Below are 144179 nucleotides of genomic sequence, written 5' to 3'. Positions count from 1 at the left end.
ACCCTGTCTAAGCCAGGGAAAGGGGTATACTAAGCTATATGGAATCATTTAGCTATTTGATTTAGAATTTTAAGACCCCTTGAAGTACAAAAAATACATATCTTTTTGGACTTGCTTTTATTAACCCATACAAACGCATTGAATAACAGATTCACGACATGGAACAACAGATAGTACCCCCAAAAATTATAAAAGAAGTTTGTTCTGAAGTGTATGTTCTATACCTTTCCCCCTTCCTTCCTCTACACATATCACTCTCGCAGAACCAGACCAGAAGCAGGAACCATTAATCACCACATTAGAAAAGGCCTGGAGGAAGTACCAAAGCTCTAGACCTACGCTTGGAGCAAGCAGACCACGGGGAGTATCATCACTGACTTCTGGGTATTGTGCTTCCAGGTGTGTCTGCTCACTCCTCAGGTTTTCCTTCCTTCCATTGCTCACAGCACCAGAACACAGGTAGAGGCGCGGAGGAGGGACCAAACACCCGACCTTCACCTGGAGCGAGCGGACCCCAGGGGTGTGCAACATTTGACCTCTGGGTCTAGGGCTCCCTTGTCAGTCTGCTTGCTCCTCAGGTTGTCCTTCCTCCCCTCTGTAGATCCAGCACCAGTCCCAGTACCTGACGAGGTGTGGAGTAGGGAGCAAAGATCCAACCTTCAACCAGAGTGAGCAGGCCACAGTACCAGACCCAGCACCAACCCCTGGTTTTCCTACCCTGGTACCAGCAAAATTTCCAACCTGGACCAAACACCAACCCAGGTTTTCCCATGCCAACCCCAAATCCAACCTTGGACACAGCACTGACCTACCAGATCTGCCACCTTTATTACGAGGCCAGACAACATCCCTTCCCCTCCCCCAACACAAAGACAGAAACATTGTAGACTGACTGACAGACTGAAAGATTTTTATATTTTGATTGATGGATTGCTTTTGATATTTTTTGATTTTATTCGATTGGATTACCATTTGTTTGCCAAATTTGAATAGATTAATTATTTAAAATTTTCCATGATGGCTGAAGAACTAGCTTGCCAGTAACTAGCTAACACCACACACAGATGAAAGGTGAAACATATAAGTATCTTTACCATGGAGTAAAAGGTTCAACTTTAAAATCATATTACCTGACACCCTACAGTCAAACTTTGGCACCAGTAGAGTAGACATCTAACTATATAAACCAAGCCCCTGTGCAAATACGACCTTCTCTGATGTTGGTTACAAGGCAAGTACCGACTTGTAATTAACATTGGAGAAGGTATATTTGCGGAGGGGTGTGTTTTATATAGCTAGATACTGTAGCTACTCTACCGGTGGCAAAAGTTGACTGTAAGGTGTCAACAAATATAATTAAAAGTTTACACTAGATTAAAAGATATGTATATGTATCCCCTTTCATCTATGGTTGGTGTGAGCTAGTTACTGGTAAGCTAGGTCTTCAGCCAGCATGGAACAAAAGGGGGGAAGGGTGGTTCAAAACTCTGACACAGTTGTCATGTCAACACATCCATATGGGTAAATGTGATCCGCATCACAAGAAACATGCCAAGTAGGAGGTGTATGAAAAACTCGGCACAAAAAAGTCCCTTTTTCAGGACCCTATCTTGGATGTGTATGAATTAACTTCACAGATCTTCATTGTAAAGGTTTTGAACACTGTTTCCCATGCTTGTTCAATGAACCATAAACAATTAATAAAATTACAGACGGTAGACCATTAAGGTCACAGTTATGAAAACTTAGGACACTAAAGAGGCCTTTCTACTGACTCTGAAAAACACCAAAAGAAAGATGCCCAGGGTTGATGCTCATCTAAGTGAACATGCCTTAGGCATGCAGCAGAGAGGCTTGAGGACTGCAGATTTGGCCAGGGCAATAAATTGCAATATACGTTCTGTGAGACGCCTATGACAGCGCTACAGGGAGACAGGACGGACAGCTGATCGTCCTCACAGTGGCAGACCACGTGTAACATCACCTGCACAGGATCGGTACATCCAAACATCACACCTGCGGGACAGGTACAGGATTGCAACAACAACTGCCCAAGTCACACCAGGAATGCACAATCCCTCCATCAGTGCTCAGACTTTCCTCAATAGGCTGAGAGAGGCTGGACCGAGGGCTTGTAGGCCTGTTTTAAGGCAGGTCCTTAGCAGATATCACCGGCAAGAATGTTGCCTATGGGCACAAACCCAGGACTGGCAAAAAGTGCTCTCCACTGAAGAGCATCATGACCATCAACCCTGGTTTTGTCTCACCAGGGGTGATGGTCAGATTTGCGTTTATCGTCGAAGGAATGAGCGTTACACTGAGGCCGGTACTCTGGAGCGGGATCGATTTGGAGGTGGAGGGTCCGTCATGTCTGGGGTGGTGTGTCACAGCATCATCGGAGTGAGCTTGTTGTCATTGCAGGCAATCTCAACGCTGTGCTTTACAGGGAAGACATCCTCCTCCCTCATGTGGTACCCTTCCTGCAGGCTCATCCTGACATGACCATCCAGCATGACAATGTCACCAACCATACTGCTCATTATGCGCGTGATTTCTTGCAAAACAGGAATGTCAGTGTTCTGCCATGGCCAGCAAAGAGCCCAGATCTCAATCCCATTGAGCAAGTCTGGGACCTGTTGGATCGGAGGGTGAGGTCTAGAGCCGTTCCCCCAGAAATGACCAGGAACTTGCAGGTGCCTTGGTGGAAGTGTGGGGTAACATCTCACATCTCACAGATGCTGTCACGTTCTGACCATCGTTCTTGTGTGTTTTCCTTGTTTTAGTGTTGGTCAGGATGTGAGCTGGGTGGGCATTCTATGTTGTGTGTCTGGTTTGTCTATTTCTATGTTTGGCCTGATATGGTTCTCAATCAGAGGCAGGTGTTAGTCATTGTCTCTGATTAGGAACCATATTTAGGTAGCCTGTTTTGTGTTGGGTTTCGTGGGTGATTGTTCCTGTCTTTCTGTTTGTGGCACCAGATAGGACTGTTTCGGTTTTCACGTTTCTTGTTTTGTAGATTGTAGTATTTTCATCGTTATTAAAGATGTACAAAAATAACCACTCTGCATTTTGGTCCGCCTCTCTTTCACCAGAAGAAAACCGTTACAGATGCACTGAAATATGTAAAACTTCTTGCGGAAGAGTGGGAGGCTAGCGTCCCATTTCGACATCTTCCGGTGAAATTTCAGAGCGCAAAATTCTAATTAAATTACCATAAATATTAAACTTTCATGAAATCACAAGGGCAATACATAAAAATAAAGCCTAACTTGTTGTTAATCCAGCCGCCGTTTCAGATTTCAAAAAGGTTTTACGGCGAAAGCAAACCATGCAATTATCTGAGAACAGCGCCCAGCACACAAATGCATAACAAATAATTTTCAACCAGGGAGTTGTGACACGAAAGTCAGAAATAGCGATATAATATATGCCTTACCTTTGAAATTCTTCTTCTGTTCACACTACAAAAAGTCTAGTTACATTAAAAATGGTCCTTTTGTTCGAAAATCCACTCGGTTTCCCCCCTTCAAAATGCATATAAAATTAATCCCAAACGTTACCAAGGAACTTATCCAAACAAGTAAATCAACGTTTATAATCAAACATTAGGTACCCTAATATGCAAAAACACTATACAATTTAAGACGGAGAATAGTATGTTCATTACCGGAGATAAATAACAAAGAATGCGCTTTCCTCCACGCGCATTGGAAACACTACAGCCAAAATGGGAGCCAATTAGAAAAACTTCAACTTCTCCCTTATTTTCCAAAAAAACAGCCTGAAACTCTTTCTAAAGACTGTTGACAACTAGTGGAAGCCCTAGGAACTGCAATCCGGGAGGGTTTTGCCTTATTATAATCGTGCCAGTCATTGGAATCAGTGGTAGGATACATTTTTTGGGGGGGGGAGATGGATTGTCCTTGGAGTTTTGCCTGTCATATCAGTTCTGTTATACTCACAGACATTATTATAACAGTTTTCGAAACTTTGGAGTGTTTTCTGTCTAAATCCACTAAGTATATGCATATCCTAGCTTCTGGGCCTGAGGAGCAGGCAGTTTACTTTGGGCATGCTTTTCATCCGTACGTCAAAATAACGCCCCCTAGCCCAAAGAGGTTTTGATGCAGTTCGTGGCCACACCAGATACTGACATTTACTTTTGATTTTGACCCCCCTTTGTTCAGGGATACATTATTCAATTTATGTTACTCACATGTCTGTGGAACGTGTTCAATTTATGTCTCAGTTGATGAATCTTATGTTCATACAGATATTTACACATGTTAAGCTTGCTGAAAATAAACGCAGTTGACAGTGAGAGGACGTTTCTTTTGTTGCTGCGTTCCCTCAAAAGGCTATTTTACATTGGAATCAGAATGACTATATGGGACCTATAAGATAATTTTGGGAAACCGCCCTGGAAAGGACTCTAACTAATGGGTCCAACAATTATATCCATTTACAAGGCATGCCTTTAAAAAAATCTACAGTCGATTGACAAACAGGTGCATCAATCTAAGTCACATAACATAAAAATCCCTATCAAATTATGTAATTTTAAACTACAGATATCTTTTTTTATCACAAGTCTCAAACCACCGCATTCGCCAGTGTCACACTTCCGCAACTGTGGTGAAAGGTGGCAGAGCTAGAACGCTGTTTGTCAGACCATGAGGTTTGACATATGGAAAAGGTAGACTCAAACGAACAAAATGTTATTTTCCTTTTTACTCCAGGACCCCCAGAATTGTCACGGATATTATCTGAAGGTTACCAGTACTGGTAAAAACAAACAAACAATGGAAGTATGAAGGTAGTTTTGTGCCTACCCAATAAAGGGGTCAAATATGTGTAAAAAAAACAACATATTTCCTGAGTTTTTTTCCCCTAGATTTAGGACAGACACTTATGCCTTTCTATGGGCTTTAGTAGTAAATACCAAAATCTATATTTTAACAAATACGTTTTTACATATATTGTTATACCTAAAGGGGTCCTAAGATTAAAAATCAAATAGCTAAATGATCCATAGCATGACCATCTTAAAACAATTCCATGTCAGTTTACCACCCCCCCTCCCCATGTCTTAGACTCTGAATAATTAATGAGCAGAGATTATTTCCCCTAACACAATATTTTTTTCCACAATGCATGATAATGTACAGTTTGCTGCCTTAAATATACAGCAAAACAGCACTTTATTGATGAATTGTATTGAACTTTGTATTTAATTGCTAATAGTGAATATGTAATTATATATCACATTATACCAACTGATATTTGGTGATTTATATCACTTGCATTTTAGGCCTTAACAAAGGCTTCTAAACTGACAGTGACTACAGGGCAAAATGGATCAAAAGTACATGGCTGGCTAGCAACTCAACCACAAAAGGTACATTTATTTGGTTTTTCCTAAATGTATTACAGTTTAAAATATTCAACAAGTAAAACAATGTATCCATCATTATTTAAAAATTCAAAATAATAATTAACCACTTTTTAAAGTAATCAATTCAAATTAAGCAAAACAAATAGTCATCCAATCAAACAACATTTTAAAAAATAAACAAAAGCAATCAAAAAAAAAACAGTCAGTCAGTCAATTCAGTCTGTCAGTCAGTCAGTTGTCTTGTCCCATCTAAATAGTAATTTTCCTCATTTTTTAAAATGTATTTCGTATATATTTTAATCTCACTTTCCATCTACAGACTGAATATACTTTCTTGCAACCTGCCTCACCCAATGTGGTACGGATCTGCATTTTTTTATACTTTAGAACCAGAACCCCCATCAGAAGCTAGCCAGCTAACTAGCTACTAGCTAGTAGTCAGTTAGCCACTGCTAGCGGTCTTCACCATTAACTCGGACACCAGCCAGCATCAGCTTGGTCAAAACCTGCCAGTCTGCACAGTGCAATATCAAACCAGAGCATATCAGACTGCTTTTTCTCTACCACGTCACCAGATTCCTACCGCAAACTCTGGACCATAACACCGGATCATCACAGCTAGCTAGCTGCAACCTGAGTGGCTACTGCTGGCTAACGCCTCTGTCCCGAAGCAAGCACCAGTTAGCCTTGAGCTAGCCTCAAGCTAGGCCCATCTCCCGGCTAGCCGAAGAAGTCTACCAGCTAATTCTTGGGCTACAATACCTCTTCTGCCAATTGGCCTGGGCCCTTTATTGTCAACATGGAGCCCCGCCGATCCATCACGACTGGTCTGCTGACGTAATCGTCCATGGATGTTTCAACAGGCTTTTCCATTGCGACGTTGCCGGAGACCCATCTGCTAGCCCAGGCCTGCTAGCTTTCTGAATCACTGTGTCTCCAGCTCGCCTAGCGTAGTAGCGACTCCCGAACGGCTCCCTTTCTCACCTATTGCTACTCATTGGACCCTACGATCACTCGGCTACACATGCCTCTCTCTAATGTCAGTATGCCTTGACTACTGCAGTTTAGATGAGTTATTATTGTTTTATTTCACAGTAGAGCCCCCAGCCCCGCCCAACATGCCTTAGATAGCTCTTTTGTCCCACCCCCCACATATGCGGAGACCTCACCTGGCTTAACTGGTGCCTCCAGAGGCACAACCGCTCTCATCACTCAATGCCTAGGTTTTCCTCCACTGTACTCACATCCTACCATACCCTTGTCTGACAGGTATGGTGGCTGTTTCTGAGATATCTTGGGAGAAGTCTTGGGTGGTTGGTTGGGCAGTGCCTGTGGAAAGGTCTGGGTCTTCGTTGTTGTTGTCTGGTAGAGCGGTGGGGGGTTGTTGGTTTTGGTTGGTGGCGATGACCCTTGCCCTGCCGGCATAGGAACTGTGGAAGGTTCTGATGAAATGACACCCTTCCCCACACAGGTTGCAGGGGCGTGTGGAGGTACAGTCTGAGGTGGGATGGTTGTCTTCACAGATCTTGCCCCTAAAGATTTGAGAATTGCTATCACTCGTTCTGTCCCTATACAAATAAAATTGTTAAACAGTACCACTAGCACATATCAGTTATATTCATACAGCAATCTCATTAATGGGTGCAAAAAAATATAGCCTCTTATAAGACACACTGCAAAATATGTTAATAAGTAAGAAACAACTACACCATGCACCCAAGTTTTTTGGCGCTCCCAAAATACGGTATGGTACTGTATTCTGAATAACAGTAAATTGCTATCCATTTTCATTCTATATATATATATATATATATAAGAGAAAGAGACTGTGTCAGGCATATGTGTATAGGTGGCAGGGAAGTCAGGCGCAGGAGAGTCAAACGGAGTGTAAAACGGAGTCTTTTAATAAAGTCCACGTAACATGCTCCATAACACTAAAATGTACATACATAAACAAACATGGGTACGAGGACCCGTCGCGCACCTGTACAACATAAAACTACACTGACAATAAAGCAATCTCTGACAAAGACATGAGGGGAAACAGAGGGTTAAATACACAACAGGTAATGAATGGGATTGAAAACAGGTGTGTGGGAAGACAAGACAAAACCAATGGAAAATGAAAAATGGATCAATGATGGCTAGAAGACCGGTGACGTCGAACGCCGAGCACCGCCCGAACAAGGAGAGGCAACGACTTCGGTAGAAGTCTTTCTTTAATGAAACATTATAATTTCATTAAAACCTCAACACCCCCCCTTAAAATAAAACACCAAAATATATCCTGTACTGCATACATGTACCATACTCACCTTTCCCTCTACCGCACAATACAAAACACAACACATCACAATAACCCAAAAACCTCAACATTTCAACAACCGTATATCCGAAATATATTCCCCAGCTAAACAGACAGCCGACCCAACACACCAAATCTCCTGAAAAATCTCCACACTTTTGAATCATTTTATAGAACTCAAATTCTACCCTAAGACGTGCAGAGACAATCCCATTAAATAATAGTAAAGGGTCTGTTATCCCCACCTTTGACCCTGTTCTTCCTTGTTATCCAATTGGCCAACTTTGCCTGAGCAAACAGAAATTTCAACAAAACACATTTGGCCTTCTCCTTATTTGAATACCTGTACCCCATTATAAACATCCCAACAGTAAAAACTGTCATGTCTTGTTATGTCTGTTCCTGTCCTTTCTCTTCACTCTGTCTCTCTCTGCTGGTCTTTTTAGGTTACCTTCTCTGTCTCTCATTCTTCAGCTGTTCTACATCTACCCTAACTAGCTCATTCACTCCTTCCCACCTGTTCTCTCTTCCCCCTCTGATTAGGTCTCTATTTCTCTCTCTGTTCCTGCTACTTTCAGTGTCTGATTCTTGTTTGTGTTTTTGATGCCAGAAGCAAGCTGTCGTCCCGTTTGCTTCCACCTTGTCCTATCCTGTCGGAGTCTGCCTGGCAGGTGCATCCTGCATTATACTAACGTTCTTTTTGTTCCATTGACTACGTTGGAAGAGGATTTATGCCATTCCTGTTTTTCATTAAAGAACTCTGTTTTCTGTTAAAACCGCTTTTGGGTCTTCACTCAAGTACATAACAGAAGAATCAGACCAAGAATGGACCCAGCGGCTCCGGACCCTTTTCACTCCGCCGTCGAGATCCAGGGAGCGATGCTAGGCAGACACGAGGAGGAATTGTCTGCTGCTCGACATGCCGTTGAGACCCTGGCCGTCCAAGTCTCCGACCTCACAAGACAGGTTCACCAACTCCACCTCGATCCACCGCCCACTTCCAGGGTTTCCGAGTCTCCGGAGCCCAGGATCAACAACCCGCCGTGTTACTCTGGGGAGCCCACTGAGTGCCGCTCATTCCTCACTCAGTGTGATGTGGTGTTCTCTCTCCAGCCTAACACTTACTCCAGGAGCGCAGCCCGCATCGCCTACGTCATTTCTCTCCTTACCGGACGGGCGCGTGAGTGGGGCACGGCAATCTGGGAGGCGAGGGCTGAGTGTATTAACCAGTATCAGGACTTTAAGGAGGAGATGATACGGGTTTTTGACCGTTCTGTTTTTGGGGAGGAGGCTTCCAGGGCCCTGTCTTCCCTATGTCAGGGGAATCGATCCATAACGGATTATTCTATTGAGTTTCGCACTCTCGCTGCCTCTAGTGACTGGAACGAGCCGGCTTTGCTCGCTCGTTTTCTGGAGGGTCTCCTCGTCGAGGTTAAGGATGAGATCCTTCCAGTCTGGACTCCTTAATAGCTCTCGCTATTCGCATAGAGCGACGGTTTGATCTTCGTCGCCGAGCTCGTGGAAAGGAGCGTTCTCCGTTGCTCCCCTCTCCACATCACTGCCACCTGCCGCATCACTGCCACCCTCCTCCGCCGGCTCGGATGCTGAGCCTATGCAGCTGGGGGGTATCCGCATCTCGGCCAAGGAGAAGGAACGGAGAATCACCAATCGCCTCTGTCTCTACTGCGGCTCCGCTGGTCATTTTGTCACCTCATGTCCAGTAAAAGCCAGAGCTCATCAGTAAGAGGAGGGCTACTGGTGAGCGCAACTACTCAGGCCTCTCCTTCTGGATCACGCACTACCTTTCCGGTCCATCTCCGCTGGCCCGGTTCATCTGCTTCCTGCAGTGCCTTGATAGACTCTGGGGCGGAGGGCTGTTTTATGGACGAGACCTGGGCTCGGGAACATGACATTCCTCTCAGACAGTTAGGGAGCCCACGGCCTTGTTCGCTTTAGATGGTAGTTCTCTCCCCAAGATTCAGCGTGAGACGCTGCCTTTAACCCTCACTGTCTCTGGTAATCATAGCGAAACCATTTCTTTTTTAATTTTTCGTTCACCTTTTACACCTGTTGTTTTGGGTCATCCCTGGCTAGTGCGCCATAACCCTTCTATTAATTGGTCTAGTAATACTATCCTATCCTGGAATGTTTCTTGTCATGTGACCTGTTTAATGTCTGCTATCCCTCCTGTTTCCTCTGTCTCTTCTTCACAGGAGGAGCCTGGCGATTTGACAGGGGTGCCGGAGGAGTATCACGATCTGCGCACGGTGTTCAGTCGTTCCAAGGCCACTTCTCTCCCTCCACACCGGTCGTATGACTGTAGTATTGATCTCCTTCCGGGAACTACTCCCCCCCGGGGTAGATTATACTCTCTGTCGGCTCCCGAACGTAAGGCTCTCGAGGATTATTTGTCGGTTTCGCTCGACGCCGGTACCATAGTCTCCTCCTCCTCTCCCGCCGGAGCGGGGTTTTTTTTGTTCAGAAGAAGGACGGGTCCCTGCGCCCATGCGTGGATTATCGAGGGTTGAATGACATAACAGTTAAGAATCGTTATCCGCTTCCTCTTATGTCTTCAGCCTTCGAGATCCTGCAGGGAGCCAGGTTTTTCACCAAATTGGACCTTCGTAACGCCTACCATCTCGTGCGCATCAGGGAGGGGGACGAGTGGAAGACGGCGTTTAACACTCCGTTAGGGCACTTTGAATACCGGGTTCTTCCTTTCGGCCTCGTTAACGCTCCAGCTGTCTTTCAGGCACTAGTTAACGACGTCCTGAGAGACATGCTGAACATTTTTGTTTTCGTTTACATGGACGATATCCTGATTTTTTCACCGTCTCTCTCGATTCATGTTCAGCACGTGCGACGCGTCCTCCAGCGCCTTTTGGAGAACTGTCTTTATGTGAAGGCTGAGAAGTGCACTTTTCATGCCGCCTCTGTCCCTTTTCTCGGTTCCGTTATTTCCGCTGAGGGCATTAAGATGGATCCCGCTAAGGTCCAGGCTGTCATTGATTGGCCCGTTCCTAAGTCACGCGTCGAGCTGCAGCGCTTTCTGGGCTTCGCTAATTTCTATCGTCGTTTCATCCGTAATTTCGGTCAGGTGGCAGCTCCCCTCACAGCCCTTACTTCTGTTAAGACGTGCTTTAAGTGGTCCGTTTCCGCCCAGGGAGCTTTTGATCTTCTTAAGAATCGTTTTACATCCGCACCTATTCTTGTTACACCTGACATCTCTAGTCAGTTTGTTGTTGAGGTTGACGCGTCAGAGGTGGGCGTGGGAGCCATTCTTTCTCAGCGCTCTCTCTCTGACGGCAAGGTCCATCCTTGCGCGTTTTTCTCTCATCGCTTATCGCCGTCAGAACGTAACTATGATGTTGGTAATCGCGAACTGCTCGCCATCCGCTTAGCCCTAGGCGAATGGCGACAGTGGTTGGAGGGGGCGACCGTTCCTTTTGTCGTTTGGACTGACCATAGGAACCTTGAGTACATCCGTTCAGCCAAACGACTTAATGCGCGTCAGGCTCGTTGGGCTCTGTTTTTCGCTCGTTCGAGTTTGTTATTTCTTATCGTCCGGGCTCAAAAACACCAAGCCTGATGCTTTATCTCGTCTCTTCAGTTCTTCTGAGGTCTCCACCGACCCCGAGGGGATTCTCCCTGACGGGCGTGTTGTCGGGTTGACTGTCTGGGGAATTGAGAGGCAGGTAAAGCAAGCACTCGCTCACACTCCGTCGCCGCGAGCTTGTCCTAGGAACCTTCTGTTCGTTCCCGTTCCTACTCGTCCGGCCGTTCTTCAGTGGGCCCACTCTGCCAAGTTAGCCGGCCACCCCGGCGTTCGGGGTACGCTCGCTTCCATTCGCCAGCGTTTCTGGTGGCCCACTTGGGAACGTGACGCGCGTCGATTTGTCGCCGCTTGTTCGGTCTGCGCGCAGACTAAATCTGGGAACTCTCCTCCTGCCGGCTGTCTCAGACCGCTTCCCATTCCCTCTCGACCGTGGTCTCACATCGCTTTAGATTTTATCACCGGACTGCCTTCATCAGCGGGGAAGACACAGTTATTCTTACGGTTGTCGATAGATTCTCTAAGGCGGCTCATTTCATTCCTCTCGCTAAGCTCCCTTCTGCTAAGGAGACGGCTCAGATCATTATCGAGAATGTTTTCCGAATTCATGGCCTTCCGTCTGACGTCGTTTCCGACAGAGGCCCGCAGTTCACGTCTCAATTTTGGAGGGAGTTTTGCCGTTTGATTGGGGCTTCCGTCAGTCTCTCGTCCGGCTTTCATCCCCAGTCTAACGGTCAAGCCGAACGGGCCAATCAGACTGTTGGTTGCATTTTACGCAGTCTTTCTTTTCGTAACCCTGCGTCTTGGTCAGAACAGCTCCCCTGGGCAGAGTACGCCCACAACTCGCTTCCCTCGTCTGCTACCGGTCTATCTCCTTTTCAGAGTAGCCTCGGGTACCAGCCTCCGCTGTTCTCATCTCAGCTCGCCGAGTCCTGCGTCCCCTCCGCTCAGGCTTTTGTCCAGCGTTGCGAGCGCACCTGGAAGGGGGTCAGGTCGGCACTTTGCCGTAATAGGGCGCAGACTGTGAGGGCCGCTAATAAGCGTAGGACCAAGAGTCCTAGATATTGTTGCGGTCAGAGAGTATGGCTCTCCACTCAGAACCTTCCCCTTAAGACAGCTTCTCGCAAGTTGGCCCCGCGGTTCATTGGTCCGTTCCGTATTTCTCAGGTCATTAATCCTGTAGCAGTGCGACTTCTTCTCCCGCGCTATCTTCGTCGCGTTCACCCGGTCTTCCATGTCTCCTGTGTTAAGCCCATTCTTCGCGCCCCCGCTCGTCCCTCTCCCCCCCCATCCTTGTCGAGGGCGCACCCATCTACAGGGTTCGTAAGATTTTGGACATGCGCCCTCGGGGCCGTGGTCATCAGTACCTAGTGGATTGGGAGGGGTACGGTCCTGAGGAGAGGAGTTGGGTTCCCTCTCGGGACGTGCTGGACCGTTCGCTGATCGATGATTTCCTCCGTTGCCGCCAGGGTTCCTCCTCGAGTGCGCCAGGAGGCGCTCGGTGAGTGGGGGGTACTGTCATGTCTTGTTATGTCTGTTCCTGTCCTTTCTCTTCACTCTGTCTCTCTCTGCTGGTCTTTTTAGGTTACCTTCTCTGTCTCTCATTCTTCAGCTGTTCTACATCTCCCCTAACTAGCTCATTCACTCCTTCCCACCTGTTCTCTCTTCCCCCTCTGATTAGGTCTCTATTTCTCTCTCTGTTCCTGCTACTTTCAGTGTCTGATTCTTGTTTGTGTTTTTGATGCCAGAAGCAAGCTGTCGTCCCGTTTGCTTCCACCTTGTCCTATCCTGTCGGAGTCTGCCTGGCAGGTGCATCCTGCATTATACTACGTTCTTTTGTTCCATTGACTACGTTGGAAGAGGATTTATGCCATTCCTGTTTTTCATTAAAGAACTCTGTTTTCTGTTAAAACCGCTTTTGGGTCTTCACTCAAGTACATAACAAAAAACCACCCCCAACCTCTCACACAGACATTCCAACAGAGATATGAATGGCATTAACCTGGCGCACCCTGAAAACACATGAATCACAGTTTCTCTCATAACACAGAAAGGACACCCCTGCCCAACTCCCGGTTCAACCCGTGCCAACCAGCTGTTAGTGGCCAGGGCTCCATGTAGAACCCTCCACCGGAGGTCCCCTGACCTCTTTGGTGCTGTGGTTTGTATAGTCTTGCCAGTTTGGAGTGCCTTGCTCCCTTGCCAGTCCCCTGTCTCTGCTATCACCTGCAGTGGAGGAAACATTGGTGCCTCCACCCTATGGCCGCTCAAACACCCCCTTTACCAGGAATCTCTCCAGCAACCTAAGATACGTTATTCCTGTGTTATGGAAGCACTTCCAGGATTTTCCACCCCTCCTCTCCCAGCAGTCGTAGGTCACCCAGCTTTTGTAAACCCGCTGCTATCATTTTCCTCTGCAGGGTAGCAGACTGAACTGATCTCAAAGGGATGGCTGGGTTGTGGAAGATAGGCTCCTCCCACACGCACAGCCCAGGCTCCTCTCACACCCACAGCCAAGGCTCCACACCCCCTTCTTGTGTGGGCCTTAGAGCTGCCAGGCCCTCCGAGTAAAAATCAGAGACCTTCTGTACTCAGCCCCTCCAGCCTCATAAGGAAGAGCTGCCGGTCCAACCCTAATCCAACAGCTCTCCTTAGCAGCGCGCATGCTGGTTCCCTCCAGTCAACATCAGTATGGTGCACCGCCTTTAGTCGGAAAGCAGCCACCCTGCTCTACAGTTCCACCAGGCCCTGTCCTCCTTCGTGGACGGTCAAGTACAACACTGCCGACCGGGGGGGAGGGATGGGGAAGATGCCACCATATGCCACAATGGTCCTTATGGCCAAACATTTATATTTTTGTTTCATCAGACCAGAGGACATTTCTCCAAAAAGTACGATCTTTGTCCACATGTGCAGTTGCAAACTGTAGTCTGTCTTTTGTATGGCGGTTTTGGAGCATTGGCTTCTTCCTTGCTGAGTGGCTTTTCAGGTTATGTCAATATAGGACTCGTTTTACTGTGGATAGAGATACTTTTTTACCGGTTTCCTCCAGCATCTTCACAAGGTCATTCGCTGTTGTTCTGGGATTGATAAACACTTTTTGCACCAAAGTACGTTCATCTCTAGGCGACAGAACGCGTCTCCTTCCTGAGCGGTATGATGGATGTGTGGTCTAATGGTGTTTATACTTGCGTACTATTGTTTGTACAGATGAACGTGGTACCTTCAGGCATTTGGAAATTGCTCCCAAGGATGAACCAGACTTGTGAGGTTTTGGCTGATTTATTTTGATTTTCCCAAGAAGCAATGAACTTGAAGGTAGGCCTTGAAATACATCCACAGGAACACCTTCAATTGATTCAAATGATGTCAGAAGTGCCTATCAGAAGCTTCTAAAGCCATTACATCATTTTCTGGAATTGTCCAAGCTCTTTAAAGGCACAGTCATCTTACTGTATGTAAACTTCTGACCCACTGGAATTATGATACAGTGAATTTTAAAAGCGAAATAATCTGTCTGTAAACAATTGTTGGAAAAATTACTTGTGTCAGTCACAAAGTAGTCCTAACCGACTTGCCAAAACTATAGTTGTTAACAAGAAATTTGTGGAGTGGTTGAAAAGTGTATGTAAACTTCTGACTTCAACTGTAGCTGTTGTTCATTGTTATTCAGAAACTTGAACACTTGCCTCCGGAATGAAACAGCTTGCTTAACGGCATCTGCCTCTAAACCTGGCGACAGTACACGAAAACCGCTAGTAAACCTACCAAAATGACTTAGCTCTTTCCTGATTTGATCATCCGTTATAAACGGAGGCAAAGTTGAAACTACCACCCTTGTGGAATGGGTAGAAAGAGGTGGAATTGGCATGAACACACCCCTTACAAGTATTCCACTAGCAATTAGCCAACCAAATAAAGCTCTTTTCATGAACACAACCACAGCTTTGTTCATTCTGGAAGCAGAATGTATAAATTCAGCATGTACCTGTTCAAAGACAGTGAGCAGAACCTCCTCCACTTTAACTCCATTCTCAGGAACACACCTGAATCCATACCGTATCAACAGCGTCTCCTACGCATTAGGCTGAGAAGCCACCGCGCACACGCATCTTCAAAACCCCAGGAAATAAACTCTGTCCTCTTCCACCCTAACTTTGAAAAAAACCTGTTGATACCGTTAAAACAAATAGTGCATTAACCTGTTATGGCTGCAACCCCCCTATCGGGATAAGTGTCATCAACAACCGCTGAATAGCATAGGGCTACATACAATAAATATTACTATAAATATTTATATTCATGAAATCACAACTGCAATGTAGGAAAACACAGCGTAGCCTTTTGTTAATCCCCCTGTTGTGTCAGATTTTGAAATTATGCTTTACAGCGAAAGCAATCGAAGCGTTTGTGTAAGTTTATCGATTGCACAAAAAAACTAACTTCATATGGCTGCAAGGGCAGTATTGAGTAGCTTGGATGAAAAGGTGCCCATTGTAAATGGCCAGCTCCTCAGTCTCAGTTGCTAATATATGCATATTATTATTAGTATTGGATAGAAAACACTCTAAAGTTTCCAAAACTGTCAAAATATTGTCTGTGAGTATAATATAACTTATATTGCTTGCGAAACCCTGAGGAAAATCAAAACAGGAAATGGCTTCTATTTTGAAAACTCCATGTTCTATAGCCTCCCTTTGCTGGTTTAAAGGGATATGAACCAGATTCCTTTTCCTATCACTTCCTCAAGGTGTCAACAGTCTTCAGACATAGCTTCAGGCTTTTATTTTGAAAAATGAGCCAGAACGATAACATCGCGTCAAGTGGTCACATGAGTTTTGCTTGCGCAACAGAATTTGGACAGCCATTGTTTTCCCCTCTCCTACTGTGAAAGACATTTGCGGTTGATATATTATCGATTATATATTTTAAAAACATCCTGAGGATTGATTATAAAAAACATTTGACATGTTTCTGTGGACATAATGGAAACTATTTGGAATTTTCATCTGTGAAAACGCGACAAAACAAGAGGTATTTTGGATATAAAAATCATCTTTATGGAACAAACGGAACATTTGTTGTGTTACTGGGAGTCTCGTGAGTGAAAACATCTGAAGATCATCAAAGGTAAATCAATTAATTTGATTGCTTTTCAGATTTTCGTGACCGAGCTACCTGATGCTAAGTGTACTTAACGCTCCACCATAGAACATTTTAATTGAAAGAAAAGAAGAAGAAAAAATACATTAGGACAGAGTCCTCCACACCAAACACTCAAACTCCAAAAAACTCCCAGCATGCACTGCGAGAGAGGCGAGGAGAGGAGAGGAGAGGAGAGGAGAGGAGAGGAGAGGAGAGGAGAGGAGAGGAGAGAGAGAGAGAGAGAGACTAACAGTTCTGATTATCTGCATAAAATCTAGAATTTCTGAATTCACAGAACTAGAATGAGAATGGCAGCTTTGTAAAGAGCTTGAATAAAAAATTCCTGTTGGGACTTCTATAACAAACACACACCCTCCGAGCCTGAGGATCCCGACATTGATTGTGGATCAACTGAACTGTTATCTAAGTAGTAACCAGGGCACCTTGTGTAATCAACACATCAATTGTTTCATTCCAGAAATTTGAATTCAACCAAGTTCATTGGTCTGACAAAAACAGCCACCATCGAAAATCAGCCTTGAATCTCATCAAACACAATATTATTTGTGTATTTAAGCAGCACCACGGGCTAAGATTATTCTAAAAATCCCCTCCAATTTGATTACAGAGAGAAAGTCTGAGGAAAAAGACAGGAACTTCTGGCTTACCCTCCTAGCATTCCTCCCTCTTGTAGACCCTATTTCATTTTATTTGGTTATTCTAAAATTCAGTACAAGTAAAACACTTCTATCCGTTGTTACAAGTTAAAATAATACACAATTCAAACAGTAAGTAATCAATCCAACCAGTCAGTTAATTGGTTATTCAGTCCAATACTTGTCTGACAGTTTCGTTAAGGAGTGGATTTAGATTGGTTTAGATTGGTTTGGCTCGGAGTCTTCCTTACTTGGTTGTTCTGGTGAAGTGGTTGATGGTAGCTTTGTGTTGGGGTGGGTGGGTGTGTGTGTGATGGAGTCTGGGTTGGCATTTGCTGGATGGAAGTGGCAGTTGTGGGTGGTCGGTGTTGTGTCCAGGTTGGTGCTGGTGTTGGCTCTATTTCAGGTCGCCACTGTCAACCTAATCAAATAACAGCACTACCAACACTCCTCACTCTCATTCTCCTCTTTTCAAATGTTTGTCTAATATTACACACCGTTTATTAATTTGAGGCCAAATGGACATTTTATATTCACTTGCTGATTGGTGGTGATGACGAACACTGAAAGTATCTGAGGAAGTGTTTTAATGATGAGAAATTACTAAAAGTGCATGAATTAAAGGTTTTTGGGGTGTTCCATGCTCAATCATGGGGGGAGGATGGGGGGTGTAAATCAGCTTTAACATTGGCGATAGAAATCACAATCTTTCAATGTTATTGTCTGCATCATTTCCAATCTCCAATATATTTGTACTTTTCTTTTTAAAATATATTTTCCTTCTATGTTACTTTATCCTAACCCTACCAGACCTCCCCTATTTGGAGTAAACTAATCGAGTTTGAGAAACACCCTGGAGTCCCGGAGTCACCTCTTCATTGTTGACTTTGAGACTGGTGTTTTGTGGGCACTATTTAATGATGTTGCCAGTTGAGGACTTGAGAGGCATCTGTTTCTCAAACTAGACAGACTAATGTACTTGTCCTCTCTCTCAGTTGTGCACCGGTGCCTCCCAATCATCTTTATATTCTGGTTAGTGCCATTTTGCACTGTTTTGTGAAGGGGAGTAGTGCACAGCGCTGTACGAAATCTTCAGTTTATTGGCAATTTCTTGCATGGAATAGCCTTCATGTCTCAGAAGAAGAATAGACTGACGAGTTTCAGAAGAAAGGTATTTGTTTCTGGCCATTTTGAGCCTGTAATCGAACCCAGAAATGCTGCTACTCCAGATACTTAAGGCCAGTTGTATTGCTTCTTTAATCAGAAACAACAGTTTTCAGGTGTGCTAGCATAATTGCAAAAGGGTTTTCTAATGATCAATTAGCCTTTTAAAATGTTTTATTTTATCTTTATTTAAATCGGCAGGTCAGTTAAGAACAAATTCTTATTTTCAATGACAGCCTAGGAACAGTGGGTCTTGTTCTGGGGCAGATTGACAGATTGTTACCTAGTTAGCTTGGGGATTTGATCCTGCAACCTTTTGGTTACTAGTCCAAATATTTCAATTCATTTTCTGTTATTACCACTTGTCTACCTGCCATCCCGTGATAAACTTGGATTAGCTAACACAAAATGCCATTGGGACACAGAAGTGATGGTTGCTGATAATGGGCCTCTGAACACCTACGTATATATTCCATTAAAAAATCAGCTGTTTCCAGCTCCAATCGTCATGTACAACATTAACAATGTCTACACAGTATTTCTGATCAATTTGATGCTATTTTAGCTTTCCTTTCAAAAACAAGGACATTTCTAAGTGACCCCAAACTTTTGAACTGTAGTTTTTCATTTTGTAGTATAAATATTTGTGCATGCACAAATATATACTCTTTACAGACAGACTTTACGGTAGATTTTCTGTAAAAAAGCAAACAGGCAATGCTTTTAGAACTCAATTCATACAGTCACATTTTTACCACATTCTTGTCGGGATAAGGCTTTTATATTTCCCGCAGATGCCAGCAAGTTTAGATGTGGGAGTAGACAGTGGGTGAATGTTTATTTTAATAAATCCATTGAATATATCACCATCACAAAGGAATCCATTATTCATTTGTTTTCGACAGGTCCTTAGATGTATTTTCAAAAGAATTGAATGGCATATTTTGAGATTAATTATGTTATCGGTCTGAGCAGCCTATAGGCTACATGGTTGTGCCATGCACATTAAATCAATAGTTATTTTGTTCATTAAACAGACCAGACACACTTAGGCTTCCCTGATCACAGTCAACACACATTTTAAAGTAGGCTAAGAATATAATGAAACATAACAGAATAAAATAAAAAATAATATTTTTCCCACACAAATTGCACCACAGCAACATGTGGAATGGCTGTCATATAAAAAAGTGATATTTTGAAACAGAGACCAAGGCAAGCCCATGCTTTTTTCATCCACATTTTATCTCTTTCCTACCCTCACTCCACTTTGTTAGGGAGCCGGCGTAGGGTCTTACGTTGAGAGTATCTTCATCATGACATCATCAAATAATAACAATATATGTTTTCAGTCTCCATGTTTCACAACCTCCATAGGCTTTTGGAGTTGCCTATATGTGATTGAGCGAAATAAGATGCCGACACTTGATTTAGGCAAAGTTATTTCATGCTAAATGTTTCTGATCAGCAATAAATGAGTAAAGGATTAGATTAGCTATACAACTTCCACTTATTTGCTCAGTCAGATAATTATCCAAATATACAGAGGGAGATTCAGTGAAAGAAAATCACATTGATTGATTAAGGCAAGTCACAGGCTTTTGGTCAGGAATAGGCCTAGGCAACAAAGCGACTGCAAGTGAAGAACAAAACAATGCAGTTGTTAAAAGTGATACATTCTGGCAAAATGTTCTGATAAGTGGAAAGAAATGAGCCAACTAGACAAGATGATGATGAGCAGCACTCACCTCAATTTAACAAACATTTCAACAGCCTAACTGTAGCTAAATCAATATTCTGTGAAAATTGAAAATCTGACATTGGTTTATTTAAGAACCCACAATTGGATGACTTTGGGAGTTTCAGTAAGCAACAATTTGATGCCTTCAATTGCATTATCCTACTTTATTCCGATATTTTCATCATTCAATGATATTTATTCACACAGTAATTTTTTATTTATCCATCCAGTTATGGTTAAGATAACAGTGCATGTGGTGAGCTATGCGAAGAGAGAAGTGACATGCCTCGCATAGTTTAGAACTAGCAAGAGGATAGTAATAACAATATATTTCATTAATAAAGAAAAGTTGACAAAAAGGTAGCGGGATGCTAAACTTGGTGGAAAAATGTATTGGTTTGAAAGGTGTAATCTATATTAAAACAAACTATTCTAAAAAGCAATTCTGCAACAAAGCATGCTGGAAAATATGATAATGAGGCCTCTCCCATGTCTTTTTCACTCTGAGAGAGTTGGTGGAAATGAACTCAACACATTCGAGAAACGACACCACCACCTGGAAAACACTTAATCTATTCACAGCAGGTGGTGTCAATTTCAATCCCACTGGTGTTAACCAGTGTTGTTAAATTGGTTGTTTAGCAACAATGGGTGTGTGCAACTATGGAGAAAAAGGAATGGAGTTGGCTTAGACTGTTGACAACAAATTAACTATATTTAGTATCTAGATGTTTATTGAAAACATAAAAACATTTGCACAATGAGCATTTATTCTCAAATACATTGTTACAGTAATTGGTTAGCTAGTGATTTGTTTTACCATAGACATGACACCAGTCAAAACACCTCAAAACAATAAATGGTATCAATAATATATAGAACGAGCTGAAACAAGCCACCTACGTGTCACGAATATTACCGAAGGTGACTCCCCTTCTGGTTCGGGTGGCGCTCGGCGGTCTTCGTCGCCGGTCTACTAGCTGCCACCGATCCATTGTTCTGTGTTCGTTTGGTTTTGTCTAATTGGTTTCACCTGTTTCTTGTTTGGTTGTTAGGGTGGGGTTATTTAAGTTAGTTCAGCCCGCTTCTGTTTGTACGGGCTTGTTCATCTGTATGTGTTAGAGTGGTTAGTGTTTTGCATTTTCGGGTTTTTCGCTGTCCTTTATTTTTTCACATTTGTTGTTCGCCTGATTTTTGTTCTTGTGATTTTCTGGACATTAAAGCGTGTTTTTCCCGTATCCTTTGCTCTCTGCGCCTGACTCCACACCTATTCACTCATTTTCCGTTACACTACGATTCCCAACAAGACATATTCTTGATATAATTGCTAGCTATCATCATAACAACGCACGCCATCCAGCCACATCGATGCGCATGCATTATTTTCTTGGCATTATAGACAGGTGAACTGACAACACTCACAACACTTCTAACCTCAACACCAAGATTTTAACACCCACACATTTGCTGTGTGCTCATTGATGATGGTCATCTTCAAGATACATGTGCCCTACTTCCAATGAGATTAATTATTATGGCGATGATAAAAATAATAATGAAAAGTTTGATGATGACAATGGTGAACTGTTAACATGTTATTTTATTTCTGATTGTTTCGACAACAATGATAGCTAATATAAGTGAGAAATGTTCACCCAGCATGCCCCTCTAGATGCCCCGCCTTAAAGCCCCGCCTTATCACAGCTCACTGGTTACCAAAGGAACACCCACCCGTGCACGTGCTCCAGCAGATATATTTCACTGGTCATCACAAAAGCCAACACATTCCTTTGGCTGCCTTTCCTTCCAGTTCTCTGCTGCCAATGACTGGAACGAATTGCAAAAATCACTGAAGCTGGAGACATGTATTTCGCTAACTTCAGGCATCAGCTGTCAAAGCAGCTTACTGATCACTGTACCTGTACACAGCCAATCTGTAAATAGCACACCCAACTACCCCATCCCCATATTGTTATTTGTATTTTTGTTCTTTCACATCCCACTATCTCTACTTGCACATTATCATCTGCACATCTATCACTCCACTGTTAATGCTAAATTGAAATTATTTCGCCTCTATTGCCTATTTGCCTTACCTCCCTCATCTTCTACATTTGCACACTGTACATAGATTTTTCTATTGTGTTATTGACTGTACGTTTGTTTTTTGTGTAACTCTGTGTTGTTGTTTTTGTCGCACTGCTTTCCTTAATTTCGGCCAGGTCGCAGTTCTCAACTGGCCTAGCTGGTTAAATAAAGGTGAAATAAATAAAATTATAATAAAAGATGTGGCCATGTACATTATAATTGTCATATGAAGAGATCACCTATGTTCTATACAATAGGTAATGACCAATTTCTCGCCTGAGTAACCTCGTTTCACTGCTGCTCATTCCATTTGCTCGAAAATGGTTAAACAGTTAAAAAAAGTAAGGCCTGTGTCCATAGAGACACATACTGTACCAGCTCTACTGTTTGTACTGCTTCTACCATCAGTACTACACCTTCACCTGTCAACAACACACAGGTCTTTCCATCATTGTATGATTTTCTTTTGGTGTGTAAATTCACCTGAGTGAGTTGGGTGCGCAATTACACAGGTACTTTCCTGAAACGGATGACACAAACAACTGGATAGTTATCCTTTTTATTCCCTGCCTCCAGTCCACTTACTGATATCTGAACAAGAGCGCTTCATCAAAATTGCAACAAGCGGTTCTGTGAAAATTGAATTGAATCAGAAGCCATTGACAGATTTCTGGATTGGGCTGCACTCAGAGTATCCTGCCTTGGCAAATCGGCTGTTAAGACACGGATGCCCTTTGCAACCACTACCAATGTGAGAGTGGATTCTCGGCATGAAAACTAAATACAGGCACAGACTGTGTGTGGAAAATGATTTAAGACTGAGACTCTCTCCAATACAACCCAACACTGCAGAGTGATGTGATTATTTTCAAGCACACCCTTCTCATTAGCCTGTGGTCAGTTATTCACAATTTCCGATTAACAAATACGGTTTTAAATGAAAGATTGTTAAATAAAGAGCAACATGATTGATTATTATTATATTATTATTTGTGTCCTGGTCCTATAAGAGCTCTTTGTCACTTCCCGGGGTTGTGACAAAAACTCACACTCATTCGTATGTTTAATAAATGTATCATATAATGTGTGTGTGGCAGGCTTTACAATGATGGCAAAAAACAATATTTGATAGTGCGCTGACCCTGGTGCTAGAGGGGATACGCAGCTGGAGGTTGAATGTTTGAAGAGGTACGGGACTATGAAAAGTTTGGGAACCACTGTTCTAATGTATTTAATAAAAATACATTGAATTTATATTTAAAATACATTTGCAAGTAGTCAGCAAGAAAAGATACAACATACACAGAAGTATTGTAGTAATCAAGACCGGTTTTGAGACCACATATTGAGTGTCTTGGTCTTGTCTTGGTATTGGATACATTTGTACTCGGCCTTGACTCAGTCTCAGACTGTCAGGACTCCTAATTTCTCTCAGAGACCAGCCATGACCAGCAGAGTTAAAAACTCGTAATTCAGTCAGCGCATAAAACAACTTTGTCAGGCCAAATACAGTGCCTTGCGAAAGTATTCGGCCCCCTTGAACTTTGCATCATGAAGAACAAGGAACACACCAGGCAGGTCCGAGATACTGTTGTGAAGAAGTTTAAAGCCGGATTTGGATACAAAAAGATTTCCCAAGCTTCAAACGTCCCATGGAGCACTGTGCAAGCGATAATATTGAAATGGAAGGAGTATCAGACCACTGCAAATCTACCAAGACCTGGCCGTCCCTCTAAACTTTCAGCTCATACAAGGAGAAGACTGATCAGAGATGCAGCCAAGAGGCCCATGATCACTCTGGATGAACTGCAGAGATCTACAGCTGAGGTGGGAGACTCTGTCCATAGGACAACAATCAGTCGTATATTGCACAAATCTGGCCTTTATGGAAGAGTGGCAAGAAGAAAGCCATTTCTTAAAGATATCCATAAAAAGTGTAATTTAAAGTTTGCCACAAGCCACCTGGGAGACACACCAAACATGTGGAAGAAGGTGCTCTGGTCAGATGAAACCAAAATGGAACTTTTTGGCAACAATGCAAAACGTTATGTTTGGCGTAAAAGCAACACAGCCCATCACCCTGACCACACCATCCCCACTGTCAAACATGGTGGTGGCAGCATCATGTTTTGGGCCTGCTTTTCTTCAGCAGGGACAGGGAAGATGGTTAAATTGATGGGAAGATGGATGGAGCCAAATACAGGACCATTCTGGAAGAAAACCTGATGGAGTCTGCAAAAGACCTGAGACTGGGACGGAGATTTGTCTTCCAACAAGACAATGATCCAAAACATAAAGCAAAATCTACAATGGAGTGGTTCAAAAATAAACATATCCAGGCGTTAGAATGGCCAAGTCAAAGTCCAGACCTGAATCCAATCGAGAATCTGTGGAAAGAACTGAAAACTGCTGTTCACAAATGCTCTCCATCCAACCTCACTGAGCTTGAGCTGTTTTGCAAGGAGGAATGGGAAAAAATTTCAGTCTCTCGATGTGCAAAACTGATAGAGACATACCCCAAGCGAGTTACAGCTGTAATTGCAGCAAAAGGTGGCGCTACAAAGTATTAACAACCTCTTGATACTACCCATCCCGGATCCGGGATCGTGAATACAGCCTCAGGCTCATCAGCATAACGCAACGTTAACGATTTCTGAAAATCGCAAATGAAATGAAAATAATATGCCTGCTCTCAAGCTTAGCCTTTTCTTAACAACACTGTCATCTCAGATTTTCAAAATATGCTTTTGAACCATAGCAAATCAAGCGTTTGTGTTAGAGTATTGCAAGCTAGCTTAGCATTTTGCGTAGCATTTAGCACGCAACATTTTCACAAAAACCAGATAACCAAATAAATAAAATAATTTACCTTTGAAGAACTTCGGATGTTTTCAATGAGGAGACTCTCAGTTACATAGCAAATGTTCAGTTTTTCCTGAAAGAATCTTTGTGTAGGAGAAATCGCTCCGTTTTGTACATCACATTTGGCTACCGAAACAAACTGAAAATTCAGTCACCAAAACTTTTTCAGAATTTACTCCATAATATCGACCGAAACATGGCAAACGTTGTTTAGAATCAATCCTCAAGGTGTTTTTTCACATATCTCTTCATTGATATGCCGTTCGTGGAAGCCTACTTTCCCCTCAGAATCCCATGGAAAAATACCAGCAGCTGAAAATGACGCACCAATTTCGACGGAGGACACCGGGCGGACACCTGGAAAATGTAGTCTCTTATGGTCAATCTTCCAATGATATGCCTACAAATACGTCACAATGCTGCAGACACCTTGGGAAAACGATAGATAGGGCAGGCTCATTCCTGTCGCATTCACAGCCATATAAGGAGACAATGGAAAACAGAGCCTCAAAAATCCTGCTCATTTCCTGGTTGCCGTTTCATCTTGGTTTTGCCTGTAGCTCCTGTTCTAGGGCACTCACAGACAATATCTTTGCAGTTCTGGAAAATTCAGAGTGTTTTCTTTCCAAAGCTATCAATTATATACATAGTCGAGCATCTTTTTGTGACAAAATATCTTGTTTAAAACGGGAACGTTTTTCATCCAAAAATGAAATAGCGCCCCCAGAGTTTCAAGGGGGCTGAATAATTTTGCACGCCCAATTTTTCAGTTTTTGATTTGTTAAAAAAGTTTAAAATATCCAATAAATGTCTTTCCACTTCATGATTGTGTCCCACTTGTTGTTGATTCTTCACAAAAAAATACAGTTTTATATTTTCATGTTTGAAGCCTGAAATGTGGCAAAAGGTCGCAAAGTTCAAGGGGGCCGAATACTTTCGCAAGGCACTGTATATACACTTTTTTCTTCAAACATGAATATCTTAACAGCCTTACCTATTATACGCATGTTTGTGCAGTGGCAAACCTATAGACCTTCAGAACGTGACAGGTTTGTGATTCTGAAAGGACAGGAATCGTAATACCAGCACTTTTTGTAAGGGTGCACTTTTTGTAAAACAGAAAAGGTCCAGTGGTGTAGTGGAGGGTATACTCAAGAATAAATCTTAAACCCACTTTTTTATTCTGACTTCTTAATTCCTACTGATGCGTATTAAAGAAGTATAGAGGAGGTACGACTTATCAATCATGCATGTAGTACAATAGACAAGTCATTCACAAAGTAGCCTACACAATTGCAAAACACGTGAAATATATTCACATACCCGCCTCACCCATAGCCTAGTTTCAGCGGAATATCATCTTTAGGCAGCAAGGGTGTGCAGCTCTGAACTGTTTTGGCATGGAGCTACTCACAGAAGAATGACATCGTTAGCCGGTAGGGTAGGAAAGATGTTTTAACTTATAATATCTACCAGTAAATGCTAACTAAGACAACAATGGTTATGCAAACAAGGAATTGAAAAAGGTTAGTCCGAGTGTTGTTTAGTAAGTTAATTGTGATGTGCAATTGTAATCATGTGCTGTTTGCATCAAGAGTGTAGACATGGATGGACCTGGGTAGACACAGGCCAACTCACTGGGGAGCTGGGCCTTCACAGGCCCACCCAATCAGATTGATGGGGTTTAAGCATTGTTGTTTATTTTTCTATTTTAAAAAGTGTGATTTTGAGAGTGAAAATCAGAAATATTTATAGGAAACTCACACAAAAACCATTGGAAAACCTAGGATTTTTCACACAGGGTGCATTTCCTTCGCTCAGCAGATTTTTTTTAGTATGCCTACTCCTCCAGGCACTACCACACCATTACATAGGGCTGATGGAAAGACAGCAGTCACACACAGCATGATGTTAAAGGATAAGCAGTCCATAAACTCGACATAATAAGCCTGTGGATCCCAATCATAAGAATAGAAAAACACAACCATTAAGCATTTCCCAGTCGAAATGTACAACTATTACTTAGTTGTTTGCACACAAAGTAAAGTACACAAAGTAACCGGTGACCTAAAGTTTGATATGGAACTGACAGCATTTTAACTACTTTGTAGACATGAAACATACAGACAATCATAATATCAGTAAAAATATCAAAATCCCAATTCATGCTACTAAACCAGCTTTACAAGAGGTTTATATTTGACTCAAAGTTCCATGACGTACAGAATAGATGGATGCTGTTCAATGCATGGTTAATATAATTCACCATTACATTTCTTGGTAGTCCCAAACAATATTGCTCTCAGGTTGTAAATCACAGCTTGTTTGCTGCATCCATTCGGGATGCACTGTTTCAGTTTCAATTACTCAATATTCTGGACAAAAATGGACGAATGTAACTAAGGCTAAGAATGTTAATACAATCAAACTTGCAAGGGCAATGATCAAAGGTCAGTCATAACGTGGCGAATAGGCGAGTGTATCTGTTTATGACGGAAGCTAAAAACATGGAGCGTAACGTTAACTAGACAGCTAGCTGCTAGGAGGATGTTATGTCATGCCATTGGAGGAGTTGGTTCAGTGATAGACTTTTTCCCATTATATCATTTTTTCGTGGGCTATACACAGCTCGAGATGCAGGCGTCATTTGGTTAGCTAGCAAGAACTTGAACAACTGTTATCCAGTTAGCATATCTCTTGTGTTCGCAAATTCACTCTGGCTATCTACTCTGATTTGAGAGCACTCGTCTGAGTGTGCCAGAGCGCTGAACAATATGACCGGTGTAATTAAACATAGGCAAAAAAAGTAATATCTACTCAAGAATGCTCTAGATAACATGTAAACAGCCTAACCAGCTCTGTTACGGCGAGTAAAATGGTCAGAGTATGGTGTTCTCTCGTTTGTGTATGGAAGTAGCTATTTGGCAAGCTAGCCAATTTTTTAACCAGTTAGTATGGGTGTCATGATTGGCTGAGACAAGCATGCATTGGCAGGCAAGCTGCCATGCGTTCTAATGATCCAAACTCATGCTGTTGCAACTGCCTGGAAACACACAGTCCAGTCCAAAGTGAATGATGACAGGCCCCTGTGACAAATGGCAAGTTTGTATAAATGTCTACTGTAGCTCTGATTGGCTATAGGGCACATATCTGTGCATTTCACAAATGCCTTAGTATAGGTAATTTCCAAACATTCTAAGAATTTATGAAAATTACCATATCTAAGTGGTGTCATATAAATGTGTCATATTCTTCCTGGGGGTGTAAATGAACATATTTGAATAACATGTCATATTGCTAATGTAGTATCTGTGATCTACATCTGTTTATATTAGTTACTATGCTGTTACTAAGCAGTAATGTATTACGGCAGTGTTACGTTACTACACCTAATAGGAAATGCACATGCGCACGATTGTGTCGGGGGCTGTAGAGCATGAGAGGTTTTGACGAAACAAAACTAATTGTACTCCCGTCTCCTGACTGGTAATTTCTCCACAACAAATATTACAGCTAAAATGCTACAAGTTCCACTTTACATGCAACAATATTTCACACACACGTTATTTTCAAAGAGAGGCTAACAACAGCAAGTTGGTTATAATAAAAAATGATGTTCCACTCACCAGATGATGATCACTTGAAACTTAACTTCTTGAAAATGGAGACGTTAACAAATTAGCAACAACATCCTATTTGATAACACCTGCTGCAGCCACTGCAAACTAGCAAACAACAAAAGCTAGCTAGCTAGACCGTTGGAAAACTACTGATCGCTATTGTGCAGTGTCCTGTTGGCCTTCAAAAAGGCAGAAGTGTCCATATGTTTTTGTAAAAACGGTCCCACCCATTAAGTCAACATTTGATTGATTGATTCCACTGTCATTTCAAAATGTTGTACTACGAGACTTGAATGGCAGATGCCTTTATCTGCACGTTATCTACCATCTGATGGCCTAGCCAATGGTTGACTTAACTAGCTTGATTTATCTCCCCAGAAACCAGCAAAAAAAATCCTCATTTGAATTTTTTCTTCGCTTCGGCGTTAACCCTTTCCGTTCCAATAAAAATGAAGAGATTAAATCAGAACACCATTGAAATAGTAATATAATTATACTAATATTATTATTATAATTATTTTATAAATCCTTAGCCCTTCTCTGAAGGCGTACGAAGGCCTATTGTTCCCCACTGTTTGAGTTAGTAACAATTTGTAGGAGGCTATTTCCCTCAGCATGCATTTTTTTCCGCTATTATTAATGTCTAAAGAATCCATATGTTGTTCTGAAATAATGGATATTTTGAACTGTTATTACGGTGATGATTTAACAAAATTACAATCATGGTTTTGAATTGGATACACATTTATATGGTCTTGGTCAAACACAACACTTTTTCACAGTAACGGATACAGAAACTAGTTTTGACTTTGATATGTTGTTGTTTATCTAAAGTAAATGTCACGCCTTGGTCTTAGTATTTTGTGTTTTAGTTTATTAGTTAGTCAGACCAGGGTGTGACATGGGGTTATTATGTATTGTATTTTCTTATTGGGGTTTGTAGTGTTTGGGATTGTAGTTGATTAGGGGTGTGTGTGTGTGTTAATTAGGTTGGCTGCCTGAGGCGGTTCTCAATCAGAGTCAGGTGATTCTCGTTGTCGCTGATTGGGAACCGTATTTAGGTAGCCTGGTTTTCGCCTTGTATTTCGTGGGTGATTGTTCCTGTCTCTGTGTAGTTTGCGCCAGTCAGGCTGTAATTGGTTTCACGTTCTGTTTGTTATTTTTGTATTTATTAGTTATTTCGTGTATAGTTCGTTCGTTTGTCTTCTTATAATAAACATGAGTAACTTACACGCTGCATTTCGGTCCGACTCTCTTTCAACTAAAGAAGAACGTCGTTACAGAATCACCCACCACACTCGGACCGAGCAGCGTGTCAACAGGCAGGTGCAGCCCAAACAGGAGCAGCGGTTTAACAGGCAACGACAGCTGGAGAAGCAAAGAGAGGAGGAATGGACATGGGAAGACGTGCTGGATGGTAAAGGTTGCTACACTTGGGAGGAGATATTGGCCGGACGAAATCGCCTCCCATGGCAACAGGTGGAGGCACTAAGGAGAGCAGAGGCAGCCGGAGATTGGAGCCGACGATACGAGGGAACACGGTTGGCAAGGAAGCCCAAAAAGCAGCCCCAAATTTTTTTTGGGGGGGGGCTATCAGGGAGTATGGCTGCGTCAAGTAGGAGACCTACGCAATCTCCCTGTGCTTACCGGGGGGCTAGAGAGACCGGGCAGGCACCGTGTTATGCAGTGGTGCGCACGGTGTCCCCAGTGCGGGTGCATAGCCCGGTGCGGTATATTTCAGCTCCGCGTATCGGCCGGGCTAGATTGAGCGTCGAGCCAAATGCTATGAAGCCGGCTCTACGCATCCGGTCTCCTTGGGCCGGCTTACATGGCACCAGCCTTGCGCTCTGTGTCTCCGGTTCGCCTACATAGCCCAGTGCGGGCTATTTCTCCTCACAGCACTGGCAGGGCAACCGAGAGTATTCAACCAGGTAAGGTTGGGCAGGCTCGGTGCTCAAGAGCTCCAGTGCGCCTGCACGGTCCGGTCTATCCAGAACCACCTCCACACCCCAGCCCTCCAGTAGCAGCTCCCCGCACTAGGCTTCCTGTGCGTGTCCTCGGCCAAATACCACCAGTGCCAGCACCACGCATCAGGCCTACAGTGCGCCTCGCCTGTTCAGCGCAGCCAGCGCTTTCTCCCTCTCCTGCGCTGTCGGAGTCTCCCGTCTGTTCAGCGGGTCTAGAGCCTTCCTCCTCTACAGCGCTGCCGGAGCCTCCTGTCTGTATAGAGCAGCCTAAGCTGCCAGTCTACATTGAGCAGCCAGAGCTGTCAGTTTGCATAGAGCAGCCTGAGATGCTAGTCTGCATGGAGCAGCTAGTCTGCATGGAGCAGCCAGATCTGCCAGTCAGCCAGACTCTTCCAGATCTGCCAGCCAGCCAGACTCTTCCAGATCTGCCAGTCAGCCAGACTCTTCCAGTCAGCCAGACTCTTCCAGATCTGCCAGTCAACCAGACTCTTCCAGATCTGCCAGTCAGCCAGACTCTTCCAGTCAGCCAGACTCTTCCAGTCAGCCAGACTCTTCCAGATCTGCCAGTCAACCAGACTCTTCCAGATCTGCCAGTCAGCCAGACTCTTCCAGTCAGCCAGACTCTTCCAGTCAGCCAGACTCTTCCAGTCAGCCAGACTCTTCCAGATCTGCCAGTCGACCAGACTCTTCCAGATCTGCCAGTCAACCAGACTCTTCCAGATCTGACAGTCAACCAGACTCTTCCAGATCTGCCAGTCAACCAGACTCTTCCAGATCTGCTAGTCAGCCAGGATCCGCCAGTCAGCCAGGATCTGCCAGATCTGCCTGTCAGCCAGGATCCGCCAGTCAGCCAGGATCTGCCAGATCTGCTAGTGAGCCAGGATCCGCCAGTCGGCCAGGATCCGCCAGTCGGCCAGGATCTGCCAGTCAGCCAGGATCCGCCAGTCAGCCAGGATCTGCCGGATTCAACTTCCTGGCTGGGCTTCATCTCAGTACTGGGCTTTTTCTCAGTGCCGGGCTGCCCCTCAGTGCCGGGCTGCCCCTCAGTGCCGGGCTGCCCCTCAGTCCCGAGCTGCCCCTCAGTCACAAGCTGCTCCTCTGTTATGTAGGGTTCTGGGTGAGGACTATTCGGCCATGGTCGGCGGTTAGGGTGGATTATCCATGGACGCGAAGGGGAGGAACAATGTCATTTATGAAGTGGGGTCCACGTCCGGAGCCAGAACCGCCACCATGGACAGACGCCCACCCGGACCCTCCCTATGGTTTTGAGGTGCGTTCGGGAGTCCGCACCTTAGGGGGGGGGGTTCTGTCACGCCTTGGTCTTAGTATTTTGTGTTTTAGTTTATTAGTTAGTCAGACCAGGGTGTGACATGGGGTTATTATGTATTGTATTTTCGTATTGGGGTTTGTAGTGTTTGGGATTGTAGTTGATTAGGGGTGTGTGTGTGTGTGTGTTAATTAGGTTGGCTGCCTGAGGCGGTTCTCAATCAGAGTCAGGTGATTCTCGTTGTCGCTGATTGGGAACCGTATTTAGGTAGCCTGGTTTTCGCCTTGTATTTCGTGGGTGATTGTTCCTGTGTCTGTGTAGTTTGCGCCAGTCAGGCTGTAATTGGTTTCACGTTCTGTTTGTTATTTTTGTATTTATTAGTTATTTCGTGTATAGTTCGTTCGTTTGTCTTCTTATAATAAACATGAGTAACTTACACGCTGCATTTCGGTCCGACTCTCTTTCAACTAAAGAAGAACGTCGTTACAGTAAATAACCATTATAAAGAGGTCAACTGGGGTCTATTCCTTTTCAATGTTGTCACGTCTGTATCCCAGCTAACTGAAGGGATACATGTAGATAGTAACACAACCGTACCAGCTGAGGTGCGGACAAAGCAATGTACAGCCTCGGTCTGTGGTACCAGAAACCCGCCAATTGTGTTCCTATTGATTTTAGATACGAGCTCCATTTCATGTTCGATTGCTCAAATGTTCATGTGCACACTGTCCCTACTACCTTACATTTATAAAATATGATGATCCTTTATCATATTTACAAGAATAATAAAGCCTATAATTATCATGGGAAAGTGCCAATCCATTACAAGAGCAATTTAGGCACAAATACCTTCTCAGACAATAACCATCTTTCTCAGTGCACAATAAATCAACTAATTCTCATATGAGCATACATTTGTCTGCTTTACACAATTATTGAAAGGGCTCATTTTGATGCTGAGATAGGTGTGACTCTCTGTAATAAGCAGCCAACAAATCAAATATGGGAGCGGAAAGCCAATTCATCAGCCAGTAATTATAGGGGCCTTATCACGCGATTTAAAAAAAAAACTCAGAGAAGGACTTGAAAGAAATCCTAATTAATTACATAATTTGTGGCATTAGGCTGAGATAATTTCACAGCCATCATTCTCAGAGGGACAAACACAAGGTACACCGGCCTTATATTAGGAGAGTGTTAAATACACTGAGGGTGTTAAATCAACACTGAATGTGTTGAGTATGTGGATCCAGATAGACACAGGAACAGTGTTAAATTAACACACTGCTTAGTGTAAAGCCTTATTCAAATATTTCCCAGAGTGACTTGCCTTTCGAGTAAATTGTAGGGGTACTACCCATGACTGTATTTGTATGTGACAAAGACATGGCTGTTGCAATCATTTATCTTTTACCAGGTGAGATTTTAAACTATTATGTTATAATTAAATTAGGCCTCTTTTTGTTATGATGATATATCTGCTCAGGATCTCACTTGGTGAAGTCCACATATCCAAAAAACAATTTAATGCAACAACTATGTCTCTGTCACTAACAAATACACTCATGGGTGGTAACTCTACAATTTATTTGAAAGGCTTTCCACTAATCATTGTGTTAATTTAACACTTTTCAGTGCCTATATGGGTCCACGTACATGTTCAGGGTTGATGTAATGCTCTCAGTGTAAAATATATATATTTTTTACATTGGACAAATTGCTGTGTGGCTCTTCTGAATCTTAAAATACAATTACAATGTAAATGTATTTTAAATGTTAAAAACCTAACCAGAGGACCCTCACTTTTCTATGTACCCCACATGCCTGTTTTTTTCTCCCCCTCTATCTCACTCTTCCTTTCTCCCTTGCTTTTCCATCACTGGGTAAATCTGATAGAAAGTCATAGATCACCAGGGACTTCACAATGATTTACATGCAAATCGGATGCCATCTATTAGCCTTTCATAAAATCAGTTTAGATTATTGGAGAAACTGAGTAATGCCCGGACCTAAACTTCAGTACTCTGGATCCCCCCAAAGAGGGAAGTATATTGGCATAAAACCCAATTACAAACACCTGGAGATGTTTTAACAGATTACTCATGGTCCTGATGCAATTTTACATCATAATCCCCATGTCCGGGGAAAAGTTGATTGATGTGCGATGGAAATATTGTCAATAAAACCCTGAATGGCATTGCAATATCTTTGTGTGGATGCAAAATACCCACCTTCTAATCGGTATAGGCTATATGAACTGTAGCTGAATAGATGGATATTCTACGAAGAATTCACAGTCAAATGAAATCATTAATTGACAAGTACTTTGTAAGATATCCCACAGCAAATGTGAGTTTAAATAACATGCACACTTTGGATGCATGATGTACTGTACCACACTGATAAATGATACAAAAATATAAATGTGAAAACTATAAAGTGAAGAGAATACAATGAATACTAGAATATGCCTAACACAGAACATACAATAATAAGAATGATATCCTGGATAGATTCAATAAGCCTAATACTCTTACCCCAGCTTCATTAAACCTGCAGGGATATATAACATTCGGCTCATCTGCAGAGCATAGTAATGTTTTCAGTCATAAATTATGTCAATTTGGGATAGTGCCATGGGAGAGTAATGGGCTATGGGCTTCTGTGTAGCTTCTCTCATAATTAAATGATGGGGACTAGGCATATGAGAGAAATTGTTACATTTTTCTCAGATGACGTGTAATTTAGAATAATTTTGAACCAAATATCAATGCATGTATAACAGGTACACTCTAACTCATACTTAGCATACAGGGCCTCTAATAAAACGTTTTTGGTGAAATGTTGCTCCTCTCTCTGTTGTCAAATCATCTACCCAAATATGAAGAACATATCATATATTGTCTACTGCATAGTCTATTGCTATCAAAATGCAGTATTTGTGCCATGAATGGATTTTTATTTTCCTTTGCATCAAGCCTTTGATTGATACTTACCTTCAATCTGCGAGGCTTAACAAAAAGTACTTGACCACATCAACATTGACATTGATGCATTCAGTTGAGATTGCTGTTGAGCAGAGCTCTTTTGAGAGGAAACTATCATTGCACAGCACATCTGTACTCATGCCGCCCTTCCCTACTGCATTGTACCTCTTGCTCATTAGCCACAGCTGTCAATCAAAATAAGGCATGGTCTCTGAGAGAAGAAATTACTTCCAAAATGATATAAGTATAGTCTACCATATTGACAGTATGTACTGTAGCTTTTTAAAGTAAGTTAGCAATTTGTATAGTTATCATTATTTTCAGTAGTAGCATTATTGCTGTTTTATGACAACAGTGATATGTAAACAGTGATACATTTTCCAGAGCCTTTTGAACGTATATACACTGCTCAAAAAAATAAAGGGAACACAAAAAACAACACAATGTAACTCCAAGTCAATCACACTTCTGTGAAATCAAACTGTCCACTTAGGAAGCAACACTGATTGACAATAAATTGCACATGCTGTTGTGCAAATGGAATAGGCAACAGGTGGAAATTATAGGCACTTAGCAAGACACCCCCAATAAAGGAGTGGTTCTGCAGGTGGTGACCACAGACCACTTCTCAGTTCCTATGCTTCCTGGCTGATGTTTTGGTCACTTTTGAATGCTGGCGGTGCTTTCACTGGTAGCATGAGACGGAGTCTACAACCCACACAAGTGGCTCAGGTAGTGCAGCTCATCCAGAATGGCACATCAATGTGCGCTGTGGCAAGAAGGTTAGCTGTGTCTGTCAGCGTAGTGTCCAGAGCATGGAGGCGCTACCAGCATGGAGGCGCTACCAGGAGACAGGCCAGTACAGGAGGAGGCCACAACCCAGCAGAAGGACCGTTACCTCCGCCTTTGTGCAAGGAGAAGCAGGAGGAGCACTGCCAGAGCCCTGCAAAATGACCTCCAGCAGGCCACAAATGTGCCTGCTCAAACGGTCAGAAACAGACTCCATGAGGGTGGTATGAGGGCCCGACGTCCACAGGTGGGGGTTGTGCTTACAGCCCAATACGGTGCAGGACGTTTGGCATTTGCCAGAGAACACCAAGATTGGCAAATTCGCCACTGGCGCCCTGTGCTCTTCACAGATGAAAGCAGGTTCACACTAAGCACATGTGACAGACGTGACAGTCTGGAGACGCCGTGGAGAACGTTCTGCTGCCTGCAACATCCTCCAGCATGACCGGTTTGGTGGGTCAGTCATGGTGTGGGGTGGCATTCCTTTGGGGGGCCGCACAGCCCTCCATGTGCTCGCCAGAGGTAGCCTGAATCCTCAGACCCCTTCTGAGACCATATGCTTGTGCGGTTATTTTAGAGTTCCCTTTATTTTTTTTGAGCAGTGTATATATTTTTTAATCAAAATGTGTATTTTTGCAGAAATTACTTCTTGAACATGTGATCTTTCATGTGCCTTATTAACAAACTCGTAGGCCTCCCTTTTGGCGCAGTGGTTAAGGGCGCTGTACTGCAGCGCCAGCTGTGCCACCAGAGACTCTGGGTTCTTGCCCAGGCTCTGTCATAACCGGCCGCGACCGGGGGGTCTGTGGGGTGACGCACAATTGGCCTAGTGTCGTCCGGGTTAGGGAGGGTTTGGCCTGTAGGGATATCCTTGTCTCATCGCACACCAGCGACTCCTGTGGCGGGCCGGGCGCAGTGCACGCTAACCAAGGTTGCACGGTGTTTCCTCCGACACAATGGTGCGGCTGGCTCCGAGGTTGTATGCGAGCTGTGTTAAGAAGCAGTGTGGCTTGGTTGGGTTGTGTATCAGAGGACGCATGACTTTCAACCTTCATCTCTCCCGTGCCCGTATGGGAGTTGTAAAAAAATGAAATTAAAATAAATAACAAACTCGTACGCCATCTGTAAATATGAATAAAATTGTTAAATTACGAGCCCAGTTGGTTTAGCCACAGAAAAAGTTAGCAACCTCCCCTTTAGCCATGAATGGCTGAGATTATGAGTGGGCTGGACATGCCGAGAAATTAATTTGGATTGGTCTGCCATAGAAGCTCGTCAGTCTGTGTTGAAAATCCTGCCGACTGCTGCTTTTTTAGAAATGCATTGTGTAGTGGACCTGCATAAGTGTGGCTCTCCATTTTCTGAAGTATCAAGTTTTGAAATCTGTGGAATTAGACTATGATAGCTGAAGAGATGGAGGAAAAACCTGTCTCCAGAATACATCTTTAAACTAAGGGCAACCTTGGCATGGCACTCCTGACAGGGAGACGCATCCATGCATGATCATGCATACAGGTAAGATAGTTTAGCATTAGCTAGCTCACGTTACATTTTCAGATATTACACATTTTCTAATTTTGACAGAAAATTGTTTCATTTCAAGCTAAAATGTACTGTTAGCTAGTTAGCTAACGTTAGCTGGTTGGCTCCCTAGCTGATGTTATTATTTGTTTCCCAGAGACATGTGCTGTTCTAGTTAGAGCATAATGTTAGCTAGCTAACATTGAACATGGTTGGATAGCTCCCAGCACTGTGGAATTGTTGGCACTGTTTATTGTTTAACTAGCTAACATTGGCTGAAACGTTAAATAAGGTTACGTGACATGTGTACAACACCTGTTGAATATGGCCGATATCAGTAAATGCCTGCCAAAAAGCATGAAAGTGTTGCCAGCAGAGTTGCTTAGGTTGTTTTCATGTTATTCAGAGGTAAACAAATCATCGGCCAGAGCGTCAAGTGTGCACTTCGAGAGCAACATGAGATGGGTGGGGCTAAAGCTTAGGGTGAGGGTGTGAACGATGCTGAATGGGGGTAGATGAAGAGCTCTTCACTAGATAGCAAAACTTTTAAAGACGATTTTCTCAAAAGTGAGTATACAAGTTGATCAACTTTCAAAGCAGAATTATTTCCCATTGTTCCTCAAATGCTGTGTTTGATATCCAATTTTGTAGCGCTGAGTCTCTACTATTATCTAATGGAAAAAAAACTCAAATTTTGCTACATAAGACCGAATCCAGGTGGTGAGTCACATTTATCAATGTATCTTTCGCTAAGCTACATTTGAAGACAAACAGCAGTCAAAGTTCAAATGTCATGGCTTCACACAAGATTAGCAAATTCTTCACTCTGAGGCTTCTTATGTCTCCTTGCTATCTGCCTCCCCCTAATGCCTTCCCCATATTTGTCAGCTCATCTGGCTGAGGAAAATACAGGAGCTGTATTTTCTTTCAGCCTGAATTATTTGTACTGTTCATGCATGAATTGTGATTTTTTTTTTTTACAATTTTGCAAGCTTGAACAGTTCATTTGAATAATTGAGACAGTAGTACCTCGGATCGGACTCTTTTTTTAAAAATGTTCGCCTAAAATGACATCTGCCTGTAACTCAGTACCTGAAGCAAGGATATGCATTGTCTTGATATCATTTGAAAGGACACACTTTGATGTTTGTGGAAATTATTAATGTCGGAGAAAATGACACATTAGATCTGGTAAAAGAATATTCAATCAAAAAACATGTTTTATTTTTTCCATCATCTTCAAAATGCAAAAGAAAGGCCACACATTGAGATAGGATTGTATGTGTGAATTTGGATGTTGTCGACAAGATGGCAGCTGTGTGTGCGCAAAGTTTCAGACTGATCAAATGAAGAATTACTTCACAACACAATATTTTGTATCAAGTGTGCCAGGAGTTTGCCAAAATGTGCCAAAGTGGTCAATTTATACATTTTCAATGAAATAACTATAAAGAACATACAACAATGCTATGATAATAAAAAAAATACATTTACACACTCCCAGGAATGTCATACATGATGGATCATTAGCTTACCTGCAGAAAACAGAGACAGCAGTGGGGACAAACTGTAAAACCTAGTTCCTACATTTTAATATAAAAAGTTGATTGATATAAAAATTGATTTTATCAAACAAAACTATGCTACATTTTATCTCTGGGACCCTCAGGATGAGGGCAAGATTATTAAATATAAGTACATTATTTACCTTCAGAGGTGAATGTATCATTAAGTAATAATGCCAGCTTCTAGGGCATGATCACTTTTCTACAACGGGTTACTAACATATTCAAATAATGTTTGACATGTTTTCCTTAATGTTATTTTGATTAATTTATTCATACTATTTCATTCTTCCACAAGACATAGTCCCGACACAAAACTAGGTTTGCTACCCAAGCCAGCTGGTCATTCATTCTATCGGTTTGGGTGCCAGAGACGCAAACCCAGTCATTCAGTCTTTTTATTTTTTATCTATGGATGTGACCCAGTCGTTTGTTCTAAATGTTCCATTGCCATACTGGCTGGCGACGTTCTTATTCCTTACTTGCTAGCTAGCAAACTACGGCTAACGTACAGTCACGTCAAACAGTGCTGTCAGAATAACAACAGTAGCTGCACTTGCATTTGTTAAAGCTGTTTTCTAGTGACATTAATTTTGATATAACCGTAACAATGAGCTAATGCGGCACGATTATGCCAGGCATAGAAAAGGTGCTCTCTCGACAGGACACTGTTGTTCAGAGTTGATAGCCAACAACACATCTAACACAATCGGTTCAAATTGAAGCTGGAAAGACTGCAAACTAGTTACAATTAGTTTTGTTTGACCCTTTTTTCAATTGACATTTGTTTGTATATATCCATAAAAATGATGCCTGCTGATTCATGATTTCGCCTGGCTGAGAAACACTGTCTGTCTGTCTCGTTCCAACTCCTGACACATTCATTTCTATGGGACAGCTGGGGATCAAATTTGAATATTGAAACAATATTGCAAATGTCGGAGAGACAGACAGCAAGGTTTACACAAATCTCTGTTGTTGAAAACTAAATGTTAGTCTAAAAGAAATGTGAGATAACATCTAGATGCTTTTCATAGTGGTTACAGTGGAATGTGCAGTCAGATGGAACAGACTAAATAGGTATTTTAACTTCATAGATTTAGTTGGTGGTAAGTTATGGAATAGACACCTGCTGGAATGCGGTATTAACCAATCAGTATTCCGGATTAGACCCACCCATTGAATAATTAAAATTAAACTCTTTATGATGATACGTTACATATGTCATAAATAGGGCCAGGCACTTTGGTTATTTATTTTGTGTTATTTGTCTTCGTGGTATTTCCAGCATTATACACTGGATTTGCTGGTTGCAGGCAGACATTTCCAGAAAATGCTCTTTAATTGACACAAGCTGTCTCCAATCAATCATTCAATGTCTGGTTGTGCATGAGTGTTTGGTGGGGGGCGATCACCTAAACCAGAGAAAGCGTGGCATACAAATCACAAAGTAGATTATTTGGCAGGGAATACTATTCGTACATCAGTAATTCTAAACTTCACTTTGCTCAAGCTGATCCTCTCCAACAGTCTAAATCCCTGGTCATCAGAAGTTATACAAATGGGGCAATTAGGATAGTTAAAGGGGAGAGAATATGAATATAGTCAGAAAATACCAACAATTAAAAATCACTATCACCTGAAGAAAAGTGTGCCAATAGCCCGCTGGGATACTCTTTGCAGACAACAATATATTCTGCAAAACCTGCAATGTAGCATTCATTACATTATTAATGGAAAGACAGGATAGACAGCCATAAAAACAACAACATTAAGCTGTCTCAGACAAATGTTTCTACCTTAGAAGGCTGTGGAAGGGATTGAGAAACAGTCTCATCCTTACATAACATCAATCAACAAAAATATTTCACAACATAACTTTTGTCTGTTCTTAACATATGAGTATGATAGACATTTTTATCTCAGAAAATGTAGAGTGGGAAATGTAGACTATTTTCAGAAAATAAATGGCTAGCCTATTTTCATTCTATATAAAAATAACAACTTCAACTTCACTATTGAGACTGCAGTATTCCGAGAGATATGCTTCTCTGACCTCCATATAGCTCGTGTAAAAGCGCAGCACTCGGAATAATGACGCTGTTGAATAGTTCACTGCCTGTAAATACACTATATCAGCCAGAACAACTTCAACATCTTCACCCAGCTCTCTTACAAAATGTGAAGAACATATTGGTCTTGTGTGTCAGCGGATCAATCCATTATTATGGAGATACTTTCAGTTGTTTTTAACAGACTACACCTCCATTGTTTACATGTGTTATTAATGAATGTGCACATTTTTGGGATTGTGAACTGTTTCAAGAGGGATGTTGGCTCTTGCAAAAACCATATCCTCAGCATTTATGTTTTTGGATGTATTTCTATACCAATGAAAACATTTACTTTTTTCTTAAATAGGCTAGATGCCTATTATTCCCATATAATGTTGATAACAGAATATTAAGTGAAATATTTATGTTTATGTACTAAAGATACGTCACGTTCTGACCTTTATTTCCTTTGTTTTGTATTTATTTAGTATGGTCAGGGCGTGAGTTGGGTGGGCATTCTATGTTTGATTTTCTATGATTTGGGATTTCTATGTTTCGGCCTAGTATGGTTCTCAATCAGAGGCAGGTGTCATTAGTTGTCTCTGATTGAGAATCATACTTCGGTAGCCTGGGTTGCACTGTTTGTTTGTGGGTGATTGTCTTTGTTGATGGCTTGTTTCAGCGCAGCTCGCATTAGCTTCACGGTTGTTATTTTGTTTACTGTTTTTTATATAGTGTTTCTGTGTTCAGTTCTTTCTTTAATTCAAACATTCAACATGAACACATATCACACCACATTTTGGTCCTCCGATCCTTCTCGCCTCTCCTCTTCAGATGAAGAGGAGGACAACCGTGACAAGATAGGCCAATATGGTGCATTAGGCTAAAGCGTAGGCTGCTGATGAGAATGATTGTTGGCAAAAAATGATTTTTGGAATTTATTTGGCACTAATTGGATAATTATGTGAGATGATCAGGGTATGCACACATTACAATGAAATCACATGGTGTGACAAGGTGCTTTTTTGGTCTCTTGAAGTCGGATGATCAAAATGCAGGGTGAAAAGGAGGGCCTAGTTTTCGCCCTATTACAGTGGCCACATCAGGAGGGTTGCAAAATTCTGATAACTTTCCCAGAGTGTTCCGATTTTCTAGAAATCCCAGTTGGGAGGTTTCTGGAAAGCGGAGAGAATAAGCAGGAAATACAGAATCCTTCAAACCAAGATTTCTAGGAAAGGTTACTGGAATTTTGCATCCCACACAAGTCGCGTTATGCTGGTTTGCAAAGTTATGTGTACTTCCTATTGGAATTCAGCCAGTGTAAAGCTGTCCATACATTATACAACTATAAACTGAGATTTTGCTACAATTTGGGATCCATGACACATTTCTGGGATTGCAAGTAAGCTTAAAGTCATAAACTCCAAACAAGACTTCATAAGTCACGCAATTTGAGTGGTGAAAGAAGTGCGATGATGGGTCTTCTGCTCACTTGATCCACATCTTAGGTACCAAATATTTTTCTGACATGCCATACATTTTCAGTTGGAGCTTGTGTAGTGAGAGGGGTGCTATGTTGTGATTTGCAACTTCTCCTCCTTTGCTCATCTACAATCTGGCTTTATTACCATGTTAATAACACTGTAATATATGTTTTAACATAGTAGTTATATACGTTTTACTATGTCTTTACATGGTAATTTGGTTGTTGCAGAATCAGTTATTACACAATTGGAACAAGGAATGTGTAATTAGACATTTACTTGCTGAAGATTATTCCAAATGTGTAAATATTGATGTTATTACACATTTTTTTGTTCCAATATGCAACTATTGTTCTGTAATTACACATTTGAAAGTCAACTGGGATTAAAAATAATAATAATAATAATTAAATAGTTTGACCACCCTGAGTGTAGGCTTTAAAATGACATCAAGCTGTTAATCGTTTCCAGCGATGAAGACATGGATGATTCATGGTATGGTGGAGTATGCAAAATTCCTGAATGTTTTGGCATTCAGGTCCAAAAAGTACATTTCTGACCACTTCCACCCTTGGCAAATATGCATTGAGGTTATGTTCAAATCAAAAGTTGTGCTGTCAAAATGGGATTGAAATCAAATGGAAAGACTCACATGGCAATAAGACCTGCTAACAACCTAAAGTACCCAACCAGTACAGAAATGAAGCTCTCTCTTCCAACCAGGTCCCAATAACTTTTTTACAGATGAATGATTTAGTTAGTTTACCATTTTGGTTTGGAAAATACTTATTCAGTTGATTTGCAGTTGAGGAAACCTGAGTCTTGTCTAGAGTGATGTTTGATGGCTACAGGATGTCCTTATGAGACCAGTCCGAAATGATCCAAAGTTAATGTTACAATTTCTGATGTTTACATTTCATTTGTTGTGTAACTATAATTTGATTATATTAGCAGACAGTCCAGGATTTTTCCACAGAGAACTAAGGTAAATATAATTGTGTTGAAACAGTAACTGCAATGGAATACATTTGAAGACTGCCTCTCTAAGAAGCACACGTGTGGAGGAGGTGAGCGGCTCATTATGGTAAAATATTTCTAACGGGCGAGCCTTTGATAAAGAAACTAGGCTTTAGCAGGGAAGCTAATGAGACTGCAGGATCTGAGGCAAGGCTGCACTGGAATGCTTTTCAAGGTTGGTGTGTTGGGTGTGGGCTTGTTTATCCTCTATCACTCCCTTTCTCCCTTCATACACAGGGCTAAATCAAACTGAGTGGTAAAGAGATCTGCCTTCGCAGTATCCGTCACCCAGAGAACGAATGCCGATCAGTCGACTTTTGATCAGACGTCCCATGCTGTTTTGTGTGGTTGACCATGTCCCTTGTTGGCCCATAGCCAGGGAAAGCTGTTTCATCTGCGTCCACACAGTAACTTGAAGCGAGTTGCGGAGGACTTTCTGCACCGCGGAGGGCTGTCAATGCTAATTAATAGTGATGGTAGATCAAGATAGGGATAAAATATAATGCTGATGTACTCTATAGCAACAACTTTGAAACTAAACGTTTTCTATGCTAGCATTGACAGAAGTCTGATACTGCAGCTTGTAACGTACTCTGTGATAGTGTTTTTAGTTTGGTTATTATTGTTACATTTGAGCCATAAAGGAATGCTACAAAAGTTAATTTAGGAAATTTGTAAGTCGCTCTGGATAAGAGCGTCTGCCAAATGACTTAAATGTAAATGTATGTAAATGAAATCGAAACATAGACAAAGTCAGTTGTAAACCAAAGATGTCACATTTCAACTGTTGTTGTAGTTCTGTTGAGGGGATTTACTGTTGAGCAGGAGTATCCAAACACATTGAAAATAGCTGTAACAATGCATAAACTGTCTAAATGATGAAAACTACTCTAATCCTACAGTGCATAGCATATTCTGTAACGTACTATTCATACAAAGCAAATGATCATTTATTCATGCAGGTATATGAAAAAGTAATGGAGGCCTGTGGTCATGAAAAATAGTGTGACATTCATTTGATATCCCAGTCAATAATGTCTCAGCTGATTAGATGTTGTTGTCTTACCCGTTGTTGTCTTAGCTAGCTCTCCTAACAACACCTGTGATTTCTTTATGCCTTGCTTTATGTCTCTCTCTAATGTCAACATGCCTTGTATACTGTTGTTTAGGATAGTTATCATTGTTTAATTTTACTGCAGAGCCCCTAGTCCCACTCAACATGCCTCGGATACCTATTTCGTCCCAACTCCCACTCATGCGGTGACCTCACCCAGAATAACTGGTGGGTCCAGAGATGCAACTTCTATTATTGTCACTCAATGCCTAGGCTTACCTCCACTGTACCCGCACCCTACCATACCACTGTCTGTACATTATGCCCTGAATCTATCCTACCACACACAGAAATCTCCTCCTTTTATTCACTGTCCCCAACGCACAAGACGACCAGTTTTGATAGCCTTTAGCCGTCCCCTCATCCTACTCCTTTTCTGTTCCTCAAGTGATGTAGAGGTGAACCCAGGCCCTGTGTGTTCCCAGGCACTCTCATTTGTTGACTTCTGTAACCGTAAAAGCCTTGGTTCCATGCATGTTAACATCAGAATCCTCCTCCCTAAGTTTGTTTTATTCACAGCTTTAGCACACTCTGCCAACCCGGATGTCCTTGCCGTGTCTGAATAATGGCTTAGGAAGGCCACAAATTCTGAGCTTTCCATCCCCAACTACAACATTTTCCATCAAGATAAAACTGCCAAAGGGGGAGGAGTTGCAATTTACTGCAGAGAGAGCCTGCAAAGCTCTGTTATACTTTCCAAGTCTATGCCCAAACAGTTCGAGCTTCTGATTTTAAAACTGAATTCTCTCCAGAAATAAGTCTCTCACTGTTGATGCCTGTTATAGACCCCCATCAGCTCTCAGCTGTGCCCTAGACACCATACGTGAATTGATTGAACACCATCTATCTTCGGAGTTCATTCTGTTAGGTGGCATAAACTGGGATATGCTTAACATCCCGGCAGTCCTACAATCTACTAGATGCCCTGAATCTCACACAAATTATCAAGGAACCCACCAGGTACAACCCTAAATCCGTAAACATGGGCCCCCTCAAAGATATTATCCTGACCAACTTGCCTTCTAAATACACCTCTGCTGTTTTCAATCAGGATCTCAGCGATCACTGCCTCATTGCCTGCATCCGTAATGGGTCTGCGGTCAAACGACCACCCCTCATCACTGTCAAACGCTCCCTAAAACACTTCTGTAAGCAGGCCTTTCTAATTGACCTTGACCGGGCACACTGGAAGGATATTGACCTCATCCTGTCAGTAGAGGATGCCTGGTTGTTCTTTAAAAGTAATTTCCTCACCATCGTAAATAAGCATGCCCCTTTCAAAAAGCACTTGGTTCACTCCAGACCTGACTGCCCTCGACCAGCACAAAAACATCCTGTGGCGGACTGTACTAGAATCGAATAGTCCCCGTGATATGCAAATTGCACACAGTCAGTTAGGAAAGCAAAGGCTAGATTTTTAAAACAGAAATATGCATCCTGTAGCTCTAACTCCAAAAAGTTTTGGGACACTGTAAAGTCCATGGAGAAAAAGAGCACCTCACAAGGTCACCACCGATAAATCCACAATAATCGAGAATTTCAACCAGCATTTGTCTACGGCTGGCCATGCTTTCCTCCTGGCTATGCCAACCCCGGCCAACAGCTCCACACCCCCCGCAGAAACATGCCCAAGCCTCCTCAGCTTCTCCTTCACCCAAATCCAGATAGAATCCAATCAGATGTTCTGAAAGAGCTGCAAAACCTGGACCCCTACATATCAGCTGGGATAGACAATCTGGACCCTCTATTTCTAAAATTATCTTCCGCCATTGTTGCAACCAATATTACTAGTCTGTTCAACTTCTCTTTCGTATCGCCCGAGATTCCTAATGATTGGAAAGCTGCTGCGATCATCCCCCTCTTCAAAGGGTGTGACCCTCTAGACCCAAACTGTTATAGAGCTATATCCATTCTACCCTGCCTTCCTAAAGTCTTAGAAAGCCAAGTTAACAAAAAGATCACTGACCATTTCAAATCCCACCGTACATTCTCCACTGTGCAATCCGGTTTCCGAGCAGGTCATGGGTGCACCTCAGCCACGCTCAAGGTACTAAACGATATAATAACCGTCATCGATAACAGACAGTACTGTGCAGCTGTCTTCATCGACCTGGCCAAGGCTTTCAACTCTGTCATTGTATTATTTTTGGCAGACTCAACAGCCTTGGTTTCTCAAATGACTGCCTCGCCTGGTTCACCAACTACTTCTCAGATAGAGTTCAGTGTGTCAAATCGGAGGGCCTGTTGTCCGGACCTCTGGCAGTCTCTATGGGGGTACCACAGGGTTCAATTCTCGGGCCGACTCCTTTCTCTGTATATATCAAAGATGTCGCTCTTGCCGCGGGTGATTCCTTGATCCACTTCCGCGCGCAGACGATACCATTCTGTATACATCTGACTGTTCTTTGGACACCGTGCTAACAAACCTCCAAACTAGCTTCAATGCCATACAACACTCCTTCCGTGGCCCCCAACTGTTCTTAAATGCGAGTAAAACTAAATGCATGCTCTTCAACTGATCGCTGCCCATACCCGCCCGCCCGACATGTATGACTACTCTGGACGGTTCAGACTTAGAATATGTGAACAACTACAAATACCTAGGTGTCTGGCTAGACCGTAAACCCTCCTTCCAGACTCATATAAGCATCCCTAATCTTCAAATTAAATCTAGAATCGGCTTCCTATTTTGCAACAAAGCCACCTTTACTCATGCTGCCAAACATACCCTTGTAAAACTTACTATCCTACCAATCCTCGACTTCAGCAATGTCATTTACAAAATAGCCTACAACACTCTACTCAGCAAACTGGACACAGTCTATCACAGTGCCATCTGTTTTGTCACCAAATCCCCATATACCACCCACCACTGAAACCTGTATGCCCTCACCGGCTGGCTCTCGCTACATATTCGCCGCCAGACCCACTGGCTCCAGGTCATCTATAAGTATTTGCTGGGTTAAGCTCCTCCATATCTCAGCTCACTGGTCACCATAACAACACCCACCCGTAGCAAGCATTCCAGGAGGTATATCTCACTGGTCATTCCCAAAGCCAACACCTCAGAATGAAATGTAAACATGCTAAACATTAACATTTCTCAATTGAATTCATGGAAAGTAATACAAATATAAACCAAACAGATTTTGTTTTATTGCTTAAAATGTATACTTCAGATTTTTGTTACATTATGCATTACATTATCCTTTACATCATTGTCATAGCCAATGGTACATTATCGCTCATTTTACATCTTGATTAATTATTTAGAAATGGCATTTCCATTTTATGAACATCAGGGTCTCAAACGCTTTGTCACTCATTGAGCAATGGTCAGGCCTGAACGTTCTCCCAGCGATGCTGAAACAAACATAATTTCCTTATTCCTCACTTAAAATGCATCTGTCCAATGCCATCAGCTATGTAGCTTCAGGTATATCCCTCATTCCCAAATGAATGCAATAGCTAAGCACAGAATGTAATCAGGGAATTATATTGAACTTATCTTTCCATTTAGCATTGAGTCATATATATCAGTCCCTCCAGGATTTTGCGAAATGTTTGTGATTTCTGTGCCCAAAAATGCTTGATTTTGAGGCTGCTTTTCAGATTTTTTTTCACATTCATTTCATATAAAGCAATGAAAAGTCATATGTGCGCAGTTTTAGGATGATATTAAGCAGAATACATACTGTAATACAAAAACAAATCAAAACATATAAAGTGCTCAATTTTGTTTATTTTCCTGAACAAACAGCTCTGTCATAATCCACTACCATTCACTCACACACACACACCTCTTTATAAGGCTTGGGGCTTGCTATCAACACGAGATGCTCATCCCCTTCCCACTCACCCTCTCAAAAAACAAATAGATTCAAAGCCGATCAATCGCCTCCAATTTGGAAATCAATATTTCTTTCACAAAAATTGTCTTCAAATCACTTGATTGTGATTTTTTCTGAAAGTGTCTTAAAGGAGATAATGAACAGAACACGTAAAAATATGGTATTGTGGGTGATATGTACTTTTAAAAGAGTATTACCATTTCTAAAACATCCAGAAAGATTGTTCTTTCATGATCCGTATTAAGTTTTACAGAGAGTTTAAAATGGCAAAGCGGACAAATTGCACTCAGTGCTTTGAATAGCGCTCTCCATAGACAGACTGGGGAGAGCAGTGCCGACCAACCTAATAAGTCAAGGTTGGCGGAGTAAAACACCACTCACCTTGATTCTTTCAGCGCTTGCCACAGTCTTCTTCCCTGCTACCACTTCAGTCATGGTGATCTGTTGTGGGAACTGTTCTGACATTCTCATATGCTTTGCTGATTCGAAGTGACTGTTGATTGTTGACTTTCTCTCATTTCCAAAAACACTTGGGAATTGTTTAGCACGGTCATTAGCTGTTATTTTTGTAGACAAATTAGATTTACTTCTGTGCACTGTACTGCCTGTCAGCCATCAACAATCACCCATTATCTTCGCATATGAATGTGCTGAAAGGCCAGGGGGAAAAAACTTTGTTGACGTGTGATTGGATTGGGCCATTTTCCAAGGTAACAGAGCAGTAATTGGCCAAAATTACGAACCCGCTTTTGATTGGACCCTTTTATGCGCTAAAAGTGCAGCGATTGGTCTAAATTGCGAGCTTTCACATAATATGCGCTGATTGGTTGATTTAGCATTGAATTATGCGATCTCGGAATCGTGTAGTGAATGATATATGAATCGACACAACAAATGGCCTCGGAGATGGAATTATGATGACATGTTAGTTAGTTTTTATTTCATGAATAATTATAATAATAATTAAAGCTGAGTGCTAAAACAACACAGAATGTGTGGCGTCTGTGGACCCATATGGACACTGGAAAAGTGTTAAATTAACACACTGCTTAGTGTAAAGCCTTTCGAATACATTGTAGTTTACCACCCATGACCGTAGTTGTTAGTGACAGAGATATAGTTATTGCATTAATCTTTGTTTTGTATTCATGGACTTCATCAACTGAAAACTTAAGTCAACATGTTATCGTATAAAAAATGTATTTCATGAGGGCCTAGTTTTACCTTAATAGCGTGGCCTGAAACTCATACACAACACTTTGAACCAAAAACCACACCCAACATTATCCTACTTCCCAGTATGTTCTATTGCAGATAGATGTTTGTAAATTATTTGTTTAAAGATCTACTGTATGTTTGTGGATGTGCATGCGCTTGCTTACAAGGTGATGTGTAATTCCTGCTGGGAATCCAGCCAGTGTGGAAATATCCAACTTTTATAATTTGTAATTATCCGCAAACTGTATACAGAATGACTGGCAGGATTGGGAAGACTAAACTATAAGACTACTTAAAGGATCTAATCTGGAAAACACATTTAAGTAATGGGTTCAATAAATCCATGTACAATATTGGATTAGTTAAGAAACTGTTTGTAATTTACATATATTTGAGTAGCATAGAACTAATCAATCAATCAATCAGTGTACATGCAAAAACATAGATAATGAAACAAATTATTCTCAATAGTATAATGATGGGCGTGGTTTTCGTTCAAAGTTATGTGTATGAGTTTCAGGTAAAACTAAACCCTCATTATAAGGCCTTTTGAAATATGTATAGTATTTTGTTAATATTTTTTTATGATGACATATTTACTGAAAATCTCACTAGTTGAAATCTGTTGGACAAAAACTCAATGAATGCAACAACCATGTCTCTGTCCTGAACAAATGCTATCATGGGTGATGAATGTACACGTTACTCAAAAGGCAAGACCACTCTGGAAAATATTTTAATAAGGTTTTACACTAAGCAGTGTGTTCATTTAACACTCTTCTGGTGTCTATATGGGTCCACAGACTCACCAATTTCAGTGTTATTTTATCACTGTCAGTGTAAATTATATAACAATTTGAACAATGGGGAATTTCCTTTGCAATATTGTGTCAACATTTATTTATACTTATCTGTATACAATATCATTGGTTCATGGATTTGACTTGATCTACACCTCGGGCCTGTTCAGAATAATGGAAATTTACAGAATGTTCCGAAAGAAATGTATTGTGTAAATTAAATATTATCTACTGTCAGATAGATTGAAATATAATAGGACATTGTGTGTGCTCTATTCATTATAGTTTTGTACTCAACATGCAGTTCCAGATGCAGCCCTGCAATTAGTTGAAGGCAGCTAATCAAATCGTTTCTGAAAAGTAGTCACTTTCTGAGATCTATGTTCAAATAGTTGTTGTCACCTCAAACGTAACTATTTGTTCAACCATATTAAAACTATAGTTATCCCAGTTGTGGACATAATACATAATGCTGTACATGGGTTTCTTAAGCTTTGTTATGAAATGCAACATGTACTTTAATACAGCATGAACGTTTCTTACTCTGGGAACAGCTGTACTGATATGTATAGCGGAACTGTGGAGATGTATTAGTTTCACAGGCCCAGTCAAGTTATTTGAGCTACCTGGGTGAATGTAATATCCAGATATTGTAAGTAACAGATAGTGAGTAGTGATGCTATTATTGAATCTCCATTTGGTGAATATATTATAGTCCCATAGAAATAACTGATTTTACAATTTTTTAAATAGCTAATTTGCTTTAGACAAAACCTAAATAACTATCATACCCATCCCTGCATGAGTCTATGGGTCTACATACGTGTTATTTTTTAACACATACATCTGTCTAGTTAGGGACAACACGTTGTGTTACTTCAAATCAAATTTTATTTGTCATATGCGCTGAATAAAACAGGCGCAGACCTTACTGTGAAATGTTTACTGTTAGGAAAATTATGATTAAATGACTGAACAAATAATTTTAAATGGAACTGTAATGAAGTAAACTTATATTCTGTTTTATTATATTTGATTAACAATATGAGTTCATAAGAAGGGATTGTGTGGCATGGACAAGGAGTAATTAAAGTTAATGAACACCATTCCAACTAGGAAGAAATGAATGGTTTGTGGATTAAGTAAACAGATAAGGTAGTTAACCTATGGTTGAACCGACTAAACTTAGCACTGGGGTGTTTTAGATAAGACAGTGAGTGAATTCCTAGGTTCTCTCTTAATTAGAACTGTCAGCTAAGTGGTGATCGATAATGTTGAGGGGTCAAAAGTTAATTCAGTTGTGTTGTGTGTCCTATGTATGTGTTAGGGGGGTCAGAATGAATTTTTAAAGTTCCCTTTGTCCCGGTCGAGAGGAGGGGATTCTGTTAAGCAACGAAATGACGTCATGTTATTGTATATAAACTGTTGCTCGTGGTAACGTGGCAGCGGGCTCCGAGAATAAATTCGGTTACCTATTATTGAAAAGACCGGTCTCCGTCTATTTTATGCAAACAAGAATCTCACAAATTCTCATAAAATAGATTAAGGGAATTAAATTAATGAATACATATTGGTATAATTAAATTACAGTAACATTTATTTACTAGCCTTTAACCAACAATGCAGTTTTAAGAAAATGGGTTAAGAGAATACGTGGCTATTTTGAAGAATCTTAAATATAAAATAGATTTGTTTAACACTTTTGGTTACTACATGATTCCATTTGTGTTATTTTGTAGTGTTGATGAATTCACTATTATTTTACATTGTAGAAAATAGCAAAAATAAAGAAAAACTCTGGAATAAGTCAGTGGGTCAAAACTCTGACTGGTCCTATTCACAATCTTATGAAACATGATATACATGCAGAAAATGTTTCTTTAAAGACTTCAAACAACTCAGTTAGACACTCAGTCATTTGAAACAAACAATGTAGTACATGAGGAACAGAATAACTGGCTGTGGATTTGGTAGTTATTTATTCCTTGTCAGACACAAAAATATAACTCTACCACATCCACTCACGGCTGGCTAAATATAACTCTCTGAAAGCCACTCCCCACTAAACCCCATTTCCAATTTAATTTCCCAGTGTGCCTTTCCTTTGTGAGTGAATTGTAGTTAACACCCATGACTGTGTTTTCTATTGACAGAGATATTATTGTTGAATTTGTACACTAACACTCTAATGCCTATCAAGAGTGAGTGTCTAGATAAACTCATTACAGTTGAAATATGTCAAACATAAAGTTGGGAGTTTACATAACCTTAGATTGGAATCATTAAAGCTTGTTTTACAACCACTGCACGGGGTGGCGGCAGGGTAGCCTAGTGGTTAGAGCGTTGGACTAGCAACCGCAAGGTTGCAAGTTCTGAATCCCCGAGCTGACAAGGTACAAATCTGTTGTTCTGCCCCTGAACAGGCAGTTTACCCACTGTTCCTAGGCCGTCATTGAAAATAAGAATTTGTTCTTAACTGACTTGCCTAGTAAAATAAAGGTAACATTTAAAAAAATATATAATAATTTTTCCAACAATTATTAACAGTTTCACTTATAATTTACTGTATCACAATTCAGGTGGGTCAGAAGTTTACATACACTAAGTTGTAAGCAAAATGACATCATTTGAGTCAATTGGAGGTGTACCTGTAGACAGATTTCAAGGCCTAACTTCAAACTCAGTGGCTCTTTGCGTGACATCATGGGAAAATCTAAATAAATCAGCCTCAGAAAGAAAATTGTAGACCTCCACAAGTCTGTTTCATCCTTGGGAGCAATTTTCAAAACGCCTGGAGGTACCATGTTAATCTGCACAAAAAATAGTACGCAAGTATAAACACCATGGGACCACGCAGCCGTCATACCGCCCAGGAAGGAGACATTCTGTCTCCTAGGTATGAATGTACTTTTATGTGAAAGGTGCAAATCAATCCTAGAACAACAGCAAAGGACTTTGTGAAGATGCTGGAGGAAACAGGTTGAAAATTATCTATATCTGTAATGACGTTCTTCGTTTGTCGCAAGAAAGTCGGACCGAAATGCAGCGTGTTGGTTACTCATGTCTTTAATGAAACAAATGACGATACATGAAATAACTTATAAATACAAAAACAACAAACGGAACGTGAAAAACCTATACAGCCTGTCTGATGAACACTAACACAGAGACAGGAACAATCACCCACGAAATACAAAGTGAAACCCAGGCTACCTAAATACGGTTCCCAATCAGAGACAACGAGAATCACCTGACTCTGATTGAGAACCGCCTCAGGCAGCCAAACCTATGCAACACCCCTACTCAGCCACAATCCCAATAACTAAAAAACCCCACTAAGAAATACAACAAACATAAACCCATGTCACACCCTGGCCTGACCAACTAATTAACTAAAACACAAAATACTAAGACCAAGGCGTGACAATATCCACAGTAAAAACGAGCCCTATATTGACATAACCTGAAAGGCTGCTCAGCAAGGAGGAAGCCACTGCTCCAAAACCGCCATAAAAAAAAGCGACTACGGTTTTCAACTGAACATAGGGACATAGATTGTACTTTTTGGAGAAATATCCTCTTGTCTGATGAAAAAAATAGAACTGTTTGTCAATTATGATCATCGTTATGTTTGAAAAGTTACCAACCACCAGATTCCATCCATACCTGCAAGCCAGATAATGCAGCTTGCAATGTGAGCTGTTATTCATATTGGAGTCCAGGCAGTGTTAGGATATCCAACAGTTGGAATTTCTATTCACCTGCTACCTTAATTCAGAAATTTGTAAGGAGACTACCTAACCCATTTAAAATATTACCACTGTTTTAGTAACATGCAAAAGAATCAAACTGATTGAATTAGTTTAGATAAATGTATGTTATTTATCTTTCTGTTGCGTAAGAGGAATCAATCAATCAATGAAAAATTAAGAAGAATATAAATGCAACGTAAAGTGTTGGTCCCATGTTTTTAGGATGCCAGAAATTGTCTATCCATACAAGAAGATTTTTTCTCTCAAATTGTGTGCACGAAATTGTTTAAATCCGTGTTAGTGAGCACTTCTCATTTTCCAAGAAAATCCATCCACATATCAAGAAGCTGATTAAACAGCAAGATCATTACACAGTTGCTCCTTGTCCTGGGGACAATAACAGACCACTCTAAAATATGCAGTTTTATCACACAATACAATGCCACAGATGTCTCAAGTTTTGAGGGTGCATGCAATTGGCATGCTGACTGCAGGAATGTCCACCAGAGAAACCGGCCCCAAAACCACATGTTACCACGCCAACCCAGGACCTCCTCATCCGGCTTCTTCACTTGCAGGAACGTTTGAGAACAGCCACCTGGACAGTTGATGAAACTGAGCAGTATTTCTGTCTGTAATGAAGCCCTTTTGTGGTTAAAACAAATTCTGATTGGCAGGTCCTGGCTTCCCAGTGGTTGGGCCCATTCCCTTCCAGGCCCACCCATGGCTGTGTTCCTGCCCAGTCGTTTGAAATCCATAGATTTGTGACTAATGAATCTATAATAATTGATTGAATTCCTTATATGAATTCTAACTCAGTAAAATCATTGAAATTGTTGATTTTATATTTTTGTTCAGTATACATGCAAAAACACAGACTGATAGGGTTAAATACGATTTTAAAATATCTACTTGCAGTAGAGCACGCTGGGAAATATGATAATTATAATGATTATGGTAATCATGTGCCTAATAAGGCTAACTTCTTTAAAACTTTTCAACTTGATATTTCGATAAATCAGGGCTGACGCCGTATTCAGATAATCAATACATGTACTTTGTTTCTTGTTTCGTATTCCTCCATTCTGGCTGGCTGAGGCTCACTCAAGGGGCCTTGGTGTGGGGTTGTGGCAAAGAACACTTCAGATCCGCAATGTGATTGGTCAATAATTTAACACATTTAGGGTGTGTTTATGTTTTTCACTTTCAACACATTAATTTCAGGAATTGACACAATGTGCTGAACATTTTACAGAAATCATTTTGTGCCGACACAGTGATTGTGTTAATATTAACACGTGTCATCCCTAACTAGACACACAGATGCGTAAAAAAATAACAGAGTGTATTGAATCTGTATAGGGTAGTCGAAAAAGCCATGTATTACTCAAACCTACAGAGTGTGCTGAGGGAGCGGAGAAGTTGGTGTGCTTGTGTGAAAAGGGAGGGAAAGAGTGGATGAGTGCTGGTGGTGGGGGTCATTTTTTAATGTTGCCCACCTTGGCACACAACTGGCTTGTCTTCAGATCAGAGCTTTGCCATGAACCAGAGGTTGGCACTGAATCCAAGTGGCCGGGGGAGATAAGGCAACCACTGGGACATTATAGATTCAGGCATTAGCCAAGTTGAGACTTGATGGAGAGCAGGGAAAGCTGAAGGTCTTTGATAACACCTTCTGATTTTTCCTGTGACCATTCAAGAAAGTGGACATGTCTCATCTGTTGTTTTAAAAAATATATATTTAGCTAGGCAAGTTGGTTTAGAAAAAAATTCTGATTTACAATGACGGCCTACCCCAGCCAAACTCAGACAAATTGTGCGCCACCCTATGGGGCTCCCAATAACAGCCAGATTTGATACAGCCTGTATTTGAACCAGGGACTATAGTGACATCTCTTGCACTGAGATGCAGTGCCTTAGACCATTGCTCCACTACCTGTTAGCTAGCTTATTGGCCAAGAGGGACTCCAGAGTGAGCACCTCATTGCCCGACACAATACTTCCGGCGCCGACAGAGATGGCCACCTCGCTCCGCGTTCCTAGGAAACTATGCAGTTTTTTGTTTTTTTTACATGTTATTTCTTACATTAGTACCCCAGGTCATCTTAGGTTTCATTACATACAGTCGAGAAGAACTACTGAATATAAGAGCAGCGTCAACTCACCATCAGTACGACCAAGAATATGACTTTCGCAAAGCGGATCCTGTGTTCTGCCTTTCACCCAGGACAACGGAATGGATCCCAGCCAGCGACCCAAAAAAACGACTTAGTATAAGAGGGAAACAAGGCGGTCTTCTGGTCAGACTCCGGAGACGGGCACATCGTGCACCACTACCTAGTATACTTCTCTCCAATGTCCAGTCTCTTGACAACAAGGTTGATGAAATCCGAGCAAGGGTAGCATTCCAGAGGGACATCAAAGACTGTAACGTTCTTTGCTTCACGGAAACATGGCTCACTGGAGAGACGCTATCGGAGTCGGTGCAGCCAGCTGGTTTTTCCACGCATCACGCCGACAGAAACAAACATCTTTCTGGTAAGAAGAGGGGCGGGGGCATATGCCTTATGGCTAACAAGACGTGGTGTGATCACAAAAACATACAAGAAATCAAATCCTTCTGTTCACCTGATTTAGAATTCCTCACAATCAAGTGTCGACCGCATTATCTACCAAGGGAATTCTCTTCGATTATAATCACAGCCGTATACATTCCCCCCCCAAGCAGACACATCGATGGCTCTGAACAAACTTTATTTGACTCTTTGCAAACTGGAATCCATACATCCTGAGGCTGCATTCATTGTAGCTGGGGATTTTAACAAGGCTAATCTGAAAACAAGACTCCCTAAATTGTATCAGCATATCGATTGCGCAACCAGGGCTGGCAAAACCTTGGATCATTGCTATTCTAACTTCCGCGACGCATATAAGGCCCTGCCCCGCCCTCCTTTCGGAAAAGTTGACCACGACTCCATTTTGTTGATCCCTGCCTACGGACAGAAACTAAAACAAGAAGCTCCCACGCTGAGGTCTGTCCAACGCTGGTCCGACCAATCTGATTCCACACTCCAAGACTGCTTCCATGACCTGGACTGGGATATGTTTTGTATTGCGTCAGACAACAACATTGACGAATACGCTGATTCGGTGTGCGAGCTCATTACAAAGTGCATTGAAGATGTCGTTCCCATAGCAACGATTAAAACATTCCCAAACCAGAAACCGTGGCTTGATGGCAGTATTTGTGTGAAACTGAAAGCGCGAACCACTGTTTTTAATCAGGGCAAGGTGACCGGAAACATGACCGAATACAAACAGTGCAGCTATTCCCTCCGCAAGGCAATCAAACAAGCTAAGCGTCAGTATAGAGACAAAGTAGAATCTCAATTCAACGGCTCAGACACAAGAGGTATGTGGCAGGGTCTACAGTCAATCACGGATTACAAAAAGAAAACCAGCCCCGTCACGGACCAGGATGTCTTGCTCCCAGGCAGACTAAATAAATGTTTTGCCCGCTTTGAGGACAGTACAGTGCCACTGACACGGCCTGTAAAGAAAACATGCAGACTCTCCTTCACTGCAGCCGAGGTGAGTAAAACATTTAAACGTGTTAACCCTCGCAAGGCTGCAGGCCCAGATGGCATCCCCAGCCGCGCCCTCAGAGCATGCGCAGACCAGCTGGCTGGTGTGTTTACGGACATATTCAATCAATCCCTATACCAGTATGCTGTTCCCACGTGCTTCAAGAGGGCCACCATTGTTCCTGTTCCCAAGAAAGCTAAGGTAACTGAGCTAAATGACTACCGTCCCGTAGAACTCACTTCCGTCATCATGAAGTCGCTCTGGATAAGAGCGTCTGCTAAATGACTTAAATGTAAATGTAAATGTATGAAGTGCTTTGAGAGACTAGTCAAGGACCATATCACCTCCACCCTACCTGACACCCTAGACCCACTCCAATTTGTTTACCGCCCAAATAGGTCCACAGACGATGCAATCTCAACCACACTGCACACTGCCCTAACCCATGTGGACAAGAGGAATACCTATGTGAGAATGCTGTTCATCGACTACAGCTCGGCATTTAACACCATAGTACCCTCCAAGCTCGTCATCAAGCTCGAGACCCTGGGTCTCGACCCCGCCCTGTGCCACTAGGTACTGGACTTCCTGACGGGCCACCCGCCGGGGGTGAGAGTAGGCAACAACATCTCCACCCCGCTGATCCTCAACACTGGGGCCCCACAAGGGTGCGTTCTGAGCCCTCTCCTGTACTCCCTGTTCACCCACGACTGCGTGGCCACACACGCCTCCAACTCAATCATCAAGTTTGCGGACGACACAACAGTGGTAGGCTTGATTACCAACAACGACGAGAATGCCTACAGGGAGGAGGTGAGGGCCCTCGGAGTGTGGTGTCAGGAAAATAACCGCACACTCAACGTCAACAAAACTAAGGAGATGATTGTGGACTTCAGGAAACAGCAGAGGGAACACCCCCTATCCATATCGATGGAACAGTAGTGGAGAGGGTAGTAAGTTTTAAGTTCCTCAGCATACACATCACAGACAAACTGAATTGGTCCACCCACACAGACAGCACCATGAAGAAGGTGCAGCAGCGCCTCTCCAACCTCAGGAGGCTGAAGAAATTCGGCTTGTCACCAAAAGCACTCACAAACGTTTACAGATGCACAATCGAGAGCATTCTGGCGGGCTGTATCACCGCCTGGTACGGCAACAGCTCCGCCCACAACCGTAAGGCTCTCCAGAGGGTAGTGAGGTCTGCACAACGCATCACTGGGGGCAAACTACCTGCCCTCCAGGACACCTACACCACCCGATGTTACAGGAAGGCCATAAAGATCATCAAGGACAACAACCACCCGAGCCACTGCCTGTTCACCCCGCTATCATCCAGAAGGCGAGGTCAGTACAGGGGCATCAAAGCTGGGACCGAGAGACTGAAAAACAGCTTCTATCTCAAGGCCATCAGACTGTTAAACAGCCACCACTAACTTTGAGTGGCTGCTGCCTACACACTGACTCAAGTCCAGCCACTTTAATAATGGGAATTGATGGGAAATGATGTAAATATATCACTAGCCACTTTCAACAATGCTACCTAATATAATGTTTACATACCCTACATTATTCATCTCATATGTATACGTGTATACTGTACTCTATATCATCTACCACATCTTTATGTAATACATGTATCACTAGCCACTTTAACTATGCCACTCTGTTTACATACTCATCTCATATGTATATACTGTACTCGAGACCATCTACTGTATCTTGCCTATGCTGCTCTGTACCATCACTCATTCATATATATTTATGTACATATTCTTTATCCCCTTACACTTGTGTGTATAAGACAGAGGTTTTGGAATTGTTATTTAGATTACTTGTTGGTTATTACTGCATTGTCGGAACTAGAAGCACAAGCATTTCGCTACACTCGCATTAACATCTGCTAATCATGTGTATGTGACAAATAAAAATTGATTTGATTTGATTTTTGATTTTGAACTGCTGTCTTCCCCCACCCTGGCAGTCCTATGGACACATACAGTATTTAGTGTAGTCCCTGCTGAGAAAAAAAAGAATACACCAGCTGGTGAGCAGCATTCGCTGTGTTTTTGTTGGTCTCCAGGTTGCCAACATATGCTGGTCACCCACAAAACCAGCATCAAGTCACATTATGGTGGCTTGCGAAGTGATGTCTAATTGCTATTGGAATCCAGCCTGAGTGGGGATATCCAATTGTAACTTTTATTTACCACAAATCAGCATTCGGAGCTCCAAGGCCTGCGTCGAAATCGCTAAGCAGTTTACTTAGAAGCAGTGCGTTGGTGTTTGTATCACTTTATTACATCTGAAGCTTTGTTTTGTCAAACAACCACCTGATTGGTGTGGTATTGTTTTAGTAAACGAAAAAAGGGCTACCATGCGCTTACGCCACTGTGTGTGCGACATCTTCTAGAATAATGTGGTTGTTATATATTATTTTGACCAGCAGATGCCACTAGTGTACAACATATTGATCAAAGCCTCAAGTAAGGAACCTATTTTCGAAACATTTGGCTGGAAATGCTCATTGCTTCAGGAAGCTAAGTTTCTCCATCACTACTAAAATGGTTGTTCCAATTTAGATGGTTTAGATAGTGTAATTTATTCATCTTTCTAATCCTGGCAGTCTGAATGCAAATTGTGGGAATTCACTCTGGCTGGATTCCAAAAGGAATTAAACATTACACTGTTAAACAGCATAATATTATTTGACGTTGGTCACCAGTGTCCAAAACTCCGCAAAGGCTGGTTACCAGCAAAAAAAAACACAACGAACGCTATTCCCCAGTTAAAACACAATGAAGGCTGATCTGCCAGCGAAAGCACAACGGAGGCTGGTCACCAGTGAAAACACAACAAAGGCTGGTCTGCCAGCATCACCAGCTAGACCATGCTGTTCAGAGACTTCGCATAAATCGGAAATGCCAGAACTACTCAGGGCCATAGAATGAGGCAGGGGGATGGGAAACAAAAATATAAATGATACATGCAACATGCAACACTTTCGAAGATTACTGTTCATATAAGAGTTAGGTCATATAAATAAATCAGTCAAGTTAAACATATTCCTTAGGTCATAATCATTGGATTGCACATGACTAGGAATACAGATACCAGTCACACAGATTTTTAAAATTATTTTTATTATTTATTACATTCAATACCATTCATTCTTTACAAAATCATAATTCTCATTAAAACTAAAACAATGGTATTTTACTTTAACAAACAAAACGAAAACCCCAAAACAAAAACCTCAGGGGAGCCATGCCCCATGCAGTGTGACACATCTCCTTTGCATAGCCTTGATCAGGCTATTGATTGTAGCCTATGGAATGTTGTCCCACTCCTCTTCAATGGCTGTGCAAAGTGGTTGGATATTGACGGGAACTGGACCACACTGTCGTACACGTCCATCCAGAGCATGACAAACATGGTCAGTGGGTGACATGTCTGGTGATTATGGAAGAACTGGGACATTTTCAGCTTCCAGGAATTGTGTACAGAGCCTTGTGACATGAGGTGATGGTGGTGGATGAATGGCATGACAATGGGCCTCAGGACCTCGTCACGGTATCTCTGTACATTTAAATTTCCTTTGATAAAATACAATTGTGTTTGTGTCCATAACTTATGCCTGCCCATAACATGACCCTGGGTTGGCAGGTAGCCTAGTAGTTAGAGTATTAGGCCAGTAACCAAAAGGTTTCTGGATCAAATATCTGAGCTGAATAGGTAAAAATCTCTTCTTCTGCCCCTGAGTGAGGAAGTTAACCCACTGTTTCCTGTGTGCTGAAGATGTGGATGTTGATTAAGGCAGACCCCCACACCTCTCTGCGGAAGACACATTTCAGTTGTACAAATGACTAGTATCCCCTTTTTTTACCCATGACGCCACCATGGGGCACTCTGTTCACAACATTGATGTCATCGAACCTGCTCGCCAACACAATGCTATACAGGCTGTCAAAGATGCAAGAGCACAGCGCAGAATGTTCAATGAGGTTAAGAAGAATCCTAGTGTCAGCTAAAGACTTACCTCTGGAACATGCTAACATCTCTGTTGACGAGTCTACGATATGTAAAACACTAAACAAGAATGGTGTTCATGGGAGAGTATCACGAAAGAAGCCACTGCTGTCCAAAAAAAACATTGCTGCACGTCTGAAGTTCGCAAAAAGAGCACCTGGATGTGCCACACAGCACTACTGGCAAAATATTCTGTGGACAGATGAAACTAAAGTTGTTGTTTGGAAGGAACACACGTGTGGAGAAAAAAGGCACAGCACACCAACATCAAAACCTCATCCCAACTGTAAAATATGGTGGAGGGAGCATCATGTTTTGGGGCTGCTTTGCTGCCTCAGGGCCTGGACAGCTTGCTATCATTGACAGAAAAATAAATTCCCATGTTTATCAAGACATTTTGAAGGAGAATGTAAGGTTGTCTGTCCACCAATTGAAGCTCAACAGACATTGGGTGATGAAATTGAACAACGACCCAAAACACAGAAGTAAATCAACCATAGAATGGCTTCAACAGAAGAAAATACACCTTCTGGAGTGGCCCTGTCCGAGTCCTCACCTTAACCCGATTGAGATGCCGTGGCATGACCTCGAGAGCGGTTCACACCAGACATCCCAAGAATATTGCTGAACTGAAACAGTTTTGTAAAGAGGAATTGTCCAAAATCCCTCCTGACTGTTGTGCAGGTCTGACACCAGACTACAGAAAACCTTTGTTTGAGGTTATTGCTGCCAAAGGATGGTCAGACAGTTATTAAATCCAAGGGTTCACATACTTTTCCCACCCTGCAGTGTGAATGTTTACACAGTGTGTTCAATAAAGACATGCAACCTATTATTGTTTGTGTATTATTAGGTTTAAGCAGACTGTGTTTGTCTATTGGTGTGACTTGGATGCAGATCAGGTCAAATCTTATGACCAGTTTGTGCAGAAATCCAGGTAATTCCAAAGGGTTCACATACATTTTCTTGCAACTGTACATCTATTTTACTTTACATTACAGTATTCCAATATTATAGGTTGATACCCACATTTGTGTCTGTTTTTACAGTAGCTATCTATGGGTGCATGGATGTACAAGGATGAGTGTAAGAACCTTATCCCTTTGTCACACCATTGTCTCTGAAGCCCCTAGTGCAGATTTTCCAAAACTCGGTCCTCGGGACCCCAAGGGTTGCACGCTTTGGTTTTTGCCTCAGCACCACACAGCTGATTCAAATCATCAACTTGTCATCAAGCTTTGAATCAGCTGTTTAGTGTTAGGGCGAGAAACAAAACATGCAGCCCTTGGGGTCCCGAGGACCGAGTTTGGGAAACGCTGCCCAAGTGTCACTCTTCTTTTACTCCCTCTGCCCTGATCTTTTTTCATCTTTCTGACATGCAGATAAATCCCAGGGGAATTCTAGGGTGCTACGGTTTCAGCCTTCCTCTTATCAGTCAGGAACAGTGCCTGTCCCTACCTGAATCTAGCATTTACCATCACCCTGACTCTTTCAATGTCACCGAGTAGCTCTGCCATTTCCTATTTGTGCCAAGTCTCCAAAGCCGGAAATGATCGAGACCACTTGGCATGGAATTCAGCTGCCTTCATTGTGCTTTTACATTATGTTTATTCGTTTGTATCTGACCAATGTGTTAGAGTTAAGGTTAAAAATAGGGAAATCTATAAATTCCTCTGGAAATCAATAGATTCTCTGTCGACCTGGTAAATGTGTGGATTTACGTTTCTCAGCTGTAAATATATAGATTACCCATTTTACACATTTGCATTTAGATTAAATGATTAAAAAAATACAACCCAATACACAATAGAAATAATGTAACTTGCAGCAAGAATAGCTAGTTGTATTACACTCAAAAAAGTGCTGGGTTAAAAACAACCCCATATGAGTCAATATTGGACAGCCAGTTGGGTCACAAACAACCAATTGTTTTCTTTAAATTGGGTTGTTGATGCTGAGTTATTGAGATATAATCCTCAGGGGCAGACCAGAAGACTGGGGGTGTGGTTTAGTAGAGGCCTGGCTTTCAGATTGTTATTTCTGGTCACCCATGAGAGTCAATGTCATTAAGGTTAATCTGTCCTGTTGTATTGTCAGCACATCTTAAAGCTGAGTACCGACACTTTGGTAGCTTTTATAATGATTACACAACCACTGCCAGCCAACACAAACCACTGCCAGCCAACACAAAGACTCAAACAAACCATCAGAAACTTCACCAGACCAACCAAATAAGATAGGGTAAGAATCTATCTACACTCACTCCTCAACCCTCCTGCTGTTTTCTGGTTGAAATGGACCAATTTACAAGTTATTTATCTGAAAAATGTAGTTAATTTAATCTGATTATCAAAAGGTTCCATGACTTTGTCCACACAGGAAATTAATTACATTTTGGGTGTTTTATTTAAGTTTTGTACACATGTGGTGTACCCGGTCAAAATAACATTAGAAATGAATGGGTGAGACTACAATTAGTGCATACAATTGAGTTTAGGCACATGCCCATTCATCAGGTAAACACACTCCATCTCCCAGACCCCCACATGCATATGTGCATAAGAGTGCGTGCATGCGCGTGCGCACACACACACACACGCGTACACAAACGTACACACCACACACACACACACACACACACCCTGTCTTGGCAACCCACACTGAAATCTGTTCCCAATAGAATCATTCCCCCATGGGAACCACACCTGTTGGCAATCTCACAAACAATCACAACATTGTTTCAATAACATATATATATATATTCTCACTGCTCTGGTACATTTTAAGTCAGAAGTTTACATACAACTTAAGCAAATAATTTTAAACTCAGTTTTCACAATCCCTGACAATAATCCTAGTAAAAATCCCCTGTCTTAGGTCAGTTAGGATCACCACTTTATTTTAAGAATGTGAAATGTCAATAATAGTAAAGATAATTATTTCTTTCAGCTTTCATTTCTTTCATCACATTCCCAGTAGGTCAGAAGTTAACATACACTCAATTAGTATTTCATAGTTTTGCTTTTAAATTGTTTAATTTGGATAAAACATTTAGGGTAGCCTACCACAAGCTTCCCACAATAAATTGGCACATTCCTCCTGACAGAGCTGGTGTAACTGAATTAGATTAGTAGGCCTCCTTATTCGCACATGCTTTTTCAGTTCTGCCCACAAATATTCTATAGGATTGAGGTCAGAGCTTTGTGATGGCCACTCGAATATCTTGACTTTGTTGTCCTTAAGCCATTTTGCCACAACTTTGGAGGTATGCCTGGGGTCATTGTCCCTTTAGAATACCAATTTGTGACCAAGCTTTAACTTCCTGACTGATGTCTTGAGATGTTGCTTCAATATATCCACATAATTATCCATCCTCATGAAGCCATCTATTTTGTGAAATGCACCAGTCCCTCCTGCAGCAAAGCACCCCCACAACATGATGCTGCCACCCCCGTGCATCACAGTTGGGGTGGTGTTCTTCAGCTTGCAAGCCTCCCCCTTTCCCCTCCAAACATAACGATGATCATTATTGTCAAACAGTTCTATTTTTGTTTCATCAGACCAGAGGATATTTCTCCAAGAAGTACGATCTTTATCCCCATCTGCAGTTGCAAACCGTAGTCTGGCTTTTTTATGGCGGTTTTGGAGCAGTGGATTCCTCCTTGCTGAACGGCCTTTCAGGTTGTGTCAATATAGGACTCATTTTACTGTGGATATAGTTACTTTTGTATCTATTTCCTCCAGAATCTTCACAAGGTCCTTTGCTGTTGTTCTGGGATTGATTTACACTTTTCGCACCAAAGTACGTTCATCTCTAGGAGACAGAGCGTGTCTCCTTCCTGAGCGGTATGACGGCTGCGTGGTCCCATGGTGTTTAAACTTGCGTACTATTGTTTGTACAGATGAACGTGGTACCTTCAGGCATTTGGAAATTGCTCCCAAGGATGAACCAGACTTGGGAGGTCTGTGAGGTCTTGGCTGATTTCTTTTGATTTTCCCATGATTTCAAGCAAAGAGGCACTGAGTCTGAAGGTAGGCCTTGAAATACATCCACAGGTACAGCTCCAATTGACTCAAATGATGTCAATTAGCCTATCAGAAGCTTCTAAAGCCATGACATCATTTTCTGGAATTGTTCAGATTAAAGGCACAGTCAACTTAGTGTATGTAAACTTCTGACCCACTGGAATTGTGATACAGTGAATTATAAGTGAAATAATCTGTCTGTAAACAATTGTTGGAAAAATGACTTGTGTCATGCACGAATTAGATGTGCTAACCGACTTGCCAAAACTATAGTTTGTTAACAAGAAATTTGTGGTGTGGTTGAAAAACTAGCTTTAATGACTCCAACCTAAGTGTGTGTAAATTTCCGACTTCAACTTTAAATTGACCTCTTACACAAGTGTCTATACATGTCTCAATGTTGTGATAGTTACCACTTTATAATATTTAAATAATAATTGGTGGGGGGAGGGGTAACTTTCAGATTGGAATTTTTGGTCACCCATGAGTATAAATGTAAATTACTGTTCATACACTGCAATTGCGCTTCAATATTTTAATATACAATTAACAACAATATTAATTATTATAAATAATGTCTTACTATCCCACATAGGCATTTGCACTTCACTTGTGTAAGCTGCATTAAACTACCATAGTGTCGGTGCTTATCATGGACAGATGAACCAGGTTGACATTTACTCTCAAGTGTGTCCAAAGATAACAGACCTATTGTTTGACCATGCTGGTCATTTATGAACATTTGAACATCTTGGCCATGTTCTGTTATAATCTCCACCCGGCACAGACAGAAGAGGACTGGCCACCCCTCATAGCCTCGTTCCTCTCTAGGTTTCTTCCTAGGTTTTGTCCTTTCTAGGGAGTTTTTCCTAGCCAACGTGCTTCAACACCTGCATTGCTTGCTGTTTGGGGTTTTTGGCTGAGTTTCTTTACAGGCACTTTGAGATATCAGCTGATGTACGAAGGGCTATATAAATACATTTGATTTGATGACAATAGGAAAGCCACACCCCTACTATTCCACACCTCTAGCATTCTGATCTGACTCGGTGGAGCACAGCGCAATAACCCAACTAAGTGACCCAACTGGCTGGGTCAAAAATAACCCAACTTGTGTTCTGTCCACTATTTACCCAGTGCTGGGTTGCTTTTAACACATCATTTTTTAAATTTTAATAACATGAAAGAACATAGGCCTATGTGTGCATAATATAGGATTAATCTAAAGGAAAGGCTGATGATTTGATTATATTTCATTTAAAAGACGAGAGCGATTTATCAGCCAAAGTAACACAGTTACATGCTTAATGCTGTCCAGAATTCATAACTCATTTCCGCTACAGGGCAATGGCCAGCCAAATGAAATACTGCAATATATTGTCCTCTCAGCAGCCTTTGTTTCGTACTCTATAGTTGCAATCTAATATGGAAGGTTTAAAATATATCACATGTATTTCAGAAAATGAAAATTCACCTAATATGAAAATGTGTATTTTGTACTATTCATACTTTAAGGGTCACATTTCTATCAGGAAGACTAATACAACATTTTCCATCCAATATTAATATGAACTTTCTGTGTCTTACCTGAAGAAGAGTAATCACATATCCAATTGACTTAAAAACAACTTGTTGAAGGGTAAGTTATTGACATCCATCCGTCCCTATTCCTTATTCCCCCAAGCTCACCAACTTTGATTCATCTTGTTTCAATTGACTGAGTGAAACAAGTCCTTCCATCACCTAAAGACATCAGTGGCTCTGGCTGTGTTGAAATGAGAGCAAAAACATTGTTTTTAATCATACTGATCATTCAGTTGGCTGATACAACATTAAAATGTGCGTCAATGACTGAGCGGAATCGAACCAGAGATCATCTAACACTGTTTGAAAGCCAAATGGGAGCAGTGTAGTTGTGTAACTCAGATAAAATATCTTAAACTGCATCCCAAATGGCACCATATTCCATATATAGTGTACTACTTTTCACCAGAGCCCAATGGGACTTGGTCAAAAGTTGTGCACTATATTGGGGGTAGGGTGCATTTGAGATGCACCCCTGCAAATGTTTTTAACAGGCAAGGAGGGTGTTCAACAAGTTTAACCCTGGGTGACTCCACATTGGCTCAGATCGCCACTGGCCAAGCTCTCTTGTACACTACCTACACTATCTAACAATAGACACAATCAGTCAGTTGACCTAAAGATCATATTGATGCAGGGGAGGTTTTGTAAGAAAAACTATTCATATTGTTCCATTATGGCGTAAGTCAAAATATTATATATTACATACGGTATATGCAGCCATTGTGTACTATAGTGCTACCTACAGTACCACAGTCTTATCGCCTTAACCGGTAGAGGAATATAATACACTGTGCAGAATCATGTTTGTGTTTGTTGTGGTGGCTCTGTTCTCATGCATTGCCTGCATTGTGAACGCTAGCCTGCATGCACTGAGGTTGTGTCTCCAACAAATCTGTGTAATTGCAGGGCACTCCATCTTACCGCTGCCCCAGTTCCTAATCATACACTACCTATCAATCTAATGGAAGGAGGATTGAGGGAGATGGACAAAAAAATTAAAAGTTTAATCTGCCTAGTGGCAAGAGAGTCATTCATTGTTAGAGACTCTGCCAGGAGGCCAAGGGGAGTTTTTTCACTTAATATTTGTATTCCCTTTCACAAAGGTCTCGCCAGTAGCTCTACATGCCCGCAGATATTTTGTTTTCTCTGGTGACTCCTGGCAATCTTGTCGCCACTCCCAAAAGGTTAGAAGAGCCCAGAAGAGCCCATTCCCTGCTCACTGTCTTGTCTGTCTTCCCCAGCCAGACTTCTCTTACCAGTTCTCATAATTAACTCTTAGTGCTATGAGGCGTGACATAACATATGCATCCTGCCCAAACCTAACAGGTCTCCAGCTGCGAATTGGTCTCTGCATTATTAAGGTATATGAACAGGGGGAAAAAGAAGCCACAGCTATATGATGTTCAACGCGTATACAGTGCATTCGGGAAATAATCAGACCCCTTGACTTTTTCCACATTCTGTTATGTTTCAGCCTTATTCTAAAATGGATTACATAAAACATTTTCCTTATCAATTTATACACAATACCCCTTAACGTCAAAGTAAAAAACAGAAAATACCTTATTTACGTAAGTATTCAGAACCTTTGCTATGAGACTTGAAATTGAGCTCAGGTGCATCCTGTTTCCATTGATCATCCTTGAGATGTTTCTACAACTTGATTGGTGTCCACCTGTGGTAAATCTAATTGAATGGACATGATTTGGAAAGGCACACAACTGTCTATATAAGGTCCAACAGATGACAGTGCACGTCAGAGCAAAAAGCAAGCCATTAGGTCAAAGGAATTGTCTGTAGAGTTCCGTGACAGGATTGTGTTGAGGCACAGATTTGGGGAAGGGTACTGGAACATTTCTGTAGCATTGATGGTTCAAAAGAACACAGTGGCCTCCATCATTCTTAAATGGAATAAGTTTGGAACCACCAAGCCTCTTCCTAGAGCTGGCCGCACAGCCAAACTGAGCAGTCGGGGGATAAGGGCCTTGGTCTAGAAGGTGACCAAGAACCCGACCAGGCTCTAGAGTTCCTCTGTGGAGATGGGAGAACCTTCCAGAAGGACAAGCATCTCTGCAGCACTCTACCAATCAGACCTTTAAAGTAGAGCGGCCAGACAGAAGCCACTCCTCAGGTAAATGGACAACAGCCCACTTGGAGTTTGCCAAAAGGCACCGAAAGGACTCTCAAACCCTGAGAAACAAGATTCTCTGGTCTGGTGAAACCAAGATTAAAATCTTTGGCCTGAATGCCAAGCATCACGTCTGGAGGAAACCTGGCACCATTCTTACGGCGAAGCATGGTTATGTCATCGTTGCTAAAGGTGCTTCAACAAAGTGCTGAGTAAAGAGTCTGAATACTTATGGATACTTATATTTACTTACTTATAATACTTATATTTCAGTCATTTTTTAAATTAATTTGCTGAAATGACTAAACTGGTTATTGCTTTGTCAATTATCATTATATTGTATGTGGATTGATGAAGGGGGAAAAACAAAGTAATCAATTTTAGAGTAAGGCTGTAACGTAACAAAATGTGGAAAAAGTCTAGGGGTTCTGAATACTTTCCCAAATGCACTGTATGTGTGTAAACGGCTCAAAGTTGTCAATAATAATAGTGATTTGATTCAAAAATATATCGTACTCAATTTTTCAGAATTTCTGTTATTTATTTTTTACAACATTTTTTATGAGTGTAATGATTATGGAAGCAATAAATAGCCTAACTGACAGAATTGTTTCTTTGTGGTAAAAAAACAAAATAATTTATGTTTTCGCTATTTAGGCAACTACAAACTCTTACATTTTAAGTGAGTTTCAAAGTAAACCACTGATCCAGTTATATATATTAACCCTTCTAGACCAATGTGATGTGCAGACCCTCACAGTAAAGGTTGCATCTCAAATCACACCCTATTCCTATATAGTGCACAACTTTTGACATACGTTGTGCACAATGTAGAGAATATGGTGCCGTTTGGCATCCAGTCAAAGAAACCGGTTTGATTTAGCTCTGATTAAGTGCTAGTTGGTTGGAGACTTTGAGTCGTAATAGTCTCCCAGGGCTCAGCTGCTCCCTAGCGTCTTGGTCAAAGTAAGGCTACATGGACAGGGAGAAACTTATTAGGAATTTTCTGATGTGAGCAGGTGGCTGTGGAGGTCTTTCTGTCCAATTTAGGAGGGCATGGGTGACTACTTCAGTGAAGAAAATAATATATCAGGTGGAGATGAAATGGAGAGAAATTCTTAGAAATAGTTCAATGTTTAAAAAAATACAATTATAGTTTAATCTCTTCCATAGTTGGAACTGTTGGATCTGACTGACATAAGTCACTGCTAATATCAATTGACACTATTGTCCTGTCTAGGGGATGTACTTGTACATCAAGCTTCCTCACGCTACACAAACCGGAAATAAGCTCCTGCTCTAGAAAAAAGTTTATATTTAGACCCTTAAAAGGTTCTTCGACTGTTCCCATCAAAGAACCCTTTGAAGAATTGCTTTTGGTTCCAGGTAGAACCCTTTTGAGTTCCATGTAGAAGCCTTTTTACAGTGAGTTCTACATGGAACCAAAAAGGGTTCTATCTGGAACCACAAAGGGTTATTCTGTGGGGTCAGCTAAAGAATCGTTTTGGAACCCATTTTTCTGATTGTGTATGGGCAATTATGGTTTGGACAAGGCTTTTTATACTTTAATATTAACCCCAATGACCTATTTGCTTCTGGCCAGGCAGATGGGAGCTTCCCATCATTATCAATAGGATAATGAATTCAGTAGAGTGATGTTGCTTTTCGTCTGGTGCAAAGTGGAAAGAACCTTTGAGATCGTGACCTTTACATTTGGCTGATGCAATCATATTTCCCAAAATACTTTCATGAAGAGGGGGCAATTGGATATTGTAAAGTGTAATTTAAACATTCCAGTCATCAAATTTTTGGTGAAATTTTCTAGTTTCCAGTCATCAAATGTACAATTTATTTTAATTATCAAGAAGGTATCCACTGTAATTGCACTTGGATCAGACGAGGAGAGACATCAGACGGTAATTTGTATAATACTTCCCTTCTGCACTGTGATGACTGACTAGGCATTAGCCACAGTTACTGACATGTGAAATGACACCATTGAGAATGCTGTGATTAGGCTGACCTTTTGGTGAGAGGGCAGGACGCTGTAGCACAGTCCAGGCTATGCTAATGTAATGTCAGACGGTGGTAACACATTCATTATTACAATTATTTAAATGCAAATTACTATCTTTAGACCCTGGAATAGTACAGCACTGATAGGGATGATAGTAGACAGTGGTTTCCATTTATACACAGGAACATATTACACTGTTCTGATTGCATCTGGTTTAGAACTCAACAACTGTATTGGTTTCGTCAGTAAACAGTGGCAGGCCCAACCTGAATATCATCAATTTCAACAAGATATATTTAAAAATCCAATCTAACTCAGGTGCTAGGAGGATAGCAGGTATTGATGGAGTATTGTGTCAGTTTAGGAAAAAACACATTTTGCACATGTAAAAATATTATCACATGTGAAACAATGTGGTTTTGGAACACTTCACATTTGATGATATTGCATATGGAATATTGTCCCACTGCTCTTCAATGTCTGTGCAAAGTTGCTGTCTATTGGCGGAAACTGGAACACGCTATAGCACACTTCAATCTAGAGCATCCCGAACATGCTCAATGGGTGACATGTCTGGTGAGTATGCAGGCCATGGAAGAATTGGGACATCAGCAGCTTCCAGGAATTGTGTACAGATCCTTGCAACATGGGGCAGTGCATTATCATGCTGACACAAGAGGTGTTTGCGGTGGATGAATGTCACAACAATGGGCCTCAGGATCTCGTCAATGTATCTCTGTGCCTTCAAATTGTAATCGATAAAATGCAATTGTGTTCATTTTCCATAGCTCATGCCTGCCTATACCCTAACCCCACAACGTTGACATCAGTAAAGCGCTTGTGAGGCCAGTTGAAGGTACTACCAAATTCTCTAAAACAATGTTTGAGGTGGCTTATCGTAGAGAAATTAACTTTGAATTCTCTTGCTACATTTCTGGTGGACATTCCTGCAGTCAGCATGCCAATTGCACATTCTGTCAAATCTTGAGATATCTGTGGCATCATGTTGTGTGACAAAACTGCACACGGTAGACAGGCTTTTATTGTCCCCAGCACAAGGTGCACCTCTGAAATTATATGCCACACCTGTCAGGTAGATGGATTATCTTGGCAAAGGAGAAAAGCTCACAAACAGGGGTGTGAACAAATTTGTGCACAGAATTTGAGAGAAATAAGCTTTTTGCGCATATGCAAACGTTTTGGGATCTTTTGTTTCAGCTCAAGAAACATGGGATCAAACTTTACCAGCTCTTTATAATTTGGCTACTTAGCAAAAATTGTGAAATTATTTTATGTCCATCTTTAGGACAGTTTTCATTTATTTCCTTAAATATGATTTGACATTGCTATACAGTTGAAGTCGGAAGTTTACATACACCTTAGCCAAATACATTTAAGCTCAGTTTTTCACAATCCCTGACATTTAATCCTAGTAAATATTCCCTGTTTTGGGTCAGTTAGGATCACCACTTTATTTTAAGAATGTGAAATGTCAGAATAATAATAGAGAGAATTATATAGTTTAGCCTTCATTTCTTTCATTACATTCCCAGTGGGTTGGAAGTTTACACACTCAATTAGTATTTGATAGCATTGCATTTAAATGGTTTAACTTGGGTCAAACGTTACGGGTAGCCTTCCACAAGCTTCCCACAATAAGTTGGGTGAATTTTTGCCCATTCCTCCTGACAGAGCTGGTGTAACTGAGTCAGGTTTGTAGGCCTCCTTGCTTGCACACACTTTTTCAGTTCTGCCCACAAATTTTCTCTAGGATTGAAGTCAGGACTTTGTGACGGCCACTCGAATACATTGACTTTGTTGTCCTTAAGCCATTTTGCAACAACTTTGGAAGTATGCTTCGGGTGATTGTCCATTTGGAAGACCCATTTGCGACCAAGCTTTAACTTCCTGACTATTGTCTTGAGATGTTGCTTCAATATATCCACAAAAGTTTCCATCCTCATGATGCCATTAATTTTGTGAAGTGCACCAGTCCCTCCTGCAGCAAAGGACCCCCACAGCAAAGAACCCCCAAAACATGATGCTGCCACCCCCGTGCATTACTGTTGGGATGGTGTTCTTCAGCTTGCAAGCCTCCCCTTTTTTCCTGCAAACATAACAATGGTCATTATGGCTACATTTGTTTCATTAGACAAGAGGACATTTCTCCAAAAAGTTTGACCTTTGTCTCCATGTGCTGTTGGCTATTTTAAGGCGGTTTTGGAGCAGTGGCTTCTTCCTTGCTGAGTGGGCTTTCAGATTATGTCAATATCGGACTCATTTTACTATGGCTATAGATACTTTTTACCGGTTTCCTCCAACAAGGACCTTTGCTGTTGTTATGAGATTGATTCGTATGTTTCAAACCAAAGTTCGTTCATCTCTAGGAGAATGCGTCTCCTTCCCTAAGCGGTATGACGGCTGTGTGGTCCCATGGTGTTTATTTTTGCGTACTATTGTTTCTACAGGGTCCCACGTTCTACAGACGAATGTGGGACCCATATTTACTTTCTATCACATTTCGATTTTTAATTTGTTTATACCTTCCGGTAACCTGCCTCACCCAATGTGATACGGAATCGCTATTATTTTAAATTTTTAGAACACACCCAAGAACCTCCAGAAGCTAACCAGCTAACTAGCTACAAGCTATTTAGTCATTGTTATTTTTTTTACCTGGATAACACTCGCCAGTCCAGCTTCCCTGCCCCATCCACCGCTGCCCCCTGGACACTGATCACTTGGCTACATAGCTGATGCACGCTGGACTGTCCATTAATCACGGTACTCCATTCTGCTTGTTTATGTTGTATCTGTCGGCTCCGTTGCCTAGTCAACGCCATTTTACCTGCTGTTGTTGTGCTAGCTGATTATCTGTTGTTGTCTCACCTACTGTTTTAGCTAGCTTTCCCAATTCAACACCTGTGATTACTGTATGCCTCGCTGTATGTCTCTCTCAAATGTCAATACGCCTTGTATACTGTTGTTCAGGTTAGTTATCATTGTTTTAGTTCACAATGGAGCCCCTAGTTCCACTCTTCATACCCCTGATACCTCCTTTGTCCCACCTCCCACACATGCGGTGACCTCACCCATTACAACCAGCATGTCCAGAGATACAACCTCTCTCATCATCACCCAGTGCCTGGGCTTACCTCCGCTGTACCCGCACCCCACCATACCCCTGTCTGCGCATTATGCCCTGAATATATTCTATCATGCCCAGAAACCTGCTCCTCTTATTCTCTGTCCCCAATGCTCTAGGCGAACAGTTTTGATAGCCTTTAGACGCACCCTCATACTACTCCTTCTCTGTTCCGCGGGTGATGTGGAGGTAAACCCAGGCCCTGCATGTCCCCAGGCACCCTCATTTGTTGACTTCTGTGATCGAAAAAGCCTTGGTTTCATGCATGTCAACATCAAGTTTGTTTTACTCACTGCTTTAGCACACTCTGCTAACCCTGATGTCCTTGCCGTGTCTGAATCCTGGCTCAGGAAGGCGACCAAAAATTCAGAGATTTCCATACCCAACTATATCATCTTCCATCAAGATAGAACTGCCAATGGGGGAGGAGTTGCAGTCTACTGCAGAGATAGCCTGCAAAGTAATGTCATACTTTCCAGGTCCATACCCAAACAGTTCGAATTACTAATTTTGAAAATTACTCTCTCCAGAAACAAGTCTCTCACTGTTGCTGCCTGCTACCGACCCCCCTCAGCTCCCAGCTGTGCCCTGGACACCATTTGTGAATTGATCGCCCCCCCATCTAGCTTCAGAGTTTGTTCTGTTAGGTGACCTAAACTGGGATATGCTTAACACCCCGGCAGTCCTATAATCTAAGCTAGATGCCCTCAATCTCACACAAATCATCAAGGAACCCACCAGGTACAACCTTAACTCTGTAAACAAGGGCACCCTCATAGACGTCATCCTGACCAACTGGCCCTCCAAATACACTGTCTTCAACCAGGATCTCAGCGATCACTGCCTCATTGCCTGTATCCACTACGGAGCCGCAGTCAAACGACCACCCCTCATCACTGTCAAACGCTCCCTAAAACACTTCTGTGAGCAGGCCTTTCTAATCGACCTGGCCCGGGTATCCTGGAAGGACATTGACCTCGTCCCGTCAGTTGAGGATGCCTGGTCATTCTTTAAAAGTAACTTCCTCACCATTTTAGATAAGCATGCTCCGTTCAAAAAATGCAGAACTAAGAACAGATACAGCCCTTGGTTCACTCCAGACCTTACTGCCCTCAACCAGCACAAAAACATCCTGTGGCGGACTGCAATAGTATCGAATAGTCCCCACGATATCAAATCAAATTTTATTTGTCACATACACATGGTTAGCAGATGTTAATGCGAGTGTAGCGAAATGCTTGTGCTTCTAGTTCTGACAATGCAGTAATAACCAACAAGTAAACTAACTAACAATTCCTAATCTACTGTCTTATACACAGTGTAAGGGGATAAAGAATATGTACATAAGAATATATGAATGAGTGATGGTACAGAGCAGCATAGGCAAGATACAGTAGATGGTATCGAGTACAGTATATACACGTGAGATGAGTATGTAAAGAAAATGGCATAGTTAAAGTGGCTAGTGATACATGTATTACATAAGGATGCAGTCGATGATATAGAGTACAGTATATAGGTATGCATATGAGATGAATAACGTAGGGTAAGTAACATTATATAAGGTAGCATTGTTTAAAGTGGCAAGTGATATATTTACAACATTTCCCATCAATTCCCATTATTAAAGTGGCTGGAGTTGAGTCAGTGTCAGTGTGTAGGCAGCAGCCACTCAATGTTAGTGGTGGCTGTCTTACAGTCTGATGGCCTTGAGATAGAAGCTGTTTTTCAGTCTCTCGGTCCCAGCTTTGATGCACCTGTACTGACCTCACCTTCTGGATGATAGCGGGGTGAACAGGCAGTGACTCGGGTGGTAGATGTCCTTGATGATCTTTATGGCCTTCCTGTAACATCGGGTGGTGTAGGTGTCCTGGAGGGCAGGTAGTTTGCCCCCGATGATGCGTTATGCAGACCTCACTACCCTCTGGAGAGCCTTACGGTTGAGGGCGGAGCAGTTGCCGTACCAGGCGGTGATACAGCCCGCCAGGATGCTCTCGATTGTGCCTCTGTAGAAGTTTGTGAGTGCTTTTGGTGACAAGCCGAATTTCTTCAGCCTCCTGAGGTTGAAGAGGCGCTGCTGCGCCTTCTTCACGATGCTGTCTGTGTGAGTGGACCAATTCAGTTTGTCTGTGATGTGTACGCCGAGGAACTTAAAACTTGCTACTCTCTCCACTACTGTTCCATCAATGTGGATAGGGGGGTGTTCCCTCTGCTGTTTCCTGAAGTCCACAATCATCTCCTTAGTTTTGTTGACGTTGAGTGTGAGGTTATTTTCCTGACACCACACTCCGAGGGCCCTCACCTCCTCCCTGTAGGCCGTCTCGTCGTTGTTGGTAATCAAGCCTACCACTGTTGTGTCATCCGCAAACTTGATGATTGAGTTGGAGGCGTGCGTGGCCACGCAGTCGTGGGTGAACAGGGAGTACAGGAGAGGGCTCAGAACGCACCCTTGTGGGCAACTGTTCAGGGAAGTCAGGAACCAATACACGCAGTCAGTCAGGAAAGCTAAGGCCAGCTTCTTCAGGCAGAAGTTTGCATCCTGTAGCTCCAACTCCAAAACTTTCTGGGACACTGTGAAGTCCATGGAGAACAAGAGCACCTCCTTCCAGCTGCCCACTGCACTGAGGCTAGGTAACCACTGATAAATCCATGATTATCGAAAACTTCAACAAGCATTTCTCAATGGCTGGCCATGCCTTCCGCCTGGCTACTCCAACCTCGGCCAACAGCTTCGCCCCCCCCGCAGCTCCTCGCCCAAGCCTCTCCAGGTTCTCCTTTACCCAAATCCAGATAGCAGATGTTCTGAAAGAGCTGCAAAACCTGGACCCGTACAAATCAGCTGGGCTTGACAATCTGGACCCTCTATTTCTGAAACTATCCGCCGCCATTGTCGCAACCCCTATTACCAGCCTGTTCAAGCTCTCTTTCATATCGTCTGAGATCCCCAAGGATTGGAAAGCTGCCGCAGACATCCCCCTCTTCAAAGGGGGAGACACCCTGGACCCAAACTGTTACAGACCTATATCCATCCTGCCCTGCCTATCTAAGGTCTTCGAAAGCCAAGTCAACAAACAGGTCCCTGAACATCTCGAATCCCACCGTACCTTCTGCGCTGTGCAATCTGGTTTCCGAGCTGGTCACGGGTGCACCTCAGCCACACTCAAGGTACTAAACAATATCATAACCGCCATCGATAAAAGACAGTACTGTGCAGCCGTCTTCATCGACCTTGCCAAGGCTTTCGACTCTGTCAATCACCATATTCTTATCGGCTGACTCAGTAGCCTCGATTTTTCGGATGACTGCGGATGACTCTACAAAGACTGACCAAGTGAATCCAGGTGAAGCTATGACCCCTTATAATAATTTTGCACGCCCAATTATTCAGTTTTTGATTTGTTAAAAAAGTTTGAAATATCCAATAAATGTCGTTCCACTTCATGATTGTGTCCCACTTGTTGTTGATTCTTCACAAAAAAATACAGTTTTATATCTTCATGTTTGAAGCCTGAAATGCGGCAAAAGGTGGCAAAGTTCAAGGGGGCTGAATACTTTCGCAAGGCACTGTATATCTTAAGAAACAAGGTTTTGAAGTGTGTGCCCTATATCTAGGAGACATGATTGTGGGACACAATCATGAAGTGGAACGACATTTATTGGATATTTCAAACTTTTTTAACAAATCAAAAACTGAATCATTGGGCGTGCAAAATTATTATAAGGGGTCATAGCTTCACCTGGATTCACTTGGTCAGTCTTTGTAGAGTAGGTGTTTCTAATGTTTGTTCACTCTGAATTTCGCTTGAACATCTATGGCAAGACTTGAAAATGGCTGTCTAGCAATGATCAACAGCCAACTTGACAGAGCTTGGAGAATCTTAAAAAGAATAATGTGCAAATATTGTACAATCCAGGTGTGCAAAGCTTGTAGAGACTTACCCAGAACGTCTCACAGCTGTAATTGCTGCCAAACGTGATTTTAACATGTATTTACTCAGGGGTGTGAATGTACTTTTTTTTAAAAATACATTTACAAAAAAATTCTAAAAACATGTTTTCACTTTGTCATTATGGGGTATTGCATGTAGATGGGTGAGACACAAATATAGTTAATCCATTTTGAAATCAGGCTGTAACATAACAAAACATGGAATAAGTCAAGGGGAATGAATACTTTCTGAAGGCACTGTATATTCCAGTCCAAATAATGAATTTACCAGATAGCGATCAAGCCAGGTAATACAATATCTGACAAAACAGTTAACTACTGGACTGAAGATATGTTAAAGTGAACTGAAAAAAGACGCATATCTGTTGATATTTAGCCAATGATTTTGCCCCAAATAAAATAAACATTACCAAGATGTCAATGAGGTTTAATGAACTAGACATATTTTTTGAAAAAAACAGGCAAGAAAAGGAGAGCACCGAACAATCCTCACTGTCAAAATGACATATACATCCATAACTCACCTTGTAGAAAATGCCAGAGACCGACAGAATGGCAAAACAATGTAAAGGTCTAATCCTGATGACCTGTTTAGCAAAAATATTGGCATTTTAATAAAAATACCTGTCAGGATGACCTTCTTCTTTGCCTCCACTATGAGTATTTCCTCATAAATGACGCCCTATTCATTTTATAGTGCACTACTTTTGACCAGAGCCTCTGGGAATAGGGTGGCAATTGAGATGCAGTGATGCTCAAATGATAGAATATCAGCTGCATACTGGACCCTGTTCCATTTAAATTACTGAAGAGCTGCTTCCTGTGCTTGGCCCTCCTCTGTTGGACATAATAAATGGCTCTCTATCCACCGGATGTGTACCAGGCTCACTAAAAGTGTCAGTAATAAAGCCTCTCTTGAAAAAGCCAAACCTTGATCCAGAAAATATAAAAATGATTGGCCTATATCGAATCTCCTGTTCCTCTCAAAAAAAAAGAAGTTGTTGTGCAGCAACTCACTGCCTTCCTGAAAACAAACAATGTATACGAAATGCTGCGGTCTGGTTTTAGACCCCATCATAGCACTGAGACTGCACTTGTGAAGGTGCTAAATTACCTTTTAATGGCATCAGACAAAGGCTCTGCATCTGTCCTCTTGCTCCTATACCTTAGTGCTGCTTTTGATACCATCGATCACCACATTCTTTTGGAGAGATTAGAAACCCAAATTGGTCTACACGGACAAGTTCTGGCCTGGATTAGATTCTATCTGTCGGAAATATATCAGTTTGTCTTTGTGGATGGCTTGTCCTCTGACAAATCAACTGTATATTTCGGTGTTCCTCAAGGCTCCGTTTTAGGACAACTATTGTTTTGACTATATATTTTACCTCTTGGTGATGTCATTCGGAAACATAATGTTAACTTTCACTACTATGCGGCTGACACAGATTTATATTTTGATCAAACATGCCCTCCCTGGAAGCCTGTGGTTCAGACATAAGGAAGTGGATGGCTGCAAACTTTCTACTTTTAAACTCGGACAAAACAGAGATGCTTGTTCTAGGTCCCAAGAAACAAAGAGATCTTCTGTTGAATCTGTTAATTCATATTGATGGTTGTACAGTCGTCTCAAATAAAACTGTGAAGGACCTTGGCGTTACTCTGGACCCTGATCTCTGTTTTGTCGAACATATCAAGGACAGCTTTTTTCCAACTATGTAACATTGCAAAAATCAGAAACTTTCTGTACAAAAATGATGCAGAAAAATTTATCCATGCTTTCATGCTAGGTTAGACTACTGCAATGCTCTACTTTCCGGCTACCCAGATAAAGCGCTAAATAAACTTCAGTTAGTGCTAAACATGGCTGCCAGAATCTTGACTAGAACCAACAAATTTGATTATATTACTCCATTGCTAGCCTCTCTACACTGGCTTCCTGTTAAGGCAAGGGCTGCTTTCAAGGTTTTACTGCTAACCTACAAAGCATTACATGGGCTTGCTCCTACCTATCTTTCCGATTTAGTCCTGCCTTACATACCTACACGTACGCTACGGTCACAAGACGCAGGCCTCTTTGCTGTCCCTATAATTTCTAAGCAAACAGCTGGAGGCAGGGCTTTCTCCTATAGAGCTACATTTTTATGGAATGGTCTGCCTATCCATGTGAGAGACGCAGACTTGGTCTCAACCTTTAAGTTTTTATTGAAGACTCATCTCTTCAGTAGGTCCTATGATTGAGTGTAGTCTGTCCCAGGAGTGTGAAGGTGAATGGAGAGGCACTGGAGCAACGAACCACCCTTGCTGTCTCTGCCTGGCCGGTTCCCTTCTCTCCACTGGGATTCTCTGCCTCTAACCCTATTACAGGGGCTGAGTCACTGGCTTGCTTGTGCTCTTCCATGCTGTCCCTAGGAGGGGTGCACCACTTGAGTGGGTTGAGTCACTGACGTAATCTTCCTGTCCAGGTTGGCACCCCCCTTGGATTGTGCCTTGGCGGAGATCTTTGTGGGCTTTTCTCGCCCTTGTCTCAGGATGGTAAATTGGTATTTGAAGATATCCCTCTAATAGTGTTGGTGCTGTGCTTTTGCAAAGTGGGTGGAGGTATATCCTGCCCGTTTGACCCTGTTCAGGGATATTGTCAGACGGGGCCACAGTTTCTCGCGACACATCCTGTCTCAGCCTCCAGTATTTACGCTGCAGTAGTTTGTGTTAGGGGGCTAAGGTCAGTCTGTTATATCTGGAGTATTTCTCTTGTCTTATCCGGTGTCCTGCTCTCTCTAATTCTCTCTCTTTCTTTTTTTCTCTCTCTCGGAGGACCTGAGCCCTAAGACCATGCCTCAGGACCACCTGGCCTTATGACACCTTGCTGTCCCCAGTCCACCTGGCCGTGCTGCTACTCCAGTTTCAACTGTTCTGCCTGCGTCTATGGAACCCTGACCTGTTCACCGGATGTGCTACCTGTCCCAGACCTGCTGTTTTCAACTCTTTAGAGAGTTGATAAGCCAACTGACAAGCCAACTGACATTTACTCCTGAGATGCTGACCTGTTCCACGCTCGTCAACCACTGTGATTATTATTATTTGTCCCTGCTGGTCAGCTATGAACATTTGAACATCTTGGCCATGTTCTGTTATAATCTCCACCTGGCACAGCCAGAAGAGGACTTGCCACCCCTCATAGCCTGGTTCCTCTCTAGGTTTTCATCCTAGGTTCTGGCCTTTCTAGGGAGTTTTTCCTAGCCACCGTGCTTCTACACCTGGATTGCTTCCTGTTAGGGGTTCTAGGTTGGGTTTCTGTACAGCACTACAGCACTGTACATTAGCTGATGTAAAAGGGCTTTATAAATATATTTGATTGATTTGGTGTTGCCAGTCTGCATACTTCTAGTTTCAGTATGAGACCTAGAATAATTAGCATGCAGTTTGAGATTAAAATAAAAGGTCTGGAGTGAAAACCGCTAGATGACAAGGTTTGAAAACTTGACCAATTAAAATCAAATGTTCCCTTTAGGGCTGTCAGGTAGGTGGGAAGTAAAACTGTCTTTGTTGGCTGGCTACCCTTAGATCTTTGACATTGTTTGGTACTGTCAATACTTAATCAGACCTATGTCTGGGTGAGTTTTGGACATGATGAGGACATAGTTATGTTTATCCCTCACGTACAGAATAATGGCATATGCATTTTGGCCTGTCATTTTCTTATCTGTTTATTTTACACTAATCCATAGCCTGCCCTTTAGAGCAATCCTTCTCTATGGGGCTCAAGATGTATCTTCATAAGAGTGAACATTTAATTCACTTGTGAGCATTAGATAACATAAGACCAACATCATCAACAAAAAACTCCAAAAACTGCAGAATGTGGCATGCACACTATTTACTTACTCACTTATGTGTGGCTTATTGTAGTTCGGAAATCAATAATTTATGTATTTGTCTTTATTCATGTATTGCATTTTATCCCAACTCGTTCCCAATCACATCACTACCACACTGCCACAGCAGTCACACACTTCTCATAAGCCAGTTTAATTAGTCCAGGCATCTAAAAGCATTCCTTAACAAGACATCTTAAAACCTAATAACACATCAAACATTACTGACAGCCTGCCCCCAGGAAATCAGCCACATTGTTTTACACTCAGGCAAGCGTTCAGCTCCTTCCAATAACAATCGCAGGGAAAAGGCAGTGCATGTTGTTATCATATTTATTTTAAGTCTCAGAGAATTTATTCTCTTTCCAATATCACTGAGGAGATGACTGTTTCATTCTGTCTGTGGTCAACAGGTTCTAGTTTTATAATTGCCTTCTATTCATACTTAAGCCAGAGGCTAGATGGAGCTACATGGTAATTGTGCAAGCCTTAGGACATTGTTGTCAGTCCAACATGCCAATGTGGCTAAACTAATAATTGAGAACCTCAGCATATTATATTCCAGGAAAAGTTAACTAGTGGCTTTAAAACAGTCATCCTATAGGGACATCTGTATTGTTACTTGACAATACTGTGCTATCTAAAAAATATCACAAAAAAACAATTTCTTTGTTTGCCTGGTATGGTTCCCAATCAGAGACAGCTGTCTATCATTGTCTCTCATTGGGGATCATACTTAGGCAGCCTTTTTCCCCTTTAGTTTGTGGGATCTTGATTTTGTATAGGTGCTGTGTAGCCTGCAGAACTTTACGTTTGTTTTGTATTTTGTTGTTTTTCGGTGTTCATTTAAAAAAAAGTAATATGTTCGTAAGATGTTCGCCTACCACGATGCACCTTGGTCCGATCCTTCAAACAACGAGCGTAACAGAAGATCCCACCACCAAATGACCAAGCAGCGTGCCCAGGAGTGGAGGACATCCTGGACCCGAGAGGAGGTAATGGCAGGGGACAAGACACTGCCATGGCTTTTCATAGCCGATAATTCAGAGTATCTCTACCGCTCCTGCTGTCTCTAAAGAGTTGAAAACAGCAGACGGAGGCAGCGAAGGAGCAACAGCGATGACGCCGGGGTGTGCGGCCACAAAGACAGCCCAAAGGACATCCCAAAAAGATTTTTGGGGGGTGGCACATGGGGTGGTCGGCGGTGCCGAGGTGTGAACCAGAGACAACCTTGGAGGTAGAGAGGTGGTCGGTCTAACCCAGGGAGAGTGCCAGAGCCCGCTTGGGATTCAATAGAACAGTGCGAGGAGGGATACCGGAGAATGTGGTTGGCGAGGTGTATTCGGAACAGCATGTCACCAGTCCGGTGCAATCTGTGCTGGTCCCACACATCAGGCCTGCAGTGCGCCTCCCCTGTCCAGTATGTCCTGTGTCTCCTCCTCACACTTGCCCTGAAGTACGTGTCCCCAGTCCGAAACATCCTGAGATGCTCCACTGTCAGAAACCTCCTGAGATGGTCCAGTGATGATACATGGCCCGAAGCCTCCAGTGATGATCCATGGTTCGGAGCCTCCAAGTTATGATCCAAGGTCCGGAGTCTCCAGCAAGGGTCTGCAGTCCAGAGTCTCCAGCGACGGGCTGCAGTCCAGAGTCTCCAATGACGGTTGGCAGTCTAGAGCCCCCAGCGGGGGTTCCCAGTCCAGAGCCTCCTGCAAGGGTTCCCAGTCCGGATCCTCCGGTGACGATCTATGGTCTGGAGTCTCCAGGGAAGATCTACGGTCCGGAGTCCCCGACGACAATCTACGGTCCGGAGCATCCTGCGATGATCCACGGTCCGGTTCCTCCGGCAATGATCCACAGTCCGGTTCCACCACCGAGGCTAGATGCCCACCCAGACCCTCCCCCAAGGAGTCAGGTTTTGCGGCCGGAGTCCGCACCTTTGGGGGGGGTGCTGTCTTGCCCTGACCTTAGGCAGCTGTCTTTCGTTGTCTCTCTACATTGGCAGCCTTTTTTCCCCCTTTAGTTTGTGGGATCTTGATTTTGAATAGGTGCTGTGTAGCCTGCAGAACTTTACGTTCATTTTGTATTTTGTTGTGTTTCGGTGTTCATTTTAATAAAAGTTTGCCTACAACGCTGCACCTTGGTCCGATCCTTCAAACAACGAGCATAACAGCTGCCTTACAACCCAGAATTAAAATAGATTTTTGGGGAGTTGGTACCATTGGATTTACATAACATTACACTTTAAAGATTTTTAAACTATTTTAACGAAACAGCGTACTACTTACTTTACCCCCCCCCCCCTATTATTTAATTCCCTTAAAAAACACATGTTAAATAGCTGTTTCACATGTTGAGCTGAAATTTTTCACATGTAAAAAAAAAAGAAAAAGAAATGTGATGCCAGATGTTCACATATGAAATCATACACTGAGTGCACAAAACATTAATGTTGAGTTGCATCCCTTTTCACCTCAGAACAGCCTCAATTTGTCGGGGCGTGGTGTCAAGCGTTCCACAGGAATGCTGGCCCCTCTGGCCTCCCCTCATATACACAATCCATATTTCAATTGTATCGTAGTTTAAAAATCCTTCTTTAATCCTGTGTCCTCCCCTTCATCTACACTGATTGAAGTGGATTTAAACAGGTGACATCAATATAGTATCATAGCTTTCACCTGGATTCACCTGGTCAGTTTATGTCATGGAAAGAGCAATTGTTCCTAATGTTTTATACATTTAGAGTATGTTCACATGTATTACATTTGGAGTTCACACATTAACACATTTCAAATGTGAGAAAAATAACATGTTTGCTCTCTCACACACTCATTTGCCTAGTTAAATGAAGGTTAAATAAATAAAAAATGTGGAATTATATTTTCACGTGAAAACAACATTTGTTGTCACATTTATTTCACAAAATCATGTTTTCCCCTGTGTAGTTTGAAGTTATCACATATCGCTTTTACATGTTGTAACATATTATCAAATTAACTTCACATAATGTCACATGATCACATGTGAAATCTGTGTGTTTTTCTGTAAGGGGTGTTATTATAGCTGAGTCAATTACATGAAGGGGAGCAGGGAACAGGTGACTGGAAAGCGACTCAATTCCAGGACATAAATGATCTGTGTACTGACCAGCTGGTGCAACTGCGACAGGCTACATCAATTGACAGACGCCAGATTGCTTACAGACTTGTCAGTGCCACATCTGACCTCTGATGCCTGCCATGTATTTTCAGGAATCCGAATGGGGGTGGTGATGGCCAGATCAGATGGACAGTTTTTTTATACGATTAATCATGAGCTGTCCTACAAAGTAATAAGATCACTCTAGTACTGCCACCAAGAGACCTTCCCATAAATTGGATGTGATACATGGATGTTAGCAGAAGCACTGTGGAAGCCTATAGCCAGGGCTGGTAGACCTTAACCCCGAGCAATAGTCTAACATTTTCAATATTACAATGCTGACTTACTAACTGAAATCAGAAATAACTTACTGCTGAAAATGAAAGACACAAAGTTGAATTAAATGTTCATATGATAAACAGACCCCATTTTATTCCTGTTTGCTGCTGAGGTGACATTCAATCACACTTATAATCACAACATGGATTACTGCTCTGATGCAGAATGAGTGATTACTGAAAATGCCTTTGTCAGAAATCCCCCCACTACATTTAAGATGAAGATTTTAACTTACATTTATCTGAATGTCCAACAAATTGATCATGGCTAGTTGTTTTGCATATCCATACTATGAATATACTTTCTACACTAAACATTCAGAGTTCAAAATATAAAGTAAAAATATAATAACTCTGCCAAGATTAAACATATCGCAGGAGTATGTGTTTGATTAGTGTACTATATTGTTATTAATAAGAAGACAGTTTGAACATTCTGTGAATTGTATGTATAATTATAGAAAAGGTTGAGAGTGACATTGACAAGGCAATAAATGCAGAAGAGAGGGTTTTGAGGTATGAAAAACCCTCTGCATGAAAGGCATTAATGAGTAACTTGGTATTTGCTATCTGGGCACTGATATATGACTGTGAGAGTTAGATGCCTGACACATCTCTTCTACTCTAATTGGGAAGTACTGTACCTCAAGACTTGTAAGGTTGGCGAGCAAATCATGAATTCTTAATAGAATGTGAATCAATATTCCTCAGTGCTGTTAAATAAAATAATCACATTTGTCAGTGTCTATAGGCAGGGTACCACATCAACAAAACCTCCCTTTTCTATCTTGGCAGTTTATTACTCGGGATGCTTAAAATTCGCATCTCATTGGATGAATAACAGTATTAAGGCCAATAAGCCAAGAAAATATTAAGTTCATAGAGGAAGTTAGTACCAGACAGAAGACAATGATTTAGTCGAGAAAAACAAACACTTGATAGGAACCATTGGATATCATCTTGAAATGGTCATAGTTAGGATTTATTATCAGATATTATTTAACCAGGTGGTTAACTGTTATGTGTTCTTAGTTATGTCATTTACCGGGTTTAAATAATTTGGTATAAATCTTAGCAGGTTCTTTGAAATAAACTAGCCGGCTTGTATAATATGCTTATATAACACGATCCATACATATGCCACTTGAAGTGGCTTTATACTGCATGAAATGGCAATCTCCCAGCCTCATGGAGCATGCTGTAATCATCAAACCTACTATTAAGGGATGTTTTGAACCCAATTTAGTATTCTAGGCATACAATGTTCAATCTGTCTTTCAACAGCACATGTATCTGCGTAGATGTAAATGCCGTGTGCACATTATTTCCTTACATTGGTTGCCTGGATACGTTGTTTCTGTTACATTGTGATTAGGTGCTTCTGAAACGTTTTATTCCAATGTGAAGTCTGTTTATTTACTTACCAGTATTGATTCAGTGGGACATTGTTAAAGTTGTATAAAATATGTACATCTAGATCATATAACTGAGAAGAAAAAAATATACACAACAATTGAATTTATAACTTTATATATATATACTGTATATACATACATACTGTATATTTGTAAAGGAAAAAAGAAACAGAAAATGTCACGTTCTGTGAGTTCTATTCTCGTTTATAAACACTCATGGCTAGCAGTAGATAAACCAACCTCCTCTGACCCAAAAATACACATTTATATATCACAAAAACAGTTCAACGCAAATATACTGTTAAGGCAAAATAGCTATAATTTCCTTGTCAGAGCCATTGAATAGCACAGTGTACCCCTCTAAAATTCCAATCACTTTAAAACTGTACGGACAAAACCTAACGACAGAAGGAAACGTAAATGTTTTGGGGGTGACATTCCAGCAAGATATAAAATGGACAACATACATTCATAACCTCGAAACAGAAGGAATAGAATAGACCATCTAAAAGCCTTCTGTGGGAGGAGTACCGGAACAGTGCTAACTACAGTACTGAAAGTGTACCAGAACTACATCAGGCCTGTTTCGAGTACTCTTCCCCAGCCTGGATAATGGCATCAGCCAAACTAAAAAACAAACTGCAAATCATACAGACAACCGCAATAAGAGCAGCCCACCACGTCCCAAGCTACCTATCTATAACCTACCCTCATAATATATCTGGCATGAAAACCATCAATGAATGCCTGGATCTGTTAGGATATTAGGAAAACAATACATATCCAAAGAAAAAGACAACCAATCAGTAAAGAAAACAATATAAGAAGCAATAAATTACACTCTCCACATTACTCTCCATCTTCCTGGACACCTGACCTACAAGAAAACCCAAAACCAAGTCCGTATCCAAACCCCCCCTAACCCTTATCCTAAATGGGGTTCTTATCCAAGCCCCCACCTGACCCCTTAAAAACCTATCCTGGGATGCTATCTTCATACCCAAAGTGGCTGTGGACAACAACAACAAAATGTATATATATAATTGATCTACAGTACACCTATTTGTATGTGTCCTTTATCTGCTTTATCTACTTGTGTAGAAATATTGCAGAAAAAGTTTAACTTCTCCTTTACACTCACACAAATGTCTTGCCAAACCATGCTCCTCCCCCTCCACAATGGCGACCAATCAAGCTCGAAGCAATGGGTAGAAAAGAGCAGATGATCTGTGCTATCCAACCGGGACCAATTCTACTACCGTATCAATAATGCTAGTAGCTAGCCACCATCTAGAGATGGGCAGTATTTATGTTATATGTATTTGACATTTTGTCTATTTTGTAATTTGTATTTCACTTTCCTGAGCTACAGTCCAGTGTATTTTGAAACAAAAAATGATAGAGCTGTATTTTGTATTTTCAAAATACAAAATACTTTCAAACAGTCCTGATAGAAAATTACGTAGGCCTTATTTATTCTACAATAAGTTGAAATTAGAAAAACATTTGGTGTTCGTACTTACAAATATTTGTAGTATTTTTAAAATACAAGATTTGTATTTTATTTTGATACGTTAGGGTCTTTTGGATTTTTTTATATGAAATGGGCAACACACATTCAATTTTGAAATTTTTATTTTTGCCTATGTTTGCCACCATCCTTTTATCATGTTGTCCTCCTCATGCCTGTCGGACCACGGAGCCAAAAAGAAAGATGTTCTGCGGATTAGAAACTGTCTGTATCCCATTATTAAACTAGTTTATCGAGACAACTGCTACACAGTCATGTCGCAAAGTATTAAGATACCGTATGAAAATAACACTCTATATCCCCATATCCAAAATCTGGGAATTGGAATTTGGGTGAGATAGATAAAAGTTTAGGTTTTCTATTTCTATATTGCCTTGATTTATCCCCGCCCTCAAATGAGCACACACAGTGCCTCTGATCTCTCTCGTCTTAAATTAATTTTAGCTGATCCTCTTCCTGATATGCCATAAAAGTTCAGAGGGATTGTACTGATTAAACTTGTGAGGCGGTGTCATATTGTAGAAAGTGTTGAGAGGGGAGCATCTCCAGCACTAAACTGGGCTGATTAAAGTGTTGTTTGACATAGATGCAGACAAAGCCAAGACGAGAATATTCAACCTTGAGGCTTGAGCTTCCTACTGAATGGGATACCTGATTGCTGCTGTTCAGAGTCTTCACTGCTGCAGTGAAGTGCCATTTTGGTTATGGCTTTGTATACTCCTTTTAATCTAATTTGAGACAGCCTGACAAGTATATTGCATCAGAGACTTTTCAGTCACATCTCATAGACATCACTTGCCTCTGCGTGATATGATAGAGACTGGACAAAATCCAGAAAAATCTGTATTCGATTCAATACCTGCCTTTCTTCTCTTTGTTTTACGAAGAGGAAAAAGTTAAACATTTAAAATAAGCATTTCCTATTTTTTTTATTTTTATAATTGAAACCTACTTTCGTGGTCTTGCAAAATCCAAATCACTTCTCCCAAATGGTTTCTCTAAATTGTACTAGCAGTCTGTTTTGAAGTAGTCTACTTTTCATTATAAACTAACCATTTTAGCGAAAGCTTAACAATGGCAATTGTGAGCATAACAGGAGAAATTGATCTTCACAGTACACAACATATGGGTCGAGTTCACAGTTGTTTGGCTGAAACAAACTAAATTGAGTTTTCAAATCAACGTTAATGTGAATTGTTAGAGCTGAACTGATATGATACTGTCTATCAGCTGTGAGTGTTTGAATGCAATGTGTTTCTGGGGAGCTAGACTGTCTCAAGCAATTCATTGTGTAGTTTTTACAGTGTTACTCTTCCCATTGTCTCTTTCTGAGATTTGAAACCATTTAGTGCCTCAATCATTGCACTTGCTCATAAAATATTGATCTGTATGATTGCAGTTTCAAGCCTGGAGCACCACACAGATTGAACTAGTCTTAAAATAAATGTATTTTTTAATGGATTTTAAAGTTCAGAGGGTTCTTTTATTGGTTTTACTACCCTACCCTACTAAAGTGACAGGTAAACTAGCGGTGAGAGCATTTGGCTAGAAACTGAAAAGTCGCCTTTTTGAATCCCTGAGCTGACTAGGTGAAAAATATGTCTGTGACCTTGTGCAAGGCACTTAACCCAAATTGCTCATTTACGTGGCTCTGGATAATCCTGTCTACTAAATTACGTAAATGTACATAGTTGGAAATACCATTCACAAATCAAAAGGGTTCTTCAGTGGGGCCTCCTGAGTGGTGCAGCGGTCTAATGCACTGCATCACAGTACCTGATGTGTCACTACAGACCTGGGTTCGATCCCAGGCTGTGTTGTGACCAAGAGTCCCATAGGGCGGCAGACAATTGGCCCAGTGTTTTCCGGGTTTGTCTGGGGGGGGGCTATTCTTGGCTCATTTCACATTAGCGACTCCTTGTGGCAGGCCAGGTGCCTGCAGGCCGAATTCAATCATCAGTTGAACAGTGTTTCCTCTGATACATTGGTGCAGCTGGCTCTTGTGTTAAGCAGGCAGGTGTTAAGAAGTGCAGTTTGGCGGGTCTTGTTTCAGTGGATGCATAACTTGACCTTTGCCTCTCCCTAGCCCGTTGGGGAGTTGTAGCGATGAGACAAGATCGCAGTTGGACATCACGAAAGAGGAGGTAAAATATAACAGCAACAAAAAAATTCATCCTTGAAGCATGCTTTATCCTTCTGTGAAGACTATTACATTTGAATTACAATTTGTTGTTTTCTGCCCTATGGGCATTACTGTTAGCCAATCAGCACTGTAAAATAACATATATGAATACATTATGCATGAAGTTTCTACAACAGAAAAATTACATATTTTGTTCTTGTTGAATGTGTAACAATTCTCACTGGATTCAGGAATGTGAAATATAAAACACTGAAAACATGTCCAAATAGAATTAGGTACATAGGAGGGGTGCGTCACTTGAGTGGGTTGAATCACTGATGTGATCTCCCTTTCTGGGTAGGCTCACCCCCTTGGGTTGGGCCGTGGCGGAGATCTTTGTGGGCTATACTCGGCCTTGTCTCAGGATGGTAAGTTGGTGGTTGAGGATATCCCTCTAGTGGTGTGGGGGCTGTGCTTTGGCAAAGTGGGTGGGGTTATATCCTTCCTGTTTGGCCCTGTCCGGGGGTGTCATCGGATGGGGTCACAGTGTCTCCTGACCCCTCTTGTCTCAGCCTCCAGTATTTATGCCGCGGTAGTTTATGTGTCGGGGTGCTAGGGTCAGTTTGTTATATCTGGAGTACTTCTCCTGTCCTATCCGGTGTCCTGTGTGAATTTAAGTATGCTCTCTCTAATTTTCTCTTTCTCTCTTTCTTTCTCTCTCGGAGGACCTGAGCCCTCGGACCATGCCTCAGGACTACCTGACATGATGACTCCTTGCTGTCCCCAGTCCACCTGGCCGTGCTGCTGCTCCAGTTTCAACTGTTCTTGCCTGTGATTATTATTATTTGACCATGCTGGTCATTTATGAAAATTTGAACATCTTGGCCATGTTCTGTTATAATCTCCAACCTGCACAGCCAGAAGATGACTGGCCACCCCACATAGCCTGGTTCCTCTCTAGGTTTCTTCCAAGGTTTTGGCCTTTTTAGGGAGTTTTTCCTAGCCACCGTGCTTCTACACCTGCATTGCTTGCTGTTTGGGGTTTTAGGCTGGGTTTCTGTACAGCACTTTGCGATATCAGCTGATGTACGAAGGGCTATATAAATAAATTGGATTTGATTTGATTTATTGGTACATAATATACATCTGATGTCTTAACGTTCTTCTCAAGTGTTGAGAGAAACAAGTTCAACAGCGTAACAACAAAAGCTGTAATATAGGTGCCTTGTGCCCAGAGATTACATTTCATGCTGACCCAACTGAGGGCCAATCTATTATGTATTGATGAGCTGCTGTAAGTCTGCGTCTTGCAAGAAGCACCTTTTGGCAATCATCACAAAGGAAGCTAAGGTGCCAGCACAGCCAGAATCGAGCAATGTCACATGTCTGTGTCTCTCTGTGCCCCCGTTGGGTTGGCGTAGTCACACACACTGCCAGCCAGGTCCTTCTCTACTTGGCAGGCAGCTCCTCTGGGTTGTCTGTTGAAAAGCGCCCGCAAGCCAACAAGAAAAAAAAGAAAGAAAAGAAAACACACCAAAAATGAAGACTTGAGGCACTGCTGAATGTGGGTGGAGGGATGGAGGGATGGAGAGATGGAAGGATAAAATCCTGGCTGACTTTGACAAACTGATTATCGAACAGACTGGTAACACAGAATTAATCAGAGTAATTATCGTCAACATGGCTTATCTCCCAAGGAGACATTTTATGACAAGAAGATATACTTGGATCCATTCCATGCCAAGTATGTTTCTATTTGCCAAGTACCCCTAGCCTTCTGAGACGAATGTGAGGAGGGAGTCAGGCTTTCATTGTGAGCGGTATAACCAGAGACAGAGAAATAATAGTGTTTGGAGTGTTTGAATGTAAAACCAATGTAAGTGTATTAAAATAGATGTACTCTGAAACACCCAAAGTGGTTCTTCAATCTGAATATTAGTATTTTTAAAGTGTTGTGTGTTGTGAAAACACTTTTTGGCATTTCAGTGCATGTAAAAGACCACATCAATACAAACAAATATATATACACTACCGTTCAATAGGTTGGGGTCACTTGGAAATGTCCTTGCTTTTGAGAAGAAAATTATATATTTTTGTCCATTAAAATGACATCAAATTTATCAGAAATACACTGTAGACAGTGATAATGTTGTAAATGACTATTGTAGCTGGAAATTTGACATTTTTTTATGGAATATATACATAGGCGTACAGAGGCCCATTATCAGCAACCATAACTTCTGTGTTCCAATGGCAAGTTCTGTTAGCTAATACAAGTTTATCAGTTTAAAAAGGTAATTGATTATTAGAAAAAGCGTTTTGCAATTATGTTAGCACAGCTGAAAACTGTTGTCCTGCTTAAAGAAGCAATAAAACTGGCCTTCTTTAGACTGCCTAGAAGGCCAGCACCCGGAGTTGCCTCTTCACTGTTGACGTTGATACTGGTGTTTTGTGGGTACTATATAATAAAGCTGCCAGTTGAGGACTTGTGAGGCATCTGTTTCTCAAACTAGACACTCTAACGTACTTTCCTCTTGCTTAGTTGTGCAATGGGACCTCCCACTCCTCTTCTATTCTGGTTAGAGCCAGATGGCTCTGTTCTGTGAAGGGAGTAGTACACAGCGTTATACGAGATCTTCAGTTTCTTGGCAATTTCTTGCATGGAATAGCCTTCATTTCTCACAACAAGAATAGACTGATGAGTTTCAAAAGAAAGGTATTTGTTTCTGGCCATTTTGAGCCTGTACAGTGGCTTGCGAAAGTATTCACCCCCTTGGAATTTTTCCTTTTTTGTTGCCTTACAATCTGGAATTAAAATTAATTTTTGGGGGATTTGTATAATTTTATTTACACAACATGCATACCACTTTGAGAATGCAAAATATATTTTTAAGAAATAATAAAAAAGAAACGGAAAACTTGAGCGTGCATAACTACACACAGACGCTTTCAGGAAAAACTGCGCATTTGGTATGTAACTGAGAGTCTCCTCATTGAAAACATCAGAAGCTCTTCAAAGGTAAATGATTTTATTTATTTGGTTATCTGGTTTTTGTGAAAATGTTGCGTGCTAAATGCTACTCAAAATGCTATGCTAGCTTTGCATTCTCTTACACAAATTAGTCAATTTCTATGGTTCAAAAGCATATTTTGAAAATCTGAGATGACAGTGTTGTTAAGAAAAGGCTAAGCTTGAGAGCAGACGCATTATTTTCATTTTATTTGCGATTTTCAGAAATCGTTAACGTTGCGTTATGCTAATGAGCCTGAGGCTTTAGTCACAAACCCGGATCCGGGATGGGGAGTTTCAAGAAGTTAAGTCATACCACAGATTCTCAATTGGATTGAAGTCTGGACTTTGACTAGGCCATTCTAAGACATGTAAATGTTTCCCCTTAAACCACTCGAGTGTTGCTTTTGCAGTATGCTTAGGGTCATTGTCCTGCTGGAAGGTGAACTTCCATCCCAGTCTCAAATCTCTGGAAGACTGAAACAGATTTCACTCAAAAAATGTACCTGTATTTAGCGCCTTCCATCATTCCTTCAATTCTGACCAGTTTTCCAGTCCCTGCCGATGAAAAACATCGCCACAACATGATGCTGCCACTACCATGCTTCACTGTGGGGATTGTGTTCTCAGGGTGATGAAAGGTGTTGGGTTTGCGCCAGACATAGCGTTTTCCTTGATGGCCAAAAAGCTCAATTTTAGTCTCATCTGACCAGAGTTCCTTCTTCCATATGTTTGAGGAGTCTCCCACCAAATGTGTTTGCTTATTTTTTTCTTTAAGCAATGACATTTTTTGGCCACTCCTCCGTAAAGTGGTCCTATGGACAGATACTCCAATCTCCACTGTGGAGCTTTGCAGCTCCTTCAGGGTTATCTTTGGACTCTTTGTTGCCTCTCTGATTAATGCCCTCCTTGCTTGGTCCATGAGTTTCAGTGGGTGGCCCTCTCTTGACAGGTTTGTTGTGGTGCCATATTCTTTCAATTTTAAATCATGGATTTAATGGTGCTCCGTGGGATGTTCATGTTTCAGATATGTTTTGGACATGTTTCGGATATTTTTTTATATCCCAACCCTGATCTGTACTTCTCCACAACTTTGTCCCTGACCTGGTTTGTGTAGGTCTACAATCTTGTCCCTGACATCCTTGGAGAGCTCTTTGGTCTTGGCCATGGTGGACAGTTTGCAATCTGATTCATTGATTGCTTCTATGGACAGGTGTCTTTTATACAGGTAACAAGCTGAGATTAGGAGCACTCCCTTTAAGAGCGTGCTCCGTATCTCAGCTCGTTACCTTTATAAGTGACACCTGGGAGCCAGAAATCTTTCTGATTGATACTTATTTCCCTCATTAAAATGCAAATCAATTTATAGCATTTTTGACATGCGTTTTTCTGGATTTTTTTGTTGTTATTCTGTCTCTCACTCTTCAAATAAACATATAGACTATATACTATATATATACCATAGACTGATAATTTATTTTTCAGTGGGCAAACATACAAAATCAGCAGGGGATCAAATATTTTTTTCCCTCATTGTATATATCATGTGACAGGTCATGTGACACTTATATTGCACACAGGTGGACTTTATTTAACTAATTATGTGACTTCTGAAGGTAATTGGTTGCACCAGATCTTTTTTAGGGGCTTCATAGCAAAGGGGGTAAATACATATGCACACACCACTTTTCTTTTCTTTTTCTTTTTTCGAATTTCATTTCACCAATTTGGAGTATTTTGTTGTTTCTCCATTACATGAAATCCAAATAAAAATATGTTTAAATTACAGGTTGCATTGCAACAAAATAGGAAAGGGGGATGAACAATTTTGCCTGACACTGTAATCGAACCCACAAATGCTGACTCCAGAGACTCAACTCGTCTAAAGAAGGCACATTTTATTGCTTCGTTAATCAGAACAACAGTATTCAGCTGTGCTAACATAATTGCAAAAGGGTTTTCTATTGATCAATTAGCCTTTAAAAATTATAAACTTGCATTAGCTAACACAACGTGCCATTGGCACACAGGAGTGATGGTTCCTGAGAATGGGCCTCTGTACTCCTATGAATATATTCCATTACAAATCTGCCTTTTCCAGCTATAATTGTCATCTACAACATTATCAATGTCTACACTGTATTTCCGATCAATTTCATATTATTTTAAGGACAAAAAAAATGTTTTTCTTTCAAAAACAAGGACATTTCTAAATGACCCCAAACGTTTGAAAGGTAGTGTATGTCAAACTGTAACTTGGCCACTCAGGAACAATAATTATCTTCTTGGTAAGCAACTCCAGTGTAGATTTGGCCTTGTGTTTTAGGTTATTGTCCTGCTGAAGGTGAATTCATCTCCCAGTGTCAGGTGGAATGCAGTCTGAAAAGGTTTTCCTCTACCAATAAATGCCCTTTGTTGTGAGGGATTGGAATTCCGTTGTCTTTGTGGTTGAATCTGTGTTTTTTATTCACCGCTAGAATGAGGGACCTTACAGATAATTGGATGTGTGGGGTACAGAGATGAGTCATTAAAAAATGATTGCACACAGAGTTTGTCCATGCTACTTACAATGTCTAACATGTTAAGCACATTTTTACTCCTGAATTTATTTAGACTTGCCATAACAAAGTGGTTGAATAGGTATTAATGCAAGACATTTCAGTTTTTCGTTTTTTATTAATTTGTAAATCGGTGATAAAAGATCTAAACTGAACCCATATCAAATTCAGGCTGTAACTAAGACATTTTTTTTAAATAGTCAAGGGGTGTGAATACTTTCTGAAGGCACTGCAGGTTAAAACTTTAACCAGGTAGACTGGTTGAGAACAAGATCTCATTTACAACTGCAGTGGTTGCAAATGAGGTAAGATAAGGGAGGTAAGGCAAAAGAAAATAGGCCATAGTGGCGAGGTAATTACGATATAGCCATTAAACACTGGAGTGGTAGATGTGCAGAAAATGAATGTGCAAGCAGAGATACTGGGAGCAAAATAAGTAAACAAATACAGTATGGGGATGAGGTAGTTGGATGCGCTGTTTACAGATGGGCTATGTACAGGTGCACTGATCTGTGAGCAGCTATGACAACAGGTGCTTGAAGTTAGTGAGGGAGGCTCCAGCTTCAGCGATGTTTGCAGTTCATTCCAGTCATTGGCAGTAGAGAACTGTAAGGAAAGGCGGCCAAAGTAGAATTTGGCTTTGGGGGTGACCAGTGAAATATACCTGCTGGAGAGCGTGCTGCGGGTGGGTGCTGCTATGGTGACCAGTGAACTGAGATAAGATGGGGCCTTACCTAGCAAAGACTTTTATTTATTTATTTATTTTATTTCACCTTTATTTATCCAGATAGGCTAGTTGAGAACAAGTTCTCATTTACAACTGCGACCTGGCCAAGATAAAGCATAGCAGTGTGAACAGACAACAACACAGAGTTACACATGGAGTAAACAATAAACAAGTCAATAACACAGTAGAAAAAAAGTCGATATACATTGTGTGCAAAAGGCATGGAACTTAATTGTTCCAAGGATTCAAAAACTATGTTCTAACAGTCTATCATTACACTGAAGTCTGAAACAGGGCCCAAATACTAATTCAATCCAATTGTGAGATTGCTACAGTTTGGTCTTGAGTCCTTATTTCCACACTGTTAGGAATCTCGTCTTGTGCCGAACTGCGCATTTGCAGGCCGTCAAATCAAAGGTACTCCTTCAATATAACGTTTTTGAAAATGTTCAGCTTGTCACTTTGATGAGGTTGGAGTAATAACTTTAAAAAACATTTTTTATTAACAACTAGGGAAAAATTGTTCACTTCTCTCATTGACTTCTCAAACCCCAAACTTCAGCGTGGTCTGTTTGGTCTGTTTTGCAAGTGTTCCCGGAAGTCTCGCGATGTTACTTCTCTGGGTTTAGAAACTCTCTGATGTTAGTGTTTAGAAGTTAAAGAGGGAGGAGACAACACCAATAGAGAAGGGATCTAATTCTGCACTAAACAGAACTCAAAACACCAAAATAGTGTTTTCAACCTTTTCCAGTAGTGCTCCCAGTCCCTGGCAACACACCATATAATGTTTTAAAACATCTCAGGAATAGATTTTCCAATACTCCTGCAAAGTTAAGGTTTAGTCTCCTTCACATTGGTGACAGCTCAAAAGCCATACGTGTTGGTGTTACAAAGCACTTCATTTTTGACAGAGTAACTGCCACAGGCTGTCCTCTTACACACATGACTCATAGTTTTAGAAAAGTATGTGGATTTTGATGTAGAAAAATTATCAATAACATGTTATTTTGACGAATTTGTCACTCCCCCAAGAGCTTTCTGCTTCTTATCAATTGGTCACGAGAGGGAAAAAGTCATTTTGATTTCCAATACCATTCCACTTCTCCTCCTCTGCTGTGAGAAGGGCTTAATGTATAATTTCCTTCAAAAACATCCTGCTTATTCTCCAGTTTTCTCAACTCCCAGCAGAGGTGAGCTATGTCAATATCTCACGCTTGATTGTCTGATTTCCTTTGAAACCAAATAACCTGTTTATACCAGTAGAGCTGTGCCTGTCCCTAGCCATCTGCCTAAATGTTGCTTCTGCTGATGAGAAACAGCCATCGGTTAGGTTTAACACAAACACCCGTTGAGTCCCTCATCATGGCTTATAGACAGCTAATCACAATAAAAATATGAAAATATAACTTTCTGGCCCCCAATGTGCATGTGTACGTGTATACATTTTTTAATTTGTTTTCTAGATTAGAAAAGCATTTTTATAAGTGTGATAAGTGTATTTTAAGTGATGATGTAGTGTAAGTTAAAAAAACAACTAAATAATGGAAACATAATTGTTGTTTTAATGTTCTTGCACATAGTATTTGATTACATGTCTTTTAGAGTGTTGAATGACATCACATTAAGTCATCCATGATCCATGTCTCCTGTATTATATAAAGTTGTTTCCTGTGGTCACATTAGCTGTGCAATCAAGGCAACACATCTAGGAGGAAAACAAAAACGTCAACGAGATAAAAAACATTAACTGTTTTTCCTTGTATTTTTGAAGGTTGCTAGTTAAGCATTTGATTGTGTGTAAGATAGTCTGAGGTTCATTATGAGGTGCGTAATCCCTGCTGCATCCTTGGCCTCCCGCTGTGCTCATCAGCCCTGGCTTCCCACCCTAAGGCATGGCAGCTCGAAGTGGACAACCAGGGATACAACAAGAAAGCGCTTCCACCACCTACAGGAAGAGGAGTTATTAACGTAATGCAACACACAAGCCTACTGGGGCTTTGCTGTTTAACACTCCCTCATGAGCTACGTCTTTTGAATGCCTGTCAATACTAACTACATCTGTGAAAGATGCACAAACTGGTCTTCAGTGCTGTTTGTTGTTGGGGGAAGGGTGTGTGTTTGAGATTAGTCTCCTCTCCCAACGGTGCATATTGAGTGTTGACTGACAGGAGGTTTTATTGTCTTAAGTCTGTCTTTAAACAAACCGTTATTACCGTATCTTCTATCCTGCCACACACAATGGCCCTCCAACTCAGTGTCTTTTGAAATGTATTTCTATATTTCTTTTTTTTCCACTTAGAAATACAGTGAGGCTATTTCCCATGTGGTCTCTCCTGTCAGTGTTATTTTCTAGTTATCCCCTTTATCATTAAAGAAGTGACAGTTTTATGCGTCAATGTTATGCAGATGTCTACGTTACTTCTCATTTTAGTTCACAACACAGTCTTTAGAACTTTAATTAGGCTTTATTCCCATTGTTAACCAACCCCATTTAAATCTGTCAACATTTCAATTAATGGTTATGAAAAATCGTTTTGTTTTCAGTTAAGTAATATGGTTGTGATTACAGGCAAGCCTCTGAAAATGCTTTTGACACCCATTGTGAAGATAAATGGAGGCTTTTATATTGCATGTTAGAATTATGTAGTATTTAATGTTGTCTGAAGTACTGCGCACTAACTGTTCTGCACACATCATAGAAACAACATCTCACTCACTCACTCACCCACTCACTCACTCACTCACTCACTCACTCACTCACTCACTCACTCACTCACTCACTCACTCACTCACTCACTCACACAGTTTAATTGGAGTTGTCAACGATGTTATGGCTGACACAGCTCCCAAGGGACGTGTTGGGCCTCTCATTGCATCCGGTTCTCTCAAACATTCCGCAGACATTTTCACTGGATATTGACAGATAGCCACACCTCTCTTTTGAATATGTATTTGAATCCCAGCTGGTGAATGCAGATTTCTGCTCCACATGTTCTGTGTGGTGTATTTGACAGATTAGACAGAACTACTGCTGTGCTTCATACCATTTCCCAAGGGTGTACTGCACCAGAATGTCCATCGCCCCCCATCAATCCTAATTACGCAACATACACCATAAGACAGAAAAGGACACATTTAAGGTTAGTTGCAAAAATTGGAATTACTTAGTGTTAATAGAGATATGTGTGCTTCTCTTGAGAAACCAAAGGAGCCAGCAAACCTTGTCTTCAGTGTCTTTACAAGTGTCAAAGTGCACTACTAGCAGGTTGAATAAATCAATAGAATAAGAGAGACGGCCCAGTCCAGTTGGACTTCATGTCACCCTCCCTCCATGTCTTCCTCTCCCACAGAGAGCAGCAAGGGGCAAGATGCTGAGAGTCCCGAAGTCAACAGCAAAACACAATCGATTGCAGGTTAGCGCACAGAGACCTATACAGTTCAACTGACAGATATGTGCTACTTCTTAACTTACTGATTTCTGATTTAGCGTTTGGCCCCACCACTTTCCTCAGCCTTATTGTGCTCCTCCAAGTCCACTGTCTAAGGCTGCATCTCAAATGGCAGGCACAGTATTCCTGTAGGTCTCTGGTCAAAAGTAATGCACTGTAAAGTGAACAGGGTGCCATTTGAGTCATGCTCGCTGTTCAACTGGGTTCAGTCAGTAGAATAACTTAGTCACTTCATGTTGTGTTTGGCGGAAAAATGTAGCCAACTGTGCTACAAACACAAATAACAAATCAATACCACAACGGCCCTCAAGGAACTTCACTGGACTCTATGCAAACTGGAAACCATATATCCCGAGGCTGCATTTATTGTAGCTGGGGATTTTAACAAGGCTACCTAAATTCTAGCATCATATTGATTGCACCACTAGTGCGGGCAATACACTGGATCACTGCTACTCTAACTTCTACAATGCATACAAGGCCCTCCCCTCCCTCCCTCCGGCAAATCTGATTACGACTCAAATTTTGCTCTTCCCATCCTACAGGCAGACAACTCAAACAGGATGTACCCGTGACAAGAACTATTCAAGGCTGGTCTGACCAATCGGAATCCATGTTTCAAGATTGTTTTGATCATGCGGACTATATGCTGATTCGGTGAGTGAGTTTATAAGGAGGTGCATTGGAGATGTTATTAAAAACAACCCTAACCAAAAACCGTGGATAGATTGGGGCATTCGCGAAGAACATAAAGCGCGAACTACCACATTTAACCATGGAAAGATGACTGGGAATATGGCCGAATACAAATAGTGTAATTTTTCCCTCCGCAAGGCAATTAAACAAGCGGAACCTCGGTATAGGGCGAAAGTGGAGTCGCATTTCACGAGACGTCTACAGGCAATAACCAAATACAAAAAGAAAACCAGCCATGTCATGGACACCGACGTCTTGCTTCCAGTCAAACTAAACACCTTCTTTTCCTGCTTTTAGGATAGTACAGTGCCACTAACGCATCCCGCTACCAAGGACTGCGGGCCCTCCTTCTCCGTGGCTGATGTGAGTAAGACATTTAAACGTGTTAACCCTCACAAGGCTGCCAACCCAGATGGCCTCCCCAGCCGCGTTCTCCGGACATATTCAATCTCTCCCTATCCCAGTCTGCTGTACCCACTTGCTTCAAGATAGCCACCATTGTTCCTGTACCCAAGAAGGCAAATGTAACTGAACTAAATGACTATCGCCCCGTAGCACTCACTTCTGTCATTATGAAGTGCTTTGAGAGACTAATCAAGGATCATATCACCTCCACCTTGCCTGCCTTGAAATCATTGACCACTTTAATAAATGGATCACTAGTCACTTTAATAATGCCACTTAATAACATTTACATGCCTTGCATTACTCATCTCGTACATACTGTATATACTGTATTTTATACCATCTACTGCATCTTGCCTATGTCGATCGGTCATCGCTCATCCATATATTTATATGTATATATTCTTATTCCATCCCTTTACTTAGATTTGTGTGTATTAGGTAGTTGTTGTGGAATTCTTAGATTACTTGTTAGATATTACTGCACTGTCGGAACTAGAAGCACAAGATATTCGTTACACTCGCAATAATATCTGCTAACCACGTGTATGTGACCAATAAAATTTTATTTGAAGTATATACTAATTTCTCTATCAGTTAACCAACAGCATTGGATGAAATATTAATAATTTACTGTCTTTGACCCTATTTTGAGGAATTGTACTTTTTGCTGTGCTCTCATTGTCAGGATTTGGCCAGGGTTGTTCCGGGTTTTGGTCAGTAGATGTCCCCATTGTGCTTTTTGTCCCTATGTTTTTCCCTTGATCCCCATTATTATTTGCACCTGTGTCTCGTTTCCCCTGATTGTATTTAAACCCTTTGTTTCCCTCAGTTCTGTGCTCTGTGTTTGTATGTTAGCACCCTGCCCTAGTGTTCTGTGTGCTCTTGTCGATTCCGGGTGAAGTTCTTGTGGTATTCTGTTTTCTTTGTTTTTGTTTATTTTTGGTGAGTTTCTTTTGAGGTCTTTTTGTGTTTTTCCTACCACCTTTTGGATTTGCCATTTTTTGTATTTTAGGATTTTTTCTTTATTAAATACACCGTCTTAAGTACTGCTGTGTCTGCCTCATCTTCTGGGTTCTGCTGTCTATTCGTGGCTCAGTTGGTTAAGTTACTGTTTCTCACTCCGGAGACCCAGGTTCAAAACCGGGTCCTGACAGAAACACAGAGCCAAAAATGAACCCAGAGGCAGCCAGTTCCCAGGACCTTTTGCCACGCTGTCCCACCACCAGGAGACTGTCCAACGCCACGAAGCCGCCCTGGTTCAGCAAGAGGCCTTAATGGCTAGACATTCTCATCTTCTGTCGGAGATGCTGACTTCCATTAAGCAAATATCTGATCGACTTACCCCGGCAACAGTTTCCGTCCCAGTACCTCAGATTCACGTACCCATGGCAGTTAACCCCCTGGCTGAACCTCGTCTTCCACCTCCCCAACGGTTCTCAGGTGATCCAAGTGCTTGTAAAGGCTTTCTCACTCAATGTTCTCTCTCCTTTGAGCTGCAACCCTCGTCGTTTCCCACCGACCGGTCTAAGATCGCATATATCATCACCCTGCTGTCGGAAAAAGCCCTGGCCTGGGCTACTGCTGTGTGGGATGCCCATAGTTCCTGCTGTGCCAGCTACTCTGCCTTTGCTGAGGAATTCAAACGAGTGTTTCAAGGCCCAAGCAGTGGTTCTGACTCAGCCAAACAGCTCCTGACTCTCCATCAAGGTTGGCGCAGCGTGACGGACTATGCCATCCAGTTCCGCACGGTGGCAGCAGCGAGTGGCTGGAACAACGAGGCGCTCACGGTGTGCTTTCTGAAAGGCCTTTCCGACACTATCCAAGATGAACTGGCCACTCGGGAACCACCGGACAATCTCGAGTCCCTGATCAAGTTGGCCTCACGCATTGACCAGCGTCTGAGAGAGAGAGAACTCAACCGTAGACCTCTAGCCCCTATCAGTCCCAGCTCCGAGTCCCCACCTTTATCATCGCTGGCTCCACCGGAACCCATGCAGATTGGACGCATCTCCCAGGCTGAGAGAGACCGCCGGATGAGGGAGCGACGCTGTCTATATTGCGGCAAACCGGGCCATTTCCGTTCCACGTGTCCCGGGCTCCAGGGAAACGCTCTGTCCCGTACAGACCGGGGGAACTGTAACGGGAAACATAACCTCCTCCCATCCGTCCAACTCCCGTCTGCTCATTCCAGTCACCCTCTCCTGGGACAACCACAAGCTTCACCTTCAAGCCTTGGTAGACTCTGGAGCCGCAGGTAACTTCATGGATGGTGTCTGGGCGAAGGAGAATGGCGTTCCCTCTGAACTTCTAAGTGACCCCATGAGGGTTACTACATTGGATGGAAGCCCTTTGGGATCTGGACTTGTCACTCATGTCACTACCTCCTTGAGACTTTCAGTTTCACAACACCAGGAATTGATGAACTTTCATTTGATCTCCTGTTCCGAGTTCCCTCTCGTCCTTGGATACCCCTGGCTTCACAGCCATAACCCTCACATCGACTGGTCTGTGGGCACTATCAAGCAGTGGGGTCCTACGTGCCAAGCTACTTGTATTTTCCAGAATTCCCCGAGTTCTACTCCCGAGTCTTTAGAATCCATCGACCTGACCCGAGTTCCCGAGTGTTACCATGACCTCAAACTGGTGTTTAGCAAACAGAGGGCCACCATGCTACCACCCCATAGATCTTACGATTGCCCCATCGACCTGTTTCCGGGCACTTGCCCCCCAGGGGTCGGATCTTTTCCCTATCTCCACCCGAACGAGCTGCTATGGATACCTACATCAAGGACTCTCTGGAAGCAGGCCTCATGCGTCCATCAACCTCCCGGCGGGAGCAGGGTTTTTCTTTGTGGCCAAGAAAGATGGTGGATTACGTCCTTGCATCGACTACCGGGGACTCAATGACATAACCGTCCGTAACCGTTACCCGCTACCCCTTATGGCCACAGCCTTCGAGCTGCTCCAGGAAGCAGTTGTTTTCACTAAGCTTGACCTGCGGAACGCATACCATCTTGTGCGGATCAGACCTGGTGACGAGTGGAAGACCGCTTTCAACACGCCTACTGGTCACTATGAATACTTGGTGATGCCCTTCGGCCTGACCAACGCCCCAGCGGTGTTCCAAGCGCTCATAAACGATGTGCTTAGGGATATGCTTAACATATTTGTGTTCGTTTACTTGGATGACATCCTCATCTTTTCGAGCTCCCTTCAAGAACACACTAAGCATGTCAGACAAGTACTCAAACGCCTCCTGGACAGCCATCTGTACGTTAAGCCGGAAAAATGTGAATTCCATTCATCCCGAGTACAATTCCTGGGATTTGTAGTGGAACCCGGTCGAGTCCAAATGGACCCTAGGAAGGTAGGGGCGGTAGCGGATTGGCCCACCCCCAAATCCGTTAAGGATGTTCAGCGTTTCCTGGGCTTCACAAACTTTTACCGCAAGTTCATCAAGAACTTCAGTTTGGTGGCAGCTCCTCTCTCAGCTTTAACCAAAGGTGGCAATGCAAGGTTTTTGTGGGGAAGAGAAGCTGAGACGGCCTTCCAAGGACTCAAGCAGCGCGTCCTCTCTGCTCCCATCCTGATACTACCGACTACGGATGAACCATTTGTGGTGGAGGTAGACGCATCAGAGGTTGGTGTTGGAGCTGTCCTGTCTCAGAGGGTGAAGACAAGAAGCTTCATCCGTGCACTTTCTTCTCACACCGGCTTACCCCGACTGAGAGGAACTACGATGTGGGGGATCGTGAACTCCTAGCGGTTAAGATGGCATTGAAGGAATGGAGACACTGGCTCGAGGGGGCTTCTCACCCGTTTCAAGTGCTTACGGACCACAAAAATCTGGAGTATATCCAGCAGGCGAAGCGATTGAACTCTAGACAAGCTAGATGTTCTCTTTTCTTCAATCGATTCCAGTTTATCCTCACCTATCGGCCCGGGTCGAAGAATCTCAAACCGGATGCCCTGTCCCGAGTCTACGCTCCTGCCATTCGAGATGACACGGACATGCCTGTCCTTCCTGCTGCTAAGATTGTGGCTCCGATCTCGTGGCAAGTTGAGGATACCATGAGACGTGCTCAAGCTAGCGAACCGGACCCTAAAGGAGGCCCTGCCAATCGGTTGTTTGTCCCCAAGGCAGTGAGGACTCAGGTCCTTCTGTGGGGGCACTCCTCTCGCCTCACCTGTCATCCGGGCGTAGGTCGCACCTTGGAGTTCATCCAGCGTAAGTTCTGGTGGCCTACCATAAGAGAAGACGTTGCCACTTTCGTCAATGCCTGCCCCGTGTGCTGCCAGGGCAAATCTTCTCACCTCCGCCCTCAAGGACTCCTTCACCCTTTACCTGTTCCCCACAGACCCTGGTCCCATATCTCATTGGACTTTATTACTGGACTTCCTCCATCCCATGGCAATACTACTATCCTAGTCATAATCGACAGGTTTTCAAAGGCGGCCAGGTTCGTCCCTCTGACTAAGTTACCTTCTGCCAAGGAAACGGCTGAGTTGGTAATTAATCATGTGTTCCGAGTCTTCGGCATTCCTCAAGATGTGGTTTCTGACAGAGGTCCCCAGTTCGCCTCAAGGTTTTGGAAGGCCTTCTGCCAACTCATGGGGGCTTCTGCCAGTCTATCTTCAGGGTACCATCCGGAGTCCAACGGCCAAACAGAGAGGATGAATCAAGAGCTGGAAACCACCCTCCGATGTATGACTCGTGACAACCCACATGGTCATCCTTTATTGTTTGGGCCGAATACGCGCACAACACCTTGCGCTCCTCCTCCACTGGTATGTCCCTTACGAGTGTCAGTTTGGCTATGCTCCTCCATTGTTCCCGGACCAGGAGGCAGAAGTCAGAGTGCCTTCAGCCTTGAGGTTCGTCAGACGCTGTCGGCTTATGTGGAGGAAGACCCGTCTTAATCTGATGCGTTCCTCACAGAGGTATCAACAACAAGCCAACAGACGTCGCCGTCCCGGGCCTACCCTGCGCCCCGGCCAGAGAGTCTGGCTTTCCACAAGAGACTTACCTCTACGGGTGGAGTCTCGCAAGCTGTCCCAAAAATACATCGGTCCCTTCAAGGTTGCCAGGAGAGTTAACCCAGTTTCTTATCGCCTACACTTACCCAGATCCCTTAAGATTAATCCCACATTTCATGTGTCATTGTTAAAACCTGTTGTTTTTCTCCCCTTGTCCCGGCAGACAGACCTCCCCCTCCGCCTCGTGTCATTGGAGGCCAGCCGGCTTATACCGTCCACCGGATACTGGATTCCCGCCGGGTGCAGCGGTCCTGGCAGTATCTGGTGGACTGGGAAGGCTACGGTCCTGAGGAGCGCTCCTGGGTTCCTGCCAAAGACATCCTGGACCCTGACCTCATTCGTCAGTTCAGGGTCCTCCACCCTGAGAGAGCTGGTAGGAACGTCAGGAGCCGTTCCTAGGGGGGGGATTCTGTCAGGATTTGGCCAGGGTTGTTCCGGGTTTTGGTCAGTAGATGTCCCCATTGTGCTTTTTGTCCCTATGTTTTTCCCTTGATCCCCATTATTATTTGCACCTGTGTCTCGTTTCCCCTGATTGTATTTAAACCCTTTGTTTCCCTCAGTTCTGTGCTCTGTGTTTGTATGTTAGCACCCTGCCCTAGTGTTCTGTGTGCTCTTGTCGATTCCGGGTGAAGTTCTTGTGGTATTCTGTTTTTTTTGTTTTTGTTTATTTTTGGTGAGTTTCTTTTGAGGTCTTTTTGTGTTTTTCCTACCACCTTTTGGATTTGCCATTTTTTGTATTTTAGGATTTTTTCTTTATTAAATACACCGTCTTAAGTACTGCTGTGTCTGCCTCATCTTCTGGGTTCTGCTGTCTATTCGTGGCTCAGTTGGTTAAGTGACTGTTTCTCACTCCGGAGACCCAGGTTCGAAACCGGGTCCTGACACTCATCCAAGGTTTCGTACAAGGACTGTGACATCAGAGGACACTCACAACAGTGCATTTCTCCAGGGACAACTTTCCATGGATTTGGCGATACAGCTGTTTTAAAACCCATAGCCTCAGTGTCCAGATTATGCAAAATAATAGCATCCTCTTGTGTGCCGAAGTCATGTAAATGTGCCGAGGAAGCCAGGCATCTAGGGAAATAGTGCAAGACAAAAAGGGGGGAGAAGATAGAGAGGGAGATGGGGGAGAGAGACAGAGAGAGCAGAACACTTCCCCAGACAAGCCAGCAGAACAGCCCACCTCAGACCCAGACCACAACCTCAACACCACAATAGGACAGACAACACAGGACCCCCCCCCCCCCCCTTCTCATTGACTCAAGTGGCAAATACAGTCAAACTCTGGTGCCCAAACACTAGGCATGTCCTGGAGCTGTTGTCAGAGGACAGACTACGGTTCCCCAGCCACATAATAATTCACACGGGCACCAATGACTTAAGGGCCCAGCAGGAAAGGGTGGTAACAGCACCCAAGGGAGTGATTGAAAAAGCTTCTTCCACTTTCCCCAACGCACAAGTGGTAATCTACAACCTGCAGCCACCCTGCAGCCACGAAAACCCTGTCACAATACAGCATGTGAATGCAAGCATTTCGCAAGACTGTGCCTCAAAACCTAATGTATATCTGTCCCACCACTCCACCCTGGAATTGAACAGCCTTTACGACCAGGTCCAGCAAGGCAGCAAACCTAACTTTTGCCAGGACCCTGAAGGACGTCAACCTCAACTGTAGCCTCAGCACTTCACGCAGGAACAACAGAGCAATGGACAACTCACCCAGACCAGCAAGACACCCTCCCAGACCTCCAAGACCACCTCCTGAAGGACCTACACCGAGAGAACCCACACCAAGAGGACCTACACCCAGACCACAGGGTATTTGGCAAAATGTGAAATTATGTTAATTAGATTGGATAAATGTAGAGACTCAGAGCTACAAAATGGTATATCATACACATCATTTGAGGAACAATGGGAAAGTAATTCTGCTCTGAAAGTTGATCAACTTGTAAACTCACTTTTGAGAAAATCCTTTGAATGTTGTGGTACTAGTGAAGAGCTCTTTGTCTACAACCATTCAGCATCGTTCACACCCTCTTAAACATTCGCCCCACCCATCTCGTATTACTCTAAGAGTGCGCACGACGCTCTGGCCGATGATTTGTTTACCTATGGATAACATGAAACAGCCTAACCAGCTCTGCTGGCAACAATTTCATTATGCTTTTTTGCAGACGTTAAATGACACTGGCCATATTCAATGGGTGTTGTACACACGCCACGTAACGTTAGCTAACGAGTCACCCAGCTAACGCTAGCTAGTTAAACAGCAACAAATAAAGTGCCAACAATGCCTAACATTAGGCTCTAACTAGAAAAGAAAACAGCTCTGGAAAACTAATAATGATATCCGCTAGGGAGCCAGCCAGTTAACATTAGCTGGCTAGCTAACAGTATACTTTAGCTTAAGAAATATATCTAGCTAGCATAAGTAAACAACGTTTAAGACCACACATGTCACGTAACGTCAGTTACTTTAGCTAGTTAAACAACAATGAACAATGTGCCAACAATGCCACAGTGCTGGGAGCTAACCAACCAGTGTCCAATGTTAGCTAGCTAACAATAGGTTCTAACTAAAAAAGCGAACAGCTCTGGTGAACAAATAACGTCAGCTAAGGAGCCAACCAGCTAACATTAGCTAGCTAGCTAACAGTACATTTTAGCTTGAAATGTGCAATATCTCAGTCACTTTAGCTATTATACTCTAAATCCACTGATTTCAAAATGTGATCCTCCAGAAAGTGGAGGGCAACACTTATACAGCTCCACTACACAATACATTTTTTTTAAAACAGTGTTCGGCAGGATTGCCAACACAGACTGACGTGCTCAAATAGACAGAAGCATTCAATATGGCAGACCAATCTGAATTCCTCTCTCGGCATGTCCAGCCCACTCATTATCTCAGCCAATCATGGCTAGTGGGAAGGTTGCGCTGCGGCTTAACCAACAAGGCTCCCAATTTAACATTTTTCTTTGTATTTACAGATGGCATACACATTTACTTTTAAAGAAGTCGCCTAGTGGTTAGAGTGTTGGGCCAGTAACCTAAAGGTTGCTGGATTGAATCCCCGAACTGACCAGGTAAAAATCTGATGTTCTGCCAATGAACAAGGTAGTTAACCCACTGATCCCTGGGAGGCCGTCAATGTAAATAAGAATTTGTTCTTAACTGACTTTCCAAGTTAATTAAAGGTTAAATAAAACATTTTAAAAGTAAGTTCACATGTTTGAGAAGGCATTTCTGCCAAAAACGCTTTTTGATATAAAACTATTTTTTACGTTCAAACGGTTCTCCTGTGAAGTCGTTACTTGCAACATATGCCTAGTTTCCTTAATCTGGTCACATATGCCCAGGCCGTGAGCAGAGCAACAGGCCAAACCCCCAATATTACACCAACCCAAGCCACATCCTGCAACCTAAGAGGTGTGTATCAGATGCTCAATATGCTCTGCTCACACCTACTGTGATGGTCTGAGTCTAAACCACACAAAACAACACTAGACACTATTGAACACAAAGCTTTTACTATCTCATCCTGGAATATACGAGATCTGGGGTAATCTGCTATTGGCCTAACGAGCAGGAACTTCATCAAAGAAATTGGAAATACAGACTTTGTCATCCTTCAAGAATCAAGTAGACAGACCCACTGGGGTCCCTCTAGGTTACAGAGAGCTGGTAGTCCCATCCGCCAAACTACCAGGTGTGAAACAGGGAAGAGAATCAGGGGGTATGTTATTTTGGTAGAGCAGACCTAACCCACTCCATTAAATTAGTCAAAACAGGAACATTTTACATCTGGCAAAAAAATATAAGGAAATGATCTCAACAGAGAAAATTGTTCTCATATGTGCTATCCAATATAATCCCCATAGTTTCACAATGACAGCTTCTCCATCCTAGAGTGGGAGATTAACCATTTCCATGCTCAAGGACATGTACAAGTGTTTACCGATCTAAATGCCAGAACTGGACAAGAAATCAAATCAAATCAAATTGTATTTGTCACATACACATGGTTAGCAGATGTTAATGCGAGTGTAGCGAAATGCTTGTGCTTTTAGTTCCGACAATGCAGTAATAACCAACAAGTAATATAACTAACAATTCCTAAACTACTGTCTTATACACAGTGTAAGGGGATAAAGAATATGTACATAAGGATATATGAATGAGTGATGGTACAGAGCAGCATAGGCAAGATACAGTAGATGGTAACGAGTGCAGTATATACATATGAGATGAGTATGTAAACAAAGTGGCATAGTTAAAGTGGCTAGTGATACATGTATTACATAAGGATGCAGTCGATGATATAGAGTACACTATATACGTATGCATATGAGATGAATAATGTAGGGTAAGTAACATTATATAAGGTAGCATTGTTTAAAGTGGCTAGTGATATATTTACATCATTTCCCATCAATTCCCATTATTAAAGTGGCTGGAGTTGAGTCAGTGTCAGTGTGTTGGCAGCAGCCACTCAATGTTAGTGGTGGCTGTTTAACAGTCTGATGGCCTTGAGATAGAAGCTGTTTTTCAGTCTCTCGGTCCCAGCTTTGATGCACCTGTACTGACCTCGCCTTCTGGATGATAGCGGGGTGAACAGGCAGTGGCTCGGGTGGTAAATGTCCTTGATGATCTTTATGGCCTTCCTGTAACATCGGGTGGTGTAGGTGTCCTGGAGGGCAGGTAGTTTGCCCCCGGTGATGCGTTGTGCAGACCTCACTACCCTCTGGAGAGCCTTACGGTTGAGGGCGGAGCAGTTGCCGTACTAGGCGGTGATACAGCCCGCCAGGATGCGCTCGATTGTGCATCTGTAGAAGTTTGTGAGTGCTTTTGGTGACAAGCCGAATTTCTTCAGCCTCCTGAGGTTGAAGAGGCGCTGCTGCGCCTTCTTCACGATGCTGTCTGTGTGAGTGGACCAATTCAGTTTGTCTGTGATGTGTATGCCGAGGAACTTAAAACTTGCTACTCTCTCCACTACTGTTCCATCGATGTGGATAGGGGGTGTTCCCTCTGCTGTTTCCTGAAGTCCACAATCATCTCCTTAGTTTTGTTGACGTTGAGTGTGAGGTTATTTTCCTGACACCACACTCCGAGGGCCCTCACCTCCTCCCTGTAGGCCGTCTCGTCGTTGTTGGTAATCAAGCCTACCACTGTTGTGTCGTCCGCAAACTTGATGATTGAGTTGGAGGTGTGCGTGGCCACGCAGTCGTGGGTGAACAGGGAGTACAGGAGGGGGCTCAGAACGCACCCTTGTGGGGCCCCAGTGTTGAGGATCAGCGGGGAGGAGATGTTGTTACCACCACCCTCACCACCTGGGGGTGGCCCGTCAGGAAGTCCAGTACCCAGTTGCACAGGGCGGGGTCGAGACCCAGGATCTCGAGCTTGATGACGAGCTTGGAGGGTACTATGGTGTTGAATGCCGAGCTGTAGTTGATGAACAGCATTCTCACATAGGTATTCCTCTTGTCCAGATGGCTTAGGGCAGTGTGCAGTGTGGTTGAGATTGCATCGTCTGTGGACCTATTTGAGCGGTAAGCAAATTGGAGTGGGTCTAGGGTGTCAGGTAGGGTGGAGGTGATATGGTCCTTGACTAGTCTCTCAAAGCACTTCATGATGACAGAAGTGAGTGCTACGGGGCGGTAGTCGTTTAGCTCAGTTACCTTAGCTTTCTTGGGAACAGGAACAATGGTGGCCCTCTTGAAGCATGTGGGAACAGCAGACTGGTATAGGGATTGATTGAATATGTCCGTAAACACACCAGCCAGCTGGTCTGTGCATGCTCTGAGGGCACGGCTGGGGATGCCGTCTGGGCCTGTAGCCTTGCGAGGGTTAACACGTTTAAATGTTTTACTCAGCTCGGCTGCAGTGAAGGAGAGACTGCATTTTTCCGTTGCAGGCAGTGTCAGTGGCACTGTATTGTCCTCAAAGCGGGCAAAAAAGTTATTTAGTCTGCCTGGGAGCAAGACATCCTGGTCCGTGACTGGGCTGGATTTCTTCCTGTAGTCCGTGATTGACTGTAGACCCTGCCACATGCCTCTTGTGTCTGAGCCGTTGAATTGAGATTCTACTTTGTCTCTGTACTGACGCTTAGCTTGTTTGATAGCCTTACGGAGGGAATAGCTGCACTGTTTGTTTTCAGTCATGTTACCAGACACCTTGCCCTGATTGAAAGCAGTGGTTCGCGCTTTCAGTTTCACGCGAATGCTGCCATCAATCCACGGTTTCTGGTTAGGGAATGTTTTAATCGTTGCTATGGGAACGACATCTTCAACGCACGTTCTAATGAACTCGCACACCGAATCAGCGTATTCGTCAATGTTGTTATCTGACGGAATACGAAACATGTCCCAGTCCACGTGATGGAAGCAGTCTTGGAGTGTGGAGTTAGCTTGGTCGGACCAGCGTTGGACAGACCTCAGCGTGGGAGCTTCTTTTTTTAGCTTTTGTCTGTAGGCAGGTATCAGCAAAATGGAGTCGTGGTCAGCTTTTCCGAAAGGGGGGCGGGGCAGGGCCTTATATGCGTCGCGGAAGTTAGAGTAACAGTGATCCAAGGTTTTTCCGCCCCTGGTTGCGCAATCGATATGCTGATAAAATTTAGGGAGTCTTGTTTTCAGATTAGCCTTGTTAAAATCCCCAGCAACAATGAATGCAGCCTCCGGATAAATGGTTTCCAGTTTGCAAAGAGTTAAATAAAGTTCGTTCAGAGCCACCGATGTGTCTGCTTGGGGGGGGATATATACGGCTGTGATTATAATCGAAGAGAATTCTCTTGGTAGATAATGCGGTCTACATTTGATTGTGAGGAATTCTTAATCAGGTGAACAGAAGGATTTGAGTTCCTGTATGTTTCTTTCATCGCACCATGCCTCGTTAGCCATAAGGCATACACCCCCACCCCTCTTCTTACCAGAAAGGTGTTTGTTTCTGTCGGCGCGAGAACCCTGAAGATGACAGCATTCCCCCCCCCCTAGACACAACTGTAGCTCTGTCAGACGCTGGGTATGTACATAGACAACGGTAGGCTTCGAGGGAACTCCTATGGTAGGTACACCTATAGCTCATCTCTTGGCAGAAGCACTGTAGACTACTTTATCACTGACCTAAACCCAGAGTCTCGTACAGTGTTCATGGCAAATGGTTTGATGAAGATTGCAAAAACCTAAGAAATAAATTGAGAAACCTATCCAACCAATAACACAGAGACTCAGAAAACCTGAGCCTACGCCTTCGCTATGGTGAATCACTAAAACAATACAGAAATACACTATGGAAAAAGGAACAGCATGTCAGAAATCAGCTCAATGTAATTTAAGACTCCATAGAATCTAACTACTTCTGGGAAAATTGGAAAAATCTAAACAACATGAAGAGTTATCTAACCAAAACGGAGTTGTATGGATAAACCACTTCTCCAATCTTTTGGCACTATAACAAAGATGAAACAGCAAAAACATAAACATGATCAAATACAAATCTTAGAATCACCGATTAAAGACTACTAGAACCAATTGGATTCTCCAATTACATTGAATGAACTACAGGACCACATACAAACTCTCCAACCCAAAAAGGCATGTGGGGTTGATGGTATCCTAAATTAAATATACAGACCACAAATTCCAATTGGCTATACTTAAACTCTTTAACATCATCCTCAGCTCTGGCATCTTCCACAATATTTGGAACCAAGCACCCCAATCCACAAAATTGGAGACAAATTTGACACCAATAACTACCGGGGGATATAGGTCAACAGCAATCTTGGGAAAATCCTCTCTATTATCATTAATAGCAAACTTGTACATTTCCTCAGCGAAAACAATGTAGTGAGCAAATGTCAAATTGGCTTTTTACCAAATTACTGTACGACACATTGACACACCCTAATTGACAAACAAACAAGCAACTGTTATGAACTTGAGTGAAGACCCAAAAGCGGTTTTAACAGAAAACAGAGTTCTTTAATGAAAATACAGGAATGGCATAAATCCTCTTCCAACGTTGTCAGCGGAACAAAAAGAACGTTAGTATAGTGCAGGATGCTCCTGCCAGGCAGACTCCGACAGGACAGGACAAGGTGGAAGCAAACGAGACGACAGCTTGCTTCTGGCATCAAAAAACACAAACAAGAATCAGACACTGAAAGTAGCAGGAACAGAGAGAGAAATAGAGACCTAATCAGAGGGGGAAGAGAGAACAGGTGGGGAAGAGTGAAAGAGCTAGTTAGGGCAGATGTAGAACAGCTGAGGAATGAGAGACAGAGAAGGTAACCTAAAAAGACCAGCAGAGAGAGAGAGTGAAGAGAAAGGACAGGAACAGACATAACAAGACATGACAGTACCCCCCCACTCACCGAGCGCCTCCTGGCGCACTCGAGGAGGAAACCTGGCGGCAACGGAGGAAATCATCGATCAGCGAACGGTCCAGCACGTCCCGAGAGGGAACCCAACTCCTCTCCTCAGGACCGTACCCCTCCCAATCCACTAGGTACTGATGACCACGGCCCCGAGGGCGCATGTCCAAAATCTTACGAACCCTGTAGATGGGTGCGCCCTCGACAAGGATGGGGGGGGGGAAGGGACGAGCGGGGGCGCGAAGAACGGGCTTAACACAGGAGACATGGAAGACCGGGTGAACGCGACGAAGATAGCGCGGGAGAAGAAGTCGCACTGCGACAGGATTAATGACCTGGGAAATACGGAACGGACCAATGAACCGCGGGGCCAACTTGCGAGAAGCTGTCTTAAGGGGAAGGTTCTGAGTGGAGAGCCATACTCTCTGACCGCAACAATATCTAGGACTCTTGGTCCTACGCTTATTAGCGGCCCTCACAGTCTGCGCCCTATTACGGCAAAGTGCCGACCTGACACCCTTCCAGGTGCGCTCGCAACGCTGGACAAAAGCCTGAGCGGAGGGGACGCAGGACTCGGCGAGCTGAGATGAGAACAGCGGAGGCTGGTACCCGAGGCTACACTGAAAAGGGGATAGACCGGTAGCAGACGAGGGAAGCGAGTTGTGGGCGTACTCTGCCCAGGGAGCTGTTCTGACCAAGACGCAGGGTTACGAAAAGAAAGACTGCGTAAAATGCGACCAACAGTCTGATTGGCCCGTTCGGCTTGACCGTTAGACTGGGGATGAAAGCCGGACGAGAGACTGACGGAAGCCCCAATCAAACGGCAAAACTCCCTCCAAAATTGAGACGTGAACTGCGGGCCTCTGTCGGAAACGACGTCAGACGGAAGGCCATGAATTCGGAAAACATTCTCGATAATGATCTGAGCCGTCTCCTTAGCAGAAGGGAGCTTATCGAGAGGAATGAAATGAGCCGCCTTAGAGAATCTATCGACAACCGTAAGAATAACTGTCTTCCCCGCTGATGAAGGCAGTCCGGTGATAAAATCTAAAGCGATGTGAGACCACGGTCGAGAGGGAATGGGAAGCGGTCTGAGACGGCCGGCAGGAGGAGAGTTCCCAGATTTAGTCTGCGCGCAGACCGAACAAGCGGCGACAAATCGACGCGCGTCACGTTCCCGAGTGGGCCACCAGAAACGCTGGCGAATGGAAGCGAGCGTACCCCGAACGCCGGGGTGGCCGGCTAACTTGGCAGAGTGGGCCCACTGAAGAACGGCCGGACGAGTAGGAACGGGAACGAACAGAAGGTTCCTAGGACAAGCTCGCGGCGACGGAGTGTGAGCGAGTGCTTGCTTTACCTGCCTCTCAATTCCCCAGACAGTCAACCCGACAACACGCCCCTCAGGGAGAATCCCATCGGGGTCGGTGGAGACCTCAGAAGAACTGAAGAGACGAGATAAAGCATCAGGTTTGGTGTTTTTTGAGCCCGGACGATAAGAAATAACAAACTCGAAACGAGCGAAAAACAGAGCCCAACGAGCCTGACGCGCATTAAGTCGTTTGGCTGAACGGATGTACTCAAGGTTCCTATGGTCAGTCCAAACGACAAAAGGAACGGTCGCCCCTCCGACCACTGTCGCCATTCGCCTAGGGCTAAGCGGATGGCGAGCAGTTCGCGATTACCAACATCATAGTTACGTTCTGACGGCGATAAGCGATGAGAGAAAACGCGCAAGGATGGACCTTGCCGTCAGAGAGAGAGCGCTGAGAAAGAATGGCTCCCACGCCCACCTCTGACGCGTCAACCTCAACAACAAACTGTCTAGAGATGTCAGGTGTAACAAGAATAGGTGCGGATGTAAAACGATTCTTAAGAAGATCAAAAGCTCCCTGGGCGGAAACGGACCACTTAAAGCACGTCTTAACAGATGTAAGGGCTGTGAGAGGAGCTGCCACCTGACCGAAATTACGGATGAAACGACGGTAGAAATTAGCGAAGCCCAGAAAGCGCTGCAGCTCGACGCGTGACTTAGGAACGGGCCAATCAATGACAGCCTGGACCTTAGCGGGATCCATCTTAATGCCCTCAGCGGAAATAACGGAACCGAGAAAAGGGACAGAGGCGGCATGAAAAGTGCACTTCTCAGCCTTCACATAAAGACAGTTCTCCAAAAGGCGCTGGAGGACGCGTCGCACGTGCTGAACATGAATCGAGAGAGACGGTGAAAAAATCAGGATATCGTCCATGTAAACGAAAACAAAAATGTTCAGCATGTCTCTCAGGACGTCGTTAACTAGTGCCTGAAAGACAGCTGGAGCGTTAACGAGGCCGAAAGGAAGAACCCGGTATTCAAAGTGCCCTAACGGAGTGTTAAACGCCGTCTTCCACTCGTCCCCCTCCCTGATGCGCACGAGATGGTAGGCGTTACGAAGGTCCAATTTGGTGAAAAACCTGGCTCCCTGCAGGATCTCGAAGGCTGAAGACATAAGAGGAAGCGGATAACGATTCTTAACTGTTATGTCATTCAGCCCTCGATAATCCACGCATGGGCGCAGGGACCCGTCCTTCTTCTGAACAAAAAAAAACCCCGCTCCGGCGGGGAGGAGGAGGAGACTATGGTACCGGCGTCGAGCGAAACCGACAAATAATCCTCGAGAGCCTTACGTTCGGGAGCCGACAGAGAGTATAATCTACCCCGGGGGGAGTAGTTCCCGGAAGGAGATCAATACTACAGTCATACGACCGGTGTGGAGGGAGAGAAGTGGCCTTGGAACGACTGAACACCGTGCGCAGATCGTGATACTCCTCCGGCACCCCTGTCAAATCGCCAGGCTCCTCCTGTGAAGAAGAGACAGAGGAAACAGGAGGGATAGCAGACATTAAACAGGTTACATGACAAGAAACATTCCAGGATAGGATAGTATTACTAGACCAATTAATAGAAGGGTTATGGCGCACTAGCCAGGGATGACCCAAAACAACAGGTGTAAAAGGTGAACGAAAAATTAAAAAAGAAATGGTTTCGCTATGATTACCAGAGACAGTGAGGGTTAAAGGCAGCGTCTCACGCTGAATCTTGGGGAGAGAACTACCATCTAAAGCGAACAAGGCCCTGGGCTCCCTAACTGTCTGAGAGGAATGTCATGCTCCCGAGCCCAGGTCTCGTCCATAAAACAGCCCTCCGCCCCAGAGTCTATCAAGGCACTGCAGGAAGCAGATGAACCGGGCCAGCGGAGATGGACCGGAAAGGTAGTGCGTGATCCAGAAGGAGAGGCCTGAGTAGTTGCGCTCACCAGTAGCCCTCCTCTTACTGATGAGCTCTGGCTTTTACTGGACATGAGGTGACAAAATGACCAGCGGAGCCGCAGTAGAGACAGAGGCGATTGGTGATTCTCCGTTCCCTCTCCTTGGCCGAGATGCGAATACCCCCAGCTGCATAGGCTCAGCATCCGAGCCGGCGGAGGAGGGTGGCAGTGATGCGGCAGGTGGCAGTGATGTGGAGAGGGGAGCAACGGAGAACGTGAGCTCCTTTCCACGAGCTCGGCGACGAAGATCAAACCGTCGCTCTATGCGAATAGCGAGAGCTATTAAGGAGTCCAGACTGGAAGGAACCTCCCGGGAGAGGATCTCATCCTTAACCTCGACGTGGAGACCCTCCAGAAAACGAGCGAGCAAAGCCGGCTCGTTCCAGTCACTAGAGGCAGCGAGAGTGCGAAACTCAATAGAATAATCCGTTATGGATCTATTCCCCTGACATAGGGAAGACAGGGCCCTGGAAGCCTCCTCGCCAAAAACAGAACGGTCAAAAACCCGTATCATCTCCTCCTTAAAGTCCTGATACTGGTTAATACACTCAGCCCTCGCCTCCCAGACTGCCGTGCCCCACTCACGCGCCCGTCCGGTAAGGAGAGAAATGACGTAGGCGATGCGGGCTGCGCTCCTGGAGTAAGTGTTGGGCTGGAGAGAGAACACCACATCACACTGAGTGAGGAATGAGCGGCACTCAGTGGGCTTCCCAGAGTAACACGGCGGGTTGTTGATCCTGGGCTCCGGAGACTCGGAAACCCTGGAAGTGGGCGGTGGATCGAGGTGGAGTTGGTGAACCTGTCTTGTGAGGTCGGAGACTTGGACGGCCAGGGTCTCAACGGCATGTTGAGCAGCAGACAATTCCTCCTCGTGTCTGCCTAGCATCGCTCCCTGGATCTCGACGGCGGAGTGAAAAGGGTCCGGAGCCGCTGGGTCCATTCTTGGTCTGATTCTTCTGTTATGAACTTGAGTGAAGACCCAAAAGCGGTTTTAACAGAAAACAGAGTTCTTTAATGAAAATACAGGAATGGCATAAATCCTCTTCCAACGTTGTCAGCGGAACAAAAAGAACGTTAGTATAGTGCAGGATGCTCCTGCCAGGCAGACTCCGACAGGACAGGACAAGGTGGAAGCAAACGAGACGACAGCTTGCTTCTGGCATCAAAAAACACAAACAAGAATCAGACACTGAAAGTAGCAGGAACAGAGAGAGAAATAGAGACCTAATCAGAGGGGGAAGAGAGAACAGGTGGGGAAGAGTGAAAGAGCTAGTTAGGGCAGATGTAGAACAGCTGAGGAATGAGAGACAGAGAAGGTAACCTAAAAAGACCAGCAGAGAGAGAGAGTGAAGAGAAAGGACAGGAACAGACATAACAAGACATGACAGTAACGTCTTCTCATGCTTTGTTGATTTCCAAAAAGTTATCAACTCAATTTGGCATAAGGGTCTCCCATACAAATTGATGGAAAGTGGTGTTGGGGGAAAAACATACAACATTCTAAAATCCATGTATACAAACAAAAACACACATTTCTTTCCACAGGGCTGGTGAGGGTACTAGAACAGTCTGCAGCACCCGGCCTCACCCTAATAGAATCTGAAATAAAACGTCTACTGTTTGATCTGTCCCAAGCCAAGGAGGGCCTACATCAGCCCTGACAGTATATCTCAGTAAGACATAAATAATGGTGTTCCAAAAAAGGTCCAGTTTCCAGGACCATGAAGAGAAATTCCATTTAGACACCGTTGACCTAGAGCACACAAGAAACTATGCATACCTCGGCCTAAACATCAGCACCACAGGTAACTTCCACAAAGCTGTGAACAATCTGAGAGACAAGGCAAGAAAGGCCTTCTATGCCATCAAAAGGAACATAAAATTTGACATACCAATTAGGATCTGACATAAACTACTTGAATCAGTTATAAAACACATTGCCCTTTATGGTTGTAAGGTCTGGGGTCTGCTCACCAAACAAGATTTCACAAAATGGGACAATAGCTTGGGGTAGAAGCTGTTAAGAAGCCTTTTTGGACCTAGACTTGGAGCTCCGGTACTTGTTGCGCGGTAGCAGAGAGAACAGTCTATGACTAGGATGGCTGGAGTCCTTGGCAATTTATTGGGCCTTCCTCTGACACCGCCTGGTATAGAGGTCCTGGATGGCAGGAAGCTTGGCCCCAGGAATGTACTGGGCCGTACGCACTACCCTTTGTTGTGCCTTGAGGTCAGAGGCCGAGCAGTTGCCATAATAGGCGGTGCTGCAACCAGTCAGGATGGTCTTGATAGTGCAGCTGTACAACTTTGAGGATCTGAGGACCCATGCCAAATCATTTCAGTCTGCTGAGGGAGAATAGGCATTTTTGTGCCCTCTTCATGACTTGTCTTGGTATGTTTGGACCCTGATAGTTTGTTGGTGATGTGGACACCAAGGAACTTGAAGCTCCTCAACCTGCTCCACCACAGCCCCATCGATGAGAATGGGGGCATGATCAGTCCTCCTTTTTCTGTAGTTCACAATCATCTATTTTGTCTTGATCATGTTGAGGGAGAGGTTGTTATCCTGGCACCACCCTGCCAGGTCTCTGACCTCCTCCCTATAGGCTGTCTCATCATTGTCAGTGATCAAGCCTACCACTGTTGTGTCATCAGCAAACTTAATGATGGTGTTGGAGTCGTGCATGGTCATGCAGTCATGGGTGAACAGGGAGTACAGGAGAGGACTGAGCACGCACCCCTGAGGGGCCCCTGTGTTGAGGATCAGCGTGGCAGATGTGTTGTTACCTACCCTTACCACCTGGGGGTGGCCCGTCAGGAATTCCAGGATCCAGTTACAGAGGGAGGTGTTTAGTCCCAGGGTCCTTAGCTTAGAGATGAGCTTTGAGGGTACTATGGTGTTGAAATCTGAGCTGTAGTCAATGAATAGCATTCTCACATAGGTGTTCCTCTTGTCGAAGTGGGAAAGGGAAGTGTGGAGTGCAATAGTGATCGCATCATCTGTGGATCTGTAGGCGCAAATGGTAATCCATCTGGCCCTGCGGCCTTGTTAATGTTGACCTGTTTAAAGGACTTACAATCATCGGCTACGTAGAGCGTGATCACACAGTCGTCCGTACAGCTGATGCTCTCATGCTTGCTTCAATGTTGCTTACCTCGAAGCGAGCATAGACGTTATTTAGCTTGTCTGGTAGGCTCGTGTCACTGGGCAGCTCGTGGCTGTGTTTCCCTTAATTGTCCGTAATAGTTTGCAAGCCCTGCCACATCCGATGAGCGTTGGAGCTGGTGTGGTATGATTCAGTCTGAGTCCTGTATTGACACTTTGCTTGTTTGATGGTTCATTGGCAGGCATAGCAGGATTTCTTATAAGCTCATGGGTTAGAGTCCCGCTCCTTGAAAGCGGCAGCTCTACCCTTTATCTCAGTGCAGATGTTGCCTGTAATCTATGGCTTCTGGTTGGGGTATGTATGTAAGGTCATAGTGGGGACGACGTCATTGTGACTGACATGGTGTACTCCTCAATACCATCAGACGAATCCCGGAAACATATTCCAGACTGCGCAAACAGAACAGTCGTGTAGCTTAGAATCTGCTCCCTCTGATCACTTCCTTATTGAGCGTGTCACTTCCTGCTTTAGATTTTGCATGTAGGCAGGAATTGGAGGATAGAGTTATGGTGAGATTTGTCATATGGAGGGTGAGGGAGAGATTTGTATATGTCTCTGTGGGTGGAGTAAAGGTGGTCTACAAGTGTCTTTCCTCTGGTTGCTCATTCAACATGCTGTTGGAAATTAGGGAAAACATATTTAAGTTTCCAAGCATTAAAGTCTCCGGCCAATAGGAGCGCCACCTCTGGATGAGCATTTTCCTGTTTGCTTATGGCCTTATACAGCTCGTTGAGTGCCGTCTTAGTGCCAACATCGGTTCGTGGTGGTAAATAGACAGCTACGAAAAATATAGATGAAAACTCTCTTGGTAAATAGCAAGACTTCCTTAATATTAGATTTCGTGCACCAGCTGTTATTTACAAATAGATACAGACAGCCACTTATTGTCTTACCGGAGGCAGCTGTTCTATTTTACCAATGAAATGAAAACCCCACCAGCTTCATGTTATTCATGTTGTCATTCAGCCACGACTCTGTGAAACGTAAGATATTACAGTTTTTAAATGTCCCGTTTGTAGGATATCCTTGATCGGAGCTCATACATTTTGATGGTAGAGGGGTTTATTCACTCCCCTACGAATTCTCAGCAGGCAGCCCGACATCCGCCCCCTTTTTCTCCATCTTTTATTCCGTTCCCGAAAAAGCTGTATATCCTTCGCTTAGGAGTCGTTAAAGAAAACATCTTTGTCCAGATCCAGGTGAGTAATCGCTGTTCTGATGTCCAGAAGTTATTTTCGGTCCTATGTGACAGTAGCAGCAACATTATGTACAAAATAAGTAAAAAATAAGTTACAAACAAAGCAAAAAAAAAACAAATTAAATACTACAGTTGGTCAGCAGCAATCCCCTCTGGCGCCATTAGGCTTTCCTAATGTTTTGTTCACTTAGTGTACATATACAACAACAGCAAACTGTAGCTGCTATTGCAAAACATTTAATCTATATTAGCTATTCATACCGTTCAGTTTTAATTTAGTTTCAAGCCTCTCTCATTGGTGATGTCAAGCCACAGGTTAACCCACTTACACACACTAGAACCGATATTTGCCAAAGAGCAGTTTTCTATCTACTCCACTCAGTCTCTATAGGGCTTGCAACATAAACAGCCCAAGGCCATACACACATTTAAGTTGCCTGTCACATTTGACAGTCATCACAGCAATATCAATATCAACAGCAATATCAATGGTGTAGATTTTACTCTCAGTGAAGAGATGAATCCATCTGTACTGTACGGGCTCTGCCTGCTTTTACCGCACATGCGGAAAGGCAATATCGCCAGATGCGGTATATTGAGATGCAACCCACGCAAAAAATATATATCTCTAGCTTAACTGACTGATTTTTATGTGGATTTTTTATAATGTTAATTAGATTTCCGACGGGGCGCAGAAATTGTAGGTGAAGAGTTAACGAAAGATTTTAAAGCCTTGGTACAATAGAGACATGGATTGTGTGTGTGCTACATTAGAAGGGTGAATGAGCAAGGCAAAATATTTAAAAGGAAATGAATCCCACTAGCGGGACAACTTCTGGTGAAGCTTGAGGGCACGCAATTCAAATAAATAATCATAAATATTATGGATTTTTAACATTTATGTACATAAGTGTCTTATATTGGCCGAAAGCTTAAATTCCTGTTAATATAACTGCACTGTCCCATGTACAGTCACTATTACAGCAAAAACATGCCATGTGATAGTAGCTATATAGCACATTATGTCAAATCAAATCCAATTGTATTGGTCACATACACGTGTTTAGCAGATGTTATTGCGGCAAAATGCTTGTGTTTCTAGCTCCGACTGTGCAGTAATATCTAACAAGTAATATATAACAATTTCACACCATATACCCAATACACACAAATCTAAAGGAATGGAATTAAGAATATATAAATATATGGACGAGCAATGTCAGAGCGGCATGGACTAAGATACATTAGAATATAATAGAATACAGTATATACATATGAGATAAGTAACGCAAAAATATTTAAACATTATTAAAGTGACTAGTGTTCCATTTATTAAAGTGGCCAGTGATTTCAACTCTATGGATAAAGGCAGTAGCATCTAATGCGCTAGTGAGGGCTATTTAACAGTCTGATGGCCTTAGAAGAAGCTGTTTTCCAGTCTCTCGATGCCAGCTTTGATGCACCTGTACTGACCTAGCTTTCTGGATTATACTGCGGTGAACAGGCAGTGGCTTGGGTGGTTGTTGTTCTTGATGATATTTTTGGACTTCCTGTGACATCCTTCCTGTGACATCGTATGCTGTAGGAGGGCAGGTACTTTGCCCCCGATGATGCATTGGGTAGACCGCACCACCCTCTGTTGAGCCCTGTGGTTGAGGGCTGTGCAGTTGACAAACCTGGCGGTGATAATGCCCGACAGGATGCTCTCAATTGTGCATCTGTAAAAGTTTGAGAGGGTTTTAGGTGCCAGGACAAATTTCTTCACAACACTGTCTGTGTGGGTGGACCATTTCAGTTTGTCAGTGATGTGTACACCGAGGAACTTGAAGATTTCCACCTTCTCCACTGCGGTACAGTCGATGTGGATAGGGGGGTGCTCCCTCTACTGTTTTCTGAAGTCCATGATCATGTCCTTAGTTTTGTGGACGTTGAATGAGAGGTTATTTTCCTGCCACCACACTCCCATAGCCCTCACCTCCTCCCTGTAGGCTGTCTCGTCATTTGGTTTGTGCTATTTTATTGGGAGCCCCATTAGCTGTTGCAAAAGCAGCCGCTACTCTTCCTGGGGTCCACACAAAACAAGAAACATAATACAGAGCATCACTAGACAAGAACAGCTCAAATACAGAACTATATACATTTTTAAAAAGGCACAAGTAGCCTACATATCAATGCATACACACAAACTATCTAGGTCAAATAGGGGAGATTTATGTGCCGTGAGGTGTTGCGTTATCTGTTTTTTGAAACCAGGTTTGCTGTTTATTTGAGCAATATGAGATGGAAGGAAGGACCATGCAATAAGGTCTCTATTTAATACTATACGTTTTCTTGATTTTGTTCTGGATTTGGGGACTGTGAAAAGACCCCTTGTGGCATGTCTGTTGGGATAAATGTGTGTGTCAGAGCTGTGTGTAAGTTTACTATGCAAACAATTTGGGATTTTCAACACATTAATGTTTATTATAAAAAGAAGAAGTGATGCAGTCAGTATCTCCTCACCTCTTAGCCAAGAGAGACTGGCATGCATAGTATTAATATTAGCCCTCTGATTACAATAGGTCTTCCCTTGCAGCACTGGACCACACGACTGGACAATAATCAAGATTAGACAAAACTAGAGCCTGCAGAACTTGATTTTTGGAGTGTTGGGGCAAAAAAAGCAGAGCATCTCTTTATTTTAGCTAGACCTCTCCCCAACTTTGCAACCATTGAATCTACATGTTTTGACCATGTCAGTTTTCAATCTAAGGTAACGCCATGTAATTTAGTATCCTCAACTTGTTCAACGGCCACAACATTCATTACTGATTCAGCTGAGGTCCTGCACTTATGGAATGATTTGTACCAAATACAATGCTCTTAGTTTTAGAGATGTTCAGGAAGAGTTTAAAACTGGCCATCCATTCCAAAACACACTGCAACTCTTTGTTAAGGGTTTCAGTCACTTCAGCTGTGATTGCTGATGAGTAAATGGTTGAATCATCAGCATACATAGAAACACATGCTTTGTTTAATGCCAGTGGCAGGTCATTGGTAAAACTAGAAAAGAGTAGAGGGCCTAGAGAGCTGCCCTGTGGTACATAGCACTTTACATGTTTCACATTAGAGATGCTTCCATTAAAGAAAATCCTATGAGTTATATTAGAAAGATAGCAGGTTATGGTCAATAATATCAAAAGCTGCACTGAAATCTAACAGTATAGCTCACACAATCTTCTTATTATCAATTTCTTTCAACCAATCATCAGTCATTTGTGTTTGTGACATTGTATGATTTTTAAGTAATTCATTTGCATTTTGGAGAAAAAAAATCGTTCCCGTAATAAACGGGATATTTTGTCAGGACAAGATGCTAGAATATCCATATAATTGACACTTTAGGATAGAAAACACTCTAAAGTTTCCAAAACTGTAAAAAATATTGTCTGTGAGCATGACAGAACTAATGTTGCAGGCGAAAGCCTGAGAAAAATCTAATCCGGAAGTGCCCCATGTTTTGAAAGCGTTGTGTTCCTATGCGTCCCTATTGAGCAGTGAATGGGCTATCAACCAGATTACTCTTTCTCCGTATTCCCAAAGGTGTCTACAGCATTGTGACGTAGTTTTACGCATTTATGTTGAAGAATACCCGTAAACTACATTGCGCAAGTGGTCACCTGATGCACCCAGAGAGATTCTCGTGTAAAATACAGAGGTAGCCATTACTCCAATCGGTCCTACTGAAAAACGAATTGTCCCGATGGATATATTATCGAACAGATATTTGAAAAACACCTTGATTATAAACAACATTTGCCATGTTTCTGTCGATATTATTGAGCTAATTTGGAATATTTTTCGCCGTTTTCGTGACTGCAATTTCCGGGCGATTTCTCAGCCAAACGTTTTGAACAAACGGAGCTACAAAAATAATATTTTTGGAAAAAAGGAACATTTGCTATCTAACTGGGTTTGGAGCTGGGAGGGGCTGCGAATGGGGAGACTTGAGGAGGGGGCCTTCACGTGCACCATCTGTGGCCACAGAGGGCACACTGCCAGTTGGTGCCGGGTTGGACCCTCTGGGATGCGAGGCAGCAGGCAGGGCACTCTGGCGTCACCTCAGGTGAGTCTGAACCACTATCATTCAGAGTCCTCCGTTGTTCACCTGTTTGTATCTGTTTGCCTTCCCCGCATTCCCAGCATAAGGCGCTCGATTCTCCTGTGTTTCCCTTGGTACTAGGCCTTCCCTGAATGGCTCGCCATAACCCCACCATTTCCTGGCAACAGAGGGCTCTTACGTGGTGGTTGCGAGAGTGCTCGGGGAGGTGTGTAGGGGTTTCCGTTGGTGCTACCATGGTGGAAAGTCCAGACCAGGTCTCCACCGTGCGCATCCCCCCAGAATATGCCAATTTTGCTCTTGAGGCAACTCAATTACCACCCCAGCGACGGGGGGATTGTGCGATAAATAACTGGTAGAGACGCTGTACTTCCCAGGAGTCACATGTATCCCCTGTCGCAAGCGGAGACGGCGGCTATGGAGACATATGTATCCTAATCCCTGTGAAAAGGGTGCATTCGGTCCTCCACTTCACCTACCTCCTTGAGTTTCACTTTTGTGAAGAAGAATGAAGGAGGTCCTCGCCCGTGCATTGACTATTGAGGTCTCAATCAAATCACGGTTACCCGCTACCTCTTATCGCCATGGCATTAAACTGGATCTCAGGAGTGCGTACAACCTGGTGCGTATCCGGGAGGGAGAAGTGGAACACGGCATTTAGTACCACCCCAGGCAACTATGAATACCTCGTCATGCCGTACGGGTTGATGAATGCTCCATATGTCCTTCCAAACCTTTGTAGAAAAGATTTTCAGGGACCTGTACGGGCAGGGTGTAGTGGTGTATATCGATGACATTCTGATATACTCCCCTACACGCGCCAAGCATGTGTCCTTGGTGTGCAAGGTACTTGGACGACTGTTGGAGCATGACCTGCACGTCAAGGCTGAGAAATGCCTGTTCTTTCAGCAGGCCATCTCCTTCCTAGGGTATCACATTTCCACATCAGGGCTGGAGATGGAGAGTGACTGCATTGCAGCCATGTGTAATTGGCCGTCTCCCACCACGGTTAAGGAGATGCAGCGACTTTTAGGGTTTGCCAACTACTACCGGATGCTCCCATTACCTCACTGTTGAAGGGGGGTCCTGTACGTTTGCAGTGGTCGGTGGAGGCGGACAGGGCTTTTGGGCACCTAAGAGCTCTGTTTACTTCGGCTCCCGTGCTGGCCCATCCGGATCCCTCTTTGGTTTTCATAGTGGAGGTGGACGCATCCGAGGCTGGGATTGGAGCCGTGCTCTCTCAGCGCTCGGGCATGCCACCAAAGCTCCGTCCCTGTGGTTTCTTCTCGAAGATGCTCAGCACGGCGGAGCGGAACTATGATGTGGGGGACCGGGAGCTGTTGGCTGTGGTTAAGGCTTTGAAGGCGTGAAGACATTGACTTGAAGGGGCTAAACACCCTTTCCTCATCTGGACTGACCACCGCAACCTGGAGTACATCCGGGCAGCGAGGAGACTGAATCCTCGTCAGGCAAGGTGGTCCATGATCTTTACCTGTTTTGTGTTTATCATGTCCTACAGACCAGGTTCTCAGAATGTGAAGGCAGACGCACTGTCCCAGCTGTATGACACATAGGAGCGGCCCATGGATCAGACTCCCATTCTCCCGGCCTCCTGCCTGGTAGCGCCTGTCATGTGGGAGCTGGATGCGGACATTGAGCAGGCGTTGCGTAAAGAGCCTGCTCCACTCCAGTGTCCCATTGGGTTCCGTCTTTTGTCCATGACTAGTTGATCTATTGGGCCCACACATGTCCCTCTATTGATCCGGGGATCGGTCGGATGGTGCACTGTCTGACTGGGAAGTACTGGTGGCCCACCTTGGCTAAGGATGTGAGGGTTTATGTTTCCTACTGTTCAGTGTGTATCCAGTGTAAGGCTCCTAGACACCTGCTCAGAGGTAAGCTACATCCCTTACCCGTCCCACAACGGCCTTGGTCACACCTGTTGGTGGATTTCCTGATGGATCTTCCTCGTTCACAGGGAAATACCACGATCCTGTCCTGTCGTCTAATGCCTCTGCCCGGTCTCCCTACGGACCTACAGACGGCGGAGGCCTTGTTTACACACGTCTTCTGGCACTACGGGGAGCCTGAGGATATAGCGTCTGATCGAGGTCCCCAGATCACTTCAAGAGTCTGGAGGGCTTTCATGGAACATCTGGGGGTCTCGATCAGCCTCGCCTTGTGTTTTCACCCCAAGAGTAATGGGAAGGTGGAGAGAGTGAACCAGGATGTGGGCAGGTTTCTTCGGTCCTATTGCCAGGACCAGCCGGGGGAGTGGGCGGAGTTCGTGCCCTGGGCAGAGATGGTGCAGAACTCGCTCCGCCACTCCTCCACTATCCTCTCCCCCTTTCAGTGTGTATTGGGGTACCAGCCGGTGGATGATTGGTTCAGGCACGCGAAGGGGACATGGGAAGCCGCACATGGTCACCTTCAGCGGGCCACGCAGCGCCAAAAGACCAGCGCGGACCGTCACCGCAGTGAGGACCCGGTGTTCATGGTCTGGCTCTCGACCCTGCCACCTGCCCTGCCGTATGCTGGGTCCGCGGTTTGTGGGGCCATTCAAAGTTTTGAGGAGAGTGAATTAGGTATGTTACAGGTTACAACTTCCCCCTGATTACCATATTAACACCTCGTTCCATGTGTCTCTCCTCAGGCCGGTGGTGGTTGGTCCACTCCAGGAGTCTGAGGTGCGGGAGACTTTGAAGGGGCCCTGACATACTCCGTCCGTTCCATCCTGGATTCGAGGCGTCGGGCGGGGGGCCTTCAGTACCTCTTGGAGTGGGAAGGGTGCGGTCCGGAGGAGAGGTGCTGGGTTCCGGTGGCGGATGTGTTGGACCCTGAACTTCTATGGGAGTTCTACATGTATTTATTCCTCTGTCCCCCCTCATGTCTTTGTGTAAAATTGTTTCTGTGTTACGTGCTTTGTACGCACTAGGCAAGCATTTGTTTTTCCGTGTTATTACACAAAGATTGTTTCTATTGTAAACATTTGATGTTTTGTGACTGTTTTGCGCACTTTACACTTTGCCTTGGAGGTTTTTGACACAGCTGCATCTGCCTGTATCTCTCTCCTGATGAAATGAAGTGTGCACCTGTTCACAATTCTCTGCTCTACTTCACCACAAGTACGCACAAGCCTGACACAATTATCAAGATGAATGTGACTGAATTATTTGTTTTCTGATTTAACAAAAGACAGGACCTGTTCCGATTGAAGAAGCCTATTTTAATTCTTAATTACTAACGCATCAACATGCTTTTTGAAATATAGCTTTCCGTCAATCAAGACGCCCAGGTATTTATACGTGTGGACACAATCAATGACGTCCGAAGCTTTGCTTGATCAACGTGCTTTTTTAAAACAAGTGTTGCAAAATGTGAGATCCCACTGATTTGGCCATGGTTCCAGTGCTTTCTTAGATTCCTAGCTGCTTTCAAACACAACCACTATTATACACCTTACTGACAAAGATAGTCAGGATTTTGTACATGTAGTTTCATCTGACAGGTAGCTAAGCTGTCATATGTCATATTGAAGAATGTGAGGTTCTGAGGTCCAATCTTGTTGAAGGCAAGTTTTATGTGAAACGACACTTTCTGCACTCTTGTTCAAATAATGTATTTTATTTAGTATAGTATAAGCTTATGTCTTAAGCTTCCTAAATAATACCGTAGATACAGTTTTTGAAAAATAGTAAACTTGAAGGCAAAAAAGGGAAGCATGATATAAGATGCAAACCTGGTGTTCCAACTAATTATAGTCTACTAAATTCAACGGCATACCGCTGTGCCACAGAGTATTGATAAAAACGGTGGAGAAAAAAACACAACTATCTGATAATCACATTCTGCCATTTATTGATGACCAGCATATGTCCCTAATGTGCATTGTGAACCTATTATGAATCTCTGATTAATGAACTGTTTTTCGGCACAATTTGGAGAAAGCTCCGAAGCCTTCAGAAAGCTTCAGTTTCCCATAACTAATTACTGTATCATGGCTTTACCGTCCATCTCTGGATCCGACTCCAAATCAGAGGAATCCAAACTGCTTTTACTCGGATCCGAAACAGCAGACCCGGGTACAAGAGCGAACCACACTGAGATAAGATTTGCCAATGACAGGCAAGTAACCTAACATGTCAGAGCGAGCCGGTGCTAGCCTGCTAAAGTTAGCTCCAGGAGACATTAAAATCCAAACAATAATGTCTGTTAAGAGCAGCAATAACAACATTTTCCCTAACTAAAACACTTAAAACAAGGTATATAAGGTATAAAATGAATAAATGTCTTAAAAATATGAAAAAATATGTGTTATAAAAAAGTATAAATCATAGAAGCACTGTATCGCCACTCAAACGTTCTGCTTCCTACATGTCACATGATGATGATATGTTTTGCACATTGATTGACTTCAAAGTGTTTTTAATACCATTTTTATATGCTTTGTGCAGCACATTCTCAACATATGCGTAATGTTAAAATGAGGAAAAAACATTATTATGACAGTTTATGATCAAAGTTAAAATCTCATTAATAAGATGTTAGTCTTGAGTCTCCATTTTGGTATTTTCCCATAATGACAGGATATGAGGACATGTTTGAATATTTATCAGTCTCCTCATTAATTGATATGACAAACATCTAGGATAATGTAAGTCGACGATGGAAAAAACTGTTTAACATATAAATGAAATCCATTTAATCCAACATAGTGACTTACTTCCTGTAATATATTTTGATGAAAGACAAAAAATATTCCCTGCCATTTCACCTAGATATGACTCTGACAATATGAGATGATTACCACATACAGTTGAAGTCGGAGGTTTACATACACATAGGTTGGAGTCATTAACTCGTTTTTCAACAACTCCAGAATTTTCTTGTTAATAAACTATAGTTTTGGGAAATCGGTTAGGACATCTACTTTGTGCATGACACAAGTCATTTTTCCAACAACTGTTAACAGATTTCACTTACAATTCACTGTATCACAATTCCAGTGGATCAGAAGTTTATATACATTAGACTGTGCATTTAAACAGCTTGGAAAATTACGGAAAATTGTGTTATGGCTTTAGAGGCTTCTGATAGGCTAACTGAATTAATTTCAGTCAATTGGAGGTGTACCTGTGGATGTATTTCAAGGCTTACTTTCAAACTCAGTGCCTCTTTGCTTGACATCATGTGAAAATCAAAAGAAATCAGCCAAGACCTCAGAAGAAAATAGTAGACCTCCACAAGTATAGTTCATCCTTGGGAGCAATTTCCAAATGCATGGAAGGTACCATGTTCATCTGTACAAACAATAGTACGCAAGTATGAACACCATGGGACCATGCAGCCATCATACCGCTCAGGAAGGAGATGCGTTCTGTCTCCTAGAGATGAAAGTACTTTGGTGTGAAAAGTGTAAATCAATCCCAGAACAACAGCAAAGGACATTGTGAAGATGCTGGAGGAAACTGGTAAAAAATTATCTATATCCACAGTAAAACAAGTCCTATATTGACATAACCTGAAAGGATCAAGGAAGAAGGCACTGCTCCAAAACCACCATAAAAAGCCAGACTACGGTTTGCAACTGCACATGGGGACAAAGATCGTACTTTTTGGAGAAATGTCCTCTGGTCAGATGAAATAAAAATAGAACTGTTTGGCCATAATGACCTTTGTTATGTTTGGAGGAAAAAAGGAAATGCTTGCAAGCCGAAGAACACCATCCCAACAGTGAAGCATGGGGGTGCTTTGCTGCAGGAGGGACTGGTGCACATCATAAAATACATGGCATCATGAGGGAGGAAATTATGTGGATATATTGAAGCCACATCTCAAGACATCAGTTAAAGCTTGGTCGCAAATGGGTCTTCTAAATGAACAATAACACCAGGCATACTTCCAAAGTTGTGGCAAAGTGGCTTAAGGACAACAAAGTCAAGGTATTGGAGTGGCAATCACAAAGCCCTGAACTCAATCCCATAGAACATTTTTGGGCAGAACTGAAAAAGCGTGTGCGAGCAAGGAGGCCTCCAAATCTGACTCAGTTACACCAGCTCTGTCAGGAGGAATGGGCCAAAATTCACCCAACTTATTGTGGGAAGCTTGTTGAATGCGACCTGAAACGTTTGCCCCAAGTTTAACAATTTATAGGCAACGCTACCAAATACTAATTGAGTGTATGTAAACATATGACGCACTGGAATTGTTATGAAATAAATAAAAGCTGAAATTAAATATTTCTCTACTATTATTCTGACATTTCACATTCTTAAAATAAAGTGTTCATCCTGACTGACCTAAGTCAAGGAATCTTTACTACGATTAAATGTCAGGAATTGGGATTTTTTTTAAAAATGTATTTGGCTAAGGTGTATGTAAACTAACGACTTCAACTGTACGTAACACATATCTGACAGCCAGGTGATTGGAGTCAAACTGACACTGTCAATGTTGAAAAACATGTGTCAACTACATTGTGTAATTCATGTGAACATTAGCATTAGCTTTTGCACCCACATTTCCATAAATTGTGTTGAAGTAATTGCCTATTGTCTTTTGTTCCAGCAGGACCTATAAATGATCAAAAAGAGTTGGCAATTGACTAACATTGAACTCCACTCCACACCTCACACATTAGTCCCTCAGTGTTATTTTGCCATTAGCAAGATGAATCCATTCATAGCTGATTTGCATAAATACCTCTGTGTTTTGTCCCCCACTGTTACCCTATTCCAAATTACATGATATGAAGGAGAGTCTAAGGAGCATGGTGGTGAAATAGATTTCTACTTTTCACTTCCCATTTTATCCTTACCTTACCTTTCATTGTGACTGGCAACATGACATACCAGGTATTACTGCACTGCTGTTGTGAGAAACACAAAAAAGTACATTATGTGTAGACAATTAAAGAGTTTATTTTCTCATCTGTATACTCATTAATTTTTAGCTTCAAGACAAAAGCACAGAGTTGTTATAACAGCATGTCTTCATCGAGTAACAGTAGCCTATCACAAATGAACGATTAACCCTCTCATACGAATATATAAGTACAGACGGCCTACCTTACAACATTACAAGAAACCAGACTTCATTTTTATCTACAGTTGAAGTCGGAAGTTTACATACATACACCTTAACCAAGTACATTTGAACTCAGTGTTCACAATTCCTGACATTTAATCATAGTAAAAATTCCCTGTCTTAGGCCAGTTAGGGTCACCATTTTATTTTAAGAGTGTGTAATGTCAATCATAGTGGTTTATTTCAGCTTTTATTTCTTTCATCACATTCCCAGTGGGTAAGAAGTTTACATACACTCAATTAGTATTTGGTAGCAATGCCTTTACATTGTTTAACTTGGGTCAAATGTTTCAGGTAGCAAGCTTCCCAAAATAAGTTGGGTGAATTTTGGCCCATTCCTCCTGACAGAGCTGGTGTAACTGACTCAGATTTGTAGGCCTCCTTGCTAGCACACACTTTTTCAGTTCTGCCCACACATTTTCTACAGGATTGAGGTCAGGACTATGTGATGGCCACTCCTATACCTTGACTCTGTTTTCCTTAAGCCACTTTGCCACAACTTTGGAAATATGCTTGGGGTCATTGTCCATGTTTTTGGTGATGGGGATGAGCTTCCATAGCTTTACGTGGCTGACTTTACTGTGACAATTTCAGAATGTAACAAGCTGTTACGGAAATTTCAGGTACAAACTCAACAAAACAGGTCTCAAATGTTAGAAACATTTCTATTCATTTCAGCTGTTTCAAAAACTTTGTTCTGTTATTTCCATTTATACTGTGGGAGTTTTGGCTCAATGAGACAATTCTGTTTAAACTGCCCAGCTACAATGGGGACAACTGTCGGGCAAGTATCGTGTGCTTCCTCCGGAGGTAGGGGTCCAGATGTAGCAAGTTGTCACGCCTTGGTCTTAGTATTGTGTGTTTTAGTTTATTAGTTAGTCAGACCAGGGTGTGACATGGGGTTATTTTGTATTGTATTTTCTTATTGGGGTTTTGTAGTAGTTGGGATTGTAGCTGGTTAGGGGTGTGTGTGTGTGTTAATTAGGTTGGCTGCCTGAGGCGGTTCTCAATCAGAGTCAGGTGCTTCTCGTTGTTGCTGATTGGGAACCATATTTAGGTAGCCTGTTTTTCGCTTTGCATTTCGTGGGTGATTGTCCCTGTCTCTGTGTAGGTTGCACCAGTCAGGCTGTATTAGGTTTCGTTCTGTTTGTTGTTTTTTGTATTTATTTAGTAATTCGTGTTAGTTCGTTCGTTTTGTCTTCATTCAATAAACATGAGTAACTTACATGCTGCATTTCGGTCCGACTCTCCTTCAACAACAAAAGAACGCCGTTACAGAATCACCCACCAAACTCGGACCGAGCAGCGTGTCAACAGGCAGGAGCAGCGCAAAGAAGAGCCGCGCAAAGTGGAGCCTCGTTATAAGGATTTCTGGACATGGGAGGAAATCCTGGACGGAAGAGGACCCTGGGCTAAACCAGAAGAGTGTAGCCGCCCTAAAGCGCAGCAGGCGAAGAGTAAACAGGAGCAGCGTGTCAACAGGCAGGAGCAGCGCGTCAACAGGCAGGAGCAGCGCAAACGGGAGCTACACGAGAAACAACAGAAGCAGCTTCAGTGGGAGAGGCTACACCATTTGGAGAATTGGACATGGGAGGAGGAACTGGACGGAAAAGGACCCTGGGCTCAGCCTGGTGATTATCGCCTCCCCAAGGAAGAATTAGAAGCGGCTAAAGCGGAGAGGCGCAAATATGAGGAGGCAGCACGGCGATGTGGATGGAAGCCCGAAAAGCAGCCCCAAATTTTTTTTGGGGGGGGGCTATCAGGGGGAGTGGCTGAGTCAGGAGATAGACCTGAGTCAACTCTCCCTGTTTATTGTGAAGAGCCAAGGAGGAGGTCAGAACCAGTGTTGTAGGTGAGCGAAGCAGAGACTGTGAAGGAGTTAATGGGAAAATTGGAGGAGAGTCTAATGAGGGATTTGCTAGTTTGGTGCTTTAGATATAATATTCGGCCGACGGAGCGTGTCGGGGATTTGATGGCACCTGGGTCAGCACTCCATACTAGTCCTGAGGTGCGTGTTAGTCGGCTGGTGGAAAGTGTGCCAGCCTCACGCACTAAGCCTCCTGAGTACCAGCCTAGCCTTGCACGTCCTGTGCCAGTCCTGCGTTCAGGCTCTTCAGTACTCCTTCACGGTCCAGTCCATCCTGTGCCACCTTCACACACCAGTCCTCCGGTAGTAGCTCCTCACACCAGGCTTCCTGTGCCTGTCCTTTATCCAGAACCACCTCCACACCCCAGCCCTCCAGTAGCAGCTCCCCGCACTAGGCTTCCTGTGCGTGTCCTCGGCCAAATACCACCAGTGCCAGAACCACGCATCAGGCCTTCAGTGCGCCTCGCCTGTTCAGCGCTTTTTCCCTCTCCTGCGCTGTCGGAGTCTCCCGTTTATTCAGCGGTTCTAGAGCCTTCCTCCTCTACAGCGCTGCTGGAGTCTCCTGTCTGTTCAGCGCAGCCAGCGCTTTCTCCCTCTCCTGCGCTGTCGAAGTCTCCCGTCTGTTCAGCGGTTCTAGAGCCTTCCTCCTCTACAGCGCTGCTGGAGTCTCCTGTCTGTTCAGCGCAGCCAGCGCTTTCTCCCTCTCCTGCGCTGTCGGAGTCTCCCGTCTGTTCAGCGGTTCTAGAGCCTTCCTCCTCTACAGCGCTGCTGGAGTCTCCTGTCTGTTCAGCGCAGCCAGCGCTTTCTCCCTCTCCTGCGCTGTCGGAGTCTCCCGTCTGTTCAGCGGTTCTAGAGCCTTCCTCCTCTACAGCGCTGCCGGAGCCTCCTGTTTGTATAGAGCAGCCTGAGCTGCCAGTCTACATTAAGCAGCCAGAGCTGTCAGTTTGTATAGAGCAGCCTGAGCTGTCAGTCTACATTGAGCAGCCAGAGCTGTCAGTTTGCATAGAGCAGCCTGAGCTGCCAGTCTACCTTGAGCAGCCAGAGCTGTCAGTTTGCATAGATCAGCCTGAGCTGCTAGTCTGCATGGAGCAGCTAGTCTGCATGGAGCAGCCAGAGCTGCCAGTCTGCGAAGAGCTGCCAGTCTGCATGGAGTTGCCAGTCTGCATGGAGCTGCCAATCTGCAAGAAGCCGCCAGAGCTGTCAATCTGCATGGAGCAGCCTGAGCCGTCAGTCAGCATGAAGCAGCCAGATCTGCCAGTCAGCCAGACTCTTCCAGATCTGCCAGTCAGCCAGACCATTCCAGTCAGCCAGACTCTTCCAGATCTGCCAGTCAACCAGACTCTTCCAGATCTGCTAGTCTGCATGGAGTTGCCAGTCTGCATGGAGCTGCCAATCTGCAGGAAGCCGCCAGAGCTGTCAATCTGCATGGAGCAGCCTGAGCCGTCAGTCAGCATGAAGCAGCCAGATCTGCCAGTCAGCCAGACTCTTCCAGATCTGCCAGTCAGCCAGACCATTCCAGTCAGCCAGACTCTTCCAGATCTGCCAGTCAACCAGACTCTTCCAGATCTGCCAGTCATCCAGACTCTTCCAGATCTGCCAGTCATCCAGACTCTTCCAGATCTGCCAGTCATCCAGACTCTTCCAGATCTGCCAGTCAACCAGACCCTCCCAGATCTGCCAGTCAGCCAGACTCTTCCAGATCTGCCAGTCATCCAGACTCTTCCAGATCTGCCAGTCATCCAGACTCTTCCAGATCTGCTAGTCAGCCAGGATCCGCCAGTAAACCAGGATCTGCCAGTCAGCCAGGATCCGCCAGTCAGCCAGGATCCGCCAGTCAGCCAGGATCCGCCAGTCAGCCAGGATCCGCCAGTCAGCCAGGATCCGCCAGTCAACCAGGATCCGCCAGTCAGCCAGGATCCGCCAGTCATCCTGGATCTGCCGGATTCAACTTCCTGGCTGGGCTTCATCTCAGTACTGGGCTTTTTCTCAGTGATGGGCTGCCTCTCAGTCCTGAGCTGCCCCTCAGTCCTGAGCTGCCCCTCAGTCCTGAGCTGCCCCTCTGTCCCGAGCTGCCCCGTTGTCCCGAGCTGCCCCTCAGTCCCGAGCTGTCCCTCAGTCCCGAGCTGCCTCAGTCCCGAGCTGCCCCTCAGTCACGAGCTGCTCTTCTATTATGTAGGGTTCTGGGTGAGGACTATTCGGCCATGGTCGGCGGTTAGGGTGGATTATCTATGGACGCGAAGGGGAAGAACATTGACATTTATGAAGTGGGGTCCACGTCCGGAGCCGGAACCGCCACCATGGACAGACGCCCACCCGGACCCTCCCTATGGGTTTGAGGTGCGTTCGGGAGTCCGCACCTTAGGGGGGGGGGGGGTTCTGTCACGCCTTGGTCTTAGTATTGTGTGTTTTACTTTATTAGTTAGTCAGACCAGGGTGTGACATGGGATTATTTTGTATTGTATTTTCTTATTGGGGTTTTGTAGTAGTTGGGATTGTAGCTGGTTAGGGGTGTGTGTGTGTGTGTGTTAATTAGGTTGGCTGCCTGAGGCGGTTCTCAATCAGAGTCAGGTGCTTCTCGTTGTCGCTGATTGGGAACCATATTTAGGTAGCCTGTTTTTCGCTTTGCATTTCGTGGGTGATTGTCCCTGTCTCTGTGTAGGTTGCACCAGTCAGGCTGTATTAGGTTTCGTTCTGTTTGTTGTTTTTTTTGTATTTATTTAGTTATTCGTGTTAGTTCGTTCGTTTTGTCTTCATTCAATAAACATGAGTAACTTACACGCTGCATTTCGGTCCGACTCTCCTTCAACAACAAAAGAACGCCGTTACACAAATACTCAAATGTACATTCGAGTAATATGTGTAGCCGACGATACTTTTACAAAAGTGTAGTAAGTGTGAAGAGGCTCTAGTTATATTTTTATCTGCATTGAGAATCCCTCACTGTTCACTTGCCTTAGAGTCTTGAGCTATCTGTCCTTACTCCACACTATGCGTTGCTGCATAGGTCAATGAACAGCTTTTCAAACGACTTTTGAATTGACTCTGTGTTCATGCTTTCCTCCAAAATGTGTTTCTATGATAATCCAATCATGTAGCGAGGTTAAGGTTAGGTCAGATGGCATATTTGGAGCATGGAATAGCTGTATAGCCAACACTTCTAAACCTGTTCTTTAAAATTCCTGCAAACATTGACTTGATGCATTTGCACAGATAATATGCAGTATGCAGACCATAGAGGTCAAAAGAGATCTGACAAATATGCATTCATTTATTTCAAGATATTGAAAATGTTTTCCTTAATCTAGAAACTTTTCAAGTAATAGCATTATAATTTAAAAACCATAAAAATGATGCTGTATTTATGCTGCTACCTGTGTGAATACACTGGAAAAATAGCGTATTCTGTTGCTTGTATCTGTGTGCCTTGGTGTCTGTGAGCCTGGGTGCTGCTGCTACTGCTGCCTTAGTCACATACAGTAGTTTGTTATAGATACTGCCGCTCTCTGACTGACTCTCTAGAAGCAATGCATCACTGGGGCAGATAGGCAAGTAAAGTGATGATGCATGTGTCCTTGGTGGGCGGGTCAATCATAGTTTTTTATCTCTGGCAGCATTAGCAGAGAATAGCCGTCTCCAAGGTCATGCCTCCTCAAGGGCTGTGTCCCCAATGGCACCCTCTTCCCTAAATAGTGCACTTTTTTACCAGTGCCGACAGGGCTTGAGTCAAGGTAGTGCACTATAGAGAAAACAGGTTGCCATCTGGGATGCAGCCAAGGTGAAACATCAGATGATAGGCTGCTGCATCCCTGCTATCATCATGTCTGAAACGAAAGAAGACGGCGTGTGTGAAGTCTCACTGTTAACTAATAAACCTAATGAATTATTTTAACTATGGAGGGTATATTGCCTGAAATGGCACTTTTCACCTCCAATAGATTTAGCTAGAGAAATTTGAAGCTGGCGTTGTGTGATGAGTACTCACTGTGAGATATATTTGAAAAGAATATACTGTACACAAAATGTGCAGATCAGAAATAGTAAAACAAACATTAGAGAAATATGGACTCAAAATATTCTTTACAGTACCTGAAGAATTGTTTGCAGAGAAGGCATGACCTAATTTGGACCTGTGATTTGAGTGCAACAGTACAGTACATGCCTTTAAAAGACTCTGAGAAGCGCAAAGAGCAACGTAAATGGGAAAAAATACAAAAAAAAAAAACTCTTCACATGAACATGTGCCACAGGTGGGTTACCAGTGAATCAGTGAATGGCTAACCTCTGGAATGATGGACCACTGTAGGGGTGATATTAGTGGGGCAAAAGGAAGGTGACCATGCGTGGCAGAAGAACCATGTTTACTTAGTGGGAAAACTCTGAGAGGCTTAATATGAAACAGATGGCCGGGGGGGTTTGAGTGTTGGCATTCTGAGGTTCTCTCCCTACTGGTTGTTGCCCAGCCTTTTTGATGTGTTCTTCCCTGTGGCTGTCGACCAACTAAACCAATAAATCATACTGAAAATAAATGTTGTGACATCTACCACACAGCAACTGATGGCTGACAGAAGTCTGCTGATAGGTACAGAATGGGTTGTCTTGAAAATATGAAATCATATTTTTTAAAGATGCAATGTTACATAGCAAGACTAGCTGTTTTGAGGACATGTTGCCTATCCTGCGACACGTCGTTTTTATAGACACAAGCACTGTTCATGACACAAACTTTTCATACTCCTCTTGTTGGTGGAGAGAACATCTTGCATGTTTTTAAGCTTATTTCCTGCAATTCTACAAATGCTGTCATTGGGTGCAGGGAAAACAAGGTATACAATGACTGGCATGACAAGATGAAAACTGATGATGCACCTTGTGCATTCTATGATTACAAATTTCAAGAGTAAATTGAAAGCCGGACTGAGTTCCATTTTCTTTTTCTTAAATAAAAAAATAAAAAATAAGGAAAGAAATTCTACAAATTAACTTTTAACAAGGCACACCTATTAATTGAAATGCATTCCAGGTGACTACCTCATGAAGCTGGTTGAGAGAAGGCCAAGAGTGTGCAAAGCTGTCATCAAGGTGGCTACTTTGAAGAATCTAAAATAAAATAAAAAACAAATTTAACAGTTCTTTGGGGTACTACATGATTCCATATGTATTTTTCATAGTTTGATGTCTCCACTATTATTCTACAATGCATAAAATAGTCTAAATATAGAATAACCCTTTGAATGAGTAGGGGTGTCCAAACTTTTGACTGGTACTGTACATGAAGTAAGAAGAAAATAATGAGAATGTGAATTTTATCAACAGTAGCCTTCACAGATGTAATTATCTCAGGAGGTTAATTACGTGATGCATATTGTAATCCAGGAAATTTAGAGACATTTCAGGTGAATTTATTCTCACTTTACATGACCTTTTACCTCTCACTGCTGAGAACATTAGTACTGGGAATCATAGTAGTGTTCTTTGAAATATACAAACCGGCAATTATTTTTTGGTAGAATCATATTCATAATTGAGCAGTACATCATTTCATTTTTTTCTTCTCGATGCCATCTCTGAAGAACACATTATCCTCAATATTGCTACTGCAACCTTGGCTTTGGAAGTTCCCTGAACTGATGATTTCATAAAATGATACCATCACATTGAACTCCATCCATCAACAATGTCAAGTATTACTGAACCAATTTATTAAAAAGATCCACATGCTCAACTAAGCGCATGTAAATTCCATTGAGCATAGTTATACATTATATACAGTGCATTTGGAAAGTATTCAGACCCCACTTTTTCCACATTTTGTTGCATTACAGTCTTATTCTAAAATGTATTAAATTGTTGCTTCCATTGATCAATCCAAACACAATACCCCGAAAATGACAAAGCCAAAACAAATACTTTTTTTCTAAATTATAAAACTGAAATGTCACATTTACATAAGTATTCAGACCCTTTACTCAGTACTTTGTTGAAGCACCTTTGGCAACGATTACCACCTCGAGTCTTCTTGGGTATGACGTTAAAAAGCTTGGCACACCTGTATTTGGGGAGTTTCTCCCATTTTTCTTTGCAGATCCTCTCAAGCTCTGTCAGGTTGGATGGGGAACATCGCTGCACAGCTATTTTCAGGTCTCTCCATAGATATTCAATCAGATTCAAGTCGGGGCTCTGGCTTGGCAACTCAAGGACATTCAGAGACTTATCCCGAAGCCACTGCTGCATTGTCTTAGGGTCGCTGTCCTATCGGAAGGTGAACCTTAACACCAATCTGAGGTCATGAGCGCACTGGAGCAGGTTTTCATCAAGGATCTCTCTGTACTTTGCTCCGTTCATCTCTCCCTCGATTCTGATTAGTCTTAAAGGCCCAGAAAAACATCCCCACACCATGATGCTGCCAACACCATTCTTTACCGTAGGGATGGTACCAGTGTTCCTCCATACGTTACGGTTGGCATTCATGCCAAAGAGTTCAATCTTGTTTTCATCAGACAATATATTCTTGCTTCTCATGGTCTGAGAGTCTTTTGGAAAAGTAATGTGCCTTATACTGAGGAGTGGCTTCCGTCTGGCCACTCTACTACAAGGGCCTGATTGGTAGAGTGGTTGTCCTTCTGGAAGGTTTTCCCATCTCCACAGAGGAACTCTAGAGCTCTGTCAGACTGACTATCATATTCTTGGTGAAGGCCCTTCTCCCCCGGTTGCTCAGTTTGACCAGGCTCTTGTAAGAGTCTTGGTGGTTCCAAACTTCTTTTATTTAAGAATGATGGAGGCCACGGTGTTCTTGGGGACCTTCAATGATGCAGGCATGTTTTGGTACCCTTCCCCAGATCTGTACCTCAACACAATCCTGTCTTGGCGCTCTACGGACAATTCTTTCAACCTCATGGCTTGGCTTGTGCTCTGACATGCACTGTTTACTGTGGGACCTTATATAGACAGTTGTGTGCCTTTCCAAATCATATCCAATCAATTCAATTTGCCACAATCAAGTTGTAGAAACAATCTCAAGGATGATCAATGGAAACAGGATGCACCTGAGCTCAATTTCGAGTCTGTAACGATTTTCCTCCTCCTCTTCGTCTGGGGAGTAGAAGCGAGAAGGATCGGGGGACCAAGATGCGGCGTGGTAAGTGTTTATGATGTTTATTTTAAAGACGAACTGAACACTAAAATACAAAAACAATAAACGTAACGTGAATAACCGAAACCGAAAACAGTACCGTGTGGTGAACAAACACAGACACGGAAACAAACACCCACAAACAAACAGTGAAACCCAGGCTACCCAAGTATGATTCTCAATCAGAGACAACTAATGACACCTGCCTCTGATTGAGAACCATACTAGGCCGAAACATAGAAATCCCAAAATCATAGAAAAACAAACATAGACTGCCCACCCCAAACCACACCCTGACCATACTAAATAACGACAAAACAAAGGAAATAAAGGTCAGAACGTGACGTCAGAACGTCTCATAGCAAAGGGTCTGAATTCTTATGGAAATAAAGTATATCTGCTTTACATTTTTTACACATTTTCAACATTTCTAAAACTTGTTTTTGCTTTGATATTATGGGATATTGTGTGTAGATTGATGAGGACATGTTTTTATTCATTCCATTTGAGAAGAAGGCTGTAACGTAACAAAGAGGGGAATAAGGGAAAGGGTCTGAATACTTCCTTAAATTTTCTTAACTGGTACCGGGGGACCTTCAGACGAGTCTTGTGAGGTGTTTTAGAGCAACACAACCGACATGTATGTGTCAATGAGAGTCTCACCTTTCCACCGAGGGATCATATTAGTGTGAAGCCTAAACTGTTCGGACACTACAGACAGAAGTTGGCAGATCGACTGTACTGACTTAAGTTGAGTCCTGACACACTTGTGAGAGTTGTGGAGCAAAACAGAGAAAACCATTGTGTTCGTGAGAGTCTCATCTTGCCATAGAGGAGTTTGTAGGTCAAATAATTTGGACGCTACAGACAATTTAGTGAGAAGACAGATTTTGGGGAGATTTTTGGTGTGACAAACAGCAGTCTAACTCTGCCACCTTTCACCGCAGCTGCAGAAGTGCGACATTGGCATTTGTACATTTAACCCCTTTCTCACCAATTTCGTGATATCCAATTGGTAGTTACAGTCTTATCCCATCGCTGCAACTCCCCTACGGACTCAAGAGAGGCGAAGGTCGAGAGCCATGCGTCGAACTCGGTCTGAAACAAACAGATTTCAATAGGGATGTTCATATGACGCTAATTAGATTTCTACACCCAGTCAGCATCATTCACACCATGTTGTCATTATGAAAATGTATGAATAAAATATATTTGAACACCAATCAAAATTACTTTTAGTATATGTCAATATAGAAAAACAGGCA

This window comes from Oncorhynchus masou, chromosome 30 (assembly GCF_036934945.1).
Source record: "Oncorhynchus masou masou isolate Uvic2021 chromosome 30, UVic_Omas_1.1, whole genome shotgun sequence".
NCBI lineage: Eukaryota > Metazoa > Chordata > Actinopteri > Salmoniformes > Salmonidae > Oncorhynchus > Oncorhynchus masou.
The sequence above is the reverse complement of the archived record's forward strand: the minus strand, read 5'-3'. Positions refer to the sequence as shown.